This window comes from Nipponia nippon, unplaced genomic scaffold (genome assembly GCF_047370975.1).
Source record: "Nipponia nippon isolate SJK-2023a ecotype South Korea unplaced genomic scaffold, ASM4737097v1 scaffold_5, whole genome shotgun sequence".
In the NCBI taxonomy this organism is placed as follows: domain Eukaryota; kingdom Metazoa; phylum Chordata; class Aves; order Pelecaniformes; family Threskiornithidae; genus Nipponia; species Nipponia nippon.
In genome coordinates, this window is record NW_028262369.1 from 45,041,818 (window position 1) to 45,185,996 (window position 144,179).

The window sequence follows — 144,179 nt, forward strand, 5'->3', positions numbered from 1 at the left end:
TAATTTATTCAGGCCTTGTTAATACTTCAAAGCAATGATAATAATCTGGCGTATTTTATTTAGTTTTTTTCCTTTAGATTAAAAGTGAATCAAGATTAAATATTTATGAAACATAAATATCCTCATGTCCCTTCCATGTCCATGTCCTTCCTTTTTATTATATTTTCTTTTGGAGCTATTCCTCCCCTGTTATCTCTCTTGCTTTCTACTCTAGTTTGTGGGCTGATCATAATAGACATTTACAATACTCCATATTTCTTACTGTGGAATTCAGGCGCAGGTAGACCTACAGACCTTCTCTTAACATACAGCTATAACGTGCTGCTTTGCTATAGGAAGCAGAGCACTTTGAAGAGCAACTCTTCTTTGATGCATGTGGGTTAAGATCAAGTTGTAAAGAGCAGGACAGCTATAGTGATGTAGTACAAGATATAAACACCACAGTATTAATTAGAAAGGCCTGCCTCACTTTTCTATTATTCTGCACCAACACTCTTCTGCTTACACGAGTGGAAAGAAACCACTGTGAAACAGGAATCGAGCTGCGCGGATGACTGAAGCTCGGTGTCCCCCAGGGAGCAGTGCCTCATGAAATATTTTGTATGGGAACAGAAGTGCTGGATGTTTGAATGTGCCTTAGGAATACCCATAGGTGGCATGTGGCATGTGTGCATGTGTCTGTAGGCATGCCAGCAGCTACTGAATGGCTGTCAGCACTTTCTGTTGTACAAACAGTGACTTGTTTGGGGTCCTTCCCACAAACACACTTTATTCCCTCTGGTGCAGAGTCCCTGTTTTACTATGTAATTGCAGCTGACAGCCTGGATTGGTAGTATCCAGCAAACATTCAGCAGCATCAGTCACAGGGTGATTGACATGAATGCCGCACAGGGAGGCTCTTGCTCTGTGAAGGTTTTGGTTCGCAGCAGTATGCTAAACAATTGGTGTTACTGGAAGCGTCCTAACATCCTGCATCTCAAACGGAGAGTCATTTCCCCCTTTTACGGGGAATTTACCGATCCTGAAGCATAGGAAGAACAAGATGTGAGTGGACAAAATGGTGACGCCAACACTAGTTTTTTCTGCTGTTTGTTTCACCCTGTGTTTTATTAATAACTAATGTTAAAACCTGTAGTCCTTACCAAGGTAGGGCACCAGTGATCTCAGCAGGACACTACAGCTGAGCCACCATTAATCCAGACAGCATAAGGAGCCTGCATTCCACCAACATCTTGCTTTACCTTGCATCTGAATTATCAACTCGGGTGTGCACAGGACATACATAGCAGAAACTGCCATAAGCCTGATAGTTAATCTAGGACTTAAAGGAAATTACAGGGAATAGGAAATAAGGGTCAGGACCTTCTTGGGGCAATGGTGAAAACTCACCTAGTATTGCAAGTCCAAGCTCGCATGCCAGACTTCAAGACTGTCAATACATTGGAGAGGGTTTTGCTCTGCAGAGGAGCAAAAAGGGGTCTGGAAAGTATCTTTGCTGAAGGGAAGCTTTGTCTTGTCCCACTGATGTGTGCTGGACCAGACTATGTCTATCAAGTAGCTTCTAGTGTTGCTCCCTTCAGTTTAGGTCCACTGACATCAGGGTAGGCACGTCTGCGCTCCGTCTGAGGGTCAGGCCCTCTTCATTTAGCAAAGGTTTTTCATATTGTTGGCAAATTGCCCTTAGAAAATGAATCTTTTCTCTACAGGCTTACATGCAACTGAAATTGCTGGACTGGCATAGAAGTATTTGGGCTCATGCCAACATCACAGGGTTGTATAGCTCTAGGATCTGATGCTGCTAAAAATTTATCTGTAATTTTCTTGGCTTGCCATTAATTTAATCCTCTTTGTCTGCCATTCCAAATTCCAGACTGCAGCAGATGCACCAATATAGAATTTCCCTGGAAAACAACAGCAACTTCTGTGATATATCTAGACTATGGGCTTCAAATTAGGGGTTAATAAAAAGTGTTGTTCAGTATTCCAGGAAATCGTCAAGATCACTAAGTATTGTACTGACTTGACCTGTGTTACATTGAACTCACTCTTTCCATGTTTCCAATAAAAACAGACACCAGATTGTTCCCAAACCAGTGTCAAACTCAAGTTAAAAATAAATCCCCTCCTAATTTAAATGGTAGTGTATATACTAAATATATCACCCCAAAATATATCTGTCTAAGGAAAACTGTCTAAAATATATCAACCCTGAAATCTCCCTTGGGGCTTAGGCAAAATCATGGTTTTCAGTGATGATTCCTGAAAGTTAAAATAATCCTTCCTCACTTGTAAGCCACCTAATCCTATTTGTTTTACTCTGTTTTTGTTGCAACACTGAACCAGCTTTGTTTCATTCAAGCACGGGATTTGTAAATAACTAATTATAGCCCTGTTTTTTCCCCTTGAAGCATTACACCTCAGAGAACAGCCCCTTTTCAACTACCAGGCAGTTCAGGGGAGGCGGTGGACTTGGTCTCAAAACAGTAGGGTACTGCTGACAAGCTCTCTTGGACCACTTCACCTCCTGCTCTCGAAACAGCAATCAGATGAGCCAGAGGGCAACTTTAGGAAAATATTTTTCTCTAGTAGCAGTAACATCTGCCTCCTTGGCAGCCTCCGCTGGCAGTTGTGTTGGAAGCTGTGGGTTTGCCCCTGGCCCTGCCGCGTATTTACATTGCTGAGAGGTTATCCTGAGCACCGCTGGATCCTGTTACCTGATTTTCTTTTGTTCTGTCTTTTTCCCTCTCTGATGCATTGGCTGCTTAACTCTTTATGGGTAACATGTAAAGCGAAAATTAAGTGTGCCGTACGAGATGAAATGTATTAATTTGTAAGTCTTAACTGGTAAATTCCTTTTGGATTAGAGATTCAGCTTTTCTGATCTGTTTAGCTGTATTTATTTTGCTTCAGCCGAGGCAATTTCATCATCGCTGTCTGAGCTTTTGAAGGTGCCGCCCTCCACATCTGTGTCCTCTGCTCTACACCAAATTCTCTTTGGTGCTCATTTCTCCTTCGTTTTACTCTCTTCTTCTGAGTAACTGATTTTTGACCGGTGCTTCATTTCAGTGGAATGATGTTATTATAAAGACAATTATAAAGTAATCAGCACGGGCATATCAATATTTATTGAAATACTGAAAAAAAAAAATTCCATTGGCGATGAGAAACTCCTGGCAAGAACTGACATGACAATATGTATTTCACCGATACAGTAAGAGAACTTCAACTTCAACAAGTAACTCACTGCACATTCTAAGATTTCCATGGATTTAAATCCAAGGCAGCTGCAGAACATCTGTAATACAAATAGTCAGACTTTACAGATTGTCTGTTTACAAACACAGAACAACTATAATAAACCAGCCAAAGCCAAACCTTTTGAATTTTAGTCTGCTTTTACTAATATGTCCTGTAATCAATAAGGCAGTCAGAAGTAAATGTCAGGTTACAAAGTAGTTAACAATTAACATGAGGGGTTTTTTTTGGTGATTTCCCCGCCCCCTGTGTCCATCCCCCCCCCCCCCCCCCCCACGTACTTTGGGCAATCTGGTGGGATTCTCGGAACCACAGATGTGGGCAAATATATGTTAGTTTATCTGAAATGGCTTCCATGAAACTGTATGAAAAATTCTTCTTTTCTTCTATGACCTTATTTTAATTCTTTTGTCCTGTATATAGATAATGGTGCTGTGAACACAGTTAGCAATATTCTTTTAAGCTTTTTTCTTTAATATTCACTGAGATTCACTGTAGCATTTCAACAGGAAAAAAGAGAAAATAGAGAATGCAAACACTTGAAATATGCTTTGTTTTGCTTTTAGGAAGGAAGGATTGACCATGCTTATCTTGTACACGTGGGTATACGTATTTCACAGGCACCGTCAATTGCCACCCGCATCTTACTTTCTGTTAGTTTAGTTTGTTTGAGGGAGAACGCTATTATTTAAATAATGCTTGCATGTCTGCTGTGTGGATGACTAAGGGAGCTGTGCATGGTTTGCTTTTGGTCCGTATGACAGTATGTGTGTTCTGTGATATAAGACAGGCATGGAGGAGTTGCAGACACGAGGCTTTGCTGTGTTTGTACCCTATGCATGGACAGAATATTAGAGCTGATTAATACAGGCGATTAAAATAGTGCGCTTTGTACTAATGCAGATGCAATAACTGATGTCTTTGGTATACAATGTATGAATGGTTGGAAAAAAATAAGAGAAATGCACCTTTTCAAGTTCACATGAAACAGAAAAAGCTATAACTCACATAATTTACAATAGATTTAAATAAACTACATTTAGGATTATGAAGATTTACAGACACTTAATCAAGTGAATGATTTTAATTTGTAAAGACCCTTGTGTGTCCCTGAACTATGTTCCACTAACTTGAAGACATGCTACAGTAAACACATATATTTGGCTTCTTCATTCTGGCTATATCTTATATAACGATGAAACCAAAGAACAATAAATTAGCATCATAATTGTCTACAGTGGAAACTATCATATACAATATAAATAAACTATTCAAAAGCCAGCAATCTTCATGAAAAAAATTAAAGGATTAGGATTTTATACAGTTTCTACAAGTGATTGTGCAGCCGATAATCTCAAAAATTAAAGTCAAAATGAAATACCCCTACTGATTTTAGTGTCTCACGACATACAGTAATTAAGTACTGGTAAAATAATTACCAATTTAAAAGAAATAATAAGGAAATCACTGCTCTGCAATTTTATCACAGTTTTTTCCCCACAGGACCTAAAGAATGTAAACACTATGTTTTTGTTAATGTTAGAGATTAATACTTTATTTTGAATGTCTGTTGATCCACACCTGCACAGTTACCTTTAAGGATAACAAAATAAGGCAAGACTTATAACTGTGGCACTACATGTTAATACTGATATCTTCATTTGGACAGAGAGAATTGTTTGTTCTTCTCTAATATTTGTTCTGCAGCAGACTTTGGCCTACATAGACATAGCAGTATCACTCTTCTTTCTTTGCGTAAAAGATGTGTATTACCTAACTTTAAGAAGTTTCATTGGATATTGGATATTTGAGTTGAAATTTAATTTCTTAATTACTGGCAATTTTAAAGATCATTTCTTAATAAGCTCCATGGCATCATCAGGTCATACAATTCATTTGCCTATTCTTGCATCACTAAATGCCTTTTCTTAATTTTAGTTTTAGTTTTTTAACATCAGTATTTGATGTCCTAGAAAATATTTTGTGTGTGTGTCAAAAAGCTATCATTTGTGATGGCTAAAATAACTTCATTTCCTTTATTTGGAAATGGCCGTGAATATATAGCAGAGCCATATTTTAGCCACTGCACTAGTTAAGTATATAGTTGAATTGGCTAATTTTAGAATATTTATCTTAGCTGTTTAATAGCTATCCGATAACAGTAGTAGAAGAGGGATACTGCCTGATCGAACAACATGAACACGTGACAAAACAAACTTCAGAACATAGTAAGAATGCCAAGCTAACTGGATAACAGACTCTTTATATTAGTGATTTGCAGGCCTCAGAGACCGACAGTCAAAACCAGCCTCTTAGGATTTGGTGGCGATACTACATAGCACGTGGCCTGCGCCAGCTCTCTCTTACAGATTGTTGAATGGATGCCACGTCATTTATCGCAGAAGAAGTAAGTGTTGGGTCCTTGGACGGATGACAGAAGATGCTATAGATGCAGTTTTGCATCTATTATAACTGTTTTAGAAGTCCTGCTGTACAGCGAAGGAATTCAGTGCACTCAAATTCCCCACTATCTTAGCTCGATAATACGGATCAGTTTTTTTTCTCCTAAGTTTCTTCATATTGGCAATCAGCAGAGTTAAATATACAAGAATCATTCTGTCCTTTTGCATGTTGACATTGGTGATAGCATCCACTTGGTAAGTTCACTTCACTCCAGTATAAAGTCCTATATAGATTCCTTTGGGGATGTGTAGCATATGATTCACAGTTTGCAATACAAATACCCTGATACATCACTTATTTACTATTAGTATTTGATTATTATACCATTTTGCAAAGTCTTAAAACCACGTTTTAATTAGTGTTGCTTGGAGCAGTTCAGAATATATTTTTTTTTCCTTGAAAGCAGAAGCTCTAATGGGTATAATTTATGCTCTCTTTGCATGCAGCATTTCAATGAGAAGGTTATTACACGGCACATCCCCGTTCAGGTGTTTGTAGTAGAGGTATTCTTCGGCCTGCATACTGATGGCCCGGATTTCTGGTAGTCGCAGGAGAAGCTGCCCAAATTTGTCTGTTTGCTGTGGGTAATTACACATTGTGTAGTCCAGCAGAGCAGCATTCACTTGTTCCTGAACACCTTCCACAAGCTGGAAGTTCTCAAGATTTTTGACATCTGAATGATGATAAAAAAAAAAAAGTAACAACAATTCAGTTGCATTTTAATTCCTGTTTACGAAGGCAGTGTTTCACTAAATGGATGTATTTTTTTTTGCTCCTGACAAAAGCATACTTTACAAGCTGCTGAATATTCAGTGAACCCTTTTGCGAACTTTCCTGGGAAAATGATCACAAAAGAGCTTTAGCGGAGTGTCTTGTTGAAATTCTGCATATACCTCAAATCAATTAGACACCAATGGAGTCTGAGCAAGGTCAGCTCTTTTCATAGCTTACAAAAAGAAAGGTTGAGGATTCCTAAAGTAGAAGACCATAATATATTGCTAGCAAATGAGTCCCAAGAGGAAGCCCTATCTTTAACCTAGTATGTTACACAATTCATATAATTCTGTATTAATTTTTCTGACCCAAGGTGAAATCTGTGTCCAGGGTATGATGTAGTTAATTCTAATAAAAAGTGACAGGGTTCTTGTTTCTGTTTGACATTTTCTAAATGATTCTGAAAGCCTTTGACTTGTCTAGCCTATGTTAATGAACCATCTGGTACACTCCAGTGACTGCCAAAATAATCTTCCCTACTAGAAACTCTCTAAAATATATATTTCACTGACTAATGATCTTTATAAAATGAAATCATTGTCCTTTGGGTAGAATACCAGATAAGAATGGTGCCCTTTAACCTGAATATGGTTTCTGAAATCCAACACTGATTTTTTTTTTTTTTTTTTTTTTGATATTGTACAACAGGGGCATTTACATCAGTAAGGCAGGTACAGTTTGTTCACTCTGCCTCTGTTTGATTATCTGCTGTTCCTATACAGCAAGTTCAGGCCCTGGAAATGCTGGTCAGAGATAAATGCCAGTATATTAACTCCTCATTATTTGCTTCCCTGTGTAAAAATTATTCTGATGGCATTGTCTTTTGACATGTCTGGAGACAGAAGTTATTCTAAAGCTTGCAAATTAGAGTGCTCCTATAATGCAGAAAGAGTGAAGTGATCAAAGTGCTCTTGGTGGGAGAACTTGTTTTGGTTGATGTTTGATCATTTATACCATCAGTAGAGTACTGTAACACAGTTTCTTGCAATGCTAAACCACGGTGATACTGACCATAACTATGGTGCTAATTCACTTTGACTAAAGACAAATCTGCTCTTCTATGGATGTTCTTGGAACACAGGAGATGTGGAATTTGGCAGAATTTGGTTCATTGTAAATGCCAGCCTTTGATTGGAGGGGAAATGAGTGTTTTCCTTTGCAAAACAGGAACACACATTGGTCCCCCAATGCAACAGCAGCCTGGGAGGCTGTGTAAATTGGGTCTCACTGCACCTTTTCCTAGAAGTGCTTTACATAGAGCAAATATTGGTTCCTGCACGTAACGGTGTGCTGGAACACGAGGGAAATGGTTGGAGGAGGCAAACATTTTCTTCAGGACAAGGGGACAGGAAGGATGCCAAGGATCCCAATGGCAGCCCAGGGTAGCACGCACAGCCTCCAGGGCCTGAGTTACAGGCTTTGAGCAGGAGCCTCTCTGGAGCGTGCTGGCTGCCAGCTGCACTTCAGGTTCACTCTTGCATGAGCTGGGGCGAGTGTTTCCTGCTGTGATCATTGCTCCCTGCCTCTTTCCTGTCCCAGTTTCACTGTGGAAATGAAGCAAGTGGCTCCCGGATTTGTGCTGCTTGTTTGGGAACTGGGGACACAACCCCCGTCTGAATTTTGCTAGCTGGCTTAAGGAACTTGCTAGCAATACTGAAATTACGACAGCTGTCCAACAAGAATCGTCTGAACTTTGCATTATCCAAAGCGAGAACTGGAAACTTCAAAGCTGCTATGCCTGGTCCCTTAGCTATTCAAACTGATTTATCCAAAGTCTTTTTGCCAGTGTCTCTGGAGATCTTTGGATAATCATGTTTTCATCTATTACACTGGACATTTTCTCACACAAAATATAGCTGTTTATTATTTTACGTACCTACGTAAAACTCCCAAGGTATTTTGTAGCAAGTGTAACCTGGTTTAAAAATTGGATGTCCTAAGCATATTTTTATAAAGTTAAGAAAGGAACAGTGTCAACTATCACAATTATTTTAAACAGGTTGCTTTCAGATGCAAAATGCAATCATGAATGAATTGTTAGAACGTAAGAAATTCCCACAGAAAACAGGGACTGTGCTGGAGATTAAACTGTGTTAAACAGCAAGATAAAATATATGATTTCAGAATCAGTATTTCAAACTTTTTTCCCCTGTTAATAATAACTTTAAACATCGGGAAGTTTTAGAAACTGCTAGCTGATTCATCCCCCTTTAAATTCAAAGGGCATCTTTCTGTTGCTCTCTGTCTGTTTTGAATCATACTGTGAGATTAAATTGTGCTGACTTCTTAGAAAACCAGGTTCATTCCCATTTTTGCTCTCTGTCTAAATGCTATTGCATGGAATATATATTTATTTGCAACACCACAAAGTCAATTTTTACAAAGATCAAGCAGAAACAAAATCTGAGAAGTGCAAATTTTCTGTATTATCTTGCAAAAAGTGGTGAATTCAATGTATATTTTATAGAGATGCATTCTGTCTTCAGCTGTATTGATATCATACTCTAAGTCAAAAGGAGGCATAATATTTTATCTTTATTACCCCCATATACAGGATCGGTGTCTTCTGGCACCTGTACCTGTACCTGTGCGTTGTATAGGTGTTTCTATACATTCATCAGCTACGTGGCCTGGCTGAACTACATGGAAGTTGCAGAACTGCGGAGGAAGAAGGTCTGTGTTGGTTTTTTTTCTCGTCTCAGTGGACAGTTCTTTAAATACTCATATGTGGCAACATAAGCATTGAAGTCAGATGTAAAAACAAGTCCAATTAACACTAACAGTAAACAAAAAGTAGTTCTGGGGCTTCCAGCCTGAGGAAATACTTTCAATGTATTTCCTCTACACAAATTCTTTATGTTTGTTGTGAGGCTCAGTGCTTATAAACAAGATGTTATTAGCTAACCAGTGAAAATACGTAGAATTTTCCTGGCTGTTTCTGTACAGAATCATATACTCACAGTCCAAATGATTACAGTTTAGGACATCACTACACAGTTCATCCGTGTGTAGATCTCTCCAGGACTACAATCATAATAGTGGGGATGCAGAGGCAACCTGACAACCAGTTATGTATTTTGGAGTGAGTCTTCATGAAGTAACCACGATTTTTGGATATGACTTTTGGCAAGTGCTCTCATATCATGTATGCTAACAATAAATGTTGCACTAAAGCAAATGAGACATATTGGAGAGAGAGAGAGAGAGAGAGAAGTCGAAGGATATGTGCTGAGAACACCCTGTAAAGCTCCATTGTCGTGTCTCAAGCTCCCGTATGATATTTTCTATATTGTTAAAAAAGAGGTTTGACAAACACATAGTTGCAATATAAATTACGTAGTTATTTTTGAGAGAGAATCACAAACTCTAGCTCTGATAAAGATGAATAACAATAAAAGGAAAACGTGTGAATATTAAGTTATTTCCAGTAGCTCCAAGTTCTGCAGGTAGAACAAGAAATGCTATACAGTTTTCACTTCTGGTACTTAGTATTTAGCTGATAGTGATACAAATGTTATTAAATAATAACTTTGGTTTCTAAGTAGATGGTTTTCCTGTGCTTTGGGCTTGTTTTTCTTCTTGGTATTTATTATATAACTCTGGCTAAAGGTACGTGATTTAGTTTTCCAAGTATTTCCTTTTTGACAAAGATCCTTTGAATGCTAATGAGTTAACTTGGTGAAACATCAAGCAATTCTGGTGCAAGTCTGTCGAAGGCAGTGGTGTACAATGAGCATGAAATCTGCTACTGATGTGTACAGCACAACAGTCTTTTAGGTTTTCATATAATTCTTCGTTCCTGTCTGCTTTTTAGAATTGGAATGTCTCTTATCAATCTTTACATCGGTTAGTAACAATTTAAAGTACACGTTTAAGCTTAATGCACGAAATCATTTTCCGAAGTTTAGACGCTTGTAAATTAAATGAGTAGGAATAGATCCCCCCCTCCCACCCACACACCCTTTAAATCCTAGCAGCTAGAAAAAGTGTTTTGTGTTGCTACAGTAAGTATCAGTCTCTTATCTCTTCTACTTTATTCACTCAGGGACTAATTACCAACTTTTTACATGAAACAGCCTTACTGTGAGATCACAGTGGGGCGCACATCTTTTTCTATCCTTATTGGAAAGTAAACCCTTAGGTCTTCTGGAATATATTATATGTTTTACAAGAAATAGCAATTGCTTTTCTGTCAAACAAAGAATTTTTGTTCTCTATAGCTTACTTTTGACGATTAAGACAAAAACAGTATTATAGTGTGTCAGGATCTGCTCTGCAGTCACAGTAAAGATCTGCCAGTATTCCCAGAAATCCCCCCATTTTGATTATTTTCTACATCTGCTGTAAAGCTGTGCATTAAGCTGAAACTGTGTACAACATTCAGCCTGCGGAGAACACTTTTGCATTATTTTCCCCAAAAGTGGGTCTGGTCTTTAGAGGGGGAAAATATTTAGGTTTCAGAGAGATTTTCTCCCTCTCATATTCCGAACATGAAATACTGAAGATTTGGTGATCTACTAATCTGTAGAGAGCTTCCCTTGGTCTGGGAATTTTGAAAAGAAAAATGAAACAGAATGAGAGATTTAAATTTGAAAAATAGTAACTCTTTAGGAGCAGCGTAAATATTTCTGAAAGAAAGCTGCGTAAATTTTACTGCTCACATCTTTTATCAGGTACTCTTTCTACATGAAGTGACGAAGAGGTGCGTGCACACACAGCTGAGCTGCCTCTCTGCATTCTGCACCATTGCAAGGCCTGGTATTGCAAGGATGAAATAATGTTGTGTTTAGGCTTCTCCATGGGGAGAAATTTCTCACCTTCATAAGGCTGGAAACAGTCTTACAAATACTCCAAGCAACAGGACTCGATAGCAGCCCAGGGTTGAGCCTCCTCACCCTGAATGGGCTAATGAGCCCCATCATTTAAGGACTTTATTAAAACCCAACCAGTCCCAAAGCTTAGTAGCTCTTTGGAATGTCTGTTAAACGTGTAGGTAAAATATGACATCTTCCAAACTCTAGTGATGGCATTTTTGGCCAGGAAGGCCTTCAGGCTCATTCTCCAAGAGGTTTGTCTGTTCTTTCCAGCCAGACTGCATGGCCTACTGAGCAGCATTGCCTCCGCTTAGAAACACACTGTTTATCAGGGAAAGATACCTCTCAGCCCAAAGTCAGGGTTCCCATCAGGGGCTTTGGTGTGAGGTCAATTCCCGTTCAGGATTGAAAATGGAATATGTTAATTCTGATGAAGGCTTTTCTCCCAGAATAGTTCAAAGAAGGGGGACTACCCAGTATGGAGGTGGTGTAACCAAACCTTCCTCTATTTAAAGACAGCTTTTTTCTAGTTTCTTTGTCCACTTTCTGATAGCCTTGCAAGCCCTCTGGGTTACGGGACTTAAAACACAGGTAGATTTTGACATGTGATAAAAAATTTGTTGAGGGCAAGAGTAGTTGATAAAGTGCCAATCTCTGAAAATTACCCACAATTCTCCTTCATTGAAACTAATGGAAACAACAGTGGTTCCATATAGCACATCTGTCATGAAGGCAGATGTATGCCATTCTATAGCTAAGCCTTCTTGACAGACAAAATGCTATAAAGAAGGAAGATCTATGGTAAAGATAAGCTCCTTACTGCAAAATTCCCTTCAGTTTTATTACAGCAGGGTTATGCTGAATATTATTTAGTTAGAAGTCATGGGAAACAATTTTTGATAGACGTGTTTGTTAATCAGTGGTAAGGCGTTACATTTAGCACTTTCTAAACCTTGAAAAACCTTTACATTATAACAAAAGAAATCACTTTTATTTTCTTGACTCCCAAGTCCAAACTGAATGCTTAAAAATCTTTTCCTGCCTTTAGCAGGATTCTTTTTTGGCAGTGGTTAAGCTATCTGTAACAGTGCACCAATCAATCTCTGACTGTTTGTTAGGGTCATAAAGTAATTTTCATTTTCAGTTGAACATGACATCAGATAATGGGCACATTGTTTTGAACATCTTGATTAAATTCTTCTATAGCAATGTATTTCATTCACACCTAAGTACTGGGCAAAATGCTATATATTTTTAAAGAGAGAATAGGATGCTTGTGAGAGAACAAGCTGTAATTCTTAGTCTGAATCCTATTTCATCCCCTCAGTATTCAATCTTGATGGACCTTTGGTTAGTTTCAGAACAGCTCAGACTCAACTAAAACTTATTTTGGTGTAGTTTTATAGTGGTAGGCTTCTTTATAGTATTATTTAAAATACTGAAGCGTGTTTTTCTATTCCAAAAAGATTGTAAAATGACAGATTCTTACTGAGAATATAATCTCCTCATGTCTATTAAGAACCGTGCTTATTGACTTTTGCAAAGAATTTTATAATTGCTTTTGCTACTGTTAGCTCTGCAATGGAAAGGGAGATATGGGGAAGTAAGCTGGATTCCTCTCCTTGTGTAACTGTGAAATTATTTTACTAAATTTCAGTTGTTTCTTTTCTTGCAGTCCCAGTAAAAACAAAGGGCAAAGCCTAATTCGATCTCTTGAATCTTTGGTGTAATTACTGAGTCACCACTCAGGAAAATAAAACAGCTTGACTTTCAACAGCTCAGGCTGAGTTTACTGACTTAAATGTTAAAAAAACAAACAAAATCTCCACCCACTTCTCGTCCTGGCACCCCAGGAACCAACATCCTTATTACTTGCAAATGAGGCATATATGATATGGTAGTCATTGAAACACAATAAAACAAGATCCTGACAGGCCTCTTTGGAGGAAGAGCTGCTCACAAGTCCTGGCCCAAAGTCCACAGCCAGTTACACCCTTAAGTAAAGTCCAGTGTTTCTCACTGAGACTCATGTGGAAAAAGCGTGGCCAGGTACAGCCACACAGCCAGGGGTGTGGACAGCCAGTTGGGATAGCTGGTTGATGAAACTATGGCCCAGCCCAGAAGATGCCGGGACAGACCACAGGCACCAAGGCCCAGGCAGCGATTCCACTGCTGGCACTTCATCTTAGCCATCCCTAAACTCCAGTACCACCTTACTTGCTTTCACTTTCTAAAGCTTCCTCCATGCCTGGAGTTATGCCCCTGCTGATGTCCCAGATGCGCTCCTGCTTTGGGTGAGCAATGCAACGTGTTGCTTGTCTCTTCCTCATCTGGGACTGAGGGTAGCCATCTATTGCCTGAAGGCTTATTCTGTAGGTATTTTAATCCGTGCTTAGTGTTCACTGATAGGATTAGGTTCCACATAAGAGAGTAGCTGCTGCTTTCTTTGAAGACATGACAGAGGAACAGGAATTTGAACAGGACTTGCTCTGTTGTGTCTTCAAGGAAATTCCCCAAACAGCTGGAGTCTCCCACCATGCCAGTGGGTGGTCTTAGCTATTGCTAGCTGCAGGCTGTTCTCAGTGAAGGTGTGCTTCAGTCTGTGAGTTGAAGCTCTGCTGCTGCACTAAAAAAAATAACCCTAGGTGATTTAAGCCCAAATTTATAGCCTGCCCTTGTAGGCTGGTGGTGAGGGAACCTGCCCAGGCTTACGTGGGTTTCTGGTTCCTGCTTCCAGGTTTGTTTGTATATTTAACCTAATGACCACTTAAGGTAAACGACAGATCAGTCCTAGAAAAAATGTCTCAATCTAAGTCTCTCTTTTCCAGGAAAAAATTGTGTAACCACTATCCTGTGGAACCATGGTCATATTTGTATGCCGGCACATGTTGATAAACTGGGGCAAAAGTGGTTTAGCAAATGTCTCACAGGTAAGCTGAGAAAGAACTTGAGTCAAAACTCATTTTTTCCTAACTCCTCAACTAATCCCAGGTTCATATTATATGTCTGGGCTAGAAATGTTTGTCTTCCGAATATTGAGTTGGAATAAGCATAGGTAAGAAAACTAGTATGTTAATTATCACGCTATCAGCAGGCTTAAAAAAAAAAAAAAAAGCTTAAATGCAGACAAGTCTACAGCCATAGCACTAGTTTATATCACAGTTACCAGAGAAAAGTATCACGTTTGATATAAGGAGAAACTAGGCTTCTGGTAAGAGTTAAAAAAATAGAATAAATAATAAATTTATTGAACCAAATGGTTTTCCCAGTTAATTTCTGAAACATCATTTTAATCTTCAATAGCACATGAACAATACAGGGTTGCTGGTGTTTTAAGGGAACTGGCTGTCAATGTCTACAATTTGTAGGGTGTGAATAGTTTAAGATGTCATAAATATTTATGAAGTTCCTGGGAATGGTGATAGGGACATCATACAAAATCCTTGAAGTTATGAACTGAGGCAGAAAGGGTGTTATATGCAACTTGCAATAATAGACAGTATGGTATAATGTAGAGAGGAATAAGAAACTATTATTTAGCTGAGAAGAAGCTGAATGTTTAGAAAAAAAGGAATGAAAATTTTAGAAAGAGTTGCTCTGGTTTTGCTTAGACATTTGCAACTTTTCTGAATGATTGGATTTATTGCACTCCTGAGAAGCTTGCACATTATCTATACTTTCCCTTTCTGTCCCTCTCCTACTACTCAAGTACTGTTTAAAATGGGAATAATGGACCAGATATTAATCTCAGAGGTATTTCTACTTCCACCACTGGAACTACACCAAGGGGTGATATAGTCCTAAAAGAAGGAATATAAATATTTTCTGGAAAAATACCGAATATAAATTTCTACTGAGGTTAATACACAGAAGTGCAGCTGCCACTGAAACCCTTTTGAGTAGCAGGCTGTATCCTTTTATAAAGCCCATCTGTCTCTGCAGAGTATAAAAAATGCATGATCATAAAAAGCAGTACTCCTTAGGGGAAAAATCTCTCTGTACTAATCTTGTAGTCACTTTACAAAACAGTTTTTAATCCCAAATTTGCATTTGATTTTCAGTCAGGAACTTTTGTGGTTTTTGCAAAGTTTTCTTATTGCATTAGAATAAGATATGAGGTACAGTTTGTTCAGGTGGCAAGTCCAGACTATGAATAAACCAACGTTATCATATGAAAGAGAATTAAACAGGCAGATCCAAGTGGGGATATATTAAGCCAAATTTAAGCTCCAGTAGTTGAATTTAGCCTGTACTAGATGTCTGGTTTGCCTCAGGATATATTCAGCTTTCCAGCTAATCGACTGAGGAAAACTGCCTCAGGTATGATAAAATTTACAAGAGAGCTCAGTCGAATAGCTCTTGTTATAAATACTAGCTTAAAGGCATTCTTCTGGTCTTTGGGATCAGGACTGTATTTGCATTTAATTATTATATTTCAAACTTTTTTGAACTTGGTTAAAAATATTAGACCAGCCAGTTATATCATTATAGTGGTAAGGGTAGAACATCATACCATTTTTTATTACTTGGTGAATTTTGTTTGGCTTTATCCTTTTGTTTAGATCCAAAGTCCCACAGGAGCAAAAATTATTAAAATATATTCTCTTTAAAAGAAAGAAATATAGTTAAGCAAAGGCGTTTTAGTGATATGCTGATTTAAGAGGTACACTACTCTACTATGACTTTCTGTCAACGTAATTGACAAATAATTCAGAGTTTTAACTCTTTTGCACTATTTTGAGACAAAGCTCAGTGTGAGACAATCAACCAATCATCTTTCAGACATATTGATTTCAAACACCTATTTTTGCTCTTTTTTTGAGACTTTTAAAGACATGATTTTACTAATTTTATGTGCCAACATTTGCACTAACAGGTTTGGTTTTTTTTTTCACTGAACTAAGTTGCATTAGTGGAAGCTGATTCTAGTTTAGAAAGAACATGAAAAAGATCATCACCTCTGCCTGTGTAAGATATAGGAAGTGGAAATCACTGAAAGAACTATTTTCTTATATAATTGTGTTGAAATAATATAAAGCATTCATTTAATTGCTCAGTGCTGAAAGCACTACAGTAGAAACAAATATGCAATTCCTTTCAGCCAAACATTCGGATTTTACTATTATTATTTAGAAGAGCTAGACTATACTTTGGGCAGTTACAATTATTTACTACGCAAACGTAACTGCAGACAGCTCATGTGACCATTGGCAGTACATTGAAGCCCTTGTTTCTCAAATGCTGTTTCAATTCCCTATCAAATTAGCACTGACAAAAAATTTGCTGGCTTAGATTAAAAGCACCAATGAGTTTGGTCCAATCCTATATGTGCGTGTATCAGTCACTGGATCATTACCACACCTGACTGCAACAGCCCATGAATTTGCTTAAATGCAATGCACCGTGCGCTGGTGCTCCTCACTGAGTGACAGCAGAGCTGGTGGCCCTGAGACAGGGCTCCTGTCCTGTCCCCCCTGCCCCCCTGGCTGGCCCAGGCTGCCAGGCCTCCTGGTAGGTCATGGAAAAAAGAAACACTTTGTTCTCCTGTGCTCTCAGTCTTGCTTTTATGGACAGTAAACACAACTAAGGTAAGTAATTTTCTGCTGCAGTATTTCAAAGCATATTGGTTCTGACATTGCCTATTGATCTGAGTGGAAGTTGCAAATTTCATTTTTTGCTGTGACATATGTCTGTGCTTAGCTGTGGAAGTGGTTTGGCAAATGAGAGTGACAGAAGCTCAAATGAGGACATCTGCGACTGCACTGGCACTCTGCAAGTGTCAGTGCTGGCATGCAGGAACCACTGGAGGTGCACCCAGGTGTGTGTCAGCCTTTGGACTCTTTTCCCAAAGACTTTGATGTGTATACCACTGTTCTTCATCCTCATTGCTTACACTTTTAAACATACAAATATGAAAGCTAAAGAAAAGCCCACCTGAAAGTCCCTCTGGCAACATGGTTACTCATCAGTTAAATAGATAGGGTAGAGAAGTGTGGAATAGAGGAAATACTCTTACACCTTCATTTCAAATATGAGGCTCTTAGAGTTTTATGTCTCGGCTACCTCTGATTTCTTGACAAGAAGCTGTGATCAGAAAGGACTGGAGGCTCTCAGATAAGATAGTGCCTCAGCACATTTTTAACATTTCAGTTGCTCAGTAAGGAGCAGCAGATATAAGTCAGGTAAACTCCAGATTTGTGCTCACTGTTCAGCTCAGACTCGACTGTTTGGTCAGATGCGGATGAGATGTTTCCATAGACAACATAGTCATAGATTTAACACGAGGAGCATGAATTAAGGGGCTCTAGATCCCCATTATTCTCTGGCTGGAGCTGCCCCTAACGCGGTGCCAAAAACCTCATGTTCCCTGCACAAGGGCAAAGGTGCTTTTTGGTCCCCTGACGCCACATGCCAGATGAAGGAAGCAAGTGCACCTCTGGTGCTGCACAGTGTCTGCTGTGATGGTCTGCAGACAGGCTCGGGAACATGAGGGAGCTCAGCCTCCTGCAAACTGAGGTTTACATTTTTCCTGCCCTGGCCAAGCTCACCCCACCAGTGGCATACATGTCCTTATGGACCCGGTGATGGTCTGCCGAGTCCCTCAATTCTTTATTGAATTAGACTGTGGAATTTGCCTTTATTCCTTAGGATCTGGAAGGATTTGTAATGCTAGCTTCACCTCCTCCTAAATCAACACTCATTGGATTAAGGTTGGTTCTAGCTAGGTCTCACTGTATTCTTCAAAGCAGGGGTGTTTCCCCACCTGTAGGTACTTTTTTACAGACAGGACTGTAAATTGCCATTTGGAATGAAATTTCTGTTCTGTTCTTCATTTTATGGTAAAAGTTATATGAGTTAGTACTCTGAAAATTGTAAAAGCAATTTGGATTTCTTTAAAGGTTAATTTTCCTGAAAGTTATGTCCAGGCCAAGAAATAGTGCTTTCCTTTAACCTTGCAGCCAGAGCAGACAGTGGGATATGCATTTGGCAGGATACAATTCATGTAAGTACACATCTGCATCCTTGTGCTTTAGTCTCATGGAAATGCACAGGCTTTCAAATCTAAGGTGTTCAGCAACAAACAGTGCATTTATAAGCTGTAAATCACCATAGTCTCAAAATGCCAAAGTAACCACTGACTCCTGCAGCAGAATTGCCCCCCCGCCCTGCAGGAACTCCTACCCGATTGCTGGAGAAACAGCCTGAAATGCCAAATGCCCTGGACATGTTCAAGACAATACACTCATGCACTTACTGTTGTTCTTGCCAATATTTGTTTACATTTATTAATTGGAAGTTAATGTGTTCCTAGAGGCAAATAAATATGTTTAAACCAAAAATTATACCATTTTTTCCAACCTGTGTGTTGAAAAGCAACTCAGTGCTTTTCCTAGTGCACAGTCCTAGGAGCACTTTTGAGTCTGTGGTAACACTGTAGTACCTCTTTCACCTCTATAATATCTGTGTGTTTAACACAGATATTATTGGTATGTTCGCCTTAATCAAAGTCAGCTTACTTTGACTAGTAAGATATAGACCAATTCAACAAAGATTAACACAATTCTTACCACTTCCGTCTAACCAAACCTAACGAGCTTACAGTTAAGCACAGCCCAGCAATATTTTATTTATTTTGATATTAATTGCCTGTGTCAGCTTCAGGTTTAAAAAAAATACACAGATCCCAGCACAGAAAAGACAAATCAAGCCTGACACCTGGAAAAAAACTCACGTACTGAAAAAACTTGACAGAGAATCCAGTGGTGTCAAAAATCCTAGATATTTGATGTTTCAAATTCTGACATTCTTCATTTAGACCAAAATAACAGACGTTTATAGTGCACCTTACTGCTGGTGACTATTTAACAGCTAGGTGCTCTCACAGTATGGTACGCTTTAGGTGCACAGTAATGAAAGTTCGCTATTGATTTTTCTGTAGCTGCTTGTAACTATTATAGTTGATACATCAATAGAAAAGGAAAGCACAATGTTTCACAGGAGGCAGAAAATCAGAGAATACATGATGCTGTGACAGTAAATCATGGCATAATCTCAAGAATTGATAGATGGTTACTGCTAACTTGAAACCCATGGCTTTCTCTGAAAAGACTAGCCTATAATCGCCCAATATGTTCTAACAGACTGACTGCCCGTAATAGTGGTAAAGGACACAACACAATGTTTCATCTTCAAAATAATGGTTTCCACGAGCCAGGTTGTTTTGTTGTGATAGAATTCGTTTTGTGCGTTACTGCAAAAGGAGAGAGAGAGAGTGGTTTGAATGCCATTTAGACGAATACTTAAATGTTGTAGGAAAAAGACCTTTTTCTTTTCTTTTTTTTTTTTTCCAGAAAAGAGCACAGAAGGTTTTTGTTTAAAAAAAAACAGAGGAAGAGAAGTTGTCATTAATTTTTAACTTGCAAAAGTCTGCAGTTAGTTGAAAAGGAAACACAAAAGAGCTGATTATTCTAGAGATCAAAATATTGGAGCTGTTTTGTCAAGAAAGGCAAATGCAGAGAAAATACATTTACCATGGCTGTTTCCAGTTCCACGGCACCCTGAAAGGGACCCAAAGGCACGTAAGTAATTGAAAGTTCTTTTAAGTGCCTGCTTCTCTCTGCCGCATTTTTGAGGGACACAACGATCTCTGAATTTTACAGTATGCCTAGTGAATTTTTAGCAGGAATGTTCTTAATTGCTTTGGTCCCTCTTTACTCCCTGGCTTACCTCTGGTAGTTTTATCTATGGCTTTAATTAATTGTGAGGGTCTTTTTTCCCTGTCTCAAAACAGAAATGGAGGAAGAAATGCAGGTAAGAGTTGGCCAGCTGGAGCACAGTGTGCAGTCTAGATGACACCTCTCCCACAGTAACCTGTTAGCAATGGTCCTCTCTGAAAGAATATTTTCAGTGTTCAATGTTGTTTTCCAGCACTTCTTTAGGGGATGTGTGTCTGATACCTGTCCTTTTCAACCTTGCTGGTGACTCCATTCTTTAAAGCCAAATGTCTCCCATAAGAGATGGACAAGAGGAAAGGACTTTCTCAAGCTACCACCCATGCTGCCCGCCTCAGAATGGGCTTGCAGAACAGTCTGTATCATTTATTCTGCTTAGGCTATGGGTTTTCCCCTAGTGAAAGACTGGATAGCATTGTTTGTCTTGTCCTTAGCAGTTCACTGATCTCTATTACAATTTTTGGTGTTGGGAGAGAAGACAGATGCTGTTGTAGTGTCATCCCCCATTCTGATGTTGAAATCTTTCTCTTTCTTGAGATGAGACTCTTCTTTACATGGCAACCAGAGGTGTTGTGCAATATGTTTATAATACACATCAAACCCTCCCAGTACTGGAGATGATGTTAAATGTAGGATTTTCCTTATTAATCTTTCAATAATCTTATAAAGAAGAGCTCTTAAAATATCCTTAGGAGGATGGCCGTGTGCAGATTAAACTTTTGCAAGCCACGTGGACTGTTTTGGGGCTTACTCTTTCAGTTTGTCCCATGCTTGATGGCTCTACGCAGGACCAGAGCAATACAGGGAACCCCTGCTCTGAGAGGTTGATCCAATCTTGGTAGCAGCTTTGCTAGAGCCTAAGGAGTTGCAATTTTCACACCCCTCCCCTTTCCTGCCAGCAGAAGTCATCGGGACACACTCCAAGCCACGAGCTTGGGAAAGAGTGTTTCTGCACAGTCCCCTTCTGCCTCCCAATTCATGATCACAGCTGCGTTCAAGGCTGGGCCATAAAGTTTGTTTCTGAATTTTCCTTCATTGTTTCTTTCCTGTTTGCTTCTGTTTCCTCCCTCTCCACCTCTGGCTTGGCTTTGATCACAGTTCCATGGTTTCTCTTTCCTTCCTGGCCTTTTCCCCCTGTTTTCTTGACTCCTTTCCTATCTCAAGCTCCCCGATCTCTCTCTGTTCCTCTGATCCACATCACTGCTGTCCCTCGTTTTCATCAACTGCTCCTGGCTCCTGCTCTGCCCAGATATCCTCTTCTCTGCCACTCTTCTCCCAGCACTCTTGCAGATCTGTTCTTTCCCCCTGGCCTCCTGTTTAATTCTCCTGCTACTTCTTTTCATTGTTTCTTTACAGTATTTAACCTCTCTATTTTAACTCCCTCAGAAACAGCCATTGCTTTTGTTTCTCTTCCAGTGTCCAATCTTGCACAAGCAGCAAAGGGATAAGAGAAAGAGGGGAATTTGGCACAGTCTACAGTGCATCTCCAATAAATGGCCGACAGTCACCCCTATGTAAACTTTCAGGTAAGAGCCTCTGCAATGTGTTTTTAACTAGAAATCCATGAGGAGCAGTTTTTAGTCTATACATTCTGTTATAAAAAGTATTAAATAAGTTGTCTGTTACAACTGCAAAGTGAATTTAGCCATTATATTCCTTTAGCATGTTCCTCATTCAGTGAAGCATTTAAGCACATATTCAAATTAAAATATAGGGTGGTCTTACTGGCTTCAGGATTAAGGGTATTCATTCATTTATCTATACCTTAATATATAGCCACTTATTCCCATGTTATGCTGGGAAACTTGGCTAACAAAAGCAGCCGCTGATGTTAAACACTTCTGCCAATAGCAGCTAAAAAAATTCTATATAATCCCATACGTCCTCTGTTACATGTATAATACATTCAAACTTGCACCTTAAACATCTAAAATGTGTATTAAAAATGGGACACAAATTGTAAAAGTATTCCAAAAGTAGACACACATGTAAATGTGGGTTATATGCAGGTAATTTTTCCCCCTTACAGGAGCTGTTTAAAAGCCATACTTACTAGTATTCTATAAACATATTAGAGAGGGAAAAAGTGCAGAGCACACTGATTTGGTTATTCTGAAATCCCCACTGTCTCCACACAAAGGCAGCAGTACAGAATACAAATATTGCTTGATACCCATGTTTCTAATTACTTGTGAGATTTGTATCTAACAAATATATGACCTAATTTTCTCTCAAGCATCTAATCCTATTGTTATTTCAAAACCTCTAAAATATGCATTTTAGAAAAAAACAACGTGAAAAGAAAAAGTACTTGCTGAAGACGGTTAATCTTTTTTTCCATGGCTTGCAGCTGTCAGACAAGCAGACAACATAAACCAGTAATGATCAGATTGGATCAAATTCATGCCTCGAATAATGCCATTGTACTCAACAGTTACATGAGAGATGAATTTGCAACATTCATTGCATTTTATGAAATAAAATCAGGACAAATCAACAGTGATTATTAAATTTTCCCTATAATTTAGTGTAGTTTATTAAAAAAACTCAATCAGCCATGAAACAGAAGGCTATCTCTGGAATTCCTGCAAGAAGTTTATCATTCACGACTCCTTACACTCAGGGCTGAGATGAACGATTAAAAATTTATTTATTAAAAATACTGGTTTAATTCTTAACTATACCTTATAACTCCAGCATTTTTATTTTATTCCTTTTGTATTATGTGTTTTTTTCAGAAGAATAATTCATTGGACATTTCATTAAGATAGATACCTGTAAAATAGACACTGTCCTACTTTCTTTCATACTGCCTGCACGATGTGTGGAACCTGCATGGGAAGCCGGACTAAAACCTGTCAGCAAACGGTTGTTTCTCAAAGTTGTCACTCCATACATCATAATTTAGCATCTATAAGAAATTTAAGGACTGATTTTTAATTGTTTGGCTTTGCTATGGGTTTTGAAGATAAAGCCAAGGGAATAATATGCCTTTGCTTTTTTTTCTCTGTAAAGAAATCAGAAAAAACAGAGAAATAAAAGAACAGGGCAAAAGCAAATCCACTTTGTCCTGCATGTGCTAAAATGCTAAAATTCACTTCTAAAAATAGCCTCTCAAAAGATGAATTTTCAATTTTTTTGCAAAGTTTTAGATCCTTATATGAAAATACAGCAAGGAACTACTTTCATGTTGAGTAATTTATAAAGGAAAGGATAAAATTTTCTCAAAATCTATTCAAGATATTTTAAATAAGATTCCTTTTAACAATGGTCTTTGTTACGGTATCTGTAGATATTTCGAACAACATTGTTTCAATTTGGTTGTGCCTTACATAGTACCTTTAGTACTCTGGATTTGACCACTATTTAAAAAGATAGATAACTATTGTTTTCATTTACCAGATAGGGTAGTTGAGGTATCGTTTAAGAGACTTCAAAGCTCCATAGTCAATAATGGAGTCAGAAGCAGAATTAGAGACAAGGGTTGATTTCTCTGTTGGGCAATGCTGGCTCCATGAAAGCAGAACATCCCTCATGAGATGATTCTGAAATGAGGTTCTGCCCATATTCATTTGCTTTACTTTCCCAGAGGATTAAAGTAGAAAAGTGGAACAGCTCTTCTAGTGGCAGGGTGGAGTAGCCTGGCTGCTTTGCTTGAGACCCAGAGAAGAGTTAAATGCTCCAGGAGCAGACTGGCTATTTAACTGTTCTCCTGGCCCTCATCATCTCTAATAAGAGATTTATCCCTAGTTTCCAAGGCAAAGTGGGACATGCAGCAGTGACAGACTACATAAGATTGCTGACAACTGCTCACATTAGGAGTTATCAAATTTGAACTTGGCAAATGGATAAAAGTTTGTAAAAACTGTGAAATTAGAAGACTCATGACAAATTTAAACTTCTTGCCTATGAAATTTACTTTCACTGATTTGGGGACAAGAAAGGACCTGTATAATAATAATTGTTACCTCCTTCAGCCTCTGCTCAATGCAAGCCATAGATCTCCATCCAGCAGTTGGACAGCAAGCCTATAACTTTCGATTGAGCTGTATCATAATAATCTAGAGAAGCAGTCATTTTGATTTCAGATTTCAAGAAACAGAGCCTCCATTATACCCAGAGATGAAGTCTTCCAAAAGACAGTGATCTTCACCTTTAAATTTGTCTATTTCTAATATAATTAGTCCCAAACTAATATTACATACCTAATCCTGCAAATGTGTTCTCGTTGGCTTCCATGGGATGTGCACAGGAGCCACTGTTTACTAGATTAAACTTTTAACAAATACCATGTTGCCTCATCATATTACACGTCAGTTACCACAGCATTTCTTCCGTCGGCCTTGGCAAATGGTGCTGCCAAGGTACCCGTCTGAGCTCATTGCTTCCCTGTCTTTTTGCATCTTCCCTTTTCCTGCTACATCAGACATAAATTGTGTTCACTTTCAAGGTCTTGTAGCTGTTCCTTCCTTACCTGTCATCAGTCATTTAGTGTCACGAGGTCATCTCCTGCCTCTGACTTGCCCACAATGCCATCTCCATTTCCCACTCGCCACCTTTCCAGACCAAGTACTTTTCTGCTTTCTCCACTCTGGCTGTCATGCTTAATATGCCAGATCTCTTTATCCACCTTCTTCAGATTCCCTCTCAAAACTTTTTGCTGTGACATTTGAGACAAGCCTGGGATGTAGGTGTGCTGGAATTGTGCCTCTCATCCGTGCATTGTCTGCCAGTCAACACCTGTTCATCATCAGAGATGTAGATTGTATACTTTAAAGGAGCATTTTAAAATTTCACCTGCCATTAAGGATTCCTAATCATAAAATTAGGAAATGTTACTATTAATAAGTTTGTCACAGTGAAAGTATTGTCCTAGCTAGATGTCTCATTCTATGTTCTCTGGTTTCATTCCCAGCCTATCTGCAGATGAGACGTTAATCTCAAAAAGTCTATTTGAAATACTGTTAGTACAGCAAAAAATAATCAAGCATCAAAAGGGGCAAATATTTTGTCATAAATTAGTATGTGGAAAAAGGTACTTAAATAAATCTTGTTTTTATCTATTAGTCAGCTGTCAGCAAACAATAAATTACATTCAGTTCCTCCCTTGTTATAAATACACATTGATTAGTTTTAAACTCTGAACTTCAGAATGAGTTATATCTAGTCATTGCTAAACTGCTCTCTTCACTAAGAAAAAAAATCCCCAACACCTATTATACTGCATTTAATTAAGACAAGCATCAGCTTTATGTACCATTATTTGTTTCTGCCAGATCTCTATGGTATAAATATTGAGCAGTCACATCTCCTGAATACTAATCGATTCTTCCTGAATTCCAAATGATTACATAAAGTTTAGGAAATGTTTCTTTGCCAGTATTATCCTCCGATGCTTACTGTAGTTAGACATTAGGGTTGAGATATGAGCCTGAATTTGACAAGTATGCAGTAAGTATTTTTCTAAATTCAAATGTAATGTGGGGAAGCCTGAAAGCCCTGGCTGAATGCTAATCATACAGAAGCCCTCGACTGCTTGTTTACTGGTGTTTACCAGGTGCAACCTTACAAGGACACGGGTAACAGAATGGATGAATATAAGAAAACTTCCAATGGATTTAATAAAACCACCTCATAATAACAGCTCAGTTATAGATGTGTATTATAAATAACATATATATATAAAAAACAGGTGTAAAAGTAGTTGTATATTTATAAACTACCAAAAGTAAAAATGGCTAGAGTGACCATTTTGAAGATGACTGCGTTAAACCCTAAGTACTGTTTGTCACTGCAAGAAGTGAACACATTTGTGATGACAAGTCTGTCCCTGGATAAGTACTCCATTACCGGCTTGCATTGGCTTGCCAAGGAAGACTGTCATGCAATACTTTTCACTTCAAATTCACAGCACCATCTGAAGATCCTGGGGCTTGAAGGTGCTTTGTGAAGACAAAGTAGCGCTATCTATGAGCTTCTTGGTAGCCTGCCAAAGAACTACCAGGCCCATTTTACAGGAAGGAGAACAGAGTCCCTGAAAACTACAAATGGCTCACACCTACCCAATGAAAGCCATGAGACTGGCCATGCTGGCACTGTGGATCATCTAGGCCAATGTCCCATCTTTGACAGTGACCAGGAGCAGATGCCCTAGGGAACAGTGTAAGAAGAAAAAAAGCATGGAGTGATACCTCCCAGGAGCAGTTGCTCAGGTTCCAGCAGCTTGGAGGTTAGCAACAACCAGAAGTAGTGGTTTTTGTATTTCATAGCTTTCAATGGATTTTCCTTCCGTTAAGTTCTCTAGGTGACTTTGGTAACCACAAAAACTTTCAGCATCCTCTACATCTTGGAGCAAGAAGTGCCAGAGCTGGATAATATGATGGGTTCAAGAATGAGCTCTTGTGTTTTGAGCCAGTTACCTGCTAGTTTATTTAGTTTCTGATACTAAGATATCAGAATGATGGGAGGAAGAAGCTTTTTGGCTAATTCTTGTTCCTAATAAGTTCCCATGTTTAGTGGATTGTGCTTTGAAGAGCTAGTGCAGTCTTTTTAAACAGAGAGTGTAAAAGGCAGATCCATATTTGTTGAAAGTATAATGTCATTATTAGGAAGGCTGCAATAAAGATCTACATGCCAAAATTTGCTAGGTTATGCCTTTATGTCTGTATTACACATAGGTGTCTCCAATACTGCGTGCATTGGTTCTTGTGTAATTTTCTGGTCTTGTTTCGTGTTTTCCTTTTGGTCTGACAAAACCTCCTGCCTCACTAATTCTTTCATTTCATTCTCCTATTCTTTTTGTTTGTGTGCCCTTAAGCATCATGAATACTACCAAAATTTAATCAATATTCCTTGTTATATTACTTTTATGTGATGCTTATATACTTATTTTCCTATCTGCATACATGATACCCCAAAATAAAACCCTCAGCAAAAACTGTGAAGTGAAAATATGTACAGCCTCATGTTTCATCCTGGTTTGCTGCTGCATTTTTTCTTTTCTTTTCTGTATATTTAGATTGCAAGCTCACTGAGGCACAATTCTGGCTAGCCTGTAAATATGATAGACCAATGATGTTACATAAAGTATATTAAAAAATGTAATAGCTAATTTAATTTTTTTTTTTTTTCAGCTCCAGAGTGTTTCATAACTGCATTGATGTGAGTTACTGAAATCAGGTGAAATGGAGCACAGGCAGGCTTTGTGCTGCTGCTCCTTGGGTGCATGTTTGCAGGAAACTCCTTCTAGTCCTGTGAGTGGTGAGGGTAGAGTCTGCCTCAAAAATGCTTCATGTCAGCCTGTTTCATCTGCAATGAAGACCTTAATAGGCAGATTTCTTTTCCAAAAGTGCAAATGGTGGAGCCCAGTACCTCCAATACCTCCTCCCATCTCAGCTCTGACATGTTAGGGAGACTAAAAGCAAGGAAAGATTAATTTGCTAATATTCCCCTTATTCAACAGAAACGGGAATGGAGCGTTGCAGATCTGGATGGATTTCTGCTGAACCCTTAAGTGAGGCTGTGGTTTGTTTGAAAACTGAGTTGGGTTTTTTTTTTTGTCTTTTTTGTTTAAGCAAGAGCCCATTGTTTGCCATCCACAGAGATTAAATGTTTACTATTTCTATAGGACCCTCTTGTCTCATGTTAAGTGAGATGTGAGATCAATAGTGGCTCTGCAATTATTTGTCCATTGATAAAGCCTTCATTTCTTAAATGAAGTACATTTATCTGTGTCCTGACAATGATAAGGGAGCAGTACCAGTCAGCTGCTGCCTAGTCTAGCATTTAGCTCTACAGGCAGACGAGTGCCTGGACATGGGTCAAATGATGTCTAACTTTCTTCCTATTGGCATTTCACTTTACAAACTGCTCTGATGGGAGGTTTGACAAATCATCCTTGCTGAGTTCAGATAATAAAAACTAGCAGGACAAATGGGAAGTTTTGGTAAAGAGAAAACAATGGCTGATTTCAGGTTAAGTGAATAGTCTGTAAAGCTACCGGATGGTAAAATGAAGAGATCTGTTGTGTCAGAAGATGATGGAAAGTATCCCATGTAAGGCACTCATTTGGGTCTTCAAACATCATTTAAATTTAGTCATTTAGCAAATTTAATTTCTTAAAAATTGATCTGAACTTTATTCTGTGATAGGAAGCAACTCAATGAAACAGTGAGACAAATTTTGGCTCCAGTAAAAACAGTGCAAAATTCTCTTTGGCTTTTGTGAGGCCAAAATTTCACCCCAGTGGAACATGCCAATCTATTTCAGCCCCAGCATTAGAGCATTGAACAGAACATGTGAGGTGGTGTCGTTTGGTTTGTTTTTTTTTTTTTAATAAATTTCTAATTCTGATTTATGACAAAGAAAGGAGTTTCCAAACTAATGTCAAATTTGGTAATGAAAATTCAAAGAGGCTGATAAACTGACACATTTGCTTTTTCTATCTGTAGTGTGTCTTTATTCAAACCAGCAATTATTAAAAACAAAGAAACCATTTGTATTTATTTTTAGGCCTACTTTTTGATAAAGTGTGCTGTGGGCTATACTGGTTATGTGCTATAGACAAATTAGGTGTATTATTACTCTGGGATTAGAGTAAAGAAATTGCCTTATCCTCAATTTGGCTAACTTTGGGAAAGCCAGATATGTTTATTCTCATTTAGTGGTAAATTTGATAAACAGTTATACAACTATGTGATCAGCATCTTTCCATGTTTTGGAGATGAGTTTCATAAAGATAAAACCTGCAGGAGGAGTGTTAAAAGTAGGTTTAACACTCAGGTCTGTCAAAGATTTCTTTCTTCTTTCCTTGTTTTGCAACATGTACCTGGTCACTAACTTTCCATCAACTTGTGATTACAATTGCTGAATTGTTATGGCTCTGTCTTGGTTCTTTTAGCTTGAAAGAAACCTGTCAAATGCAACTAAGTAGTCAAGAAACTCCAGGTTTGCATATCTCTTGAGTTACTGATTTTTTAACTACATATTTTCAGACTGTGGAAAAAAAATTGGCTGAAAAACCTGAGTTAAATTGTGGTTTGGTATGTTGATTACCTTCGCTCCCTTAGTTAGAACTAAGGAGAGAATACCTCTATATGTGAAAACACAGGAATGATACCCCCACAAAGCAGGCATGTTTTGGGGTTTGCAAATATGATGTAAACCTCAGTGAAAGAAAGGTTGGTAAGGATAATTGCTGTCAGAACTGGTGTCCTGATTTACTTCAAAGCAAGCTAATAGCTCAAGATAATTGAAATGGAGATTGATAACAGAAATTGCTATTTCTAGGCCACCTAAACAGAAGACTTCTTTCAAATAAATCATGCTGGTAGATGGATTGCTCTTTTGCAATAAAATGCTTTGGCTTCAGAAGTCCAGTTCGTCTTCAAATAAAACATTCAGTCAGCATCTAATGTATCATTTGCAGCAAAGACACATGTTGGTACAGGATTCAGACATGTCCATCAGAGATTAAGTAGGGGAAGAAGTGACTAGAAGATGGCTTAGCAGTTATACCAGACTACACAACCAAAACTGTGAATGGCAATTTTGATCACAAGACCTGTTTCTATTTGCTTTACTGTGATCATAGTTGTCAATCAGACTGGTTGATTTGTGGAATGCTGTTCTGGTGTGCACTGAGAGAGGAAAGTAACATACATTTTTGTGTATTGAGGAGGTACGCAGCGAGGGAATTGCCACAGAGGACTGACTCACACAAAGATTGTGATTCTTTAAGGGAACCCTGATGGACTACTGTGGTAGATCATGTAAGTGGATCAATGTGGTGGAATTTAAATTTAGTCCAAACTTCCTATGTCTTGACAGAGTAATTGACTGACCACTGACAGTGCAGTGAGGCTGTGAAGGAAGGGGTCTCTGCTGGTGCTTTAATGTCCTTATGAGTCAAGGCTCTTGTTAATCTAAAATATAGCTGAGTCCAAACCATGCACAAGATGGTAATCTTCAGTGTTATCGTGATGATTATGCTGGTTGTAAGAACTGATTTGTTCTCTGACTTTTTAACTTGTGGGAACACAAGGGCTGAAGGACTGATTCAGCTGAACTGGCTGTCTGCTGAGAACAATAGTCCAGGTGTGATGGACTTGCTCCTCTCCAGAGACTGGCAGTGACTGGACTGAACGATGGCATGAGGAACCACTGAGGGTAGACAGACAGACAGACAATCACTGAAGTAGGAAGATACATGGACAGGAAAGGAGACTTTTATGTACAGAGAGGTAAGAACTACCCAGCTGTAAAGACACTTGCTTTTTATAACTGGTAGAAGGAATTTAAAAGTTACCTAACTCTACATGTGTTAATACTATATAGACCTAAACTAAAGAGATGTCACACTTAAGAAACTAGTTACCAAACTATTCTGGCTTATTGAATAATTGCTGCGTCAACTTTATCATTATGTACTTGGCAATGTTGGTCAGATGGGCACAGACAGACTAGATGGCCCACTGGAGAAAGGAGCTGAGCTCCTTTGCCTGGGTGTATCACTCACTGGAGTGGGTATGTGCAGTATGACTGTAGGAACAGTTGTGCACTGCTAGCCAGAAAGGCTACAATAAATATGTATCTGTCTAAACTTCAACAGCATCTTCTTTAATGCTACCATCAATCAAAAGCATTTTCCTGTATAAACCCTTTGGAACCTTTGATGAGTAGATAATGAACAATTACCTCTCTCATTTAAAATCTAGCAAGCAAAACTGATGTGATTTAATTGTGTTTTGAAAAATTATTGTAAATGCTTTGGGTTTTGAAAGCTATTTTACTGTTAGTTTACTAAGATAATAACTTCTGAAATGTTAGGAAAAAAGGCAGAGACAAAGTTCCCTGAAGGAGATTGCCATCTTGTGAAGAGACAGACAATACAGTACAGCCATGAATAACAAACAGCTTTACAAGGCAGCCTCATATCTCTATGGTTATAAAAACCAAACAGCTTCTTCTCAAGAAATTAATTCTGTGGATTATTGACTTCGTGTTGCCTTTGAGAGGCTTTGTATTAGACATTTATTTTTCAACCAAGCAGTATACTAAAGAACAATAGCATAAGGTTTTATTGGCTTCGTGAACACTGTGGTGTGAACATCCTTAGAAATGTAAAAAGTCTAGTACGTCTTGAAGTGCTTTTTATTCCATTAAACATTACAGGACCAGATTTTCAACAAGAGCCAGCTGAGGTTCTTGAAATATTTTTTTGATTAAGTGATATATTTTTGGCATTAAGACCAGTTTTCTGTTGAGATGCCTAAGAAATGTAGATATGTGTTAAATGCACCTAGATACTTAGGTACAATAATTGCTCCCAGTTATTTATGTAGAATTTGATGCTTAGCTAGTTTTGAGAACCCTGCTGAATGCCTACCACTGTTGTTAGGCACTTCAATGTCTTCAAAAACCTGACTCACTTTTAGCATGTGAGGCATCTTATTAACTTCATCCAGACGATTCATTCATACTTTTGGGTGCAAACTTAAGTACCTAGCTGGAAAGGGTATCTGTGTTTTCATTTCAGTTTTGTCATCATTCTCATTAAGTATTTGCTTCAGTCCTGTGAGTCAAGTGGTAACATCTTTACCTTTTGTAGAATAACATGTAGCTTTGACTATTAGCAAATGGAATTACACAGTATGCTAAATAATGAACTAATCGGTTTCAAAGGTATTGAACCTTTCTTAGATACATCACTTTTATATGCAAATAATGTGACTACAAGGCTCCTATTAGGAGTAGAATTAGCTTTTTTTATAGTAGCATAAATAAGAGAAAAACTGGACAAGCTGGCTCAGTACAAGCTTGCAAGGTATTCCTGCTCAACTGCTTCAGAAGCTGAACATACCACCTGGCAGAATTAGAAGAGCTGAAGTTGTAAGAATGATTCCTAAATCAATGCAAAGTACTAGAAGAGCCAATGAAAGTGATCAAACAAAAAGGCCACCTAAATGTGAGAACTTTCCAAATGCACTTCATTTATTCAGCTAATTTAAAATATCACTGAACTGAGATGGGTTCTCTAAATATTTTACCAGAGGAAAGCTACAGGCTCTTTAGATGTTTCTGTGCCACTGTCTAATGACTGAAAAACCTACTTATTAGGAATTAGGAAATCTGAATTCTTGTTATTCATCAGGCTAATTAATAAAACATGACTTCTGCAATAGATGGCTTGCTTTTCCTTCTGTGAATCTAAGATGTGGAAAGCAACGAAGACCTGAATACAAAATGTTAATAGTTACCAGGGAAATCCATCATCTCTTCCTAGGATTCAGAATGTACAAACTTCATAACAGTCAATTATGTTAGCATCATTCTAATTTTTAAAATAATTCTTATTTTTTTCTACATGTTCTGTGTCCTATACTTCTAAAGTTTTGATCTTTTATACACCCTGTATTTAAAGGGAGATTAATCTAAAATTTTCCAAAGCAGATTCAAATTCTATAAACACCACCTGGAGGGACATTTAAGACAGTAACTGACGCTTTACAGTGTAACCATAACTGTTCCATTTAGTCTAATTGCAATTGTATTATAATAATTTATTTGTAGAATTTTAATCCTCTACAGAAGATTTTTTTTTTTTAACTGAAAATTAAAGAAAAACATTACTAAATGTCACCACTGCTGATATTTCTTTCAGTGTTGTGCTTGGCTCAACTGTTCACTCTCTTTGTAGACAAAATACCTTTTGAGTAAAACAGGAGTTTTGGCTATGGAGGTATGGCTGGATCTGACCTTATTTATGTTTTTAAGTCTCTCGTTTCAACTGTCTGCCAATAAATAAAAATTCACTTGGCCAGAGTTTATTTAGACCAGCTTTATTAAGTCAACAAAGTGCAAACCTGAAAAATCTGTTCCTATGAAGTCAATAGGAATCCATCTCCCTAAGCCTTTTTTTATTCCTGGCATCGGTGATTTTTCTTGACTGATTTATTGGAGGGCACTGGTTTAACTAATTTGTCTTGCATAGGTATCTTTCCCATTTTATGTCCTCTCCACTAGTACAAAACAATCTTCCCTTTAAAGGTTATTTCCGAGCCAGATCTGTCATAAAGCTATTATCATTAATTTGCACTTTAAGAGTTCCTTTCACTTTTTAAAAACTATGAGATACATTCCTGATTTATGGGTTATGATGTGACAGCCATCATATGCAAAGAAGATTGTTTATACTTACCGCAGATGCCTTTGAAAAAGAGGGATGTTTCAACCATATCCCCACTCCATCTGCTTTACATAACTATATTCAATATCATAGAAAAACATGGCAAACTGTATTTTCCACTGTTCCCTAGAATTTGTAATAGAATTTTGTCCTTGTTCTGGAATATTCAAAAATCGCGTATAGAAATACAGAAAGCTTGTAATTCCAGAAGTTTTAGGAGTAATTTCCACAGAAACCCACTTTTAGTCCTTATACATAATTTTGCTGCAAGTGATAATTAAAAAATAATCCTTGGATTACTGTGAACTTCATTAAATATATTTTGAAATTGTGTTTTTCAAGAAAGAATTAAGAAAATAAAAATATTTTCAATGTTTTTAGAAAAAAAATAACAACACTGTTAAGTAAGGTATGAAGAGTAGAGTGTACCTACCTAAACTAAACAGCACCAGGAATTTGAGACATACAAATTCTCGCAGATCAAACTGCAGGGAACGAAGCTTTGCTACTAGTTCTTGTGCATGGCTCATAAGATTGTTGAGGGTGGCTCCAGCTTGGGATGCTATTACGGAATAATCCACCTGCAAAAGAGAATTGTATTTCTGTCTGGTTTTCATGCCCGCAGAACCGCTTTAGAACGTTTCAAGCAGTCACATACAACTGGAATACTCCTGGATAAAAGAATCACTCTCAATTTAATGATGTTATCAAGTCAAGATGATTTTATATACAAACCTATTTTAGCAAAACGGTATATATTGAAAACATTATTAAACCATAAATCTTAATGGTATGTCACATCAGTGTGAATGCTGGTTTGTCTGTATTAGCCTTTTTTAGAAGCTTTATATATGACAACTGCTTATGACACTGGTAGCTGTGCCCCATATCAGTTTGTTTTATTCACTTGGTGTCTCTTGTTCTCCTTGGAATTGTATGATCCTATGAAGAAAGACTGATGAAGTGAGCTTTGCGCCTACGCTGCGTGTATTAATCCAGAGGGACATAATGGTATTCATGGGAAACAGTCCAGTGTCCATAACTTGGCCAGAAACATCTATTCAAGCCCAGAAATGTCGGTGTATTCCCACAGGAAACAGAGGTATTGTGTGGGTGGTTTCTGTTCTCCTTAGTTACACAAAATCCTGGTATTTGTTGGAGTGGGTTCCAACAGACTTGTTCTGGCGAGTCCTCCCCTGCTAGCGAAGGAGGAGCAGGCAGGTGCATGACACAGGCCAGCTGCACTTGCATTGTCCTGAGCAGCAACCGCAGGGCACAAAATTACTTTCTCTGGGGCATAGAAAAAAGCAGGACTGCTCTGGGGGTCTGCTGCCCTTGTGATTCCCATTTGTTCTCAGGGGAGGCTGGCCTGTCTATGAGCTTTCCTAAGTGACACTTGTGTATAGAGATCCAACAGAAAGCTGGCATTAACACACCATATCAAAAAAGATAATATTCATAAGCAAAGTACACTTAAGGCCTGTCATAGCTGACACACCCCTGGGCAATCCTTGAATCTTGGGCAACCTCCCACTGCTTGCATGCTGAAACTTTTCTGGCTAATGCCAGTCCCATTAAGGGGGTGTTTCCATGCAGATGGCCCTACCAGCCCCTGCCACTCTGAAGATGTGCACGCTCTGCCATGGGATGGTGACCAGTGGAGAAGTGCTTGGGTACCGCAGCCTACGGGAATGCCGTGACATGAAGGTGAAGCGCAGGGGCTGGGGCTGGTGTGAGCTGGCTCTGAGACGGGACTGGCGGCTGTGAAACCGGGCAGCTCCAGCACACTGACAACGGCATGGAGCAGGGTGCAGCTGATGTATCAGGGACTGGGGTGATCTGAGCAACGGCTTCAGCTGAAATGCTTTCAGCTCAGCCCTGTTTTCATCAAAGTGTGTTACGTATCCCCTACAAGTGCCACTGTCCCATGAAAACGGCCAGGTGTGTTGCTTGCTCCTGTGTTGAACTGCTCCTGACCAACTGGCTGAGATCTAAATGGGTTATTGACACATTTTAAAAAATTCTTTTCTTGCCTGGCTGCTCTAATATTAAAAACACCTTTCTCTTTTAGGAGCCTCCATAACAACAGCGAAATTACTAACCATACTTCATGTAAGCACACATAAGTGAAGTCTGGCTCTAAACTAAGACCGACCACAATGGTAAGTGCCCACTTTGGGCTAATGATGTGTTTAAAGGTATCGGTGCTCTAATCGCATTTTTAAGGTCTCCCATAATGAAGTAGTTAATAAAGAACAGACAGGTATCATCAGAGGAAACAGACCAATGCTACAAAATTTTGTTTTTCCAGGCACTGATTGCTTAAAATCTGTTTTTTTAATAATTGTTAAGGGACATGTATTTTGAAATATGTTTTTTTGATTTTAAAACTATTGGATTGATTTTGCTCAAGTATAAACAGCAGTAAAGCAAGAAAAAAACTGAAAGACTTTAAACCTGACAAAATTTCAGCCAGGAAAAATAGGTAGATGATTGAAAGGAACTAAAAATGACTTCTCCTAGTGATGACCTTAATATAATCAATAGGTTACCGACTTCTGATAAGACATTTTATTTATATGTACTCTTAGTGCTCCCAAGACATTGACTGAAGGCAACTGTACAAGAAAAATGAAGTTACACTTTTTGTATGGATGTTAAGAATAACACTGCTCCAACTCCGTAAAGCATTTAAAGTTGTGCTTGTATTTCAATGATGTCAATGGATTATGCTTAAGTATCCTGTGAGGTAGGTTTTATTGCTCTTTTTTACATCTGGGAAAACTGAAGTAGTGACATTAAATCGCTTACTCAGGGCCTAAGAAATCTGTGACAAAATTAGGATCTATTCTTTGGAAATCCCAGCCAAACCATCTTTCATAAACTAGTTTTTAGTTCATCTGTTATTTCTCTCTCTCTCTCCACATATACATATTTCTTTATATATAAGTATATATACTTATATAAATAATAATAAGAAAAAAGCAACATACCTCAAACACTTTTTACTCAAAGAGGAGTTTAATATAGTGACATGATTCAACTCCTTCACATTGAGAAACTGGTCACATATAAATATCAACTTTCACAACTTAATTTCCCTTTTGTAATTGTCAAGGGGGAAAAAAGCTCAAAATCCCTTACTGAGGTTCCAGTTTGTGGGGGAAATATGCTATTCGCTTCATAATAAGAAGTTAAGATGTCTGGATGTCAAGAATATCAGTGGCCTTAGCGCAGCGATTATGCCATAATGGAAAAACCCAGTAGATGCCTGGATCTCCCACCATCCCTCTACTGGAGAGCTCTCAGGCAAGCTGCTACTCTTTCAGGTGCATTTAATATTTGCAGCACCAGCAAATTTGTCTGGGAGGCAAGTCCTCATCTGCCACTCACCAAGAGCAGGCTGTATTAAATTTTTATATTTATTGACATTTCATTACCATAATTGACTGCAGTTGGTTCTCTAGTAGAAGGCACAGAGCTGCCTCCTAAGCAGGAGAATTGGTCCCCTGAGTAGGATTTGCAATTAAAAACAACGCAGAATGGATTTTTTTTTTTATTGTGTAAATATGATGAGTTGAATTTTCAGCTTTAACTAGAGAATACTGGGTGTGCAGAAGGCTTTTTTCAAAAGTGAGCAAAATTATGAGTCAGTGGAAAGACGACCCCCAAAGGTGTCAATCAGTTTATACAAAATCAACTGTGCATGAAAAAGCCTCCGTTAATGTCTATTCTGAAAAAGTGGTCACATTAAAGAGTATGCTGTCCTGCTTGCTTGGTCCTGAATGCAGAAATTGATACTAAAAGGTGTATTAATTCTTTTACCTTCCAATTCATGATTAAAAATGCTTTTAAAAGACAAAGATTAGAACAGCCTGGACCTTGAGCAAAATGCGTAATTGCATAAGGAAGTCTTACTATTTACTTTATATTGTACCATTGATTTAATTTGGTAAAATTAAGTCCACAACTGAAATAAACTATTCTTGCTTCCCAATTAATAGTATTACGTTTCACAGTTGATTTTGATGTTGAAGGTGGTATGTTGACTGGCATTTTCGAAAACAGAAGCTTTGGTGAAGCTTCCACATTACCTAACTCGGAAGTAAAATGCTGGGCGTGAAGTTATGCCCGCACAGACAAATGGAGGTGTGAATTCCTCATGTACTGGTACACAGTGCTATCTTGCATGATGACTGTAGTAATGATAGAGGCTTAATTGAGTTAGCTTGGTACCAAAGCAATGCAGACAGAACAGCACTGAATAATTTACGCTGCTGCCTGAAAGGGAGAAATATCAAGTTTCTTCAGGTAAATCTGGCACATCTTGTGGATATCTTCTGATCATGAGTACTGGGCAGAAAAGGTGGGACCTTTTGGCTTGGTTTGGAGAGGAAGGATTTGCTTAGTGCTTAACCTAGGAGGGAACTTCCAGCTGGGAATCCCAAGTAGAAAAATGTGCACAAGTCCCTTGGACAGGCAGCATTCGTGTCGTACCTCTCTCCTCAGCATTTCTCAAGGCTACCTCTTATAGTTACCACCTAGTTTGCTGCTGGCCTTCCCTGCTCCCTGCATTGCAGCGGTAAGGGCTGGGCGGATGAGGCTGCAGGCTCTGCGAGAGGGCAAGGCGGTACATAGGCACTAGCAGCAAAGCAAAAGAAATAAAAAAGCTGATAGTATTGGTAAAAGGGTCATAACTTAAATGGGACTGCAGAAAGACGGGGAAATACTGCGTGTTTTTTCTAAATCCTTTTCTTGATACTGTTGAGAGTGACTTAAAAGTCCAAGTCCCTTTAATGTCAGTGAAAGCAAGTTAGGCCAGTGCTGAATGTTTATGAAAATTCTACTTTAATACAATATATCATAGTAAAGTACTTGGAGTTCAGCAGCATTTAGATATTCAGCTATCAAATAATTTCTCAACTGATAAACAGAGAGGTAAGAGAGATGGAAGTGACTAATTCTGCAGGTTTTTTCTCACATGAAGGTCTCGTTTAACACAGTGAGATATTGTTCGAGGCAGAACAAAAGACAAACCTTTTTTACAACATGAAACTGTACCCTGGCTAAATAAATGCTGAGACTGAAGGCCAGAAATGCAGGGAGCACTTGTACTTTTTTGTTTTGCAAATGATTTATCATACTAATGAATGATTCTTGAAGCCAAATCCCTGGTTTCACTGAGCTCAGATGGAAACTTTCTGGTGGAGTCAGGTGGTGGCCTCTGGTATCGACTCCTCTATGCCCACAAAACGGAGCCTAACATTTAGTGGTGGAATCAGGTTCCTTCCTTCTTCTAAAATTAAATTGTGTTTGATTTGTAGGATATGACAGTGGGGTCATATGGTGTGTGGAAATGCTGTGTGGAACTGTACCATCCATTTTCAATGCTTCAGCAAGCTTGCAACAGTCTCCAGAATATAGGATTAGAGTGATTTTACTCGTTGATGGCTGTTACCAGGTACCGACTATCACTGAATGACATTCCTTTCAGCCAGAACGGGAATTGTGCAAGTAAGGAATAAAGCCTGTGCCGTGGCTGTATACAGTACCCGTGTAATGAACAAATGTTCTAGCAGACTAAGGTAGTTCAAGTTAGTGAAAGATTAATTTCATACTTAATTTAAGAAATTAGATCACTGTGTGTTTAGGGCACAACAACAAAGGAGGCAGTGGGTGTCTAGGTGCAGCAAAGGGACCGTCCCGCTCCTCCTGCTCTGCTCTATGCAACCCTGGCCAGCACAGCTGGCCGCTGCTGATGGGAGGCTGCTCCCCCACCGCTCCCTCCTTGGTTACAAACTGCACTGAAAGCCTGGGGAGTGGCCTGCAGTGGTCTGCCCTGGGTTTTGAAGTTCTGACCCTGCTGAGAGCCTGTGAGTTGGCTCTAGTGTATGGCTATGTGGGTGGATGAGCCTTTCTCCCAGAAGGATGCATTCCGCACAGTATACAGCAAGCAAGTTAATTTACTATCACAACCATAATTACTCTTCCACTGTTTCCTTAAATATATATTTCAGTGGCAACTATGGTGGTTATTAGACTCATTTTGAGTGTTTCATATAATTAATACTTTCATTAAAAATGTTTAAAGCAGTATTTGTGTTACCTTTCTAATAAACATGGAAAAACACTTTGAAGAGGCATCTATGTACAAAAATTGAGGAGGACTCAGCATGGACAAAACCAGCAGATATTCTTATATCAGGTTTGGATATATTAATTAAAATTGTGATGACTTATACAGCGTAAGATGCTTGTCATTTTAACATGATACACAATAATAGAAGATAATGAATTAAGTTGCCAGTGGACCTTTCCCCTAGGATGATGTTATTGTGCTTGCTAATTAGCTGTAATATGCAAATAGTAACACTCCAAAGTACTGCATTTACTTTGTCTAACTTAGTTTCAGAAAAACTAGTACATCAAGACTGGAAAAATTCTGTGCCCTGTAGTTGATCATATATAAATTCATTTATAGGAGATATATTTATGTTATAAAACACATAATAATAAAAGTATTGTTAAGTTTCATGCAGATAGCTATTTTAGTCAATACCATTAAGTTTTCCGCTCTAGTAATGGTGACTATTGGGTTCTTCAAATTCTTAGTATGAAGATGTTAATGTAATGTGCAGAACATAGCTAACCTAGAGTACAATAGAATCCATTCCTTTACCAAAGTGTTGCAATGCAATTTGTGTTTTTTATTTAGACATGAGATTATACGGAATCACTACTGAGTTTGAATATCCATAAGCTTCACCGGAAGACAGACCATGACTGGAAAGTTTTTGTGAGTGTTTAAGTAACATCACAAGGACTGTGCTAACTCAGACTCTTTCTTCAGGAGTTTTTAACCATGTAAGTTCATTTCCCCTTATTACCCTCTTATCTTACACAAATTTCTACTCTACTATTTTAAATCTTTTCCCATCAATGGGAGACTGGATGTGCTCACGTTGAATCCCATCAGTATCACTACTCCAATAGGTGGTTGAGACAGACTGATGTGGTGCTTTCTTCTTTGAGCTGGGTCTCTGAACAAGTTGTGTCTCATGTTGGGCAAGCTTAAAATCAAGTATGGGACTTTACACGAATTTATATGGAGAAATTAGTTCACTAGGATGGAGGACTAGCAGCCTTGAAGAAATGCTGCCAGACTCCAGGCAAATAGCTTTTGTTCTCTTTATGGGAGCAATGTGTACAGAATACAAAAGAAATGTGTTTCCTATGAACACAACAGAGTTAGCACGTGGGAAATGGAACAGTTCTGGCATGCAAGGATTCATATTTGGTGCCCTCTCCATGACTTTTTACTGGAACTGGAATTTTAGACTTAAAATGATAGTGCTACGATGGTTTCATGGCAACATAGCAAAGCAAATGTAACTTGGGATCAGTTTGTTCACAGGTGTGTCCATAGCTACTTGGAAGGCTCAAAATATTTAATGAATATTTGGACAAACCTGAATTGGGCACTTCATGATTATAACTGAATTTTGATGTGTTTTACCTAGTTTAACTGAGAACTTCTAGTTCAGCACCAAAAAGCAGCTAGCATAATATCTTCATAAGGTGTGAGGCACTTTTAACAACTAGCACAACCTTGTTTTCTTTTCCTTTAGGCAGAAACCACTGGAGTGAGGAACTGTGCAAGCCTGCATACAAGAGAACAAATACTACACTGAGCAGGAAAGTAATGATTGCTTGACCTCATTTGTATCCACCTTGAGTCAAATCCTGTTTGTTTGCCTACATAAGGACTTCTAGATTTGGCCCCCAAATGCCAATACCTCTTTGCTGCCAGCTACAACTATGAAACCTCACTGACTGCAATCACAAATCTAATGGAAAGAAAAATACATATATAAAACATAAAAATGACTGATTTCCAGGAACCTAAGAAATAATAGCTTTCCATTAGATCTCCATTAGCTTTCTATACCTATGACTAGCATATGTATTTTTAGTCATTTCTTAGGATGAACAAAAAAGCCTGTTTCCTTGTCTACTTTTTTGCCAGCTCCTTTCTCTTGTCCTTCGGAGACACTCCTTCCTCGTAACACTCTTGTAACTTTTTGTACAACAGTGGTACTTCTGCAAGGGTGATCTTTCTTTGTGATACAGTCATCTGTAGCCCACAGTTTGAAAGTTCAGCTGCCTCTTGAGAACATTTTCAGTGGCAAGGTGATCTTTCCCTGAACTTGCAAGTCTGTTCCCTAGGCAGATTCTCCAAAGGCCTCAGCAAATACAGCTACATTAGGATAGTGGAAGCCTTCTTTGCAAGTGGGTAGGTCTAGCAGAGATTATATTGCCACAGAAAATTCCCCAGGCCACACATCACTGCCTGTTTCAATAAGGTACAGCTGAAACATCTACAAAGTATCACATCTAGGGAGAGGTTCAAGCCACAAAATTCAGATCTAAATTGAAGTTAAATTTTGACTTGTTTCAAAACACAACACTGTCAAGATCTTGGTTACCTCTCATGCTCTTCTCTGGTGCTATGCTTTAGAATGCAAATCCAGGTGGAAAGATATATTTGTGTGATGACTTTAACTACATCAGTAGTTTCAAGAATCTCAAAAAAATCTGAGATTTAGGCATGTTTTTGAATGGCCTTTTTAATCTGAAAGGTTTTGACTGAACTCAGCAGAGAGAAGATCTGGCAACAATGAGTAGAGTGTAGGTATGAACAAATTGAGCAACTTGTGTCTGGGCAGCTGAGGCTACAATTCACGTGTTGTGTGTTGACTGCTGCATGAAAATGCATGAACAATGATACTCTGTGCAGAGCTTTAGTATCTACCCTGTGTGTGCTGGATCTTGGAAGCTGGCAGTGTACTGCTGGTGTAGAAGATACAAAAGGAAAGTGCTCAAGTTGGAGGAATTAAAGTTCTATAATTAGAAATGGTCTCTTAAAATTACACGCCACACAGCAAGCCTACGAAACTTGGCGTGTGGAGAGCGTGTTGTCAATGATTTACAATTAACCACCACATTGCAAATCACTCCTTAGCTGTTTTCTATTATGAAATTTGGAGGATTGTAAAATGCATTTGTGCTTCTTTATTTCCTTTTGAAATGGTAATTGCTACTGCTGAGGGCAGTACTTAGTGCAGAAAATGAAGTGTGCAGCATAGGGAGGAACTTGTTTCCGAGGAACTGCTGAGGAATTGTAATGATCTGAAAAAAGTGCTTTCTTGAAACACATACACACAAAAGAGCTTCATTTATGAAACTCCAACCAAATAAATAACGAAATAAAATAAAACACAGTCTCCTTTTGTGCAAAGGCCAATGCTTACTATTCTATTGCTGACTGCACTTTTTCCCCCTCAAAGTGGGAACAGTGGATTTGACACCAGGTAAAACTCATAAGCCAATGGCTTGAGGGAAATGCAGATGTATGGAAATGTGATAGGAATGCCCTAAGGTAATGGGTTTTGAGCCAATGCGTTTGAAAATTATCAAGTGTGCTTCTAACTACTAGCCCATTTTAGATAGCTAGTATAGAACTGACAGTAGTATGGCCCTGGGGAGCTGGATGAAGTTTGACTTTTGTGTCTGAGGAACAGAGGCTGTGCAGCTTAAGTGGAGAAAGCAGGTATGTTTTAATTAAGTGGTGATAAATTCCCCCCTTACAGCTTCCCCCTTGATTGTAATTGTAAAAAGGACTGTGTTTATGAGTAGCTTTTATGGAGGGATATATTAAGGAAAGCAAGGAGTGAGGCTTCTGAGGTCTTAAATTTGCTAACTTGCGACAATAATCATGATCCCTCAGGTAATAAAGTAGGCTACCTAGATCAGGTCCTCAGTTTAAAGTTAATATCTTTGAAAGCCAGATGATTGACTGTAATTTTGCTCATAGTGCTTTGCTGGTAGCAGTAAATAAAAACATCTACAGCACTTTTCATCAGAAGTGTCAGAGTGCTTTCCACACCTTAATCAATTTTTATGAGATGGTGGCATGGTTATTTCCCTTTCTCTACTGGAGGAACTGAAAGGATCAGGGCAGCAACCAGAAAGTATGCAGCATTTAGTGCAACAGCAAAGACTCATAATGCCCGAGTCTAGAAGAGTTATTTTACCGTTAATACAGAGGAGACAGACACAGTCATAATTCTCCTTTCATAAATACATTTGAACTGGCGTTGTGTCTTAGAACGACAACAGATTGAGCTGATGCTGCCAAGATGGTCCATCTTGACACTTGGGAAAGGAGGCAGTTCTATTGGATCAGCTTGGCTAAACAAGCAACTCCAAACTGAGCTACAATGCAAAAAGGCGGTATACAGCAGCTGAAGCCAGGAATGGCTCAGAACCAGTAATTTAGAAGCACTGTCCAGGCATGTAGGGATGATGTTAAAAAAGCCAATGTTTAGCTAGAGTTCAAACTTGCAAGAGATGTCAAATTGCTAGTTAGGGGATGAACAAGGAAAATGTGGGACTGCTGCAGGATTCAGCTGATTTAGTGGCAGCAGACACAGACCAGGCTGAGGTACTCAGTGCTGCCTTTGCCTCAGTCTTCACTGACAAGGTCTCCCAGTCTCTGTGCTTTGCAGCAGGGTTCATGGAGGAGGAGACTGACCAGCATCACGTATAAGTTGAACAAACAGAGATTTAGACCTGAACTAAGGAAAAACTTTCTCCCCATGAAGATGGTCAGGCAGTGGCGCTGGCTGTGCAGGGAGGTTGTGCAGTTTCCATGCTTGAGGATTTTCAAAGCCCAACTGGACAAAGCCCTGAGAAACCTGGTTTGAGCAGGGGGTTGGACTAGCGACTCCTTAAAATCCCTTCCACCCTGCATTATTCTGTGATTTTAAGATCTGTGGCTCTGGCAATTCTAGATATTTTGAACCTTCTGCTTAGCTCACCCAGCTTTGTCCATCTAAATAAAAGAGGTTCTTCAATGAATGATTTTTGCCCATGAAAATCATTTAAATAGATGATGTTTTAAAGGAAATGATTTTGAATGACAAATTGCATACAACTTGTGTACTGGCGTAGTAGTGGCATTTCTGCAATACCTCAGCTACCAGTGGTCTTTTTGTGAGCATGCGTGCCACGCACAGCCCAGTGAGAGCAGGCGCAGTCCATGCAGCTGTGCCTGCTCCTGTAAGCGATCTGGCTTTTAATCTAGGATAACAGTGACCAGAGCTGAATGAAATCAGAACAACACAGTGGCATTACGTGTAGATTTCAGACTCTTTTCAGTTTCCAAAACATCAGCCAGAGACTGCATATTTACTTCAAGTCTGGTGTCTCCCTATTTCTCAAGGAGAATCTGTGGTGCATACATGGGAGTATGTTCTCCAGCTGTTAGCAAGTGTGAAATGGAAGGAGTCCATCCATAAGGAAAGGGACTGACTGTAGTGATTTTGTTTGGTGTCCTCGTAATATGGTTCCTTGCTCTCCAAGCAGCCCAAGTTCAAAGAGGAATGTACAGAAGATGAAAGGAGACTGGAGGTGCTTGCACCAACTTCAAAATGACAAACTTTGGCATAGGAAAGAGAAATTGGGTTGAAAGGAGGATGTATTTCACAAGCCTGGATGCAATCAGTCTAATTTAGCCAGGTTTTAATTTAGTTGGAGACTATAATTCTGCCTGGAAATATGTAGCTTCCAAAACCAGCTGATGATTTGCAAGCAGTACCTTTAATAAGCATCCTGCTACCTGTTGTCCAACAGTGATGAAATGCTCTGCTTTGCCTTGAGATCATATACAGCTGGGTTTTTTTTGTAAGAGAAGATAAAAGTGGCTAATGAGGTAAGAATTATTACTGTGGAAAAAATGGGGACAATGCCTAGAATTTAAGGGTATTTAGAGGTCTCTAATGATCTCAGTGGGACTTAGGCACTCAGTACCTTTAAAAACTAGCTAATCACATAACAAATGAGACACTAATTTAACAGTTCTTTCAGGAACAGAAAACTGTCAATATACTTATGGTTTTATAAACAAAGGAATAAGTAGTATACCCTGTGTCGTAAATAAAATGATTGCTGGTACGATCGTCCATGTTTTGCAGATGATGAAATGGAAAGGGGATCAGTCATTTTCTCAATAGTACCAATATAAATCAAGAGTAATGAAACTAATTTTTGCTCATATAATTAGGGAGTACAACTTTATCTCAGATAGGTTAGTGACTTTCCACAAAGGTGCAGGAGTCAGTTCCATGGCTAGAATTTGAATTTGCCCACTTCTTTTCCTGGACAAGTTGATAATTTCTCCCTTCTACTGTACACCTTTTAATCATAAATGCAAACAGTTATTTCTCCTTCTGATTCTTATAAACACTTGTTCTTAGTGTTAAGAAATGGCTACAGTTTTAAAATTATAACTAAAGCTGTAAGCAGATACCACAACATGTAGACACAAATGATGTATTTTAGAAAAAGGAGCTCTTTCCCATGTGTGTATAAATTGAGGCAGTTCAGTTTGCAGCCACTTAAATACCAATGGGCCATCGCTTGTTTTCACTTTGAATCAGGAACATAATGTACAAGCACACTTTGCTTCTCTTTGATACTGTGATTTTTTTTTTCTGTTAAAACCAGAATAAGAATCTTAGGAATAAGGCTCTTATTTTACTGTCAAGTTCTTTGTGCTTTGGAAACTATGAGGAAGACCAAATTTTTATTTCCTTTGGGTTTTCTGACAGTTTTCCTAAAATTTGCCACATTATTGCTCTTGCATTTTGGGAGATCTATGCATCTGACACCTGAAGAAAATTAACCCTTGGAAAGCTGTGCAGAAACTGCAACGTGCATACCCTGAGACAGCTCCTGAGACATTAGCTGCATTTATAGCCTATGGAATGAATAATTTTCCTGGGATTAGATGTCTCAGCTCCCCAGTTTCTCACACATGTGCATATTTCTCTAAAAGCAAGACATTTCTGAGGTAATAGCTGCAGGTTCTCTAGGTTTCTGACCCATCTAGTGATTCTTTTGAGTAAACCACAATTCTGAAGGGAAAATAAACTATAATTGCTTAGACCTAAAGCATCAGGTTTGGGAGTTTTGTTGTTGTTGCTGTCAGAAACCATTTTATCCCCAAGGAAATACAGCTTCTCTAGAAACACTTCTCATCCGCTATTTTTCAATCACTGAAGTATACAAGTATATTTGAAAAGCAAAGTGCTTATGATTATATCTGCTTTTATAAGTTTAACTGTAATCAGCAGACTAGGAACAGAGTGCACAAGTCATTTTATCTGCATTATTTGTGGAGAATCTCTGAGAATACAGGAGTGCTTCTGACCTAGTTAAACTCCTGCTATTTTGAAAATGATTATTAAAAAGCCGTCAATACTTCTCTGAACCCACATACTTACTTGTTGCCCGGTAACCAGAAGGATGGAGCCTTCTTTCCCGTGTACCACTTGCCGGTAAATGTGATCTAGAATTAAGAGTTCACTCCAGCAGTTCTGAAGCAACTTCATTTGGTCATCAACCTGTAAGGCAAACACAAACGTTGGTGGCATCACTCTTACATCACACTACGGAGTCAGTCCTTCTTCAAGCATCTGGTTAACATCATGAGAACAGAAATACTATCAAAAATTATTCATCCACAAAATTGCTATTCTCAGCTGAATAAATAGGGCAGTGCTGAAACCCTTATCTGTAAAATGTATAGAATGTTTACTACTGCTTTCATTCTAGGAAAGCAGAACTACGGCACTGTTACGCAAAGTAATAACAATAGTGTATTTATGAAATGCTCATGGAAATGGGATATTATTTTTACCCAAAACAAGAATAGCAGAACTAATGCTAATGTGAACTTTCCTATAGTTCCCATCCTTGAACCTCAGCTTCTAGAAATAGTAAGGGATCTGCAGATTCAAGAGCGTTATTGCTGCAATGAGCCCGAGTCAGAGATAGGTCCCTTACAAAGGAAAAAGTGAAGAGTGAGGTAAACGCTCCCTCTAAGAATGGTTGTGATACTATTAAAAAAGAAGAAAACTTCTTCATAAACAGAAGCTGAGCAGCTTCAGGTGTCACCGGTAGGGCAAGAAAGGGCTGTGCACAAGGCAGTAGGGAGCAGCGAGACATATCACTGACTGCATTTGGTAATAGAAGGAACATATTGACACTCAGCACAAGCAACATACATGAAGTTTTTGTGCAATGTTATTTGGGATGTACATATTATAGGACAACAAAGTATATCACTAAACTGGCTCCTCTTGCAATTGGATTGAATTCAGTTTTATTGACTTTAAAGACTGAAAAATAATTAAGATTTCAATGGAAATGGGAGAAAAAAATTCACAAATTAGTGGAATGCAGACTATTAATTTAAGTCATGGTAAGCACCAATATCCTCTGGACCTGTTCTTATGGAACTCACTGATTTTTTCCTAAAATCAAACAACTTCTTTGACTTCAGATATGTGTCCTGAAAGAGCTGTTAAGAGATGCTTACCTTGCTACAATTACGTGTCTGGTGTGGATGTGGTAATAGCATGTATATAGTTAAAAGGACTCTAAGAACCTGCATAGATAGCAATTGCTGAACAGATTAAAAATGCTATAAATTACGAGAACTAAAAAGGAAATTAGCAAAGAGAATATTTAAGGTGGAGAAATGCCTAGAATTTCTGATACATGCAACTATTAAAATTGTTCTTCAATTTCAATCACTTTAGAACTAGACTTGATAGTGCACAGGAAACCACTTTATAAGGAGAAATCTTGCCTGAGCTGAATTAGATAATGCAACAGATGTTTTCAAATTTTATCAGCTATGACCTAATGAATTTTTGAACTTTATTCTTTCAAGCTTGTTTTCTGGTTGTGTGATAGAGAAGGAAGTAATGTTTGTTACTAACAGATTTTTGTAGTGTCACCTGTGAAAGTTACCTAGTATTGTCTCCCTCTTTCCTGTCACTTGCCATACTTTAACAACTTAAACATCAAAGTCTCTGTTTGCCTCCTTCATTCATCTTGGCTTCCCTTCTCCCCACCCATAGTCTTCTCCCAACTGTTCTTGTCCCCAGTTTCTCCCCCTTAGGTATCTGTCTCAGATTATTCCCTCCTGCTGGACTGTGCAAGCAAACGAAATCAGGAGAGAAAGGGAGCAGATTAGCAGAAAGCCAGTGAGGAGAAAAGGGCAGAAGAACCCATGTGCAACAGATCACGTTCTCCCACACAGCCTGCACTAGGACCCTTGGTTCTTGCTTTTACCTGCTCCATGCCTGCAGCAGGTGTCTGTGCTGGAAAACTGCACAACTCATTCCCTCTGCTATGGCTTTACCTAGAGGATGAAATAATTTTCATGGGGTTTTGTTTTGGTTTTTCTTTTTTTAATTTTACTTTTATCCCTCCCTCTGGTCTTTAAAAAAAAAAATAAGGAAAATGATATCCAAATATCTATGCCAAAATAATAGCTTAAGGTTGCAAAACTGCAAAACTAGATAATGCTTGTATTAAGATTGTCTATCCTATTCTTATTTTATCTTCAATCTGCATTTGTGTTATAATAGATTTTAATGCATAGACACAAAAGGGCTGAATTACTATTGTGCAAACACTCTCAGTTTCAATATTTCAAATGTTTTGCATGCTTTGGCTTTCCAGTATTAAGAATAATCTTTTATCACTGTTGCTGTTCTGCCTACAGTCACAGTTAATACATGTATGCTCAGGTAACTCCTATAAGCTACATATCCATTGGCAACAGAGATGGAGGAAAGAAAGAGGTGTGGACTCTGTAGATGGATATATTACTAAGTCAAAGTAAAGCTAGTGCTATCACAAACTCAGCCTTGCTCTGTCCCTATGCTGTCTGTGCCCATGATAATTCATTTCTGTTCAGATCACAGAGCAAGGTAGATTCTGTATTAAAGAGCTCTTCTTCTGCCCACAACATGTATTTGACTACAAAACCATTTCAACCAAGTGACTTGTTAGCTCAAGAGAGGACAATAAATTACCACATTGATACACTCCCTACCAAAACACAGGCCAGGTTTGAAATAAGGCATTATTTGAGGAAAATGTTTGAAATTTACAGATTCTAGTACTCTTGGTTGTTATGTGAAACTGTTTTGTGATCATTTTCTCCTCTGTACAACAAAGTGTTACAAAAATCAAATGCATCATGCTAACACGATAATTTAATCCAAAAGTAGCATTTCACACACAGCTATCACAGCTTACATCTGAATGAAACACACTGTGAGACAGTTTAAACATTCAGCATCCATGTCATAACAACTAATACCTGAATAAGAGGTCAAGCATTTGAATATATTATAAATGACATATTTCCAGCTAACCCATCTGTCTCAGCCACAGGCTTTTGAAAACAAACTGCACTTTACAGGTCTGGCTTTCCGAAGGCCCCAACAGCAGCTAGTCTGCAATCAAAGCTTACCTCCCAAGCTTTATCATATCATTACCGAGCCAGTGCTGTGAGAACAGTATGAGATGGCAAAATCACAAAAAAAATGTTTTGCACATAGTCTGTTCCTGCTGTTCTACAAGACTCATAAAACTAGCAACAGCGAACATCTGCTAGTGGTTCACAAAACCTGCTCCTCTGTATTCACTGATATTTAACCAGTGAAAGCCTATAAAATGGATAGCATAAAAAGCACAATACACATCTGAAACACAGTATTGCCTTCAGAAGACTATTAGATCCAGCTGCTTTTGCCATTTTAAGAAAGCTGGCAGGGCAACAGAATGCTTCCCAGTTTGCACTAGGAAGAAACAGAGATGACTTTAAGGAGGGTCACGGATTACTAAAATGTAGGGCAAGTGACCAATTCCAGCATGTAGATGAGAAAAAACACGTACTTTATCTCTGCTAATGCATACGAAATGAAAAATAGGAAACAACATAGACCACATTGAACAAAAACGGTAACACATCACTTCTTATGTTAGAATGAGCTGGTAAACTTTATGACGTGTGTAACTTCAGCCAGAACACAAACACCTTTGTGTTTCCATGGCATGTCAATAAATGAGTTGCAGAAGCGTATTATCTGGCAAAATGAAAAAATCAGCCTTTCACCAAAACAAGTACGTGCCTTAAACTGATCCTGAAGGCAAAGAGGCTTAAGTTTTGGTGGCCAAAGTGGAGAGTGAGTTCTGAAGAGGAAGGCCCTCTGCAGAAAAAGCACCTTGTGAACTTCAGTCTTCTGACTCCAAAGCATGCGAGTCCACCATTAACAGGGTAAGCAGGAGAAAAGATAAGATTCTGTCACCAAGATAACTTAGCTCCCGACTGGGACTTCTGTATAATCAGCATCGTTTTCAATCATGGTATACATTCAATTAGAAACAAGCTCATAAACTGGTACTACTAGCTAAACTTCGAGTTTTTTCAGTTTGTGGAGATCTTCAAGAGTATTATCAATGTTTTAACAACAACAAGAAAAAAGTGCCCTTTGTCCCAACTGCTGTGAATGCTTATAAATAAAAATTGAACATCATAGGGCCAACAACCGGCTGCTGCAAGAACACTCCCAAAATTTGCAGCTGCTCCATCCCATAACAGAACATTGACACAAGGATAATGTAACCCATGTTTTACCTAAGCAAGTTGTCAAATGAGATACCCATTTGACAGCTATCTAGCCTCGAGCAAGAGCGTGAGTAAATACTGTGCCCAGATGGTTAAATTTAGGTCCTCTCTGGCTAGTGGCATTCAGATGAAGACACACCAGTGAGGACAGCATAACTGGTAGTTGTTGCTGAAGAAATGGCTTTTAAAGAAAGATGTGGAGGAAGCTAAGGGAGAGTGTGTGACTCAAAAGAAATAGGAGATCATTTCCAGCATGCAGTGTGGCATGGAAGAGTAATAATGTTACGAGTATGAAAGGAGTAAAACATCACACTTGTAAAACTGCTGCTAAGTAACAAGGAAAGCAAAGAGAGTGCTTAGGAGGACAGCTTTAAAGGAGGGGAATGGGGAGGCAGTGTGGTGAGAGAAGACATAAAGGAAGCTGGATGTCATGTAAAACCTTGAAAGTGAGGATGATGAGATTGGATGAGATGCAGACTTAAAGGGTTTGTGTGACAGTAAGTGATGCTGCTGGGGCAGAGGAGGAGCAAGTACTCTGTGTTAGAGAAGCAGAGGATGGTGGTTGTTGCCAGCACAGGCAGAAGTCCCAGATGTGACAGTGGGCATGTGTATTGTCTGTTCTCTCAAACAGTAGGGGTACAAAGGTGGAGCAAGGGATAGCTTTCTGATAGCATTAATACACAGCAATAGGTAAATCCTGTTTCCTATACCAAAATCCTATTTACCTACGTTTACAGTGAGGACAAGGAAGCATGTCAGAACTTGGAGTCGTCCATAACCTTGTATCTCATGGTGTTCAGACTACTTGTAGCATATTCCCCAAGTCATAAGCTGGAAGACAAATGGTCATTGCCACAACCACCCAGTGCCATCCCACTGTGCTGCCTATGAATTACCAAGCTAGCCAGAATAAACTAATGTAAGAGCATAACTCATTATGCAAAAACGGTCTCCCAGCATCTGAAATGCTGATAGGTAAACAGTTAGCCATGGTGAATGAGACACTGCGCAGTCAGTTTGCCCGTGCAGTATCCACTGACAGGAGTTTTGTGTACAGACAGATGGAAGGATGCAACGCACTATATTCTGATAAGGTTTTAAGATTTTGTCCTCCCTGTGTTAGCCTGGAAACATATCTTCAGTGACCTAATGGTAGAAATGTATCAGTATTAATTGACAATATTTCAGTATTGTGCCCTCTGTGAAAGAAACCTTTGGCGCGCTCTCTTTCTCTTTTTCTTCCCCGCCCCAGGAGGGAATCGCTACTTGCACAACCTATTTGCTGCAGCACTCAGGAAGGACTGGCTGCAGCCTGCATGTTCCCCTTCTTGTTCCAGCCATTGGCCATCCCAGCTCTTCTCAGTAAAGCACCAGAGCAGAATTGATGTATGGCTGGATCAGGAGGAGTTCATGTGTCTTGGGACAGGAATGGGTGAAGGTGGGTCACAGTGCAGTAGGAGAGTCTATACCCCAAGCATGGGAGGGTTGCTGTGCTCCTTACATTATCTTACTCTTCAATTTCACTACAAAATAGTGTTCCCCATTTAAAACTTTAAAAAAATCAGATTTGTGAAAAGAGAGACACAAAGAGATGTGCCCCCCTCCATCAAGTCCATTGAACTTTTTTGCTGGGGGTTTAATAGAAGCATGGAGCCTGGTGGAACTGTGGCACTTCTTTGTGTCCACTGTGAAAGATTCATGTGGTATTGCTCATCTGCACAGTGAACTTCATACTGTTAAATATCTGCATACAGGTTTGAACACAGAATTCCCTGATGGCGTGCCTGAGCTCCTCCACTGCAAGCTGGAATTATAAGGCAATTTATATCACTTTTCTGAGTTCTCTGCTAACAAGGATTGGAAAACAGGCATGCACGAGAGTACATTTAGACACAACTATTAGTTTGCATAATTTATCTTACCAATATAATACAAACCACATAGGATATTTCCAGGAGTGGAGGAAATAATAGACTCTCAAATTGAAGTGTAAAGATCTAATCCTGAGCACTGTGGTGACACAGTATCTCTTGGTGGAACAAAAAGATGGTCTGGGGTTGGTGATGGGAGTGTCACATTTGTCTGCTAAACCGCAGACTCCCACTCAGCTGGGCCCTGAGCTTTTGGTACGGGACTCAGTGGAAGTTTGTCAGGCTCATTGAGGCCTCTGTTGACACTGCAATACACAATCACGCATTATCAATTGTAGTTAAAGGAGGGACTTATCTCAGAAATGCTGGTTACTCATCTGAAAAACTATTTGTGCTGATGTTATAGATGAGGAAGGCTAGCGCGGCACAAGAGTAGTATTGTTGTAGAGCGTATGCTTCCCACAGCACAGAACGTTAATCATTATAAACTTTTGTTTTCTCTGAAGAAGAACATTGAAATTGCCAAACAGTAAAATGAAGAATAATGTGCATGCTTTGCTGAAATGGACCTTAATCTTATCAAAACCACACAGTGTCTTTCTTTTAGGAAAGTGTTTCACAATATTTAGCATACTGTAACCAACAATGGCAGATTTATTACAATTTTTCTTCTAAAGAGGTATTTTCAGCCTGACAGTTGATGAATTATCTGTTAAAAGTTTCGGGGTCATGTTTTTTTTGTGTTGCTCTAAGTTAAATATTTTCCTTATAATTATTGCTGCAGATTCAGTTAAACAATGCACTCACCTTTTACCCAGTCTACACCTCCCTTTCTGAGAAGCTGGAGAATCCTTTTTCATCTCTTCTCATTTGCATCAACTTGCACTATAGCTTTGGGCTTTTCTGCTACTAAAAATTTAAAAGGGTATCTAATGATTAAAAAAAAAATACAATGATTGAAATTTATGTGATAAAACCGTGTTGGATTCAGCTGAATTGTTTTTACTTATGCTTCTAAAAGGGAACGCCAATACAGAAATAACATGAAGCATTCATCTCATAGTGCCACTTTCAAATTCCACGGCCATTGAATAGCCATTTCCTAGTGAATATGAAGTGATTAAACATCTGTCTGAATTGTTCAGCCTGAAGCATACAGGTTCAAGGGATGGTTGAACTTTCTTTCCAATGTGGTTAGGAGATCACTCACAAGTCATTGCAGACATATAGCTCGAGTTGTTACTCCATTTTCTTATGCTATAGTGAAGCAAATCGCCCCAAATCAAAGTTTTATAAGACAAGTGCACTCCAGAGGCTAATTTTTACTCCTGAATGCATGCATGGTTTCCAAATCGTTACATAGGTAGAGAAGGATTTGGACCCTCCAGATGGGTTGCTGCTAACAGTGGGAAGCCTCCTGTGCAAGGCTGCTGTCAAAAAGCAGCACGTAACAGCCAATGTGGTTTTAAAAGTAAATGCACATAACTTTCAGAATCAGTGAATGCCCTAATAAAATGTGATTACTACCTATAACCTCAGTAATAAAATGCTACAAAGTTCAAGAAAAAATGATTTAATATTAACTACGATTGTTCCAGCTCTTTACTAGAAACCTGTGTGTTATATAAAATTTCTAGGTAAAGGCAGGGAATGATCTTTACAAGCCCATGCTGGGTTAGACGACTGTCCTGTTGCTGTCTAGCTCTAGTGTGAAGTGAGTATAAAATCTGTCCAAGTTTGGTAGCATTTTACATTTTTTCGTGATTTAAAAATGAAAGGAAATACAGAAATACTTCGGTGTGTGCCTTTTCCTGCTCCTTTACAGCATGTAAAGAGGCTCTTATAAAGGTGCAATGATACTTGGGGGGGTGGTGTGTGTGTGTGTGTACCTCTTCCTTCAATATCTTCTGAATCCATCAGTCAGCATCAGCTTATTTCAACAGGGAGTTAATCTATGCAAGATATTAAGTTCCTATATGCCTTGTGTTAATCAGTATCCAGACAGAGGAAAGTAACTGCTGGGTACCGTGCTGAAAGAAAAGCTAATATGCTCACCCTTTATTCAACAGCAGAGAACCGAGAGAGAGGAATACAGAAGGACTAAAATGCTTCATTAACTCCCTGCTTACGGAACCATTAGTATTTGAAATATCAAGCCACTTTTCATTTTTTTAAAGGACATATACATAGATAAGGAATTTATAGCACAAAGCAACATTATACCTTTGAAAATCCCCACACTTTTACCCTTCCAAAATGTGAAGCGATGAATATGTGGTGGCCATGCTCTGAATGGTGTGTGGTGTTTCCTGCTTAGCAAATGCACACAGGGAGAGCAATGGTTTTGCAACAGCTTGTCCCCTCTCATGCCCCTGGACAGCTATGTGTAAGATCACTGTGAAAGAGGGGATCAAAGCAGCAGTGACCAGGCATTTCCCTGTTTCAGTGCTAATCTTCCATTGAGTCAAAATACTTTAATAAAAAGCAGCCTTGAGCATTAGTTCACACTCATCCCGTTTTCTAGCAGAAATATAATATAAGGTGCCTGAGTCTAGTGGCCTCGGATTGCTGAAGGGACAGATGGTGATCCTACTAAAGAATAAGACCTCTCTTCTTTTATGGATTTTTGGACTCCATTTAGAGAGTAGTCCCCTCTACTAGAGAGAAGGTAAATGACAAATCTCAGTTCTTCAAACATCAGATGAAAGGGCTGTTATAATAAACTTTGTGTGTGTGTATATATATATATATATTATATAGTGCGTCAAATGTAACATATTACACTCCTATTTTTTTCTCCTTTTCCTCACATTTATCTCTGTGCAAACTGCATGAAAACGACTTAGTGTTTTGCAGTCAGCGTTATTTCTGATGAATTATAAATGTGTTTTTCTTAGGTTCTTTTTTGGGTGGTTTTTTTTTTAACTGAAAATAAAAAAAGGATTTCTTTTTAGTCCCAACTGAAAATTTTGCTTACAGTGCAGTGTTTCTTCCCTGTCAAAGTGAATGCAAAGATAAAGAAAAAGGAAAATTAATTCTTCTTCTCAGCATCTGTTTCACGGGGTGAAGAAGGAGGTGCCTTCTTCAGGACTGGACCCATAGAACTGACCTTCAAAATCCTACTCCTGTGAGTATCTCTACTGATGTTAGTACAGCATAAATTTATGCATAGTTGGGTCTAGAATTTCTAAAAAATCAGATAATGCTGTGTAGTTTCTGTAGCAATTTTGGTACTAAAGCTGTTTTGTTCCCTTGAATTACTCTGGAAATACAACTGGTTTTTTTGATGTCAACGAACTAACTGCAAAAATGTGCTGGGCCATATTCTTAACTCTTAACTTGCATGAACATAAGTCCTTTGACTGCCACATAAACAAAATCAGAATTAGGCCCACTTGATTCATCGTTAGCCTTGCTGGTCTGATCTGCTTTTTAGGATGCACAATGGTGTCCTCCAGGGAATCAGAAGACAAGACTGAGTCTAGTAAATTTTATGGTACTGCTGGTGAATTTATTCTCAATATATTGAATCAGCAGTTTCACTCTATTGTATAGCAGCCTTCGATTAAAGTCTCTGTGGTCTTCTCCAAGTCACACATATTTTAGTATTACCTGAAAGGATTTCTAATATGTAATGTTCCTTTCCTGTTTGGTGATTTATTGGATAAATTATGATTTCATTTTTCTTACAGCTACCCCATTTTTCCAGCTGACACTTATTCTAAGAGTCTATAGGTAAACTTTACCTCCTACCTTAGCTCTCATTTGTAAAATTTCTTAGAAAACAGCAACATCAAATTTAGACAGAGATCAATACAACGTACAGGGGTGGATTGTTAGTATTAAAGACAAAGTCCTAGTAAGAACTAAATTTATTTTCCACAAAATAAATATTCTATTAAAACTCAATCAACTACGCATAATACGGAAAATATTTTTAACTTGTGACACAAGAGACATGCTAATTTCAGAAATGCTCTTTAATATGGTAACAGGCAAGCAGAGTAATCTCTCAACACACTTTGGGTCCTGTTCTTTCAAGTGCTGCATGCCCCAGAACACTGGTTTTTACATGCATTAACACAAAAGTTACTTAAATTGGCTCTTGTTTAAGTTACACTATATGTGATTACTCTTCTGTTTAATAGGGCTTGTGTTTATTTCCAGTACAGCTATTCAAGGGGGTGTGGAGTATGGGAAAAGGGCAAGCCACAAGAGAAGTATAACCTTACTCTTTCAACAGGTGACACCTACAAAGGTTGGTTTGTGTACACAGTGTGGGACTGTATTCACAGTTATACCAATGGGAATATGCAAATAATCTTCTAATGTCATGAATAAAAAGGAGCTATTTAACATTACAGCAGTGTAAATGAGAGAAGAATAATTTTCCAGGTATGTATTAGTGATACCCAGGGTTGGACACTGACAAACCACATGAAGAATCTAATACATTGGATGTTCCATATCATTTCTAGTTATCAAATCAGCAGGTTTGTATTTTAAATGTTCTTTATCTTTTGATTGCACAGCGCTGCAAATTTTTTCAGGAATTCAGATCTGTTGTTTTATATTTTACTTTTCATAGTCCTCTTAATACTTTTGACAAACATCCAACCATGTAAGGGCAGATATTTCCTTCTATCCATCCTTGAATCACTGAAACATATGGATCTGAAGTCTCAAGACTGGGAGCTATAGTGTGCCAAACAGGACAGAAAGTCACCTGTAATACACCTTTGGCAATAGAGGCTGGTGTTATCATAAAAAACTGCACTCGCCATACAAATGTATTCCACTGTGATTTCCTCTGTTTTGTAATAGAACAGCCAAAAAAAGCCACAGTAAAAGCAGTAAGAAATCATGAGAAACAGTATCTTCAGTCAAGATGTGAAAGGAGATGGTATACTGGTGAAGAAAAAACACAGAAAGCTTGTCTTACATCCCAAGGGTTGCAGCAATAACAGTAAGTCACGGGGGCAAAGATTAAATGAGAAAGAAGACCCAATGATAAGGGAGAAAGTGAAAGAACATTCAGCATTATCAATGGGGGTTGTCATGTATTAAACCAGTACACATCTGACTTGATAGAAAAAGTTGCCTAAAAACACCACCAAAGGAAGCTGAAGTCACACAAGAAGGCTGTGGAGAAGTAGTGAGAACCAGTGATGCATGATCCAAGGAGCTACTGTACATGGGAAGACTCCAAAAGAGTTAGAAGTTCTCTTTACATCTTAAAAGTATTGCAGGAGATTCTCGGCATGCAGCTACTACAATCTAGTTAATTCGTTTCAACTATGAACATCACCTTCAAAAAATTAGCTCCTTTCCTGACAAAGTCAAGTGTAAAAGAGCAGACAGAGCCATGCTATTAAAAATCACAGGAAGTGTTGATTGAATGAATGTTTAAGGAATAGGCAAGTGTGTCTTAAAATGTTTTTTCCATTTATCCTTTCATTTGGCTTTGTTTCATTTATTCCTGCTTCCTGTTTCCTGTATTCTAATTTGGAAATCTCTGAAGTATCATTAAAATAAGGTCATCACAGCTCTGCCCAGGTCCCAAACAGACATTAGCACTGCAGTTAGGATTAATATTAATGTTTAAAAATATCCTTGAAGGAACTGTTTTTATTTGGGCTGCTTGTTATGTTGATGAGAGGAACTTTTGCAGTACAAAACACAGAATGAGCAGGAACCTTACAGGTAAAAATGACTGTGGACTGTGACACAGCTCAGCCAGCCTCTGACTTTCTCTGCTGTCACAGTTGGACACAGGTATCAAAATTTTGAGTCTCTAAATTGGGTTCCTACATGTCTGTGTGCAATAGAAGATTAGGTGTGAGTTTAGGAAAAAGGGAGACAGTCTGTACATCTAATGTATTAGTTTTTTCTTAGCTCATTTCTGAATGACAGCAGGGACAGTGAACAACAAAATCAGGTTGCTCTGATGACTTCCCGCTCACGTACAAGTGCACCATACATCACAACTGTGGGAGCTAAGTTTTAATCAGACTGGCAGAAACTCAGTCAATGGGCAAGAGCTTCTAATAAAATGGCAACATTTTCTTCAAAAAATCATTTTTTGCATAGCTTGTGTTCAAGTGTCTGGCAATCTACTACTAATCTATGCCTGAGTACCAGTTACTTTGGTTTGTAATTAAGTTTAATATGAGTTTTATTTTTGAGGATTTACCGTGACTAAAATACTACTTTGATACCCAAATGTAAGAAGATTTATTGATTAATCCCAGATTTATCCCAGACTTATCAAAGGAAAGTGCATCGCGACTCTGCCTCTAATAAGTTTTTCTGAGGTGTGTTAGAACTTTTTTTACTATGGCTACATAAGTCTATACCAGGGCAATTTTCCTGGTACATAAAATAGCCTGAATGGTTTAGAAGTATAAATGAATGCAAGATTATACAAATATTCAGCATCATTTAACTGACAGGTAATGGATTGAATTCTCTCTTTGACTTTCTTCTTTTTTTTTTTAACTAATCTGCCTGAGGGTCTGTTTCTTTTAGAATATAAGGTCTTTAGGGAAGGGGCTGCCTATTACTATGTTTTTTTATGCAGTACCTGTTTATGTTACCGTAAATCTCATAGTAGAAAAGCGTTGCCTGACTGCATGGAGCATATGGGGAGATATAAGTAAATAAAATTATCTATCTTTCAATTTAAACTGCCAGCCCCCAAAATAAACCCAAAATGTCCAGTTAAACAATACAACAAGATATTATTAGTGACGCACACTCTCTCCTTACATAAATATAAGCATCAGCTTAGCAACACCATGAGAATATTTTTTTATACCATGGCATAACCGTATAACCTGACATCATATGTAACACCATTCTAGGTATGGCATTATACAGTATCCTGAGCTTGGATGGTATGTAAGAAATTATTTCATTATAATGTCTTTGAGGCTGATTCTACAATTCATATGTAGACAGAAATACAAAAATGCCTGGGCTTTAACAGAAGACTTCAAGGAGCCGGTCCTTAGTTTTATTGCTTTATATCTGTGAAGGCTCTGATAATGCGCACATTTTTTAAGCACAACCTAACATAAGCCAACTTCTAAATTCAGCTTCTGGCGACAGCTCCTTTTATATTTCCTCTTGCATGAGCACACACAGCACCAAAATCCAATCTACTGTGTCAAATATATGCATTTTGCAAATATATGACTATTTGATAAATGGAGTTGAATCTGGGTTTTTTAGGTTACTTTTAACAACTGAGAAATGTGCATAGTTTATTTTTTAGCTCACATGTTGCATGCAAATTGCCTCTTTCTACAGTGCTATGTGCTTATGAAGTTCCCTGAGATGTCTGAACTAGATTCACTGTGAGTACTTATCCAGAATATGCAATTAAAATGTAATTCATTTCCAGATATCATCAATATTCTGTCATTGCATAAGGGGAATGGACTAGATGACCCATGAAGCCTATTCTTACCCTCGTATCTATTATGATTACCTTATATTAGTAAAATTGCTTTTTAAGGTCACTTATGTGTGGTGGTTCCCTTTACGCAAATATTTGGTACATTTGGCCATGCACATGTATTTCTTCATGCTCTGTTTAGAACGGATTCAGTACAGGTAGAGCATCAAATGAAGCAAAAAAACTAATATTTTGTTGTAAATAATTCATAAAACAATGTTATGACCTTTATTCCCCATGAGGCATCCACATAATGAGCCACCCAAATGAAGCAGCGAAAACATCCACTTCCCCTGCCATGGGTGTGCCCCTGACAGACTCCTCAGGGTCAGAAACCCATCAATCTCTTTTCACACATGAGCTAATCAATTCAAAGAGGGAAGTGCCAATGAGCTATTAGATCAATATGGTGAAGTATGGAGATTGATCTTATCCCAGAGTGACTACATTAACGGACTCGTCAGTGTGACCTCTGCCCTGCGGTGCACATTATACAGGATTGCAAGTCTGATATCTGAATGAAGACCTCAGGTCATTGCTTTTAATAATCTGCTTTGCTGAAAGAATTAAAAGTAAATCTGCAAAGGGATGACTAATGAAAATATGAAGTGCTTTCTTCTCCTCTAGTCTTGGAACGCTTGCAGAAATCACGCCAGCTTTTCACAGCAACCAGCAACATCGACTGTCTCGCACAGAAACCTGCTCAGCCGTGCCTGGCTATCGGCATTTGAGATAACAGGTATAATACAAGCAAGGATATTTTGCTCTCCTGCCACAAAAATTAATAAAAGAAACCAAATACAAAACGATAAAAAGTACTAGCTGTGTCAAAATCAATTAAAGTCTTAGGTGAATTACTCCAATTGGTTTATGTGAACCGCCAGATCGAGAGCTATACTGGAGTCCTGGCAGTCTGAATTACTTAGCTGGTGTAAGTGGGATCGCAGTAGCTGCCACTGCTGCGAAAGTTGCTCACAATGCTGCCATGCGCTGAGCATACCGCCCGCCAAGCAAAATGTTCCCAATACTTGCATCAACTCAAGGGCCAGCTCTGGGAGTCTTCATGTAGGCCAAAGGCCAGTGACTTCGGGGGGAATTGTTCTGATCAGAGGAGCCTGGCTTCACAATATTTAGGAGCAATACGTGCATACATCCTATAACGCCTTCCTGTCCCTTAATCAACCTGTGCTGGGAAGTGTCACCAACTTTACAGGAAGTCTGTACATGAAGTGACCGCAAGTAATACTATAAGCAACCATTTCAGGCCTCTCGTTTTAAAGACTAATCTTTTTGATACATAGTTTCAGAGATGCTGAAAAAACGTACACTTTGTTGTCTCAGAGCATGATATTCATATTGTTAATATTTTTAAAACCCTGAATAATCTCATTGCAATGAAATATTTATGTACATAACACATTTTAATACTGTATTTTTATTATACCAAACATTTTTATTGTTCATTGTATAATTGAATCAATGAATTAGAAGAAGGCTGCTAAAAAAGGATTAATGCATTTTTAATGAAACTGAATGATATAACTTCTGTTAGTCACTAAGAATAATGGAGATCTATCAGGTTTATACAGATAAGAGCTTTGTGAGTTTATTCAAAAGCCCACATAATGTCTCTCATTTAGCTGTAACCTAGAAAAACAGACGTAGCAATCCTATTCAGGGTTTTAATTCATTGGTTATGTATATGATTTCTCTTCCGCCTTGTGATCAGATCACCTGTCTAATCATGAAAATATGAATCTGTTTAGCAGATACATCTATTTCCAGTTGTAAAACACTTTTTGAAAACAATGCGCTTTCAAAGTCTAAATGGAAGAACCGAGCTAGCCATACAGTACCACTGGGAAACGTTTCTGAACTCTTAGGTTAATAGGCAGGGGAACTGGTGAGAACTTTGTATGTTAACGGTGAGAATGTGGACGTTTCAATGCTCGCACAGCTCGAATCCTTCATTAGCCCACCAGCCTAAATAAATACTTTCCAGGTAGAAATTGCTATGCTTAAAAATATCCCAGTAGAAAATCCTTATATTAGTATAACACTGATTGAAATTTTAACACTGCATAAAATGTTATACAGAAAATTAAAACAGCAGTTACAAACTTGGCTCTGAATCCTATATAGATATCGTGTTCTTTGCAATGTAGCATTTAATTTTCTATTATTTTGCAATGGATATAAAAATAGATAATGAAATTTTATTTTAGTACAAGATATATGTACTGTGGAGGAGAGATTTTATAATGACACTCTTAAAAATGCATTTGCATTTTTCAATGGGAGGTATGTTATCAAACTTCTTTTAAAGAGAAGGATTCTAATATTTCTTCTATCTTCAGGTAGAAACTGAGAGAGAGTATATGCATAACACATACATGTGTATGGTACGCAAGATGCTGTACTATTGCTCAAGGACTTGTGTGAATTTTGTGAGACCACATAATTCATAGTGGTGAACCACAATTAAATAAATCACACCACCAAAATGGGCATACATTTTTTTTCTACCACCATGATGTGGTTTTTACATCATGTTCTTTCCAAACAAACTAAAAAGCTATTCTATAATACAAGTGTTTTAGATTTAAAAGGGTTTTAGAATTCTGATATTATATTTGTATCTTTCCACTTATAAAGCAAGGAACTTAATACACAGCCAATAGTACAGGCCTCAGAAGGACTTTGATTCAGGAAAGCACTTTACACGTTTATTGAAGCATTTGTTCTGATCTCACCGATGGGAAGCAGATATATTTTCACTAAAATAAAGGTGATTCTTCTGACCAGGGGCAAGGGAAAATAAACGTACAGCATATGCAAAACTAAAATACCTTTTCCATAAATAACAATAATATCTTTTTTAAATTCAGTGTCTCACACTCAACAAGTGCTAGAAGTAAATGCTGCCTCCCAATGGAAATGTGAAGTTTGTTTCCCAATAAAATAAACCACACAAATTCTAGTCCCTTTGTTTTATCAGATGTTTGGTCTTTAACTTACTTCTAGTAAGAACTGAACAATATTCATTCTGGATTTCACAATCAAATGTTTTGTTTTACAAACTTCATACCATGGGCTCAAAATGCACAGTTTCTGGAGTAAGGAGGATGGTTTTTTCCCTTTAACAACAACTAATTGAAAACTGATCAGGAATATGAGGAAGCAAAAATGGATTAGTGGTAGAGTTCAAATGAGGTCACGAAGTTCATGATAAATACAATTTATCTTAAAATTCTGCAATTTACCACATAGCTCCACAACTCATAACTGCAATATCACTGTCACACATGTGCTATCAACAGATGCATCTGTCTGGTCACAGAATCTATGGCTGCATTAGGGATATCTGCTAGTGGCATCTATTTAGATGGTTGTTAGGTATCTGAGTACAAATAAGTGATACACATTATTTTATAATCAATGAAACCTGTCACTAGCTTCTGTGTAACAGGAATGGCTGAATGGATTTTTTTTAAAACACCCTCTTTCCAATTTCCACTGCAAGCAAGCGCTTACAGGCAGAGAACGTTCATGAAAACTTTCAGAACAAAAAGATAATCTTCTGGGAAAGTTACATTAGATTGAAAATACACGTCTAGAATCGAAATGTTTCCTCGGCCTCGACAGAATAAATAATAAATGCTTTCTAGGTAACTACTGCAGATCTTTTGATAACATATATATTAATAAATTAAAAATGTCTGTAGATTGACAAGTGTTTTGTGGGCTTATACTGGAAAGCCAACAGCTAATTATGAAAGCCTGACTTGACTAATCAATTATTCAGATGAACATTAGGTGCCTATTATATGCGTAAACATGGGAATTATATTTCCCCTAAGTAACTTTCTAAAATAACAAACCCAAAACATGCACATTTGAAATAGAAAGGAATGGCACTATTATGCCCTTATTGCACATGCAAAACTCCCACTGAATTATTCAGGGAACACTGAATCAGGAGCCTCGGTCTTCTGACTCTGAGCAACACAGCAATAGCAGCACATGCCATGTTGTATTTGTTATGCATGTAATATTGATTTAGCTCATTCTGGCTGGTCATGTTTCAAATTCATTTCATGTTTAGGAGGCAGGGGAAAGGAGAAGTATCCCTGGACTGATATTTGCAATATATTTTTACGCCTGTTGAACACAAGATTATCCGATAAATTAATAAGACCATGGCTTTTGAGTGCAGGAAGAATAAGGCTTTGAAAAGGAGCACAACTGAGGTAACGAACTGTGTTTTGAAAAGGTTTATATTTGCTTCATTCCCCACCTCTTGTATGTAAAGATTGGGAGAGCGCTAGTATTACAGAACAGATTTGCTGGTGTTTCATTTAATTTGCAAGGCACAAAACACAGTAAGGCAATGCATAATCATCCTTTGCATTTAGAAAAGACCATGCTCTTAAACGGAATACAGCAACAGAGAAACCAGAAATAGATGTGACCAGACACCTGCTGACAAACAGTGACAAATCCCACTGACACTGCAGTGACCCCCAGTTAGTCAAGATTTAATTAAGGGGTATAATTAAGTCAGTGGAACAGAACACTAATGAGTGGTGTTTTTTTATATGGGTAATTACACATAAGAATACAAAGTAAGCTAGCCCTCTAAATATATCATTAAAATGAACAGTATAGAATGACAGTCAGGGCTTTAAATACTTTTTCTTTTCTTTCTCTGTGATAATGCAGGTTGAAACAACACAGCTCATCAAGCATCTGTACACTGCTAACAAATGCTATTGGCCCAATCCTGCCTGTGGCTAAGCATGTTGGTGCCATGACCTTGGTGGCGCAATGCACACCAGTAAGGCCAGGCGTGCGTGGGTTTGCTGGGCTCTGTCTGTCATTGTGTTTGCACATGTTTGTACCATGCAGGGGTCACTTGGGCTCACTTTCTAACAAATGACATTCTGTTGCTCTTCTCTTACAAGTAACACATCCTCTAGATTTCATTTATCAAGTGTGTTGATTACAAGGAAGACATACATTACAAATTGTTCCTATGATTATCTGCACGTTGGGCACAATATACCTTTACAATCAAACAACAGAGATTTCTTATGGTAGTGGTATTTTATGCCTGATCCAGTTCTCTGGAACTTATTTTGGGACTCTTTAGGCAGTTGAATGAAATAGCTGAAATATCTTTGTCTATGTGATATTTGTTTATATTTTAAACAGAAAAGTATTGTAAAGTAGATTTACTTGACCGACATGTTAAACTGGGGTGGAAAACATCATAATGAATAATGATGACGATGGTAGGGGAAAAACAACTTTCCTACCGTCTCGAAGATTTGAAAGAATGCCTGTGTAGTTTGGGGCCAGCCCTCTGCTGGGATTACTCTATCTGGTCCCAGCTGGTAGCCTGCAGTTCATGACAGCCTTTTATCCGTTATCAAAGCAACAAGTGGAAAAGCAGATCCTCCTGCCTGCTAACACTCTGTTCAATTCTCTCTGTAGAATTTCTGCTTCTAAATCTTTTCTTTTAACAAGTCCTCAGATTTCCTTCCTACTGCTGCAGGAGACACTAAATATGTCTCTCAAGACTTTAGCTCACTTGTCTAACTTAAACTCTGCAGGACACTAAAGGAAGAGAGAATAATTACATTACAACAGGACATTTTCTACAGGAACTGACTGAAATGCAGAATGAGCCTGGTTCTGCTCACACTAGAGCGGTGAGAGTTTAGCAACTGTGTTCAGTGACAGCAATACCAGATCCTAATTACTCAAAAAACACAGTACTGATATAACACTTCAATCACAATTTCAGACTGAGACATGAGTTGTTAGGCTTAAATTTAATCTACTAACCTACTAATCTACTTATTTATACAAGTACAAATTTTACTGTAACAAAAGCAAAGCAAACAAACTACATTGAACCTTATGACAGATATACTATGCTTACTTTGCTTTTTTAGTAGTATAGGAAAAATAAAAAAGGTAGAACTGGGAGATATTTAAGTATAATTAATGTGAATTCTTTTGAGCAAAATCTATCCACTGAAACTGAACAGTTATTTGTTATTAAAACAAATCTAAATTACTTTATATAGTAAAAATATACATCCCACTTTCCTTAAATCATGCTGTCATAGAGTAATGGGTCTTAGAAATGCAATCCTATAATAGTTACTACAAGTATATTTTTAAAATCAAGAGAGCAACTTAACAAGCTGTTACGTAGGCTACGTTAAACCATAATACGTTAAGGGGTTTTAATTCTTTTTTAAACTCTTCGGTTTTTAAACAGATTTTCCCATGACTGACAACAGTGATGCAATGACAGAAGATGCTGTGGGAATGCCAGTGTGGCAGCGAATCCAGGACTTGCTCCCTCTCTAAACTGAGGCCTTTGCCACCAGGCTCCTCCGTGCATGCCTAGGTGCCTCCTCGAGCCGGGCACAACAGATGGAGCAGGGGCCAGATCCTGCCAACGCTCCGCCCTGCCTGCAGTACACTCCTATCACACGTAGGAGAATTAGACCTCTGTATCTAACCCTACTCATTTAAGCCCATTAGAGATTTTTAATGCATGCGAAAGCATGATTTGGCTCTGGGTCCTCTGGCGCTTTGCTAAGATGTGGGCAGTAGCGTCTCATTTTTACGAGGTGCCTGAGTTAACTGTTCTGGAGAGGGCCCCAATAAATGTAATCTTAAGATACAGAGTCACTATTTTTGGTTTTTCCCACGAGCTGGAGCACATGTGAAAACCCTAACAAAGCCAAAATACAATAATAGAAGAGGGGTCATAAAAATTATGTAAATGACTTCCCCGTTTTTGTCTTTCTGCAGGCACGTAAAAAATACGGGATTAGCTGAAGCGACTTCTGCCGGGGCTGCAGACACACGTATGCATAAGGGATCCCTGACATCTTCTTCTCCCCCATTTTCATCCCCGCGAGGCCACCCCTGCCCAGCCGCGTATGAATGAACAGAAGCGCCTTTCATCCCCCACTTGCCTGGCGCTTCAAAAGGAACTACGAAAATAGCAGCAACAAAAATCCAGCCGCCTGCCAAAAGGCCCGCACACGTCCCATTCTCACAGGCATGCGAAAGGTTGGAGAGCTCAGCAAAATTTTTATGTACGGGAGCAGGCCCAAGGAAAACTCACACGCCATAACCAATTGTGGACAGAGGATCATCTATCAGCAGACAAATGCAGGAACTCCAGAATGTCTCTCCTCAAATGAAATAATATATCTTTGAAAGCCAATGCCCGTTTTAGGCCTGAGGCCCATATATCAAGCCTGAGAGGCTTGTGGATACGCTCCAGGGCCATTAACCTTCCACCTGTTTCCCCTTGTCCTTCAGGATGAGACCCTGCCCTTGATTTTACTCCCTTCCCCTGTTCATCTTCCGACAGAGTGTAAATGTAAAGCAGAGGGCCTGCGAAATAATTCAAAGGCAATGGACCAGGGACATGGTTACAAATCTCTGCCACTGGCACTGTGACTTATGCAGGCAGTTTGTCACACATGAGCCAGGTGACCTCTGTGACATAACAGAGAAAAATATCGCCCGAGATCAAAAGATGAGATTCAGGGCACTCTAACTAACTCTGGTGTACACAGCCGCGCTACGCGGTGGCCGAGGGTTTCCTCTCTTCCGAATACTGCTCTCTCCACTTGCTAGCGGTCAGGCCGCGCTCCTGCTAATTTCAGTAATCAATTTTTCTCTCATCACTTTGGAAATCTTTCCTGTAACCGGAATGTCAAAATTTGCCTCCTCCTGAAGCCTCTCTTTTTCAAAAAAGATAATTAAATTGACAAGGACAGCAAAATGTCATTCAGCAGATTAAAAATTAACACATGAAAATCAGTATCATTGAAAATGGTAGAATAGTCGCTTTTGCAAACAGGTCTGGTTTAACCCAGTAATACTTGAAACACTAAGTAATACTAAAAATTTGTATGAGCACGTACTGTTTCTGGTATTGCAATGAGAAGTCTTCAAAGTCTAAAACGTTTACTGGGATTCAACTGTCATGACGGTTAAAATGAGAGTAGAGTTAGTATTGAAAATGATGTAATGCACCCAGATAACATGCATCAGTACTGATTCATACTTTACAGACATATACTACAGAACCAAAATAACAGTAATTTGAAATAAAGCCTAATCAGATTGATTTTTTTTTTTAAAATCTTGAGTTCATTTTTCAAGCTGTGTGCTACATAGGAAGTTTCCCAGCTGTTTTGTACATTCAGGACTTCTCTGCTGGGTGCAGACAAAAGAATAAGGCCTAATGCAGTGTTTCTCTTTCATTCCCTGTAACCTAACGGTATGTCTGGTATGAACATTTAATTTTGTCTATTTCATAAATTATAAAAAAAAAAATCCCACAACTGTCACAGTATCCCTGGCATGATGATGAGATGAGAAATACAACTGTAGCTAGATCAGCCTAAATCCCATTCTAATCCTAAATCACTTTGGCACTTGCCAACACCTAGTTGATGAAAAACTCAGTTTAACCCATGAATGTATATAAAAATACACATATGCAGACACACACACTGCTTACAAGTGTGCTAAACATTATCTCATCAGCTAATTTCATTCTGTCTTATCACATGCTGACTTTGAAAATTTTGCACAGAGTTCAAGCTCTTACCCAAAATCATCTGAAGTTGTAGTGTTTCGCTATGGAAATATATCTAAATTCACTAAATCTAAAAGCATAAAAAAGTTGAACTATGGATAGGACTTGAGGCTAAATCATGCAGTAGTTATAAAGAAATGCACAGCTGAAAATCATTTCATATTTTCCATTGATTAAAGCCTGACATAGAGCATTAAATGATTCTGTTGCAGAACACTGAAATGGTAAACACAGTAAATGCAAAATTAATATTACAAAAAGATTACTGTGAAGTGTTACCACATGCATTTGTAAAAATAAGACGGTTGTTTGATTTTAGAGTGCTAAAATCTTTTGCTCTTGTTCGGGCCCTGTGATTACACACACCTTCTCCTCTTTTTGATATCTCTAAATAAAGCCTGCCAGAGCTACAACAGTCAGCAGCTACATGCGAGTTTTGTCACTGGTTTCAGTGAACTCCAATTCAGATCCCAGATGTCTTCATTTTTGAAAATACGTAGACTGTTACCTTTTCATGTAAAACATAGGTGATATATCCAAGAGTTCTGGCAGTCAGATCTTTAGCTCTCTTTGACACTCCTACTGAATATATGAATTCGTATTTAGGCCTGATTTCACTTAGGCTTTCTGCATCCTTTTTTTTTTTTTTAATATATTTGATGTATCCCTGAAAAAAATAAATATTTAATTTAAAAAGCACCTAGCCCAATCCATTTCCCTTTACAGTAAGTATGATCTAGTGCATCAGCTTTTTTAATATTAATGAAATTTGGAAATCAAGGCTAGGCATCATATACTACTCTAACAGAGGATTTTGCTCATTTAAGTGTTTGATCAGTTTTGAATGCCCAAATGACCTATTAGAATTTCCAAGACATAAATAAACTACTTAAAAATGTTATTATATGTATAAAAATACTATTATATGAATATAATAAATCATAATATTTATAAATACACACTCAGATACATATGAAATGATTTGTCCCATTTACCTCCCACCCTGTGCTTTTTGTGTAAATAGCTACTGAACATCATATATTTTATAAGATTAAAGATTACTGCACCCTGATTCTAAAGAAGAGAATTTAACTCTTGGTTTCAATATAACATAATGTCTTGTCTTGAGGACAAAGCCTTAAATTAATTGGTTGACATACTACACAGGCGCTACGAGTCCAGTTAATTGTATTTTTGAGTGCTTATGCCTCTCTGATTCAGTCATTTAAAACAAAAGACAACAAAGAATATTTAACATTTAAAAATAATAATAATTTGGGGCATGAATCATTCCTTAAATTCTTTTACAGCTACAGACAATTTCTGTTGGGAAAAGTGCCATATAGTATCGACAGTGACAACAAATTGTATTGTCCGGTGAACATCTGTTTCCGACTCCCACACTGATATTGCAGGTTGGGTACTTCTGAGTTAGTCTTCACAGGCTGCCCGACCACAGAGGAACTGGAAATTACTGGTACATTCAACTTTTATTATTGGAACACAGGAAAACTTTATCATCATGCTGGGAAGTTCTGTGTCTTTTGAAATATTGGAAAGAGGGTTATGTTAGCACAGAAAGCCATATGCGATAGTCCTTATGAAGAAGGAGAAAAGCAACTCCTGTTTATTGTGTCTGTCAGTACATGCAGGTATGCAAGTCTGAGATTAAAATCTCAAAATAGAACAGTATTTCTGTTTTCAAGATGCAAGGTTTGATGGCAAGAGTTTGGGGGGGGGGGGGCGGTGTTTGTTTTTAATAAAACCAGTGGCACTGCAAAAAAGGATCAGATTCTCACGGTCTTGCTCAATATGTAGTATTGTGTCCCTACACAAAATATCTCCGAAATCCAAAGCAGTTTCTATAGGGAAGAGCAGGCTGAGGTTTAGTATGTGTTGCAGGATCTAGCCCTATAGAATGTCAGTCTTGAAGACAGAACTGATCTTTTCTAACTCATATTTAAAGCACCAAGTTACTATGATAGCAACTTATAGAGAAAGGCTGTGTTAACTAGCTAAAATTATTACTGGTAAAAAATGCAAAGACAATAGTAAGAAATCTTTTCAAAATTGAGGGGAGTTTGTTAGAATTATCAATGTCATTTTTCTCATAGTTATGCCACCATTTGTTATTCAGCCTGGAGAAAAAGGTAAAGTTCCGCTTTGGCAGGGACAGAGAAGAAATGAAGATACATTCTTGATAGGCACCATGTGCCAGTTTGATAAAGCTCCAACTCCTGATCTGTACATACACCAGCCCGTGCTGGGATAAACTACTGAAAACTATCCTCTTTTACAGAGAAAGAGGGAGAAACTCCACTGAAACTCCTATTAATGCTAATTAGTGTTGTCAGCATGCAGGGGAATCAAAGGCAAAACATGTGGAGCTCCCACTGAAGTCAGGAGGAGAAGGCTATGCCTTAAAGGAGAGGCATGCAAATTAAAAATAAATGCTGTTCAGCGTTACCAAATGAGCTAGTCATGTAAACACTGACTTTGAGGTCTAACTCTTTCTACTGGGAACACTTCCCCTGAAAGTTCATTCCTAGTCAGGAGAGAGCATTGTCCTTGACCACACTTGCAGAATAAGAACCTATCTTGTGAATGACAGGTCCAAAACAAAGTAAAGTAATTGCCATGTGTTTATTTCTACTTAAAGTTGTTATTATTGTTGCTGTTGTTAATATTTTTGTTGCTTATTCACTGTATTATAAACAAGGACAATTGTTTTCCAAGTCCTGCATTAGAAAGATGTTTTTTTGATGCTACTCCTTATAGCGATTTTAGATTTCTCAAAGACTAGAAAGTCTGGGTAGGCTCTTAGCAATATGGCCAATATTCAAAATGCTGTTAGGAGATTATAGGTCTCAGCCTCAAATGCAGAAAATTGGCTGATCTTGCTTATTATGAGTGTAATATGTACCAACCCAAACAATATTCCTATAGTACTTGTTTGTGAGTAGCTTGCTTTCTATCTCCCTCTCTTCTCTCCATATGTAGATAGATGGAACATCAGTGATTGTGGAGTGGTTACAAAAGAAGCTGAAACTGTTTTATACCATAGCGACCTGGGTATGAGCTACACGTTAGTCTTGGCTTCCACTTGCACACTAGACAATGTGCACCACCACCTAATTTAGTCTTGTGCCTCCCAGCAGCCTGTCTACTACATCCTTACTATCTCCCACAATTCTTTCTAACATCAGGGTTGTTATGCCCTAAAACTACTGCACAGACAAATGGAAGTAGAACCAGAGACTTTGGGCAATTGTTGCCTGTTATTCTCCCTACACGTTTTTGCTGTTACCTGAAGGAAAGTTAATAGTTTGGATTAACTATCTTTCTGGTTTTATTGTGATTTTTACTGAGTTCCAGGAGTAGCAAGATGGAAAGGAGACTGCTGGCCTGTCTGACCCACCCTCTCTGAACCTTCTTCTCAAAGATTTCCACCTTTTCCCAAAAGGGTGCACAAGGACTTTAAGGGGTTGGGACTGAAACACACTGACTGTTGTTGAAGATCTCTGTGGGATAGGTCAGTGGAGCCCAGAGCCACAAATAACTGTAGTTACTGCCTCCTATGTAGTGGCTGTGGTACTAATACTATTGCCAAGAAAGAGAGAGGAAAGGAAAAGAAAAGGAAATAAATAACAAAAGGACATTTAGAAAGAACACGTAGCAAATGAAATGTAAAAACTTGACACAGGCAGCTTTACAGAAGAAAACAGGAAACTGGCAGATGCTGTGGGTGAAACTGGAAATACAGTATTCAAGATCTTAACTTGCACTTCTTATTTGGACAAAATTCTCATTGGCTTCAGTAAAGTTTTCTTCTGATAAGGAACACAAGACTGGGCCCATAAGCACAACCTGACTTACACTGAAAATTACTATATGCAAGACTGACTTGTTCAGCTCTCTATTTAGGAGACTAAGCAGTTGTAGGTACACATTTATTTCCTTGTACAGGGAATTCTGGCCATAGTATGGAGATGAGCATGGTTCCCAGCACCCTGTTACTCTTTTCTCCCCATACCTTGAAGAGGGATGAAGTAGATTAGGGGATGACTAGATAGTCTTGTCTCTACCTCCCCTGAAGTGCTGGATTAGCCCTCAGACTAAATAAGCAGCTGGTGCACGAGGGCTACAGCAAGCTGCTTCTCGAGTGGTGAGGGATTATGACTCAGCACCACCAGTCACCGTGTTTGCTCATTACTCAGGACAAATTGCGAGACTGCAGTAAGTATTCCCCAATAAATACCAAAAGGTATCCAGATGAAACAAAGAGACGGTGCTGACTGGAACACCAGAATAAAGATACAATTCTTCGTCACATCCAGTGTCACTTAGTCAGGGCGATGTTTCCTGTATTCAGCAAACATGCCAGTAAAAGAATTTCCTTGGCATACAGACAACGTGGAAATGTCGTTTTAAAAAATCAGTTAATACCAACAGAACTCATGAGCTAGCTGGAACCATTTCCTATGCTATGGAAAGAACACTTGAATAAGGTTAACCAAGACATTTCACCCTCCTAACCTCCCCCCTCCCCATCTATTTCTGGATGTCTTCTTTTGTTCACCCTTTGCTAATTATAGTGGCCTTGCTTAGGTGATATTTATAGTCTTAAAAGAGTTGCCTGACTTTTAGAACACTTTATTCATGTATATTTCCTGTGTTTATTGTTGCCTTAACTAATTTTTTAAATTAAATTTACTTGATCCAAGATTTTATTTAGCAACAAATATCAAAGTAACTTTTCTTTCAACAAATGCAAGAGCTGTATTTAGATGTAAAAAGCATTTTTCTAATTCTGAATTTCTGAAAACAGATTTTAGTTTGTTTCCCTCTCCAACTGATGGGTATGACAGATGATTCCAGAATTAGACAAAATGAAATTTCTTTTTTTCACCACAATATGATTATTTGGTATCTTATTTTACTAATTTATCATACCTTTTTTTGTCTGTAACGGTTGCTTTAATGACTGGGGTGTTTCCAAGACACGGTGTTAAATATTTGTTTGCTCAGACTTCCCCGATGTTTACCTAACCACCTATAACTGAACTTCTACCAGTTACAGAAGTGGAAAAAAGACATTGAGGATGTCCACCTAAAATTATAGCTTCACTTTCCCACCAGCAGTGTACTTTATCTCTTTCTTAGTTTTCATTAATTCCTTCTTAAATCTGCCCTTTTATTTCTTCTCTGGTTGCTCTAGAAACGTGCCTGTAGTGATGCCAATAGCAACAACTTTCAGTCCCTGTTTCAAAACAGCAAGTAAAGAACATTTTAGGTAAAACTCTGATGCATGTCTTTCAAGTCCACTGAAAGCAGTTGAATTTGGGAAAATCTTAAAGCAAAGCATGAGACTAACTGGCGGTTCGCCTTTCAGCAGAGACCATTTCTCCTTCCCTGGTAGCTACCATCCACTCAGGCACGCACAGGCAGAAGTAAGGGCACTGCACCTCTGCGGAGGACAAACCCAAGCAGCTATGGCCCGTTCAGTGCGCTGGTGTCTTGATGCCTGCGTACGTATCTCTGTTTTACACCCAAGCAGTGCTGCCAAGTGGGACCAGTGAAGGGCAGAGCAGCCCGTTGCAGCCCACTCCTAATGGCGACACGGGGAAGGGGGTGGCCCCTTCCCAGGTGGGCTGCTAGAGCCCCTCAGCCCTGCTCCCGCGCAGGTCGTACATGTCTGGAGCCCAGGGTTGGGCGCCGACCCCGATGCACACCTCGCCCTGCTCTGCAGCGAGGTTTGAGCGCCATGCAGGTGCAGAAAGGTGGGCAGCAGACTGGCTGCCCAGGGGACAGTGTCCAGCCTCGTGCGGCACCTCAGGCTGCCCGCCTGTACCGCTTTTACACAGCAAAGAGTCAGTACTCAGGTCAGGGAGAAGGAATGTGTGAGAGAGACAGAGCCATGGCCCTTGAGTTAGCTGCTTTTTTAGGGTTTGCTCCCAGAGTTATTTGCTGATGTCCTGTGCAGGGCACAGCTCCTCTTCCTGATGGGCACCTGAGGGCACCTGCAGGGCCTAACGGCCCCACCTGGCCCCCACCCACAGCACCATTTAAGCTTCAGCCAAGGTTTTGGCCCTTCTTAGGCTGCCTCACAAGTAAGGCTCCCTCACTGCCTCGTCCCTTCAAATCATACCTTGTCCCTGGGGCTCGTGAGGGTGGTGGGGTGGGCCAGTCCTGCTGGCACTCCTGAGGCCTGCCCTGGTTTGGGCATGGGGGCAGCAGGCCCGTGCCCCTCAGTCAGGCTGAGGTGGTGGGGGCTGCGGCACGTGGCGAGCAAAGGTTTCAAATCAATTTTATCATGTGGCAAGACAGTGTGTTGTGATTTAGTCAGCATTAACTCTGAATAAAACTGTGCTTTTTATTCAGAGTTGAAATGGAACTTGATAATTAAAAGATTTCTTGTTAGAAAAAAAGAAAATCAGAAAACAGTTAAAGGCTGTCCTAAAGATAGTGATGTTACATTTCAGTTTGTTTTTAACTGCTCTTTCCAGCCAGGTGTGGGAAAAGTGGGAGGGATTAAATACTACTTTATATATTACTTTACTAAAAGATCTGTGCTGCACTCTTTAGTAGAGTACCAGATTTTGGACGTTGCCACTGTCTTCACATTGGCTGTAATGGAGTTCAAACCAGATGTTTGTCATTCATTTGGATATTTCTTGAATTGCACTCAGGTTTAAACTAATTTTTGAATTATTATTTCCTCTTGTAGTAAAACTTGCCCTTTCTTGAGGTTGCTATTTTTGCATTTTGGCTTGTGGGGGGAATAAGCAACTGGATTTTATTTCCAGCACATGAAATTTTTCTTTGCTTCCTTTTGTAAGTATTCTTGTAACTTGAGGCTATGAAATAGAGCAAACCATGATAGTTTCAATGCATGATGAAAAAAAAAAATAAATCTATGGCTAAGTTTTTGGCTAGCATAAAATGACATGCTTCCCTGACAATAGATGAGTTGTTCTGTTTTAGAAGTCTGAAAATCTACTTGTTAATGCATACTGGCCAAAGTTTGGAAGTAGAGAGATACCAGACAGATGTTTAAGTGCAGTACATCTCTTGATTTTACTCCCTATATTTGAAACTTCACTGTATAATAATTTTAAAACTGGAAATGGAAAAGACTTAAGTCCTCTAGTACGTGTCTGTGCCTATATAGCTGTATAGTGCATCCAACCTGTTCTGAGTGATCTTACAATTTACAGCACGATTTGAAAGCTCTCAGCTTTAGGCCTTCTCTCCAATAATGAGTCTGATGACTGAATGTTGGAAAAAGCATCTTATTGGTGCTACTACAGGTAGAACACAGTTCCTCGCTCTCCAAGGTCTCTGTTTTGTTCAGTTGTTGTGCTTCCATGTGGCTGTATTCGTTGCTTCGTCAAGCTATGAATATTAGGGTCTCTCAGTCTTTTTTCATAAATCACGCTGTCCTCTGCTTTTCTTGTCATTTGTCAGCATTTTTCAGCCCTAGAGCTGAGGGGATTATGTGAGCTATTGACTCCACAGTGCTGTACATACAAAGATGATCATCCCTTCCCATCTGGAGCAGCTTACCTCTACATATGAAAGTATAGAATAACATCCATTTATATTATAGAGCTTCAGCAGGGCTGATAAGAACCCTGTAAGTGACTTCAGTATTGCTAGGATTTCATCCTTACTGTGATTTCATCCTTACTGTAGGTGATCCTAAAGGCTACAGGTTAACAGAAGAACATCCTTAAATTTGAACAGCCTTGATAGATTTATAGAGGCAAACTTTCACTGTAACTGGGAACCATCCTATCCAACAGAAATATCATACAGGTATTGTACACAAGTGGTGGATCTGAATGATACAGGTATCATACAAAAACTCTGGATCTGAATGAAACAAGTTCTCTTCCTGTAGTAAGATTTACTGCCTGGTTGTAAGAAATATCATAATTTGCAAGGGGAAAAATGGCTTTTTTGTAGAAGAAACTTGCAAAAAATGGAGTTCTTTGCAAGTGAAGATCTATCATTCTACCAATAAAACTGTGACTTTCTTAAGCAAAACCAGGAAACATAGCTATGATTTTCCAAGAGATTGGAATTGTTTAATTTTTAATGTGCAAAGCGCTCTTCATCATTTGGTAAAAAGAGCAAATCCTCACAGCAGAAAATAACAGTTAAAATAGTAGTCTGGAAATAGAGTAGATTATGTTAACATGGCTGAGCGTTCACTGTTCAGTTTCTTAGCCAGTGCAGCGGTCATTATTAGAATTCAGTTTAATATCACTTTGGACTAGCCACAGCATGCAAGATCTAAAGAGCACTATTTTTTGTCATCTTGCCCTACAGCAATGTGATATACGTTTGGTAATGCACCCAAGTAATCTTTCTACTGTCACCGCTGACAATTGTCAAACTTAATTTGGAAACTTACACTTTGAAGGAAAAAATTAAACTGTAATGTTAAACTTCTGTTTTGTGTAGCAAATGCCGCCAACTCACAGGTGAACACACAAGTGTGGTTCTTCCCTCCCATCAAGGCTGCAGTGTCTGCTTCAGGCTGTGTGGCGGGAGTGGCTGTAGATGTATAATTCCCCATGTCCATACTACAGCCTATTATATCTCTGCTTGTCACTAGCATTAGGATGGACTGAAGAGCTTTTGGAATTGTTACTTGCTCAGATTTTCTCTAATAATAAGTAACAAAACATTGTTTCATTGCATCATGGCTATTCATGGGAACCTGAGTAAGTTTGCTACAGTGAATGGGTGACTGCAGATCCACTCAAGTGTAGAAGTGTCAGTCTTTCAAAAAAACACCTACATGGAGCATGGTTCTTAGTCTCAGCATGGTGCTGAACATCGGGTAGTAGATGGAAAAATGGCTAAATCTAGAGTGACCGAACTCAGTCTCCTGCTATCAGAGGTGATAACATCATATGGCACAGTGAAACTAAAGTATACAGCTCCGACATGAATGGGCATAGGAGAATGTCATTTTTCTTCTTACCCCTAGGAAAAGTGCCAGAGGCTTAGCACTGAACAAACTGTTTAGAAAGGCTGCAAAATGACATGCCCACATGCTGAAATACAGCATCTAGTCAGAGGAGAGCCAGAAGAAGATCCTGAAGTTAACTTCTAACAGAGTGTTCCCCTACCAGGTTCAGCTAGGTGGCAGGTATAATGCCATACTTCATTAAGCCCTGGTTTCCCTGCTAAGGCTTCTTTCTGTAGCAATGATTTTACTGTTTGTGAAATTAAATTAATGATTCTAAAACAAAGAATTATTTGGCTGTGTAAGAGAAATACTTTTCCCTTTCCCTGACATTTTTAAAATATTTGAGAAATATTTTTTCAGATCCAGATACGCTAAGGCCTGACTAAAAATAAACAGCTACACATGACAACATATTAACTAATCTGATTACTGATATTAAGGGAAGTCCTGGACCTCAGTTTCTGGCAGCTCTCCTGAGTGAAAGAACACTGCAGAAGTTTTATTTCATCAGCTATGTTAGTTACATTTCCTGTCCTGATAAACGCATACTACAAAGTCCAAAAGCACTTTAAGTTATCAAATTGCCTTTGATTACTTAAGTCTAAATAATATATCAACCTTTCATCAGCCTGAAGAAAAACTTTTAAGGTATTCCACTGCTGATATTTTTATCAAAAAAAAAAAAAAAAAGGCCAAAACTTTCTTCCTATTCTGTGTTAATTGAGTTTAATAATTGGATTTCTATACTGTAATTCCTTATTTTCTATGCATTTCTTGACACTTAATTACATAGAGACTGAAATTTGAAATTAAAGCTAATGTATTATTATATTACTGTATCTATCTAAATAAATTTTACAGAAAAAAATAAGAGACTCCAGGAGTTCTGTTAATCCTGTTCACACTAAGTTTGCACTGCTTTAAGAAATAATTTGAAAATCTGCTAATATAGTTGTGCTTATGGGGAATATGTAATACAAAACTAAGCCTCTGTTCACTTATTAGCTGCCAAAAAAAAATTCTGCATTACCAGGTACAGTAGAAGTTCTATAGATAGGGTCCTTTTGAGATACGTGCTTAAACCATTGTTTCTTTCAAGGTCACATTGGCAGCTAGTGTAAGCATGGACAAACTTATAGCAAGAAATCTGTCCCAGAACTGATACAGTCTGACATCAATGAATGGTCTAAATTTGCAAACTCAGTGAATAGTTCTAGGATGAGCTTCTTTAACATGAAGTACAACGGCTCTTCCTGCAATCATTCACTAAATGGGTTTGTGCTCACATAGTACTTTGACCTATGACATCCTCACTAAAATAGCCAAATAATTACCAGTCAAGGTAATATTTTTTGTGAGTCACAAGTCCTTTAGTGCCTTTTTTGTAACTACCAACATTTAGTTAATTTTCTGATCGTCAGCCAGGAGAAAGTATCTTGAAGACTGTTCTACAGTGCAGGTCCTGTTTTCTTCCTGCTCCAAGTAGAGACTACTTTGTTTTATGGGTTCAGGAGTACTTAGCTTTGGAAGCAGTTGTTGAATTTTCCCTGATGTGGGTTGATGAGGAAAGACCAGTCCAGTGGAACTGTCTGCATCCTTTCTTGGGGCCAGGTAACCTTTGGACTCTAGAAACTCTTGCAATATTTTCTTTTTAGCTTTGTACAAAGACCTTTCACCTGGCTAAGACAGCTGGCTACAAATCTAGCATCCCCAGGGCATTCCTGAGTTTTCTTAGCTGAGGATAAGATGGATATATCTTGCTTCTATATTTACTGAGCTTTCAACAACTCCAGAATAGCAAACAAAGGCCTTCTTTACTATTACTATTAGTATCGTCATGAGTCGTCTCGGAGGTTACCTCTGTATTCTTATTTCGTCTGTGTATAAAAAACTATACAGAAACATTTCTCACTACGACTACGCAAGTAATATGTGATATCAAACCCCAGAATTTATTATGTAATTGCTAATTAAGAACTATTCTGACTTCACAAGACAGATAGGTATGTTTGAGATTTTAGCAGGTGTTAAATTCAAAGTTACTGGGTTGCCACTGGCTGCTTTGGATCGTACTCTAACATTATTACTATTCCTGGCTAGTTTGCTTCATTAATATTTCCATTAATTTCTGATATCCAGCATGAAGATGGGAGGATCTGCTTCTTAGCAAGTATGAGCATTAGCCTTAAATTACGTACTTAAATTCATACACAGGTCAAATTCTGTCAAATGTGGTGCGTGCTGTAGGTAGTTCCACCCAGTCAATATCTTTACCTTTTATATGCTTACGTGTATAACACATTCCAAAAGAGGTGTTGACAATTTGTGAGCAACAAGTGAGAAGATTGTGATAAGCATAAGCTGATAAATGCTTCATGAAATAAAGTTTTAAAACTTTTGTTATCACTTCAGATCTCTAAAAAAAAAGAAAAACCAACTGATTTTCAGCCTAATGGAAAGAAACAGAGAAAACTTAGAAACTGTAGTTCACTGGTGTTTTTTTGTTATTATCTCTAGGGTAAATGTGGCTTAAACCACTGATGGACTGGGACAGCATTTCTTCTATCATGTCCTCCTCCTTTTCAGTCCCTCCTGAACTCTGCTAGCTACAAATCTCTAGGTGTAGCAGAGAAGAAAACGTTTTCCCTTTTATATGAATTGAAGAGACAAATGAGTAAGACTAAATTTAGAATTAAGGATACAGTAAAGAATTGCAAACATGCTGTTTAGTAACTCACAGCCAGTTGTGCAAGGCATCACTTATCATGACAAAATCGTGATGAATTTCATACAAACCACATTTGTACTTTTTTACGACTGTTTGAGTAATTTAAAATTTTAGTCCCAGAGATCTGCTAATGCATCTGTCTTATCTGAAAGACATCTCAAAATTCAGTTGCTAAGTTTAGACAAGTAGGAATAATAGGAAAACATATTCTCAAGCAAATAGATACATCTCAGCCGTGTATAGTTAGGGAACAAATTCAGCTGTTCTGAAAATCTAGTTGCATCTTTATTACAATTGCCTTTTCCCTTCCTTCTGTATTTAAAATCTCTCTGCCATATCCTTAGGTGTTTTTTTTTTTTCCCACCCCCACAGGTATTCTTGTTGCGTGGAGCAACCTGAAATAGCTGCTTTTGCTACCTTGATCAGAAGGAACTGAAACCATGGATGGATAGGAGAGAGCTGTGTTCAGGAAAGGTTTGAAAACCCTTTGTTTAATTCTGATGCTCTCCTCTCAGCTGCAAAGAGAGATGGTGTTACCTGGTGCTGTTAACAAAGTAGAGTCTGACCTAAACATGTTTTGAGCAGCTCACTTTTATGAAGTTGAGAAACTTGAAGTTCTTAGCATTATATGTAATCTGGTGCCTAAATATTGGATGTGGGTGGATATCCAAGTGTGGTGTTATTGTTCTGGAATGCTGTGCAGTTTAGTTGATCTTGTCCAATTAAAAAAAAAAAAATCTGGATATGCCAGAAGGTATGAAACTATCTGAACTCTAAGTTTCTAAGATGTAAAGGGTACAAATACTAAGATGAAACCAATGCCTTCTAAAAATGTGTGAAAGTCAGTTAAAATGTGTGAAAGTCAGTTCACTAGCCAAAGGCTATATGTAGTGAATTTCTGGAATATATGTATTTCCAGATGTCTGTATGTACATGGTAGCATACGTATACGTCCAGAGCCAGAAGAAGTTGGTCAGCATTTTCATGAAACAAATTTCTGCATCTTTTGTGTCCATACTAGTAAATATATGTTGATTGAAGAATATCACCCAGGCTGAGGTTGGAGGTGAAGACCATCTCTAAAACAATTCACAGTATACCATGTTGAATGCTTATAAATTCTGCCTATAGATTAAGCCATGGAACCATAAAAAGTAAATGTTGCTTGAATATCTTTCCATATTCTCATTTCAATCATAACTGGAATTTTAAGGCAGAACATAACTTAAAAATTCTTACACTGAAGAGTATCTTGTTCCGCAAGTCTCAGTGATTTTTAACATGACTACTCCAGACTAAACTACTCCCCCGTGTGTGGGTAGAAAGATCTGGTCCCTGATATTTAGGACATAGATTATTGGAAAAGTTTATTTGACATTTTAATTTTTAAATTATTTAAAACGGGTAGCATGGCGTATAGCTTACAATAATGTTGTGAACAACTTAGCAAACAAAGATGTGACAGTCTTTTCCTCTCTTTAATCCATTTTCTTTTTCCCCTCTGAGTAAACTTGCTCCCTTCTTTCTCTTTATATAGACTGAGTTTTTAATGGTTCCTGCAACCATCCTCTTGAAAAACTGGAGAGAAGCTGGAGTTGTGTATGCAACATATACAGCTTGCTTTTCTTGCAATCGGGCTTTATTTCATGTGTCTGCATCATGATGGTTATGACAGACATACTGTTGTGGCAAGGATCCTGACTGCAGCTTTTTAATGGGATCTCCCTTCTCTGCTCTTGATTCATGTAGATTCAATTCTCAGTGAACTTCTACAGTAATTGTTGTATTTGGATATTGTATTATTTTCCCTTAGCTTGACAGCAGTCAGCAAGAAATTATGGACGGTCGCAAAACTTTACAGATTTCAGCAGCAAATGGTTGTGGCAAAAACATCTCTGTGTAGCAGACAGAGATTCAGTAACTAGCAATATAATAGGGAAATTCAGATGTGATTTGAGTTCATCATCTTGAGGATTTTCTGAGACAGAAGGTCTTTTATTCATACCAGAGCTAATTTCTGTATCAAGAGAGTGGTTAAAAACTGTAGTTTATCTCTATTGTCTGATCCCAAATTTCTGGCTTAAAATGTCAGAGCTGACCACAACAGACCACAAAATTACATTAACAAAAAGTCCAAGAAATGTAAATGGGGGAATTTCTGGCCACCAGAGAGCTGTGCATGAGGATTTATTGGGTGATCCAACAAAATTAAGAGCCTAAAGGTCATTGTAGGCAGCCTAGATTAAAGGAATCCCCCATGTATCAGTGGTGATGAGAACCAGAAGGAGTCCTTAAGGACTACTTCTTCCTCCTTGCTTTCTGTTCTGTGTATACCCTGCTTAGGATTCAGCCTTCATGTGTTAACTACATACATGAGAATGCACAAAATAATATCCCAGTGAGAAAGTGAATATTCCAAATGTGGACTTATACAAAGAGTGTAAGGAGATGGAGAGAAATGGCATTCCCCCATATGTTAAACGAGGTAATAAAATAATTACATAAATGAATGTAGAATGGTGTAACAGGCGTGCATACAACTGCATAACTCTGCATACAAGCCAGACAGTGAGCAATACTGACGGGGAAGGAGTAAAATTTATGCGAGGCTCTATGGAGGTTAATAACAGTTGTGATAAATAGTAAATTACAGAAGAGCTGGACTGAAACTTGAATCTCTTTGCTACAGCTAATTACAGGCTCAGGTGGAAGACAGCTACAAGTTGCTCCTCATAATAGTCTGCCTACTTCAAGCCAAATAAATTAAGAATGGGATGCTTGGGGGAAAAAAAAAAAAAAAAAAGAAAAGATAAACCATACTTTCTTGCTTGAAGTACAACATTGTAACAATTTTTTTTCCTTGATTGAATGATAATATAATGTAAGATTGTTACCTACCTTAAGTTCTCTAAAAAAGATGCTACTCCTAGCCCACTCAACGATGGAGAAGAGGGTTTGGTCAGCCATTTTACACATAAGCCCAAATGTGTTGAGCTTCTCGTGTTTGCTTCTGTTGGCTTGCTCTTGTTGCAGATATGCCATGATCTTAGCTTGGACTTGTGGCTCATCTGGCTCACATTTCAGGAGTTCCAATATGAGATGTGGAATACTTGCTGGTGAGCTTGTTTGATAACTATCCATGTATGAGTAGCCCATTATTGACTCTGGTGAACTAGTGTAAGGGTCAGGGTACTCGGACTTGATAGCACGGCTTGGAAAATGGCCATAGGTTTGGTAACCTTGCAAGCTGCCATGGGGCGGCATTGTCATACTAATTGGAGAGGTTACAAAGGGACTTCTGTCATAGTCTGTAGGAGGCAAGGCAGTATGGTTCAGAGGTAGGCCTTTGGAGGCAGAGTGGATGTTCTGGATTGCAGAGGATATTGTCAGGTCAGTCGGCATTGCTTGGATCACCTGAGTCATGGCTTCCAGTTTAAGTCCATTTGCTCGGATAAGAGCTTTCTTCTGCTGCTTCAATGCCCTGTCTCTCTTGTACATTGGTCCAAACTTGTTTCGACCGCCACGCATTCGGTCAGCTCGCACAGCTGTCAGGGGAGACGGCAAAGTAAATAGTAATTAAAGCTTGGAATCAACATTCTTTAATGAAACATACATTAGGACAGAGCAGATATGTAAAAATGTAACTTTTTTTTTTTTCCAAATTCAAAGTAGCACTTTTGTTCCTAAAGAAAAAGATTTATTTTGACTTAACAAATGTCACTTTTTTTCTGGTCATTTAAACATCACATGCATCTATTACTAACATAGAAGGACTTCTCTTTACATTGATTAGGACACAGGGACAAACACAATGGTTGGCTACAGGAATTTCACACCTGCTATGGGATCATGTGGAGATCTCAATGTATATTTGGTTTTATGTCAAGCTACTATGTCATTAAGAAACAAGGGCTGATGTCCAGAATTTGTCTGAGACGTATCCAGTGGACCACATTGTCTCATTATAATCATTCCATTACTGCCTTCCACCGCAGCAAAACATCTGAAACGTAAATTGCGAAATGTTCAGTAGTCACAAAGGGGCATACGTTTTTCTTGGCAAAAAGGAAATATTTCCTTTTGATGATTCTGTTCAGGTTTGTGTAAAACTTTGAGATTGCTAGTTAGCTGAACAGCTCTACAGAAATGTTTAGCTGCAGTTGGAATGTGCAGAGAAAAAGCTGTCAGCTTGCTGCCTTCCACACAGAAGGTGGAAGTGAAACAGAAACTATTGACACTGTTCTGGCTTGTAGTATCTCTGGAATTAGAAATAATTAAAACAAATCCACCTCAACAGCTGCCTTGGGAGTCATACTGGTGGTCTCTGTCACAGCAGTGTCTATCACCATGGTATATATGTAATGGACTAGTGAGGAGCTCTCACCAAGCCCACCTTGCCCAACGGCAATTAGATTGAAAGAGGAACCTTTGACAGCCTGGTGACATGTTGAGACTGCTGAGATTGCTGGAGGTTAAGTTCTTGAGCTTTTTATCTTAGGGATTAGTAGAACATTAAAAATTTATTATGAATGCTAGATACGCATAATACTGTACATTATCATAAGGACTTTAACGTTTAATGATTATTTTTGGTCCATGTTAATTCATGAACTAGACTTTAAGGCTATATATCTCGCTATCAGGGAAATACATATATAAATGTCACAACTATTTACAATTATGGAAGCACGTGTTCTTCCAATTTTCTAAGCAAAGGAAAATAAGTTGTAGGAATGTGTGGATAAGGAAGCTAAAGTACATTTTCTAGAGTATCTTTAAAACTACAGGCTTAAATTTGTAGTAAATTTGTAGTAAAAATGCTGCTGCTAATATTGCTGTTGAATGTTGATTTTGAGCAAAATGCAGGAAATTAAAATAATTAAATCACCATGCTGGTAAGTGTAATTAACTTTAAATCTGTATGCATAGTACCCTCCCAGGTATTTTACAATTAAAAACTGTGAGCCAAATTGGGTCAGCAAATGCTTTTGTATAACTCCTATAGAAATTAAGGTGAACTGCATGTAACCACAGAAGACAAAATTTGGTCTTGTATCATTGTCAACAATTGAGAGGAGTTAAAAGTAGGAGTAGATAAATATATTTTATCCTTATTCTTAATGTCAACAATGAGAAAAGGATTCCAAATGCCCTGTTATTGTACTATTTGAATTTGGAAGAACACGCAGTGATTCAGGACGTTTAGTGCAGTGTGTCAGTGCTAGCTCAGTCTTGTGGGCAAACAGAATAACATCGAATCCATCAAACTGCAGGAGGCTGATTTTTCTGTTTATCTTCAGTTATATCAACAGCTTTCCTTCGCCAGACTCAGGTGATTGGGTCTTATCCTTTATGGTTCCCTTAATGGTTTATGGTTTCCCTCCTTGGCCTGATTTTTCCTGGTTAAGCATCTAGGGTGAATGCCATTTCAGTACAATTGTAAGAATAAGGAATTTAGGAGCTTGTCCTTGGTCAAGCAGAAATGTCATTTTCTGTGAAATCTGAACTTTAATATTTTATATATCAAAGTTAGAGTGAACTGTGTATGATTCTCAAATTCGAGTCGATCATAATTTTGCATTTGGTTATCTCAAAGGGTATTGTACACTTTTCATTTTTCTCCATACATGAGAAAGTGAAATGAAGTCAAAAACTATACTTCAAAATGCCTTATTCTCTTTCATTCATAATAGTATCTCAGATATAGCATCACAAAAATATAGCACACAACTTTAGAGATTATTTTGGTTCCTTAATGTCAAAGGCAAGTCGGTGTGAGAAAAACCCTTACTTTATCTGTTTCTCTGTTTTCTGCCTTATTGTCAGAAGAATATATATAAAAAAACCCAGCCCTAGGTAAAATATAAATAAAATCAGATCACTCTCCATAGCAATGATTTTTTTTCTAATCTGGACACACTTCTTACATATTTTATGGTTAATCTAAATTAAGTCTTTTTAAAGAGCTGCAAAACTATTCTATCTTGATCCATTCATTCACAAACTCTAAAATACTGAAACATCAAATTACATACATATATGAAAAAATGGATTATGGTTTTGGCTAGTTGTTAGTGATTTACCATTTACTCATTAGATTTTTTTTTAAGGCAACAATTTAATTGAGCATACAAAGTCACCTTTTACGATAATTTCAAAACTACAATAAATAGGTAGCTTTTTTTTTTTTAAAAAAATAGCATGCAATAACATATCTAATCCTATTATTTTCAAAATTAATCTATGGTATAGTTGACAATATCAGCAATACTATAGCTCTTACCTTCCAATTTCATTCCAACACTTAGACATTTTTGAAATCGACAGTAAGGGCATCGCTTTCTCTGTGTTTTGTCAATCTGGCAATTCTGATTTTCTATACATGTGTACCTTTTGTTATTCTGGACTGTTCGCTTAAAGAATCCCTGTATGATAGATACAAAAGTTAGCCCGTTTTGCTTGAACAGCGTGTTTCAGCATTTTATTTTATGGAAATCATTCTAACATGTTTTTCAGACACCACTCAAGCACTTATGAAGTTACATAATTTATTTTAAATTACAGTGAGATGTACCCAGGAGAAAACCACCAGACTCCAGAGTAGTTTTCTTGTGTTAGTGCTATGTTTTATGTACTTACGTCAAAGCTTGGTAAGACTGGCTATAGTCTCCTGTGCCCCTAACAAGTGGTAGCAGAAATAGTGAGGCTGACCAGTTCCCTTTGTATTCTTTAATCATTGCAAAATTATTAAAGTCCTCCTTTTAAGTAGTTTTACATGAAATAAGTAGGGACACTGTTGCAAAGATAACAGAAATACAGAGTACCTCTGGCTACTCTACATCCCAGTGGTGCATGCTAGAGGCATAATAAGTGCTTGTCGTTCATTTCTCATTGATTATTTTTTAATGAAAACATAATGTGCTAAGTTAATTTTTCCATGCAACTAAATATTTTAAATTGCATTGTTCTGGCAAAGGAGTTTCCTTTACAGTGCATTACTTAAATAACCGTAAAGAACTTTAAAAAAATTTTACATGACAAATTTGACGTCATAAATTCATCAGAGTTTAAACCCTTTAGGATAGGGTTTAAGTAGAAGCATGCAGATACATTTATCTTCCAATATGATAAGTTGCATTTACAAATATTTTATTCTCAAAATTAATGAATGATCTAAACCAAATCATACATTAGTTACTTGACTTTGTGTGTCAAGTGAGCTCTGACAGTTATAGTTTGTATGAAAAAAGTGCATGGTCATTATAGTCATGGAAATTTACATCATAATATTGAAGGATGAAAAAATCTTAAGAAAGCTGCATTAGATTTTGCAAAGCTGATCTGTATCGAGGATACTTTTCCTACTTTATCCTCCAGGAACAGAAATACTCTGAATGTATATAAATCAACTAAAATCAATATTTAGGACAGTTAGGAATAAAAGTCGTTCTAGAACTACATCGCTTCACAACTGCAAAATACTTAAAAGCAACGATAAAACTGCAATGCAAAACAGTCTAAGTTGTTTCCATTTGTGCAGATGAGATGTCTCCAAGAGACTTCTAAATCCTAAAGCTTTTTGGGGGTTAATTTTTTCACATGAATGTAACAAGAAATATATCAGAAATATACCACAGTATTACACATCTGTTTTCCTTAATTATCATTTTTTCTGCTTATATTTGAAACTTTTTTTTGCTGTACTTGTGTTTGTATGAAGTAATTAGTACAGAACCTTGCAGCTTTCACAGGTGAGAAGTCCATAATGGTACCCAGACACTTTATCTCCACAGACTGGACACAGTTCCTCAAGGTCTTCATCGTAAGAGTAATTCACCATTTTAAACTGAGACACTGGGGAAAGGAGAAATAGCATATTCAATTAGAATTTACATTAATAACTCAAATTTTCTGCAACTGTTCTCATCCAGAGAAAAAGCTCACAACACTGCAAATTTGGGGGGGGGGGGGGGGGGAGGTTTTATTTTTAAAAATAGAGCTTGCAGTGAGACATGCAACTTTTCATCAACAGCAAATCTGCATGATACTTAGCAAGTGGAACAAAGCCCATCAGCTCCTCGGTTTCATGTTCTAAATATTTATATTTACAGAGTGCCCTTAACCTAGTCCTTAGTTTATGAAATCACAAACTAAATTAATTCATTTAAAACTGAAAACGAGCAGGGGCAAGCTTTAAAAAAGCAGAATGAAAAGATTAAGTGTCACTTGTGTATTTAAAGTAACTCGGTTCGTTTCCTTTAAAGTTTTCTTTCAACATCAGCCTGCAAATATTTACTTAGCCTCAACTTGTGTCTTACAGACCCAGCACTTTTGCGCCGCGTTAAATGCAAGTTACTTACTTGCAAAATCAGCTTACAACGACGTCCTCCGCGCCCCCCGCGCTGGCTGTCTGGGGGTGACGGCCGCCCCTCCGCCCCGCTCCCTCTCCCCGCCCGCCCCGGCCGAAGGGCTGAGCGCTGGACGCCCGCAGCCCCCGGGTTTCGCAGCCCGCGGCCGCGGGGGAGACGCTTTTAGCCCCCGTCGGCGCGGCTCCCCGCGGGTCGGCGGAGGGACAGCGGTGCGGGACCGCCGTCCCCGGGGGGTGAGGTCGGGGTCTGCCCAGCCGGCGCCCCCCGGTACCGGGGGGCTGGCGGGAAACCTGCGGGGCCGCCTGAAGTTTCTGGCGCTCGGGGAAAAGGCGGGGAGGAGCCGGCCGTCAGGAGGGGGGCGAGGGGGGTAAAACACGCCGAAGGAAGGCACAGAGCGCGGTCACTCGAGCCGGGCTCCCCCCACAAAGAGCCCCGTCAGCCGCACTGGTTATTGCCAAAAAGAAACCTCGTCGCTCACCGCGGGGCCGGTTTCCTTCCCCTTCCCTGCTGCTAAACCTCCGATCTGCTCGGCAAGCACAGCGGCAGCGGAGGGCTCCTGAGCAAGGCGAGAGGCGCCGGGCATCGCAGCGGCACCGCTTAGGATGTCGCCTCTTTGCCGGTAACCCCGTGGCCGCCGCAGTTCGGGGGCACCGGGGCGGTCAGAGCCCGCCCGAAGCCGCCGGCCCGGGCGCCCGGCTGGGAGCGCGGGAGCTGCGCGCCCCTCCGCCGGGGCAAGGGAGCTGCCGGGGAGCGCGGGGGGCATTAACCCGCCGGCACAAAGCCGGGAAAACCTTTCCAGAGCAACCTCGGCGCGGCCGGGGATCGCCGCCTGCCAGCGGCGTGGGGCGGACAGGGGGCGGCCGCAGGCGGAGGAGGAGGAGGGCCCGGCCCTCCCCTCTGCGGCCGCGGCTCCCGGGCCCGGCGCCGGGACGAAGTTCCCTCCTCGCAGGAAAAACCAAGTGGGAAAGCAGGGGTTTTCCGAGCGCCGTGCCCTGGCACGGAGCCTCCTCCGCGGGCGAGGAAAGGGGCGGGCGGGCCGCCCCCAGCACCTCCGAGGCCCCTGGCCCATCCCGCCCCTACTTCCCAACAGGCTCCCGGGAGGAGAGGGGATAATGTCGAAAGAGCGATCGGGACGGCAGTTTCTGCCCCGGGAGGGGCGCGCGGGGCGGGGCGGGGCGGGCAGCGCCCGCGTACCGGGCTGCCGGCTCCGAGGCAGGGAGCCGAACCCCCCGCGGCGGCCCTCGGACGGGATCTCCGCCGCCTCCCTCCGCGCAGCGCTCCGGCCCCGAGCGGGGCACCGGGAACGGCCCCGTCCCGCCCCACAGAGGCATTTCCAGCGCCATCCCAGCTCGGGCATCCCGCTGCCTTCGCGGGTCCCCCGCAAGGGCGCAAATCCGCCGCGGCGTCGGGGCTCTCTGCTGCGGAGTTTCGCAGCGCCGCCGCTGCCACCTGCGCGCTGCCTGCGGGCGCCGCACCCGCGGGGCAGAGCCCTCGGGGTCCCGTTTCGGGACGGCGTGTGGCACACGGGGTGCTCGGCAGGACTTCCCCGCGTAACTTCCCCTGCCATAAACTTCGAGTCAGTTTTGCGCGGACCGGGGACGAGACCGAAATCCCCCGGATCTGCAGCGGGGCTGGTGTCCCCGGACAGTGACCGACGGGGCGTCTGCACCCCGGGGCAGGCTCCCGCCCGCCAGATGCTTGACGGTTCCCCGGCCGCGTTTGCACCTCCAGGCCGGGGCCTTGGCGGTCGCCTCGGCACTGGTGCCCCGGCCCCCGGTGCCCGCCCGAGCCACGCTGGAAGTTGGCCTGCGAAGGCAGGGGCTCGGCGGGGCGCGGAGCGGGCGGCGGCGGGGGAGCTCGCAGGCAGTAGCCGTAAACTTTTTTGGCAGGACGAAGGGGCGGTTTGCCGAGGGGGGCCCGAGCGTGCGCGGAGGGGAGCGCCGTGCCTTTCCCCCCTTACCTTGCATGTTTTCCGGCATCTGCCCCTGTTCCCCATTCGACCGGGCGAGTCCCAGGGCCTCCGTCTCCACTTTGGGCAGCATGACAAGGCGGCTGCGGGCCGGGCAGGGGGCTCCGTGTCCGTCCGCGACACCAGCACCTGGACACGGCAGCACAGATTTAGCTGGAGCAAGGGGCGCTCGGCGGCCGCTGCCTCTTCCTCCTCCTCCTCCTCTTCCCTCCCTCTGCTCCACGCCAGCCCTTGCCCTGCCGCAGCAGGAGCACGGAGCGGCCCCGGCCGCCGGGAAGCGCCGCCGGGTGCCCGCGGCTGGGGGAGCCGCGGAGCGGTAGTCGGGCTGCAGGCGGCGGGGGCGGAGAGGAGAGGAGGAGGAGGAAGACCGGGGGGTGCCGGGGAGGAAGGAGGAACCCCGGGAGCCCGCAGCAGCTCCGCCCGGGGCTCAGCGCGGCGGCAGCGCGGCGCCCCGATCCATGCGGAGCGACACAGTGCACAGGAGCGCTCTGCCGCCGTTGGTGCTGCTGGACAGGGTTCCCACCCCCGTCCCCCTCCTCCCTTCCTCCCTCCTCCTCCTCCCCCTCTTCCCCCCGCCACAAGTGCGGAGGTGCCGAGTCGGGACCTCTAGCCCGGGGCCCGCGGGGAGGCGCTCCGGGAGCCCGGGGGCTGCAGGGCGCGGGGGCTCCGGCGAAGGGGGGCCCCGACACCGCCCTTGCAGCCAATAAGGCAGAGGCGGGGTGAGCAACACCCCCCGCGCACACACACGCACCGCACACACGCACAGGAGCGCACACGCTTGCCCGGCGCGCTCACCCCCTGCCCGCTTGTTAAAACGGGCTGCGGGGTGGGGGCCGGGGCTGCAGCCACCCCACCCCGCCCCGGCGGAGCCCGACGGGCCCCCAGCCCCGCCGAGCCTGCCCTCCCTCCCGCGCTGTGCCTCCTCGCCGGCGGGAGCCCCTCTCCAGCTCCCCTGGGGCCGGCTGGGCAGTCCCCCCGCCCGGACAGCTGCGGCTGCGGGACCCCCGGCCCTCGCCTTCCCTCCGGGCGGGCGAGGGTAAGCAGTGGTAACCCCTGCGCTTGGAGAACCTTGCGGCCACGTTGCCGCCGCGAAGCCCCGGAGCCTGAGAAAAGCGGGCGGGAGCCGCGCTTGAGCTCGCCGTACCTATTTTGGCTTTTTGGGTCTCCCTCCCCTAACCTTCTTGCGAAATCTGTCCGTGCCAGTTGCATCGTTTGCACAAAAGCCAATGCCCTGGCAGAGCCATCGCTTGAGCAAGAGCCTTCCCTTCCCCGGCTCTCGGTGCAGCAAGCGCCACTCGTTTCCAAGTTGTCCCGAAGAACTCGTTTCTCGCAAGCGGGTGCCCCAGCGGCGAGAGCCGGGCGGCCCGGGGGCGGCGGGGTGCCGAGCCGCCAGCCGGGCCGGGCCGGGCCGGGCCGGGGGTCTGCCCACCCCCGCTGCCCTTCCCGCCCCTTCCAGGCTGGGAGCGTCCGAGGGGCTCCGTGCCGCTCCCACCGCGGCGCGTAGGTTTGGCGGTGTGGGATGAGCGATATTTGCACCTCTGAAAGCATCCGAGCCCCCCGCCCGAGCGCTCGGCTGCCCGTACTCCTCTGACACTTTAATCTCCGTTGTGTATATTAAGAGCTGAAAATATTTGGCGGTGAAAATTGCTTCCGATTGCAAGCGAGGCGCGGAACTGTCTCCAGCGCAGGGTATAGCTTTTCCCATCGGTTGAGACAGAGTTTGTGAAACTGACCCTTGTTGTGACTTATAAATACTCGTGATGATCGCAAGGTGACCAGAGGTGGGACAAGCCCTGCCGGTGCACAGAGCGGACTCGGCTATGCTCTTTCCTAGACAGTTTAAACTTCTCGCATCCAGTAAGTGGAAGAAGAGACCTTTGCTTAGTTCAGCGCAGATCCCGAGCCAACCCAACACCAGCACCACTGGAGTAGAAAATGTCTCTTTCTTTCCCTCTCTGTGCAGGGTTTGATATTTCGGGGATGGACCCAAGGCGCAGAGAGGCTCAGACCTTTTGGGCTCCTTCCATTCTCACCTTTTCGCCATTCCCCTTCGGGCGGGAGGGCGAGCAGGAGAACTCTTGATCTATATCAACACGTTATTTCTCAAGTTATAATTTCACAGTTTAGCAGCTCGCCTGCGAATAAGTTTTGGCACAGCAACATGGCGAGCTGCGGGAGCGGCCAGCTCGATGGCGAAGGCGGGGTGGCTGAAAACCATCCCGAGGGAATGCCCTGGTCTGTAGGCAGAAGTAGCTCGGGCTGAGGCCCCGTCTCGCCCCCGGGAAATCGTTCCCAGGTACATGAATTACAAACAACCCCTCTCGCAGGCGTCGCCGTGTAGCATCGCCCCGCGCTGAGCCCGGCCGCCTCAGCACTGGCGGCGGCCGCAACGCAGCGGCGGCTCCGCTCCGCTCCCCTGGGGGACCGCCGGGAGGGGGTCGGGGCTGCGGCCCGGGGGTCCCCGCGGTTCGGCGGGTCCGCGGCTCTCCGGCCTTGCGAGCCTGCGGTCGAGCCGCTTCAGCCTGCTGCTGGCCCGACGGGCGGCCGGAGGACCCCGGGGGCGGCTCGCAGAGGAGCTTCGCCTCCTCGCAGCCCTCCCCCGCAGGAGAAGCGGTGTCAGAGCACCGCTCTGGCTGCATTTACAGCAGACCGTGGGAAGTTTAGTGCACATCGGCAGGGCACCGTCGGACCTGGGTCCTGCAGCCCGCTGGGCTCCGTCGGGGAAAGAGCCGGTCTCCTCCCTCCCGCTCGCGGCCGGGTGGGTCACGCCGCTTGGCGACACCCCGCCGGGGCGCTCCGTGCCGCCGCTCTCGTTATTGCTGCTCCGGGAAAGGCTCCCGCGTTTTAGGGGAAAGCTGGGGAAGGAAACCCCGCGTCCGGACAGGGCAGGCGGAACCAGCCGCAGCGCAGCCGGGGCCAGGCGCGGGCAGCCCGGGCCGGGATGGCCGCCTGTCCCCGCCGGCGGCTGGCCAGGGCCGGGCCGGCTCTCCCCGGCCAGCGCTCCCCCTCGGGCACGGCCCTAGCACCAGCCCCCGGCCGCTTCGCCCCTACTCATGGGCTCAATGTCATTCCGCCGGGGAAGGGTTTGGAGAGAGTTCAAACTGCACTTCGCAAAGCCACTCCGCGAGCTACCGCTATGGATGAAAATACTTTGGAGTGGTTATTACACATCCACATTTCTCCGAAGTAACAGTTTAGGGCATTACATATTATAAATGATACCTGGTCCCTTGTGGCTACATTTAATTTAACATGGAGTTCTAGCTCTCACGATTGCCTTGAGCAACCTTAATTACCCTTTCTTCTAATCTCTTCTCCATTCCTTACTAAGTTCTCCAAAGTTTTTTTTTTTTTTTTTTAATGTGATTTCTCTCCTGAGTTTGCCTGCCTTGTTCTGACTTTGCCTGAAGGTCTTGATTGACGCGTGTAATTATAATTATAAAAGATGATGGCTCGGGGAGCCTCCAGCAGCCTTGATTAGTACAAGGAGCAAGACCTGGAATATTTTATACTTCCCTATTTAAATGTATGTATCTACACATTAAAAAAACACTGTCTAATTTTAAATAATCTGAAGCTTCTTCCACCTCTTTGTTTTCAAGGTAGAGGGTTCTGTGTGATGATATTTCAAGGCAAACTCCAATTTCTTACAGCTCCAAAGAGGCCACAGAACCTGGGCAAATTTCAAAGCCTTTTTCCCTAAGCAGAGACATTTCCGACTTGGAGGGTCTGCTCGATGAGCAACAAATAGCACGCTCCCTTCTAGCTTTGTGTCTGGAAGTGTCCCGAAGAAGGTTTGATTTATCTTCCCAGCAAGCAAACTCTAGCAAAAGAGAACTTTTGGGGGGGATGTTAAAGACAAACTTCACAGAAGCAATTGAAAGAAATAAATAAATGGAGGACTGAAACTTTTCTGCCGGGAAGTCTAAACCCAAAGCCGATCAAACAGACTTAGAGGGAAGTATTTAAGAAGGAGAGAAATCCGCATCCTGCCCCCCTTCCTCTCCCGCTGAGCGTTCCCCTGTGCCGCCAGCCCGCGGCCGCTCTCAGCAGCCACTCACTGAAACCGGTGGCTTCAGCCAGGCGCGGGGCGAGAGCGACGCGGTGGCACGGCCCCGGGCACGGAGCGGGGCGGCCCCGGGGAAGGCAGCGTGTGACAGCGCGGCGGGCACGGGACCCCCTGCCCCGGGGAAAGTCTGTAACGCGAGTTTGCTGCTTCACCTCACGCACCGCTCACGCCCAACTTTACGAGACTGTTTACACCAGGAAAATCCCATGCAGGCTCTGCTCTACCCTTTTTTACCCTTTCCTTTTCTTTGTTTTCTTTTCCTTTTTCCTCTTTTCCGCTTCTTCCTTCTCTTCTCTTCTCTTCTCTTCTCTTCTCTTCTCTTCTCTTCTCTTCTCTTCTCTTCTCTTCTCTTCTCTTCTCTTCTCTTCTCTTCTCTTCTCTTCTCTTCTCTTCTCTTCTCTTCTCTTCTCTTCTTTCTTCTCTTCTTTCTTCTCTTCTTTCTTCTCTTCTCTTCTCTTCTCTTCTCTTCTCTTCTCTTCTCTTCTCTTCTCTTCTCTTCTCTTCTCTTCTCTTCTCTTCTCTTCTCTTCTCTTCTCTTCTCTTCTCTTCTCTTCTCTTCTCTTCTCTTCTCTTCTCTTTTCTGTCTCTCTTTTCCCTTTCACCCCATGTCTTCCCCCCTCCGCTCCTTGTCACAAACAGATCACCCCTACAGTATGAAGGGGAGAGTACCTCGAAACCTTCAAAATCCCATAGCCAGCGGGCTCCTCTCATCACTTTGCCGAGGAGGTACTGCTGTTTAATTCCTAGGGATTCATTTGAGCGGAGGCTGTTAGTGCCTCCAACTCAGGATTTAGAAAGTAAACTGTCCCCTCTAGAGAACTAAAAAAAAAACCCACAAAAATATACTTTTTCTTTTCTTTTTTTTTTTTTTTTGATCCACTGTCAGCGAAACAGAGTGGGTGCTTTAGGCTGAAATGTTTTCTGTATAAAACGCACACCACAGAGGATCGCTTTCCAAAGCCTATTGCCTTATTTCTGCTGCGAATCATTCACTGTTGCCTTACGGAGATGTCGGTCCTCTCCGGTCCGAAATAGAGAACCATTTCCAAAAAGTCAATTATTGACCGAGAAGCTATTTTTAAAGCCCGGCCAAGCTTTCTGCTGCACGCCGGAATGCACGGCTGCCTTACAAACACCTGGCAGCGGCGTGATGCAAAACTACGGGAGGCTCCGGAGTGAGGAGCGAGCCGGGCCAAGTGGGTGGCAAAGCATCGCTGCGGTTGCCTTTCTTTTATTGCTCAGTGAGTCATCGGCCAGGTGTCGTAACACTTCACCTCGTCCTGCCGCCGTCTGCTCCGGCCCGCCCGGGTCGGGGCGCCGGGCGCCGCCGGGCCCCCCTGCGCCCCGCCGGCCGCGGGGCGCGCTCCCTCCCGCGGGGGGCAGGGGCCGTGCGCCCTCCCCTGCGGCGAGGCGGCTGCCCGGCGGAGATTTCGCGGAACGAACGGGAAGGCGTGGGAGGGCTGCGGCCCCGGGGGGGTGTGCGAAAGCTAAGGCACCCGCGGGCGCCCTTCGGCAGGCGGCGAGCCCTCCCCAGAGCTGGCGGGAGGCGTTCCCTGGATCAATAGCATCGGCAGCGAACCGCAGCCCTTTTCACACGGCAGCCTTTACCCATTAGGACACCTAAAGACCCAGTTTTGCAAGCAGGAACTCTGCATCCCCCCCCGATAAATCACACGGCTTCCGTCGGGACAGCGCGTTCTCGCCCCGCGCTGCGCGGACCTGTTGCCGCTCACGGGGCGGCTCTGCTCGCTCCCGCCTGCCGCAGCGCCGGCGCCGTCCCCTCCCCGACGGGAGGCGAGGAGGGGAATCTGCGAGCAGCGGCCCCTCTCCGCTGCCCGGCGCCGTGCCCCCGGTGCGGGAGCCGCCGCGGGGCCAGGCCGAAGGGACGCCGCGGGCGGCCCCGGCGCTCCCCCCCTCCGCCGCGGACCCGCCGCCCCTTTCCAACACCGATAATTATTTACTTTTTCTGATGAGGCTCTTTTGTTTCTGCCTGTGCTGCCCTTTCGGAGCCGAGTGTGGAACAGCTAGTTAAAAAAGCTCGAGCTCGGTCTGGAAATATAACTCCAAATATATTTGTATATAAAGCAAGGCTCCTGTCAGGGCTGAGCGCCCGTCTCTGTATCATAAGAGATAATTGATTTCTATCCTGCACAGACAGGCTTAAAAATGAAATTTCTTTTGCTGAGGCAACTGACCTTGATCTGTTGGTGGAAAAAAAAAGATGGTTTAGGTCTGCTTCCCCCCTCCCCCCCCAATTATGTTTTGAAGCTTGGAAAACTTTATTTTAAAAATAATGTAATAGCTGATCTTTATAATGAAAAAAGTGTAAGCTCATATTTATATGTATCTGTCTCATATAAGAGTTCTCTGCACATAAGCATAGAATCGTAAAACAAACCACAAGAAGATAAACTAGGCATAGTTTATACTGAGAAATCTTGACAAGGATTGTGTACATATGCTTGTCTGTTCATTGTGTGTAAGAATGTATTAATATATATTAATATGTAAGGTTGCATATCTATGTAGTGTATATATAATCTACGCATGTAATATGTGAGTAAACTCTAGACATTTTAATAATAACCTGACATAAGAAATTGTAACTGTCTTCCCCACGCTGCAGCCAAACACAACTCCTCCTGCAGATAATTCTTCCCTTTCACCCTATATAAAGACAAGTTTGAGAGTTGACCTTTAAATTACCCATACGGACGAGTGGCTGGAGGCGTTTTGTCAGCACTGGAGGTTTCCCTCTGGAGACCACAGGCATCATCATTGTTACTTTGCCTCGTGTATTTGGGTATTTAAAATCAGACTAACTGGAAAAAATCGGGTGTAAATGTATATACTGCGCCTTTTGTAGATAGCTCATTTGCAGTATAACGACAGGAAAAGTATGTAATGGGAAGAAAATTGATAAGAGTAAAGAACAACAGCAAAAGTTCACTGTTACAAAAAAATCACCTACAGCTCATGTCTTGCAGTCCTCACACAGCCCAAACTGTTCACTCCTCTGGAAGCTTTGCCAGCATCATTGCTGGCCAAAATACTAATCCAAACTTCTAAAGTTATTTGCCGTCTTTGTTAATAAAATGAAATGTCATTATATAATAATAATAATAATAATAATAATAATAATAATAATAATAATAATAATAATAATAATAATATGCAGAAAAACAAACCTTGCCAAACTCAAGAGCACTACCTATAATACCGTAAACTGCCTGAGGACATACATTAAAATTAAGATGTCAGTAACTATTATACAAGCTGAAAAATTTCACGGTAAGAAACTACAAGTATTTTTCCTCTTAACCATTTTTTCAAGCTAATGAAACAGTTATTTCTGTTAAATAATCATAGCTAATGCTTATAAAAATTGCATAATGTCCCTGAGGACACTAAGACAAGAGACTGATTAAAGGAAAAATAAAACTAGTCAAGTAGCTTTATATTGCCCTGGAATCTGGTAGGAAAAAAAAAATCATGGCACTTCCATAAAAATTTCCATAAGTCCATACGATGTTCTTCATCTGGAAGATAGGATGTACTATAAAGATTTTGTGAATTCCAGCTGCCTCTTTGACTATATGACTGTAAACCTAAAAGCAGGTGTGAACAAAGGCTAGTGCCTACTCATACTCCAGTTCCAGGCTGGCTGTGGTTGCTCTCTAAGGGACAGGTCCACTGCCATTTAAATCAGTGGATTTGCATTCATGGGAGCTGGATGAGGCCCTCCTTGCTGGGAGAAAGCTAGGTCATTCTTGCTGTGGCACATCACTGATTTACACCAAAAACTAACTCATCACCAGATGGGGGAATGCACAGGGCGCGTGTCCGCAAAGCAGGTGCTCCCTGACTAGGGCACCTCTCAGCCGCTGTGGTGGGGAGCAAGCGAGTGCCCCTGGCCTGAGGGGCTGGCGGGGTGGGGGGCTGCGGAGGCGGTGGTGGGCCCTCACAAGCCCACCTGCTCTGCCTCCAGTTAGAGAGGAAAATGCAAAGGAAGCACTGGGAGGGACTGGACAAAAGTGAAAGGCCAGGGTTGGGATTTACTCTTAAGAGCATTTGGCCCTGCTACTGATTGTACTTATACCCTGGGAGGACAGCTTTTTCTTCCCAAGAATCAGTCTCCAAGTGCAAATAAGAACAGAATCCAGCTCCTTCCTATTTCGTTCCCCCACCTCTGAGCAGAGGCCCGCAGGGCGGTGCCGGTTACATTTAACCCTTGCAGGTACATGGTGATCAGTTTACAATGCTGAGTTAGATGCGCTTTTCAGGGATGCCACCATGGGCTCTGACTGCGCAGTGTCACACGAGGGCAGAATCTTTGTCCTAATCCAGAGCACACAGGATTTCAGAGAGTTTCACAGGATTTAGACCTGCTTTTTCTGGGCCATGCTTTGTGAATCTGTCTTGGTCTGTCTGTGATACAACACAAGTATGAGTGCATTTTGGAGGTATGGTGACAACAGCGCTCTGCTGACTTCTGTCTCCCACCAACCTGTTTCTCGCACCCACATGATTTAGGGAACCCAGACCTGGCAATCTTTTGGAAGCCTTGAAAATGGCACTTGGGGTAAATATGACGGATAGGAGTGTCTTGTTTTCCATTCTCCTTGAGTTGTATCCTTTCACCCTGAGAAACCTTATCTGAGTGACCACTCTTCAGATACATGAGATGTATTATTATTTTACTATCCCACGAGGAAGGCTGAAGGGGGAGGACCAGAGGCCCCTCCAGCACCTTTTCCTCCCTGGCAGCCAAAAAGAGCAGAAGTCAGAGCAAGACCCAAGACAGTGAGGCCCAGCTGGAAGGCTGGACTCCCCCCCCTTTTCCATGTATTTCTGGGGGCAGAGCTTTGTGAAGGAGCACCCCGCACCTGTAGAGAAGCACCAGAGGGTCTCTGGATTTGCCTTTTCTGTGGCTTTTCTGGGATGAGCCCTCCTGGCCAGGTATGGCCTGACCCTGGCCAAAGCCGTGTCCAACAGCCTGGGACCACCCTGTGCGAGGCCTCGGGCTGTTGCGGATGGGATACCCTGATGGCACTGCTGGAGGGTCCACATGCCTCCCTGCAAAGAGAGGCATCAGGAGCCCACCCTGCAGTGGGGCTGGCACCAGGCATAGCCAGCAGGGCAGTTGCAGGCAGTTGCAGGCCTGGTGGTGTGATCCATGGGGCATTACTCCTCCAGCCATCCATTTGCAGCCCAGGAAACCTTGCTGTGGTGTTGGGCACAGTTCTTGCATGGGAGGTGTAGGGCAGGTGAAGAGGGTGAGAAGGGAGCCCCTGGGGGCCAGCTGCCTGGGACACAGCCAGGTCCAAGGTAGGAGCCCTTCCGGTGGGCACTGTTCTCTTCCCCGGGGAGAAGAAGCAGCTCCACCCAGGAGATCAAGATCAGGTTTCAGCTATGTTTGAGGCTGTTTCCTGCAGCTGTTGCTGCACCCTCCATCCCCACGGCCCCAGAGCCTCCCTTGATGGCAAGGTGCCCATATCACACCCAGCATCAGGGCAAGTGCCTCCCCTGCCATATGATCATGCCCTTTGGGGGCAAAGGAGGAGGGTGAGCCCTGGTTCCCCCACGCGGGCCAAAGCTCCCTTCTTTCATCCTTGCCATAAATTGCTGTGCTGTGGCACAGCCTTGCAAAACCCTGGGCTGTGGAACCTGCAGCGCTGCTGGGCCAGCCTGTGAGGAGCTTTCTGCTCTGTGAAGGAGAAGTTTCCTTGGTAAGCCTTCTCCAGCCCCTCTTGGCCCTGGCACAGGCTGACGGGGCAGGGGATGCTATTGCCCTGCCAAGGGAAGGGCACCTTGCTCCTGGTGTCTGGTGAGAGGCAGAACGACCCGAGATAGGAAGTGCGAGGAGAAAGGCAGGGAGGTGGTGGGAAGAGGCACCTGCTGGGGCTCTGCCACAGCCACCGCAGCCCTGGCACCCCGGGGCAGCTGGGCATGCAACGCCCCTCGTGCCTGCAAGCCAGAGCAGTCCACGCCTGCTGTTTCCATATGCTACTGTAAGTATTCACTTCATTGCTGCTCTGAAGTCCTAACCGACTTTTGTTATCCAGCCCACCCCCACTGAATGACGATATATCTGCATTTTTAGCTATAAAAAAGAATCTGCATTTGACACGTGTATTACAGAAAAGACCTGAAAACATTCCTGAGATTTTCTTCAACAAGAATAGTCAGGCCAGGAGCAATTTAAATCTAATTTTTGCAAATGTTTATACACGCACACACACACAATTTCACAGTTACTAGCAATTGTAATAGATAAAGATACCATTAATTATCCGATTATATATTTGATAATCACATTATCTCTGGAGAAAAGTGTTATTCACTGATTCATCAGCTGTCTTCTTACACTTTTATGTTGTATCATAAAGTTCTTTTTTGCCTAAATACGCATGCAAATTAATCAGTTTTGTTGGCTTGCTCAGTTGTAACAATTTTTTCAGTTTAGACAGCCCCAAGTCCATTTATGCAGAGTCTTCAAAACAGTTAGAAAACTGTTACTTACCAACTGATGTAAGTCCATGTTTTATAGATTCCTGTATGATGGCTGTGTGGGAACCAGAAGACATTATTAGGTGTAAATATACAGTACCCTTGGGTGCAAGGTGTACAGCATTGAGTACAGAAGAGGTGCAGCCTGTAAACTTTTCTGGCCTTGAGACCCAGGCTATAATAACCTTCAGTGAAAGTCGGCGTGATGAACAACAACAAAAAAAATTATCCAAGAATTCAGAAAGTAACAAGCATGTCTTTGAGTGGACTCTGTACTTTTTCCAGCATTAGTGACCTGCTGTAAACCATGTATCCCATTTCATGATAGTCTCTAATCAGAAGAATTGGAACTTGTGATAGGTTTGGCACCGTCACGTGATTTTGTACAGCTTGATAAGAGGACCCTGTTATAAAGTGACAGCAAAAGAGATAAGAACTCTTGGCAGATAATGGCAGAGAAATGATTAACCTAGAGTGGAGAGGTGCTATGAAGCCCAGAGAGTGGGAGGTTGTAAAGTTGTGGGGTCATAAGATCATACTGAGTGGATGAAAAGCCATACCAACGTAAGTGTAATGACTATAAACTCAGACTTGTGACCTGTCTTCTTGATGTCATCATCTCTTTGCACAGTGGACAGCAAGCATGGTTGTTTTGGCTTCTGTAAACACTCTCTGGATGGCAAAACAAGCAAGCATTAATTCCTTAATGGAGGCTTCTGAATGCGCTTGGGATTCTACACTCTGACTAACAGCACCACCAAATCTCCGGTGGTGGTTTGTCAGACAAAACCATTTTATTGCCCCAGTCCTCAAGCTGGAGACTAGCTCCAGGTTGTAGCCGTTTAGTTGAAAGCGTACACTATTTTCTCAGTAAAGAGCTTTACAGCATGGTTAAACATTGATATCCCAGGATTATGATACATAGACAGTATTGTGCTCACCTCTAAGGCTGCGAGGTACGATACCTATTCACAGCATGTCAAATGGCTGTCAAGTGTTTTGTTGTAAATAATCATTATAAAGGTGGGCAGCTGGGTAGATGACTGGGTGATTTTTCATCTCAGCCGTGAATGGGTCAGGTTCTGCTTTCACACCCGCCGGAGGAAAGGCAGGGGCACGCCGGCGCCCTGGGCGACACCGTGCTGCATTTACAGCAGCCTGAGTGCAGCCTGGCTTCTCCTCGCACTCCAGTGCCACCGGCAGCCTTTGCAGCTGTAGCCCAATAGATTAAGTCTGCATACACTTTGTGAGATCAGACTCAAGCCTGAATAATCAGATGATATTCGATATTTCAAGTCTCTTGAAAAATAGAGAGAAGTTATTCCACTGTGGGCTAGATCTGAAGCCTCTTGAAGTCAGCGGGAGTTTTTTCTCCTGAAATTTGCAGAAGGCTGTAAAGCAGCATATGCTCTTTTATATACTTTGTCATGATAGTTGGACTTTGATGATAAAGTGGCAGACAGGTTAGTTCGTGCTCAAACTGAACTGCTTTCAGGCTTCTCCCAGCCAGGATGAGAGCTAGAGAGCAGGTCTGAAAATGGGGTTGATGTGGCAAGCTGCAGTGACTCGGGCCTTACAGCCAGGAACCCTGAATTGTCACTTGGTCTGTGCAGTACTGCCCTCCTCTAGAGCCCTTTGTAGCAAGGATGGCCGGCTGCAGAGGGAAGGCCTGATTTTCCATATTCTTATTAAACAACTGCATGTGCATTTTGTATGCTTTATTTACCATGCTGGAGTGTATAAATCAGCCATTTGTTCACCCAATTCATAAGTCACAATCATAAATACACATTTTGGCTATGGTACATGCAGTAAGTAAAATCATATAGATTTGTGCACCAAAAACTTCCAGAGATCAGGTTTCTCTTCCTCTTTTTTACAGTCGTAATTATACTTTTAAAGTGAGCAATCTGTACCAAGCTACCTCACAGCAATGCTATGAATATTATTGGCTTGCAATGTGTATGGAATGTTTTAAAAGCAAAACATGCTATGTGAGGGTATCTTCCTATTTATTACAGGAAAAAAGTTAATTTACAAGTCTGGTTAGATAGATACTATGGGTGTTTTTTCAGGGTCACTGATATTTTTTATCTGTTTAGACTGAATGAAAGCTGGAAACCAGCTTTTACAACAGATTTCATACAAACCTAAAGAATTTGATTCTCTGTCTATTCTAATTTCTGTGATCATCAAATAGATTTTCAATTCTATTCATAAAAAATGAAAATAATAATTTATTCCATTAGAAAAAGCATGTCTTTGGGGACTGGGGATACAATAAATGAGAAATGCTGCAAATGATACTGTGGTTAGAAACTTTCCACTGTGTCATCAGAGGCATTGCTGGAGCACTGTTGGCCCATATACAAGAGTCTCTATAAAGGAATCTGCCGTATGTGGGAGAGAGAGATATTAAATCATAGGAAATATAAAGAAACTTCATGCTTTTGGCTTCAAACGCTGTCATTCCTTTCCTTTTTTTGCATTGGTATCAAATGTCAGGGTCACTGAAAAATGTTCTTTTTTCCTTTCTGATACTTTGTCTCCATGGATAAAGGAATGTATGCCAGGTGCATAAGCAGACAGACTTTCTTTGCCTTTCTTTATACCTAGTCCGGTGGGGGAAAACAAACTCATAGGAAAACTCCAGGACAATCTATATCAGCCTGTGATCCAGCAGCTTTATATGTTTAGCAGTAATATGTTTGGGCCCCAGCTGAAAAAAGTACATAAGGGTGTGCGTAATGAGGCATACGCTTTCTACCACTGAAGCTGAGTACCTGAGTTTATGGCTGAATACTTTGCTTGATCAGGAATTTTGAACTGTAGCTTTTCACATTGAGGTCCCCAGTAAAGCAGCCACTGACCTTACTGGGAGCAGCTGTTCCTAACCACGGCTGAAGCATCATAAACTCATTTTGTATCTTGGTGTTTTTCAGCCCCCCCCCCCTTTTTTTTTTCCTCTTTTCATCCTGAGAGGGTGAGACAAAGCTTTTGAAAGGTAATTTTATTATTTCACACATGCTTTTCTGTCTCAGGTCTTTCAGGAGGATAATTAATTGAAAAACCTTTAGTGTCTTTTTTTTTTGCCAGTTCTTGTATGATGAAATTGTCCCTTGTTTGTCCCTCAGACAAATGTCCCTCAAAGAAAGTGGACCTGATTTCAAAAGCTTGGCAACAATCCCCCCTTTGACTCTTGCACATCAAATCATTTTGCAACCGTTTACCACAAAAACGGAGTCAGGAGGAGTGTCTCCTCTCGTGGGCATTTTCACAAGTGACATTTAATTTGGGCACATGAGGATGTTAAGAAACAAACTCTGGAAATGGACTGATGAATGAACAGTGACCTTTTTAAAGAGTTTTAATCCCTGACTTGTATATGTTAGTGTAAATTTAGTGACGTTAGTCAGGATTCTGTAATTTTCTTGGAACATTTTAGATGTTGCTCTTCTGAATCCAGTATGTTCCTAGTTGTCTTTCTATGCCACCTCAAGGTATTGTCACCTTTATTATCAATATATCTCAGAAAAGGTAAATGTTCAGCACAGCACACATCACATGAGGGACGCGATCCTCGTGCTACTGAAAGTCCAGGGCAAACGTGGCATTGACCCTGGCATGGCACCTACCAGGCATGAGCTGTCTGCTCCTGAGAGTAGTCCAGTTGGTTTCAGCTGGAGGTTTGCTTAGGTGGAAAGAGATTTACAAACTCTGTTCTTTGATCTGGAAATCACTCTTTTAAAACTTTTCTTCATTTCAGTCATTCCAATATTCCTCCTGATCTATCATAGACATTTAAAATTCTTTTGGATGCTTCAGTGTATTTTCTCCACCTTCATGAATTTTATATTATTTTACATGTGCAAAACCAAGGCATTAAAAATACAGTTTTATGCCTTTTCCGCAGTAGTTCTGTAAAAGAAATTAAGAGAATCTGATATATCTGGTGATTTTCACCTTTTGGGTTTTTCAGTGAAGTAATTACAGTACTGAAATGTAAAGTTCTAATTTATTAAGTTATTTCCATCTGTTGATTCTCAGTTCCTGTTCGGTCTTACAGTATGACTGCACTATTAAATGTCTTGTTAGTTTTGTTTTCTTACATATATATATTTTGCATGTTATGTTTATCACCTCAGTAATAGAATGGAATGGCATTAGAATGCATTTCCGCATATGCTACTCCTTACTCGTGATTTTCAGCATATTCAAATGCAACTCTGGTGAGCAGAACCATGGTAAGTTCTTTGTGGGTGTTCAAAATGCGAACTGTTTTCCCTGATTACATTAATCAGAATATTTTAGTCTCTCATATGGTTCTGTTCTCTGTTTGGATGACCACAATTTAATAGAAACCATACTTGGAGATGAATAATGCATTGTGGGAATCATAAAATTTCTTCCTGTGACTTTTCCCTAATAATTACTTACAAAAACTTATTTCAGTGAATGTTTCTGCTAATAAATTAATATCCAGAAGAGCAGGTAAATGCAGACATTTGTAAGTGCTTTCTTAGGTTAAATGAGCAATCAGGAAACCTTCAGGACTGCTTAGGAGGAAAACTCAGTTCTGTGCAGAAGGAAGCATACAGTTGTGGATCACGAAGTGCTCTTTTGGCCTTAACTGAAGGAGCAGCAGGAGCTTCGGTGGGACACAGATTTAGTGCTTGCTCTCTGCACTGAAGAAATAAAACTTTTTCTTGGTGTGAGAAGAGCTATCTAGGCAAGTTTTATCTGCCTGTCTGTCTATCTATGTAAGCAGCTTAAATTTTAATTTCTTGCACACCTCCTTTTCTTCAATAATCTAACTTACTGGCGTACAAAGAGAAATGATATTAATTAGTTACTCACGGAACCTTTTCAAAGCTTATCTAGGAGATATTCACTAGAAATAGGAGCAGAGTGTTTGACTTTGTGAGAAAAGAACAGATTTCTCTGAAACAGGCAGGGGGAAATTATTTCCATGTATGTAGCAGTAACAGGTGTTGTGAACTCATCCATCATCTCACATAGCACTCAGGAGCAGAAAACAGTTTCTTCTTAGGGCACTATTAATAAAATATCAGGAATATATTCCTTTGGAAGGAGGAGAGGAGAAACAGTCTTAAAATGGATCTTAAGTGGAACTTAAAACCTTTTGAATTTGGTAGCTAGATTCTCTGTTTTTTCAAGATACGTACATACGTGCAGGGATGACACCGTTACCATCGCTGTCCTCCCAGCCCAAAAAAATCTCAACACTTTAGCTTTAGGCAGGATAGAAATACCAAGTCTTACCTCAGGAAACTAAATCCTGAAAGACCCTGAGTGTTCTGATGAGTTTCTGACTAATTTCTACCCCTGAAGGAAGCTGCATGTGTGCCACGCCACAGACTGACCAGCTTTGCTTGAAACCATGGAGTAAGTGTGAGCTGAATGCTAATGGAAGGTGAAAGACTGGCAAAAGAAAGCAGTTCAGAGTGGCATTTCATGTCTAAGCAGACGGGGTTTCCTTACTGAAACTCTTTTATTGAACCAGGAATAGAAGGATGTCTGGAGGCTGATGAACAGAAGAACAGCATGTAACGCAGGCTCGATAGGCCACTTTCCAGCTGGAGGGAGGAGGAATCAAGACTTAGTGCCCAAGCGATGGGTCAGATCTGGTGCAGAGGAGTTCTTCCACTTCCTTCTGTCTTCCCAATGAGCAAGTGCAGAATTTGTTCCAATTTCAAAGCTGACTTTCCTTTGCGAAGGACACTGGACAGGAGAGAAAAGTAGGGTAAAGGCCATTCAGAAATAAGGATTTCTGATGTTTTTATTAATAACTGTGAGAAATGTAGCACCTGGCAGGAGAGATAAGTGGATTTTCCTAAGCTCTGTTATAGGCAGGTAAATATTGCTCTGTTTTATGGCACTAATAATTAAACAAAACACTAGTCTTTCTCTTGGCAATTTAAAATTTAAGGTGGTTGTTTTCTGGAGGCATATGCTGAAATCTGAACAACAGTAACTACTTTAGATGTAAGCTTCATAATAAAAACACCTATATAGTTTGTCCAATGGATATATTTCATAAGCATATACAGCACTGAAAAAACATAATTTTTTCATTGTCTTCCAAGTCATCTAGGCACTACTCTTGGTAAATATTGCAGTTCTTAAAAAACAGAACAAGTAGGCTTAAGATCTGAAAAATACTTCATTCCTTCAAGAACATAGTCTCTCTAGTGCAGTTACATGAATAATAGATTAGGATAACATATTAATTAATATTTTTATATCTTTTTATACAATGTGTTCACAGTTTGTTAGTATACTTATTTTATTTTACATGCTTAGACCACAGTAAAAAACGTAGATGACCCTGGAATTAGGGTGCCGATATTTCTGGGGAGAGCTGTAGCACCTGGGATTTCTGAGGAGCCCTGATTTTCAGGGAGCAGCTTTAAATCAGACTATTAATGCATCTCCAGTGGCATGCAAATCTTTAGCTCCTGTTCAGCCATTCTGTTTGTACAGTGCCTAGACCAAGTTCTTTGTGTCAGACTAGGGCTTCTGGATACTTGTACCACACCAGGAAATATGAACAGACATTCAGGAACCCTTGTTAACTGTAAACTCACATTATTCCCATCCCAAAACTGTTACTCGTGCTTTCCTCTGGTCACCACTGCCTACCCGCCCATTAGACTGAAATGCTTTTCAGTGGTCCAGGCAACAGTGTGTACAATTAAGATGGAGACCTTATCATGACCTCTGGAAAATACTGTATTACAAACATATACATATATATACACAGCAAGAGATATTTAATAGAGCAATAGTAGAAGGATGATAAAAAAAAAGAAGTTTTTGTCAGGGCCCTGAGGTCACTAATAGGCCTTGATGGCCCTGATCAGCTTCACCTGGGCCCCCACTCACAGGCTCCCCGCCCAGGGGGCCAAGGGCTCATTTAAGCTCCAGCTGGAGACTCAGCCCCCTTCTCTGAGCTGTGCTGGATGGGGATCTCTCACTAAATTATTCTTTGGATTCCCTGGCTTGACCTCAGACCTGGCTGATTTTATTGCTTTTACCCAGTGACCACTGGAACATTGATAGGTCTTGCCACTATGCTACTTGGCTAGCTCCTGTGCTGTGGGATTGCGCTCTGTCGGTGAGTTCCCTACCCGGACTATGTTGTTGCTGCCCTTAGCTCCCAGTTTGCCTTCTCTTGGGCCCTTGCTGTTCCCTGACAGCTTTTGTAGGTGCTCTCCTCATCCCTTCCTAAGAATGGGCAATAACTACTCCTACAATGAAGCACAGGGACTTGCTGGGGACATGTGTTTGCTTTTCAGTTAGAATGTGGAGGCTTTTCAAATAGCAGGCTTTTCAAGTAGCAATCTGATCATCTTGGGATTCTCACTATAGGTATATAGTTTTGGATTATTTTCTTTTTATAAAGGGGGAAGCAATTTTGCTCATATGCTTCACAATGAAGGGCAGCTAAGAAGAACATGCTCTTTCCCTTTGGTGGTGTCTGGACAGGGCACCACTGACTTTCACAGGATCTTGCTTGTGAAAAGCTTCCACCAGCTCCTAACCAGGTGGTTGCTGTGTGGGCACACAGCCCTTTTTGGCTGCTCACTAGTGCCTCGAGAGGGGATGGAGCACTTGTCCAGGTGAGAAGTTAGGGCCAGGACATGTGTAATGTGCAACTCAAGCCTGTTTCTGAAAAATAACCCCTGTGTCTTGTGTTACCATTAACTCACTGCCATGTTTGACACTCGTGCATCAGTTGATGGGAGGTAATGACTGAACAATAACTATTGATTTTTCATTTCATATTAACGGCATGGCAAGTTCTGAATCTGATAGTGAGGGTAGGATAGCAGTATAGACATTCCTATTTGGCTGTAAAAGAAGTGTCGTCTTGTCTTTCCTGGATCCTTACCTTGTATCTCAAGAAGCTGTGTAGAATTCCCTTATTAAGGCATCAAAGTTTCACAAACTATAAAATATACACAATTTTGTGATGATTTTCAGCCTTGGAGCAAACATCCATTAAGCGTTAAAATAAATAAATATACTGGATCAATTATTTACCCAAAGCACACTGAGACAAATGACAAACACTGAATGACAGAAGAGGGATGGAAGTTCTTTCTGTCTCAAGATCAGTGTTCAGGCAAATGTAGAGAGACACGGACTTCAGTTGGTGGAGATTCCAACCAGCTCTATCATTTTCTTTGTAAAAAGAAATAATGAACTAAAATCCTTTCCTAACTTATCCTGGTGAGAGCTGCTTTAGTAAAGTCACTGACACTGTAGTTGTATAAAATGTTAGGAAGGGACAAGAGCCGAGACTTTATTGTTTTGAAGTTTGGAAAATGTTCTGTAATTTTGCAACGACTCCAGGGTTTTGGCAAGAAGTCAAGCATTTCTGTATCATTTCTCCTATAGTATCAGCGGACTTAAGAAACTAGCAGAATTCAAGTGAAATTGTTATAGCTTAAAATGTTTCCACAACACGAATAGAAGCACATCTTGTTACTTCAAACACAAACGTTTTTATCTCTTGCTTCTTCATTCTGTTACTGTCTGATCTTATTCCCCCTCCCTTTTGACTTTAGATCTCATTGTTCTCTCTTCGCCTGGTCCTACACTGTCTTCTGTTGTGGACAGCTTTCCTCTGGCTGCTGCTTCCCATACATGTCTGAAATCTTATCTTGGCACCTGCACTGAGAACCTTTTGAAATGCAGATCTTGAGGATGTTCCCAAGTTAGGCTTTTGTGCTGATTGCAGTAATAGCACTGGTGCTGTTACTAGAAATTATTCCTTTATATAAAAAAGGTACAGTAAATATTCTATATATACAACACTAAAAGAGCAGACAACAGTAATAGCCTACGGCTGTGCTCTTGCACTGTTGTCTTTGGAAGAATAAGGATTGCTTTTAAGCTTTGAGCTTGTACTATATTTCTTCACCTCCTTTGATAGCGTTGGCCTCAATTGCAGCATGGCATTTGGATCCCCATGGCTTTGTTCTGCTGGAAAGTTGCAATCCACAATGTTGTTTCAGTTCTCAGGTTCCTCTGACTACACTGGATGCTGGGGGCTGTTGGGACCCCATTCCTGATCTGGTCTATGCTGAGTGCAGCTGCACAGGGAAAACCTGTCTTGCAGGGAGCTTTCTGTGAGCAGAACAGTTCGTGAAGCTACAGCCTCAGTAGTTCTGCCAAATAAAAGGCCCTGTTCTGTTTAAAAACAAAACAAAAAAACCCCAACACCACAGCAAATGCTAAAAAGCTTTAGCTCTGAGGCTTTATAATAGATTCTTATGGGATTTGAAGCTAATCCTGATCCTATTGCAAAATGTTGTTTGTTGAGAAAGGCTTCAGCTCAGACAGCCATGTCAATATGTCTAACTACTTCATCAAAACTAACATCAAAAGTGAACACACATTTATCATATCTTGAAGGGGTCTGTTGGGCTGAGTTCTATACAATCTTTATGAGAAGGTATCATATCTTACCTGTGAAGCATATTCTGTGCCTTGATTGCTATAAAAACAAGTATGATCCCACTTCAGTATATTACAATTTGACCAAACTGCCCAAAATCTAAGCATCCCAGAATTTCTACAGCTATGTTTTTGATTCTGCCAAACCATCTTTGAGATGACCTGACTAGAAAATACAAGTTAAACATGTTAAAACGCAGCCTCCAAGAAACCTGAGCCTTCCACACAAGACCTCTGCGTACACAGGGGAAGCCTGAGACCTGGAAGAGTTTCACAGGTTGGATCTCTAAGCCTGCAGCTTTCTGCTTATGGAAGATAAAAAGAATATCTTTAAAGCAGACCGAAGTGGATGGATAGTGAATGAGGTGATCCACACTTTATCTTATTTGATTTCATTACCCACAATGTTGAAAGCTGTCTGCAATATATGGTACTTTGTACTTCTTAAGCCTCAACTGCTTTTATACCATTGTTCTGAGAAGCAATTTAGAGAATTTTGAATCACTGTGATGATACGATTCAGTCCTAGAGTCACTCCAAAGCACAAAGGCCTTATTGCCTTACCAGGTTACTGAAGCGTTGTAAAGGAGAGTTTGCTACTAGTGCATTTTCGGAACAGTTTATCACGTTTCAAGCATGCCACACAAGAGGAGAATCGTTAGTAAAGTATGTAACTCACAGATGAAGCCTAGTTGGTACCCTTCCCACACAGTGTGAACATGCCTTTAGATAAGGCACCACTGGTACAGTTTACATTTCTTCACAGCAAGTGTCATATTTCCAGGACCATCCACCTGCTTCACAAGAGGGTACACAGATTCACTAGTAAGGAACTAGGTTTCATTAGATACATTAATGGTTTTATTATGGCCTAATGATTTTCACATAAATTTGCACCAGTTTTACAAAGGTGTGATGTTAAATTAGGGTTGCATTATTGGTAGATGCGTTTCTACTGACGTTTTAGCAGAAACCAAGTGAATTGTTGTCATCCTGGCTAACCCAATGGAAGTACATCTGAATGCTGAATTGTACCGGTTTATCAATGTTTACCAAGTGCTTTAGCAACACCAACAGCTTTAGCTGTATCCATCCTAAAACTGTGTTTGAACAGAACAGTCATAATAAAAGGGGAAAGTCACTGAAATATAATGCACATCTTTGGAATCGGAACAACATTTTAGAGAGGCTAATAGAACTGGTTTGGCTGACTTAGTTTCTGCTGGATCTATAAGTGTCTTGTTATTTCCCCATTTTAAATGGGGTGAAGTGTTATTAGCTGAAATTCAGCAGATATCTTCTTAGGGTGAAACGGTGGTGGTGGGTGGGAGAAGACAAAGCTCTTTCCTTCTCCCCTTAGAAATCTGAACATCAGCAGAGCACAACTCTGCCCCGTGCTTCCTGGATGACTGGGCAGAGAGATGCCTTGAATACCTAAGGAAGCAGCCTTACTCCTAACATGTCACATGTGTTTTTACAGGCAATTACATCATGTTCTATGGACTCTTATATTTCTTATTCATAATTTTCTGTGGACTGTTTTTTTGACTTTGTGTTACTTTTTCTCCTTCTTTGTAGTTATCAAATGAATTAAACCAAATCTTTATTGACGTTCAGGAAAAACAATAGTGTGAGGCAATGCTGTTTTCATTAATATAAGCAGTTTCTGTGCAAAAAGGATTCAGCTCTGTTATTAGGGAGGAACTATTCTGTAGCGGGGTTTCCTGTACATCTGTGCTAAAGTGGAGCACATCTCATCCTAGTGAGGGAAGTGCAACATATGAAGCTATTAGATATGACCTATAATATGGAGTAGAAAAAATGTCCAGATGAATGCATAAAAATCCCTTTATCATGCTGGTATTTGTATTGAAGCAAACTATTTTTATAATGCAAGCTGTCATGAGGATGAGTACAAAGAGAAGGCAGAGTAGTCTGTTGATCTGTCTTTATTATGTAGTGTGTATATAACATGCACTAGAGTTAATTTGAAAAGTGTCAAAAGTGCATTTTTAATTGTGTGACATGATTCGTTTTACTGGAAAACACCCTAGATGAGACATGCATAACAGTGTATAACATGCACAAGGTGGATAGAATGCTTTTGGTGAGCTTTAAGCAGTGTTTAAAATCACAATTCCACAGGATGTTTTTATCTTGTAAAATATTAGTAGCATTACAGCTGAGATTTACTGTGTTTTAATGTCGTATTGTCACACATTCCTTCTCTGTCTACAGGACTGTGCAACATCAGTTAATCACTCTTCAGGTAGTGTGATTCAAGTGAGTTTTGTTAAAGTCCGTATTTGGCTATGCTGATTCGCACTTGCTGAAGATCTAGTCCAAGGTTCATAAAGCACACTGAAATAAGAGATAACAGGTACCACAGAAATGCAAAATATTATATCAGTGAGATAAATGGAAGAAAACTGTCTTCAATTTTTACCAGTGAAAAAACACAAAAGTCTGAAAGAAAGTCTTAGGCACATTATAACTTTAATCTGCAATAACTTCTGTTTTTCTGGTATTGGTTCTGTATTTTGTTGTACAGAGTAAAATATCCTGCTTAATTCAACTTCACCCCTCCATCCCAGATTAACAATAGTCAAACTGGTTGTCTGGAATTACAGTTGCCAGATCTTGGGCATAAATAGAGTTTTCTAATGAATAGACTGAGGCAAAAGGATTTTAGAAGTATTTCAGTTTAAAAGGGAGAAACTGTTTGAAATGCTATTCCTACTTTCAAAATGCTTGGTCAGAAAAGCCATCTTTATTGTGTTTGGTTTTGCCGGGGGAGGGGGAGGGCAGTGGGGAGGTGGGGGATGCACTTCACATTGCAAACTTGATTGATGCTTTTACATGCTATCATGATACAAATAATTGCGAAGAGGACACACGTGTCTTGGTGACACACGTGATAGGCTCTGTCAGTCTTGAGGCCTGGCTATTTCTGTTTTCGCTCCAGCAGAGTATCTGGGAATTTAGTTTGGGAACCTTGGCCAGGGAGCCTGGGAGCCAAATCAGGAATGATGTCTATTTGAACTGGCAGACAGTGAACGACTGGTGCTGAGCATAAGTAATCCATGTTGTGAAGCTTTAAGGTGCCATTAGTTTTGAAAAAATACTTACTGTCAGTATTCCTGAAATACTAACTTTTTGAGGCATAGAGGTCTGTCCTTTTGAATATTCTTGAACAAAGCACAAGGTAATCCCTCTTGTAGGCATTATGCATGTGCATCCCACGGTGAAAAATGTGTGTCCTTGGGCCTGGTGGGACAAATTCTTCCCTTGGTTACATCCCTTGGTTGGCAGAGTAAAGTCATAGCTGTTTCTGATTTCTTCAGTGTTCAGTGATGCAAATGAGAGCTGAATTCATCCCACTGCCTATATCTGGTATTTTGCATAGAAATGCTCGCTGTGCTGAAACATACATTTGCAAGAATGTGTCTGTGTAGTTTACATTTCCAATTTTAATTTTTGAGCCATGCGTAAGAGACTCCAGGGAACAGTGTGTACTGTCAGCAAAAGTTATCTTTTTGATGAATCAGGCACATTGTTTGTACCCCTGCATTTGATAGACGTGTTGTAATAAGGTCCTGAACTGCTTACTGTGTCTTTATGTACCTTCCCTCTCAGCAGTTGTAACTATTGTGCTGCTTGACCTATATTAATGGTACTACAAACAACAAGTTTAACCATTAACTTGTGAGCCCTGTTTAAACGGATTTTGCCAAGAGATGAGAACTGATGATTTAAGGAGGTAAAAATTAAAAAGAGGGCTACCTAATGTGAAGTTTTTCAGTACTTACTGATCTGATGTGGAGGGTGGGAAGGAGTTCAAAGACCCAAGAGAAAAACCTAACATCACATTTTTATGGTCTGAGCAACTAGTGCCTTTCAAAGTATGGAAAAGCGTGCTCTCAGATGTTTTGTTCATCAAATGACTTCTGCATTTTATCTGTTTGGTTATTCCAGTGAGGCTGGCTTGCTTTATTATCTATATCCACACATACTCTGTAGCAAGAACAGGCTGAGAGGGTTACACTGAAGGGGGGTAAATGTTGCTTTCTACTGCTGCCTAGGAAAAGAGGCTGGTTTTCAGTAACTTGTGAGGAGATAGTGAAAGCTAGAAAGAGTCCAAGTGAAAAGAGCCAGTGTCAGACTAGTGCTAGCAGTCTGATTTAGCTTTAGTTGGGCTGCACCTCAGGAACTTAAGCTCTGCACACAAACTTGAATTTTAGACCATAATAAAAGCCAAAACTCTAATTTCTGATATATATGACGACTACACCTCAAGAATAAGCAACTGTGACTGATCCATGGTAACTGCCCTATGTGTGCACAAAGCCAATAGCAAATGTGTGGTGGTTCAATACCTGGTGTGATTTGATCCTTCATGGAAAAGAGATTGTGTCTTTAAGTTTATTGAAATCAGTGATTTCTGACTGAGGCCCTTAAAGAGTGGGCATGCAAATGTTAAATAGTGTGTGGGGGGGGAAATGGTATGCTCTGGGATGTCCTGCCAAAACCTCTGCCTTCCCTGATAAAGCTGCCTCATCTTATGCATGTAGGCATTTAAATCTGCTACTGTGTTCATTTGGTGGTTCTCTCTCTGCTGGGATTTCACCATTCTGGCCCCACAAGGTGTATGTTGGTGTCTTGTGCAATTGAATAGTGCATGTCCTGCTGGGTCCTGGTGATGGACAGTGCCAGAAATGTGCGCTTTAGCTAAAAGTAGCAGCTGATATTCATAGGTGTAAATGTCTGTGATTCATTCTCTGCAGCTGAGCTGTTCTCAGGCATTGTTACAGCTGTGAATTAAGCATTAGGTAGCCCTGTGCACATAATCAAAACTGAGAATCTGAGTGAAAATCCCTCACATTTGTTTGAGAGTCTGTTGCAAGGGCTGTTGCAGAAACACAGAATTTTACTATTTTAGTTTAAGTGCAGCAAAACATGCAGTTAGAAAACTTATTTTAGAAATGTGTGGTATTTGTGTGTTTGTCCTTATTTCGATGTAGTTAAACCAAGGTGAGTAGAACTTTATCTGTCTTGTCACTAATATAGATTTTTGGTTGAAACAGGTAAACTGAGACAAATCCTTGTCATCCCTGATCTCAAGAGTTGTTAACTGACTAATACTTTTTGAGCCTTGATTTGAAGATTGCAAACAGCTTGGTAAACATTTAATGAAACCACAAAAAGCTTTCTAATAGGAAGGGAAGCAGTGAGCAAGGCTATCAACAATTTAGTGATGTGTAAGTCAAGACAGGGAGGGAAGCCCATGATTTTGGCTTCCAGACTTCTCTAACCAGTGACTTCCTTGTCTGTCTTGTATTCCTAAAGAAAAAGAGGCACAAAGTCACCCTTATGAGGAAGTGATCTCAATTAGAGTCAACAGGAAAAAAACAGAAACATTGGGGAAGGCTTATTGGGAGCAAACAAAAATGCAGCTGTGCCAACAGAATTTTTCTTGCCTCTAGGTTTCTGTAGTTGCACTTTTATCTCTTCTGATGCCAGTAATTCCCAAGGTTTCCATTTAAGCAAGTTAATCTGGTAAAAGCCTGTGCATAGGTGATTCCTAAGGGTTATTTCTGCTTACATTAGTTTGTTATTCCTGAAATTCTACAGAAGCAAGTTTAGCTGAGGGAAATCTGTTTTAAAGTTTGTCCATACATGTAGTGGCATTAATGTCTTTAATCTGTATTAGCAGGCACAGTTTTGCTTCACCCAGAGCAAAGGTGGGAGCCAGGCAGGCTTCCATGGCTACTCTTCTCTTTTCCTGTCTGTCTATCCCTTCAACTCAGAAACAGCTATGTTCAGAATGAGGTCACAGCATGGTGATTTTGTTCTGAACATTAACTTTTGTTCTAGCAGCTGTGCTGGCTGGCACCCATGCAAGGAAATTTAGCATTTCCCACTGTATTGGTACAACAGTATAATTTTTATTTTGCTCTGAGCCTAATGGGCACGTTCCGGCTTGTAATCATGAGAGGGACTGGCAGATGAGCTTTTGAGATGCTTGTTGACAACTCTGGTGAGCAGCTCCTTACAGTTTTGTGTGTTCAAACTAGCTTGCAAGTCATTAGATTTTTCTCCTTCTGATGACTCTGGGTGGGAAGGCTTGTTTACTTACTAGTTTAAAGCACCTTGTTTAGGTGTTCACATGTTAGCCTGATGGGAAGGAAAGGAAAAATTTGAAGTTTATTAAACTGACCCTTTTTTGCCAGTTTTCAGGTATGTGAGAAATGAAGAAATTCAGTCACAGAATGTGACCTGTACAAATATGGGCAAAACAGCTTAAATTAAAGCAGCAGATTCAACTTCATGTCTTGTTATAGCGTGCAAAACAGTTGTCTGCCAAGAGAAGTATTCTGTGACCCAGTGACAGTAAACTGACATAACAGAGCACAATTCAGTTACTTTTTGCTCATTTAGTCAGTCTCTATCCTGCATTCAGTCAGTCTCTATCTTGCAGCAGCTGTCATGATAGGACAGCATCTTTTAGTATCTTGATACTTTCTGTGCTAAAAGGTTAGTGTGAGCTGTCTTGAGAGAATTTTGTCTCATATCAGAGCTATAAACCTTATCTCAGTAAATAGAATAAAGCTGGCTAATGATCACCAACTTTATGTTCTTTTTCTTTCGGGGGATAGGTTTGAAAAGGTAGTAATTTCTTTCAACAATACAAAAAGTGTCTTAGAGAAAATAGTCTTCATTACATATCAGTAAAGATAAGTACCCTTTTTTTAGGCTACTTATCACCTGTATTCTCATGTAAAGAGTGTAAGTATGGTGTGTGTAGCTAGCTTGGTGGATAGATCTGTTTCTGAGCATTTGTATCTCAAGCCCATACTCTTAAGTAGAAGTCCTGTGGAAGTTAATGGAAGTCTTGCATGCAGGATTATGTGATTTTATTTTTTTTATTGAAGATGTCTTAGAGAAGACAAACTCGTTAGAACCATTGGGGAGAAATGGAAACAGCTTGTGTTCATTATGTGGCTCTTCTGCAATGGAGGGTTGCCAGCTGGAGGCAGCCATATGTATGTACAAGATGGCACCTGGGAGGGCAATATAAATTCCTTAAAAGCAACTAGATGGTGCTTGTATTTATTGCAAACTATGTGCAAGGTAAAGCTCAGGAGCAGGGAAATTTGTGAAATGGCAAGAAAAGGATCATGTTTGCGAACAACTACATTTTAAATAAGAATTAGGACAAAGTGAGCATTATATCCAGATCTTGTGAGATACCTTGGGATCCCCACGTGCACATCGAGCACAGACAGATAGAAAAAACTGTACAGGACCAGAGTGTCTCTATTTGTACCCCAAAGACCGAGGCATAATGTCAATTATTCACTGAAAATCAGCGCTTTCTCTGGCTTGGTATATTTGGACTTCTAATGGCATTCAAATTGACACACAGAAGCAGGTCTTTTACCCCAAGAAGCTTTATTTCTCAGCCTCACTTAATTGCTTTATCTCTGGACTTCTCAACGCTTACTTCCCCCTCTTATCACTTGCTCATGCAGAGTCTCTTTTTACATAAGTTTCACCTATGCTATTCATTCCAGTGGTCTTATTTGGCAGCTATTCCAAAGGATGCACTAGTTTCTAAATGAAATAGTTTGCTTCATTTGTTTCCTTGTGCTTGTATCTTCTACCTTATGAACTTCACAGTGCTATACACAGCTTATCAAAAGCTCTATTAAATTATGCATTAACCAGCAGTATACGTTTACAGCGTGTGTTTAATAGCATAATATTACAAACATTGCATAGTATAAGGACAATAGCTCAGTAAAAAGTGTATTGTTATGAGCTAAAAAAACCCGAACTAATCAGGATTTGGAACTCTGTGTAAAATGAGAAGTTTGAATAGACCAGCCTTGGAAGTTTACAGACTATAAGATGTACCCTGTGCAGACTGTCTTACCCTGTCTTTATGTGGGGAAACACCTTGGACTCAGTGGGAGTTTTGTCTGCGTGAGGGTTATAGGGCTGGAGTTCAGTTGCAGCACTATAGAAATTCAGCTGTGCCAAATTATGTATTTTGCAATAATTTGAACATTTTTATAACTGTTGATATTTGAAGAATGTTTTAGTGCTTTTCTTCACAAAGCAATCACATTTATCAGCATCACATTAAAGGGGTCCTGAAAGCAGATGATGAATCTTATATGACCAAATGTTGCAAACATCTGAGAAATATAATTAAGCTGTTCTTGGTAGCAGATTAATGAAGAGGTTCATGAAAGAAGAACCCATTTATTTGCAAGCTGCATCAGGAAACAGAGGTGTGCCTGCCTCTATAGTCCTATCGGTTGGTTTTGGTTGTATAGAACTAGCATCCAGGCATCCAAACAAATCTGTGTCCCTGTTCTGCTAGCTGTTAGTATGTACAGTGAATATTAGTATTTGCTCAGAGGTTTTTATGATCTGAGGACATGAAGGTAACAGCAAGTGTTATATTGCTTTAGTTTTCAGGTGGGGCTAGGTAAGAAGTGTTTAAGTACTTTACTAAGCCTAAATGAGATGGGAAGCTGACTTAGTTCTTTTGATTATGGTCTGATGTCTTCATCTGGAAGACCATTACAGATGTGAGGCTCCAAGAGAACTTTTTCTTCAGAAAATGACTATTTTCATAACAAATGGCACACTGCTTTTTAGCTGTGTTGTTTCTTTGCCTTTTAAATAAGATTCTCACAAGACGGCATAATTTTTCTCACAAGTGTTATTTTTGTCAGAGCTGGTCTACTTGGTATATTTGGTCCAAAAATCCTGGTCTTGGCCATCCACTGGCTTGCTTTCTGGCCATTCCTGTATTCCTATGAAATACACACCTCCCTCCCTGTGTGCCCCCCCCCCCCCCCAGTTAACATTGCAAGACTTAATATTTTGAAGGTGAAGATAAGAAATTACATGTCGTTAGTGTGGTGGATACATAGTGGACACTGAGGACACTGGTTGATTCTGCACTAGATTAGTGCAGATCCTGAATGTCTCTATCTTGTATGTTGGCAGATTATGTTGGCAAGCTCTGATCAGGCTTCCCTGGTCTAGGGCTACTCATGACTTTGTTCCCTGAGTTGCCAGCTCTGGTACCTGTCTTCCAGCCATGCTCATGGATGGTCAGTGCAGTGTCCCTTAGTGTGTAATGTGGGAAGCAGGCACTGAGCCTCATGTAGTTCTTCTGCTTGAGTACTCCTCTCCTGCCCTATTCTAGTCATAATCAGTTTCCCATTTGGGGAACGCCAGCTGGACCAAGGTTTTGAGGACTGAAGATTTGGGTTTTACTCAAATCCAAAAGAGGTCTTAGTTTCTGTGACGTTGCATGGGACCAGCATCCTGAGATCATTGTGTTATCCAGAGCCATCAGAAAAAAGTCTTCCTGGAGATGTGTGAGGAAACTAAAAATACAGCTTTTACTGGAGAATAATCCTGAGTTTCCCCAGTGGTCCAGATATTGTGGATATGCTAGAAGCGCCCATAAAGCTCACTTGTTTTCTGGCAAACATTATTTTTACTACTTCCACCCAAAAATCTCCTCTTCATGACCACAGTCAAGCCAGTCTGAAGCTACTCTTTCATGACCTGCACTTAAAAAAATTGACATCTCTTATTATGAAAGACTTAATGGTGCTTTTAATAATGTTTTAAATATTTTATTCTTTGGGGAGTAGCCTGGACATGTGTATAATGAAATGAGCCAAATGGCTCTTCACAACAGCTGTGGTAAATGTACAAGTGATTTTTCTGCTTTGAAAACAGGAAAAAAACCCTCTTGTGTTGCATCATTCTGGCTGGGAAGTGCTCAAAGTTATTGTGACAGGACTGTATTTTGAGCAATTGTTGGTGATTTGTTTTTTAGCACACAAAGAAAGTAATAAATCTGTCACCCTGAAAAATCAGGTTGTGACCTAAAGGAAGGAGCAAATTGTGGCTTTAGGTAAAAAAGAGTGACCTGTCTATGAGGGTCATTTATCATTATAACAAAATTGCTGGTGCTCTCCTAGCTGACCAGGAAGAAAGGCTGTGGTAAGCAGAATCGAGGGATGCAAGCATCCGAATATTTTTAAGTGATCAATATTTTCAGGATTTACAAGCAGCCAAAAACCTGTCAACATGCAGAGTAAGTGCACTGTGCATCTGTTCTAAGAAAGAAAACAAGGCAAAATGGGTTTAATTTGGCAATTAAAAATGAAATACATTTTAGATTTGGCATAAATAGTTTAATTCAAAACTGTATCTTTGTACAGATGCCTTTAGCAGCCTGCATCCCTTGTACAGTGGTATAGGAAATGGGTATCAAACCAAACTCCCAAGAAGGCTGGAAAAAATAAATAAACAACAACATAAATCTCTTCAAGGTGGCATTAGCATTACTTTCTAGTACTGCATGTGGCACATGCAGAGTGCCTCAGAACTCACTTGGGATACATGGTTTCATTGTTAGACAGTAACGGTCCCAAACTGCTTTTGATTAAGAAAGAAGGAAACCCCCAAACTTTCTTTCTTACCTCACTATCATTTATTCTACATTATCCTATATGTAAATAGTTTTATATGTATCTTATACAAAAAGGAATAGCAGAACAAGTTCAGTGCCACAACTGACGCTGGTAGAGATTGCATCCATTGCAAAGCATATGTTTAATGAGTTCAGGTCTGACTTGCATGGAATATCAGCTGAACATCTTTTGAAATAAAAGATTGAAAAGATGAGTTCTTTTTATGTCATTATTCTTAAGTATCAAATCTCTCTCAGAATTAAAAATACTTCTGGTTAATTCTGGAAAATATTTTCCTGCTGTTCAATCTCTCCTAGTTGTGAATTTTCACTTTAATCTGTTTTTATAGTTTGCAAAGGCATAATGAAAGAAGAGTGTGTGTGTGTGGGGAAACAACACAATTTCTTGTACAGTAATTTTCATGCCAATTGCTAATTTCTGCTGATTGCCTTAGTGCAGGAGTGTCTTATCAGACCAGAACATCCGATGCTAAAAACCGATTCTAACGTGTTTAGAAAAGCATTTATGATTCAGGCTATCGACTATTGTTAGGCATTACCAGTATTATACTATATTAGGAATGTTTAACAAAGCTATTTTAATACAATTTATAAGGGCATTTTAATATATCAAGGCTGGTAAAGTACTGTACACTTTCAGTGCATCATAAAGACTAAGATAAAAATTGTATAGAAGGTAAAATAATAATTTATGAGCTGGCTTTTTAATGCACATTGATAATACTCTGTTCATTGTGGCTTGATTAAGGAAATTACTTTAGCATAATTTTAAGCATAAATATAAATTCCATTGATTTATTCAGGCTTGACTACATGGCAGTGCCAAAATCTGGTATAATTCTGTACCAAAGTGCCCTGTCAGATGTTACCACTGCGGAGGATCAGACTGGACTGAAAGCACTTAACTGAAGTTTCATGACTCATGCCTAAAAAGGTTAGGCTTTTTTCAGCAATTCATCCAATTTGAGGAGTCAACAAAGTTACCGTGGGAAAAAGTATCCTAAACTTGTCATTAGATAGCAACATTTTCATTTCACTCCTTCCTGAGAATGTTGAAAGTGATCTTTATCCTGATAATATGATCTTTTTTCTATTTCTAATTAAAAAGGAAATGAAAAGGTTCTGTCACTAATGTCTCAAACATATTTTATTCAATTTTGACTTTAAGATTTAGTATCAAATTTTGCAAGTTTGTGCTTTTGCCCTTGTGCTCAAGAAGGTTTTTTTATTATTGATACATACCCATAAAATAAACTAGATTACTCTCCCTGTCAGATTTGCATTCAGTGAAAAACTGAATTAACTCTTTTCCGTCTAAGACTCAGCCCCAGAAAAAAAGAATACGCCTAGTAATAAGTTAACTGAGGTCAGATTTCCAGAAAAGCTTTCATCTATTCTTTTCAATTACTATATATTGTATTCTGGTTTTTTTTTGCTTTCATTAAAACCATTATCAAAGATAATTTTCTAAAGGTGTCTTCCAATGATTTTGTTGCAAGTTCTAGATTTTGAATATAGAAAAACTTGTCCAAATAAATTATGGAAAATCCTGGCTGAAATTTAATATGCAGAAGATACGTGAAAACCCTTTTCTAAAACGGGTCTTTCCATTTGTATCTGATTCAGCATGTGGCTACGGATCAGTAAAGAGGTAAATGTGTAGGTTAAATTTCTTGTGTAAAGGTAAGAGCTTAAAAATGTGGACTTATTCTGCTGTCTCTTTTTGGTATCTTCAGGCTTAATATCACCCTAAAAAGTGTGAGTATAGCTATTGCATGTGTTTGAAGTAGGTTGTTATGTGTTCCTTTGAGGTTTGGGACTAGGCTACCAGGAGTGAAGGGTCTGGTCCACCACTCAGCAAAATCCAGGGGAAGCTCTCCTCACCCCTCACAGCTTACACTTCATTCTAACCAAAAAGAAACCATGTGACAACAGTAACTTAGACTGCAATGAAAATTGCTACTTGTGAAACTATGGAAGCAAGAAGCCAAAAGTAAAAAATTTTGCTCTAGAACAAAGATCAAGCTGTTTTGTGAAAGAACTGAAGCGTGGAGCCATGTAAAAGCGTTGCTTTTGTTGTTTTACTCCCCTTGCCGGCAATAATTTGACTCTTTTTTCTTACCCCTCCGCATGCCTAATAGTGCCTGTTTTCTTCCTTCGATATGAACTTCATTATCTTTCAGATTTTCATCACTCTCTCAAATTTGATTGAAACTAGCTTGTATTTAAAAATAAATTTATCATAGGAAGACCAACAGAAAGACAGAAAAAACCCCAAGGAAACAGATCTATTCTGTTCATATGGCTATTCCTGTGCTGAAACGATGGTTTCTCTTCCTAATACCTTAATATTTCATTTTTAATCACTTAATAAAAAACTGTATGTGGCAAAATTCCAAATTACAACAGTGAAGTAATGCACAAGTAGAAAAGAAACCTGTGAAAAAGGCTCTGTGTTTGTAAGGTATTTCACCATAAATACAGCTGTTTTCTGTAATTTTTGGAATGGATTTGAGGAAGGTTTGTCTGGAAATGTCACATGAGACCCTCTAAGCAATACTAATATTGTTCTGTCCATGAGGTGCAGTTTGTATTCATTTCAGTAAAGATCTATTGTAGTTCTGTCTGCTTCAAGTATTCCCTTAAGAATGAAGTTTACATTTTAGAAAGTGGCAAGATATTGAATTTGCCAGGAGGTTATAGCAAGTTGTAGGCAGCAACTGAAGGAGATATATCTTTACATGCTGAAACTTAGAACATTTCTAATTTTTATAAGAGTATAAAACTTGATGCTGAAGCCTCTTTTCAGTTAACAGAGTATAATGCATATTTTGGCTTGCTCATCCCTGAGAATTGTAGCTGAGATTGAGGAGGTATAAAATACAGGATTTATGAAAGGAGAGAGAATGTACAACTTTTGTGTAATCCAGGGTCAAAACTATTTGGACCTTTAGTTACTATCAAATGTGTGGATAATCCTTCCTTCCTAATATATATGTAGTTTTATAGATATTTAATAGTATTAACTTACCAGTCAGACATTTTTTTACTTATCTAGATAAAACGTCAAGAGTTCTGATTTCTCAATGTCCCGTTAGTACAGAAACCACTTAACGATGTCTGCATCAACACCATTGTTGTTTTGCTCACACTTGTTTATTAAATTCTAAATTACAATGCATTTTCCTTGCATCTTTTTTGTGCCCGGTAGGAGCCATAGATGTTACTAACCAGTTGCTTTTTACCATATTATTTTTTAAGAACTTCCTGATTCAGATGTGAAGTATTATTAGGACAAAGGTGGCAGGTTTTGTCTGGCCAACTTATTTTCTTGCTATTTTTAGAAACAAACGTGCTTGTATTGTGCACCATAGATTGGCACTTAGATGAGGTTGGGGTAAGCAGCTAATCAATCATATCTGGATAATAGACATCAGTGATATTGCTTTGCGAGGTTTACTCTTTGATTTATACTAGGGGATTGTTTTTTTATGGGACTTTTAGAATATTTGTCACTTAATAATGTTTTTATGACCAAACCACAAACATAAACCGTTACTTCTTTTAAAGCTGTTGATCAACAGTTTGATTAAATTTGTACATATTTTGAGAGCATTCAGACTGGATGCCATCAAGTGCAATGAACAGAGATGCTTCTGAAACAATAGTGGTACGGGGCCTGAATTGCTATTGACCATCACCTTGTAGAGTAATTTACAACAGGGGGATATAAAAACACAACCAAGTCAAAATGCCAGCATTTAACAGGCAGACTGTACTCCCTTTATGCTGATCTAAAAGTCTGCATAAACTTCAGCACAATGGAGACTTGAGCCATTGTCCGTTAAGCATCGAGAAATATTCAGCTAAGACACTTCAATTAATTTTTAGCCTGCTTCATTGGTTCTGAAGTGTTTAAAATCTTTACTGTAACTCAGTTGCAATGAAATTAAAACGTTTAAAAACGGTTGTGAAAATGAAATTAAAAAAATGCACACCTGCAGCTGGTATATTGATATATGGCTATCTCTGTACAGTGATATTCTTGCTTGTAAGCAATTACAATGTGTACTATGTTCGAGTATAATAGCAGATATTACAATATTGATGAACAACTGGTTACTTCATCTAGTTTTGAGTCCCCCAGTATAGGAAAGAATGGATTAAACTGGAGTGAGTCAGCAGAGGCCATCAAGCTCCTTGGGCGCTGGAGCAGAGGCCTGTGAAGAGAGGCTGAGAGTCCAGGGCTTACTCAGCCCGGAGGGAAGGGAGGATGGTGGGGAGACCTAACAGCAGAAGATGGAGCCAGGCTCTCACTGAGGTGCAGAGCAGGAAAACAAAAGACTGATCGTAAATTGAATTAGAAGGTTTGGTGTGGATAAAAAGAAAAAAGTCACTATGAGCATAATGAAGCAATGGAACAGGTTTTTGGAGAAAGCTGTGCAATCAGTCTTGGAGGTTTTCTGGAACTGGAAAAGCCCTAAGAAACCTGGTTTGGATTCAGTACTGAAGCTGCTTTAAGTGGGAGGCTAAGCAGAGATGCTCTGAGATCCCTTCCAGCTGGAATGATTCTGTGACTTTATTTTTTGCTGTCAGGATTAGGTGTTGAGATTTTTGGAACTGTCCAGGGGATCTGGATTCTCCAGAGGACTTTTCAGATGCATGCAAAAGGGTTTGGAGCCTAACTGGGCTGTCTTTCAGAGGCAAAGGGGTACCAAGGGCTATGCCCTTGGGAATTTGTTCTTGCCTCTAGTCTCATTTATCTGAAGGGCATTAGTGATTCTAGTAAACTCATTAAAATATACCCAAAGCAGGTACTCTGCCATTTGATGGCAGTGTAGAACATAGTGACCAGTGAGGCAATTGCAGGGAAAGCTGTCAAAATCTGTAGAAAAATTACACTTTTGGGTAAGTGATCAGGACAAAATGCATGTAGGCATGAGGAAGATGTGATCAAGTTCCCTTTAACTACAGTTTGGACTGGTGAGACTTAACACTGATAAGATAAAACCAAGACATTACAACTGAAGCAGTGGAGGCTTCTTAGCCTGTAGCTTACAGTCAAAATTAAATGCCATTTTAACTCTATCCTTGAGCAAAACTACAATGTAAAGTGAAGAGAACTACATGTTCCTCAATGCTATGCAGAGGAGGCATTGCAATGAAAATTCTTATCTAACTGTTTGTAAACTAGTGTTTTGTCTTGAATCTACCAGTGGACAAACTGTTCTGATGCCCTTCTATTGTTTGCTTTGGTCTCTCTGGTCCTCATGTACTAGTGCTTGATTCGGCTCCAAAGCATCCTTCCTAACCAAGACATTTTTAATAACAGCCAACATCATTCTGATATCTTGTTAAGAAAGACTGATAACGTTCAATGAAATAGATTGCAGCCTTACAGTGCCTGGTTTTACACGGGTCTGATTACAAAACATTTGCAGCAGTGTATGGCCGGTCAGGGTAGTGGAGAGGAACAGCATCCTGATTCACCAAAGAAAGGTCTATCAGTAATGCTGCATGCTTCCTTTTCAAAACCTTTCCCTTTTAAGACATGAATTAGTATTTCCTCCTGCTGTCTCAGACTGCATATCCCTGTGCTTAGGACTCTGAAGTCCAGGAGCCATATTGGGATAGAGCTTTCTAAATAAGGTTGTCTTCTGTTGTAAAAATGCTTGTTCTAATTTTCTGTTTTCCCCTCACTTACTTTGTTATGCTGCTTGGAAGGGAGGTTATACAGAAAGTAACTAGAGGAGTCTTGTTTTGGGGCTATGGAAATAAATGCAATAATTACTCTGAAATAAAGGACTGCAAAGAAACAATATTACAATATAGCAAAGAACAATGCTGACAGTCCTACCTCTATTAGCTGGATCTCAGCAGCTCTGCACTTAGATGTGACGCAGATATAACAATCATCAGAAGGGTGGGGAGAGATTTCCTCTATGGGTTGTCTGTATGATGAGATGTACCTATTCAGGATGGCAGCAAAATTTTAACCAGAATAGTATGAGGAACTGGAAAGGAAATCTAATAACTAGAACTATTACAGTTTAACTTCCCCCAAACACCTCAAACAAGGCAGCCTGTAAGGAGGACCACCCTCCCACCCCCTGCCCAAAAAACCCCAAACCCAGATATGAAGACTATTAAAAAAAATGCAAGTACTAGAATACCAGCCTGTATTAATGTGGTACATGTCACTACAGAGGGCACATTGTAAGTGAAATAAAATGCACAAAAGGGCATAGATCCATCTCTAATCTGTTGCCTCATGGGAATGATTAGTAATTGATGCCTTGTCATGCATCTTGGACCCCTAAATGGGATCTGATTTTCAGTGGAGCAGCATATGGTGATCACAGATGCCCAGTATTTTTTGATGGATAGAGCTCAGCAATACCTAAAATTTTACCAAAGACAACACACTTCAATATTTAATATCCTGGAACACTTTTTATCTCAGTAGAACCCCTGTCCTGCCTGTCTTCCTGTGCTTTTCCCTCAGATTTTGAGCACTTATTCCAGAATAAGTATATCCATGTGAAGTTATATCCCAGAACAACTATTTTAGTGCATTTTCAAGAGGCAAACCTCAGGTGTCTAGCTTGGGGATTAGTTCTTCAAGAAGAGGCATGTTTCCAGCCTTCCTTCCTAGCACATGGTATTCTTGCTGAAGGCTCAGCTTTCGTTATTCAAATCACCTGCTTCTCTCTAGCTGTGAATGCTGCTAATTCATGGGTTTTAGTTTTCTTCAGTTTATGGATTATTTTGGCTGTCACACATCATAGCATCTCTGGTTTGAGAGGACACAAGCAGAAGTGTCTTGGTGATCATCTAGTGTTTTCCAGCTTCACATTAATTTTGGACCATGTTGCAGAGCATATACAGATGACTGTGATGGACTGGGGCAAACCAAATGAACAGCAAATGTGTCTCAACACATAAGCACCCACTGAGCTCAAGCAGGGCTCACCACTTTCAAAAATAATATCAATAAGAATTTCTTGTCATCCTAAAATATACTCTTTACCTAGTTATTACTGTGAACCCTTTGAGTCATGTACTTTTTTGTCAGCCTGCCTTTATGGGTGGGTTAGTACAATAGCAAGCCATATAATGTCAAAGGACTTGGCAAATTGTTAGTTAAATACTCTGTACTTGGTATACTATAAAGTGTGGGTTTTTTGTGTTTAATCACCTTCTCTATTGATGTGCGTGTGCAAATAGCATCGCTATAACATTTTTTACATTTTTGTTTCAACAGAAAGGTTTATGAGCAGTCAGGTAAGGTGCCAACTTACATAGTAGCAGCTATTTTTCAGAAGTTGTTGTTTGACAGAGGTGCAAGATAATGTATGTCTGAACACAGCAATGGATGCTGTGATTGTGGTCTTAAGCCATCCTAGAACCTTATGAACAAAAAAAAGACAAGTTTCCATAGCAATTAGTTTGCTGTACTGCTCTTCTACTTTGCCGAAAACACTTTTCAGTAGATCAAACCCAACGTTTTCATGGCTAACTCATCCTAATGAACTATTAACTAAGTTACCTACTTAGAATAACTTAGCTTGCCACCAGTACACATACCTAAGGAGCAAGTATTCCTCAGGGGAAAGGACACTAAACCTGACCACTACAAAACTTCCAATGCCATTGTTGCTGGTGGAATGACACTGGCATCAATGTAATGATATTATCTTTGGGTTTATCTCTTATATCCTCAAAGAAGTGAAGTGGGGTACAACTGCTGCCAAATGTTCTGTTACCCCTTTTCATGGTCCTGTAGGTGCCAAGTGTCTCATTACTGGAGTGACAAGGAGTTAAGCATCTTTAGGTGCCATGGTTTGTTGCACGAAAGACTCGATTCATAGGACTATTTACTGGGCTTTGATATGAGCTGTAGAGTTACAACCAAAATAAATGCACAAAACAAATGCAAAACCCTGGGTTTGTACCAATAAAAAATGAAGAATGAAATCTAAACAGGCATGTAAAAGTGATCTAGACATTGTTTCTTTAGCCAGGAAGCCATCTCTTTCCAACTACTGTAGAGAAAAGTGATGATATGGACAATATATTAATCACAGACAGTAATAAGCTGTAATGTGAAAAGGGGGATTAATTTAAAGCATTTGCTATATTATTTTTAAAAGGAAATATATGCAACTCTTCCAGTGCCTGTGAAGACCACATTGCTCTTGAATGCTTGCTTACTACTTTGGGTGTAGCTATAATAGGTAAAATGGACTTTATTAAAAACAAACAAACAAAAAACCAAAACCAACAAACCATTTTCAACCTTAAGACATTTAAATTCTCATGTCAAATCATGTAAATATACCAGTTAAGCTTTAAGGTAGACTCAAGACTCATTAATGAATAGCTGAAGATTTTGCCTCTAAACCTACACTTTTAGGAATTACCATTTATTCCAAATGAGGAGAAAATATTTTTTATGCCTGAATTAAGTTAGAAAAATAACTTTGCTTGATTGATGTTTATTCTCAGCCAAGTATAATAGGAACAGTTATCAGACTGAGTCCCTAAGTTACTGTGGTTTCGAGGTCATGTCACTTACTGGTGTAATAGGGTGTGAAGTGTTTCAATGACTTGCCTAAGATAGTACAGTGACCCTATGGCAGAACCAAAAATAAAACTCAAGTACTGGTTCCTGATCCAGTGACCTATTCCTGGAAACACTGCTGCTGTAGTCTCAATAAGCAACCGTAAAGCCTTTATGAAACATGGAAGATATACAGTCTTTTGACAGCATATTTAAAGATTTAAAAAGTGGCATTGCCTGGCAGTGTGTCTCCTATTTCCCTTTTTAGCTCCAGCTCCAAGTCCATTTTGGCACAAGTCTGTTTTTGTGACTGGTACCAGTTAGCTCACTTTGGATACTTGTGGAAGAATTTTTCAGGCAGGGACACTCTTCTGTACCCAGAGCAATTTACTGCAGAGAGGGAATGCTGACTGAGATGAAAGTCATGTAATCCCCCAGCAGGCAGTCTTTTGGTGATGCATACTTTTGGACCAAAATGAATATAATAGTACTGAATTGACTAACCCTGGTGTGGGATCTCTGAGCTTTGTCATAGACCTGGAGAGCTTCTCTAGCCTTTAAGATAACAGATCATGTTAGAGGCAATGAAGCCTATAGTTATACTGTTGAGTAACAAAGATAACTGTGGGTAACAAACTACGTAATGAGAGGAAAAGCGTGAAATTAAATTCTTCTGTGTAAATATATTTTTATACACGTGCATGTGTATCAATGCACAGGATACTTGAAACAGCTTTTTTTAGCAATATGAGGATCTACATTAGAGGACTTTGAGAAGGGAGAGAAAAGACTCTATAGTGCTACTGCTAGGAAAAAGAATAACTCTCAGAGCATCCTAGATGCTCTGCTGGTCATGGAGCAGTGTCCCATTTGGCTCTTTCATGCATACTATGTCCATGTCAAATATCAGCTTGAAGACAGATCTGAGAGTACACATATGTATGAGGTTAGATGCCAGTTGCATACTAGACACTTAAGACAAAAAAGAAAACTCCTGACTCGGACAATGCTTTTAAAGCTACTGAGATAACAAACTGAATTTCTTAAAATGCAGGATGTCCTGCAGCAGGAGGGGCCATTAGGGAGGAGGTGGAAGGAAGCTGGACAATCCTAAAGAGAACCATTCACACAAACTTATTTCCAAGACCAAATCCTAAAACCAAACATGCAAGTAAACTTTTACAAGAGAAATTATTGCAGCTAATGAACTCTATGCCACCTGTTATTTAAAGGGGATATGGCCAGTGTTGGCAGTTATAATAAAGGAGCCGAACTTGTTCTTAGACATTTGATAAGTTTTCATAACATGAAGGTATGTGATTTATCTCCCCAAGCTAATAGAAAAAACAGTAGTTCTCATCCTGATACCTTGATAAGGCTTAATACACTTGATAAATATGCAATAACTTTAGCTATACAAAACTGTCTCTGAAGAAGTTTAGGGCCTGCTCCTACTCCCTTTTTAACTCACTCAGCAAATCTTTGAAATAAGATTTAGGTAAAATTTTAATTTTGAGGAATTTGGTTTTGCTTCTTTATTAAGCTGTTTATTTAATTGTTTCATTTTCCTAATCTTCTTATAGCCATGGAAATTCGTAAAGGGAATTTTATTAAAAATTTTGTGCTAAATACAAACACTAAATCAGAATGCCTAACAGTATTTGCTCTGTGTGTGTGTAATAATGATTAAATGCATTTAATTATATATAAAGTTCAGTATTGATGTGTGCAAACACGTGTGTGTATATATATATAAGCATATGTATATTTTTATATACTTACATACGTATGTAAAGCATACAGACAATATAGCCACTTATTCTTCTTAGTGATCTTTTGGGAGAAAACAGGTTTTCATCTGTCCAATAAAACTGAATTGCTTCATTTAGTTGGGTGGAGATTTTTGCAAGAAATAGCACAGGAGAACACATATACTTGACAACAGAAAACAATGTCAGAAAACTGCAGTTTGATGTGGAACACAGAGAACCAATTTGTCTTAATGAATTAAGATGCATAGAAAAACATGACAGAATATTTATCTGCGTTTTTTGCATTCTAATTAATATTCATACATTTGAAGTGTTCTCCCCCATTATGTTTCTAATTACGTTGGAGAAATGTACCATGTAGGTTTTTCCTGTCAGATGAAGTGTAATACTATGGAAAAATATTAAGCTAAAGAAAAAAAAAATCCTGGAACATTCTCACTGGCACCCATGCAATGCAGTTCTCAAATATCAAATGGATGTACATGACAATTAGCTCAGGCTTTGCCTTAGAGAAGCACAGAACAGGATGCCGAAGTTCCTATCCTGTGATGCAATAAATTCTATTTTATTAGCAGAGCTTCACTTTTCAGTTAAAACCAACCAGAACCTGCACTATGTACTTCATTCTATTTGTGACGTGACTCAATGCTCCTTCATGAAGCAACTGATGCAACTCTTCACAGACATTCCTTACAAGAGAACAGTTAGCAAAAAACCAACTGGAAATTCAAATACTTTGAGTGTAGTTAAGATTGATTTATAGTAGCAAGAAAATATTTCAAACTATCCTATTGCTGGTTACGTTTTTTCCTATTTATTCTACACACAAGGAAAAGTAATATAATCTGTGGAACATCAATCATCCAATAGGCCCCGTTTCTTCTGCAAATACTACTTTTCTTTTTAGATTTTCCATGCAACTGCACTTTGAGCAGATAATAGTGTTTAATGCATTTGCTCATTAAGCCAAATGTAGGAATAATTTTGCAGTCGTATTCTCTCAACATATGGAATATGCTACCATATTTTGAAAAATGTAATGGGCATCTGTGACAGAGAGGTATATTCTTTCAGTGATAAATGTTTCAGAAGATTAGGAGACTTGCTTTAATCAGGTTAAACGTCAAATCATTGCCTGTTAAGGGCAAAATGAAGCATGGACACTCTTAAACTGAAATATGCAGAATGATACAAGAGAGACCAGAGTTGATGGAATAACTTAGGTTCTGCTAAGATTCTGTTTTGCTGGTATTGTAAAAGGATTTGCTAATGATCACAAAATTTCCAAGTGATTCTCATTTCAGCAACATGCAAAGTTAGTATGTTTATACTACAAAAGCAATTATACATGCTTGTTTCCCTGATTTGCTTTAAGATCATTGGAGATGAGAATTCAACCTTATTTAAACTCTTCAAAATACCTTTACATACTGTCTACACAGGCATGCTATGTCTGTCATTTTAATGTAGTCTTTTCACAACAGATAAGACTTCACATCTATTCAGGTGGAAATTTTTTTCTCTTCAACTTCACTAAAAACCATGGCTTTTTTTTTTTAAGCACTTCCTCTTCTATTTAGAAATGTGTTCTACTTGGACTGTCCTGGCACCAGTCTGGGGTAATACCTACCTAACAAGGAATTCTAGCTTTAGCGCATCCTTTTTCCTGTGGCTACTTTAGTCATGTTGTGATATGGTTTCTAATAAGAAAGGTTACCTTTATCAACTTCTTTTTAATGACAGATAGAGCAAAATACCGAAGTTAGTGCTGCACCTTAAAAGTCACAAGATGTCCTAAGTACAAGGAGCCTACACTTTAAATTCAAAATGATTAAAACCAATCAAAGCATCATGCTATGTTAATGGCCTGGCACTATTGTTTTGGCATGACTTCAGTTTCAGTAAGTGTTTTGCTTTTGCATCATGGTCTTTATTCAGGTAAAAGATTCATTCTGTCCGACACCTCATACAGCAGGGATTTTCACGGTCCTCCATGGAAGAGCTCAATGCCTCCACTGATGAGCAACAATACAGCCATAGTATACTCTGTAGAGTGTATATATACACTATACTCTCTAGTGTATACATACTATAGTATATGTAGTATATGCGCATATATATACATACTGGTAGTATATATATATGTATAGTATATGTCCTGTATTTTTCAAATGCTAGACAGACTAGCATGCTTTTCTTCACTGTTGCTGTTTTTTTTGAGAATGAGTAGCTGATACAGGAACTGTTGGCCTTCGCTGAACCAGTCTTCAGACTGGACCAATACCTCTCTCGGGCCTTGGCCAACACCTACTACTCCCAAAAGGAGTGCAGGAAACTCTACCCTGGCCAGTTATGGGTTTCTGCTCCTTAAGGTAAAGGTTTTTCCTGAGGGCCATTAGGGATTTGCATATGCTGCTGGCCAAGAGGGTGACTCCTACCATCTCTCATGCTAGAATAATCTGCAGTCTGATGGTGTGCTAGAGAAGAAAAATATATACTGGTATTACGTAATTAGCATATGGCAGGAGACGTTACTTAAGAAGTATTTTACTGCCCAAGAACAGCTGAGCATTACAAAGAGTCATTACTGAGCTCTACCAAAGATTTTTCTCAATTGAATATGAACCCTGGGAGCATCATCAGGATTATAATGATTTCCTCTAGTCCTGCAATGCTTTCTTTTTTTTGGGGGGGGTGGCAGGGGTAGAAGAGGGAGGAAAGCACATGGTAAAACAGTACTTAAGCTTGCTGAGTGTAGGTTTTTCATGCTTGTAGCCCTGCCAACTGGTTTCTGTGAGTGCTCTCATGTAACACTGCCTGACAAAAACACTTGTAGGTGGACAAGTCCCAGATATTTTAAACATTGAACTATTGCCAGCTATTTTCTACATTTCTTTGGACAAGTTAATAAATCTATTACTTTTGTTGTTTCAGTGCAAGAGTTTTGGTATAACTTTCCTCTTCTCTAGCTCAGCTTCACATCTGGGTGGCTGTATTCAGCAGCCTAGTTGTGCAGCATGCAGGCAGGACAAAGGCATTTTATAAATTGACTAACAATGCAAAAGCAATAATGAAAATGAGTGAAAGAATGAGCTCAGGGGAGAGATTTTCATGGGAATGGGAGCTCAAATGTGATAATTGTATAGAAACATGTCACAGCTTTTCTACCTTTCTCTGTTGGAAGCTAGATGTTGGGATCAGCTTGCACACAACTGGGCTGTACCTCTGCAGGGAGCCTTGCTGCAGGTTTGGTTTGGCTTACTTGGGAGGCACATGGCATTTCAGAGTATGGTAGGAGATGCAAAGTCCTCCTGCCTCTGCAAGCATCAGATTTCTGCTGTTTTATCTGCATTGGAGAAACCCTTTGTGAAGTAAAGTAATTCAAGTTACAAGTTTGAGGGGAATCTAATCGTCTAATGAGAGCTTGTATGTCCTTCCTGGCAAGCAGCTCTGGGATGCTTTCAGGATTTTCTTTCCTGAAATAAACCAATATATCCATTTTACAACACTTTGTGTTTTCTGATGCGTAGGCAATGGAGATAGAATTTTTAAAGTGAAAACGGTGTGAGTTTTGGTGCTAAGTTTAATGAGTACTTGTTTTCATTCCAACTTCTCATAATTCCTGTTACTTTAGCATTTTGTTCTATAATTTTTATATGTGCTGATGTGTGTGTTCAACAGTAGATGCTTATGCTGCCACCTGCATACAATAATCAGCTTGTGTAACCTCAGGGATGAACTCTGCTGGTGGCATGAGCAGCAGTATTTAAACCAGGACATATGCTGAAGCATAATCTCATATGCCTTGGTATAAGTAGATCTGACACATAGGTATTAAGGAATATATAAAGCATGGGCTGCTAGACCAAACCTTAGTGGGAAATCATCCCTGCTTGGGAGAGCTCATGGGTTAGAAAGTCAGGCCAAGGCTGAGTTGGGAAATGGAGGCAGTGCTCCCAATTTGTAATGCAGCAGAAGAGCACCACAGGCTTCCTGACACCAATCTAGTGTCACTTAGCATCCTCTGCCTCCTTCTTGCTGCTGGCCTAGACCTCTTGTGCTTTACAGTCACCTGGCAGCAAGAAGGGGATGTTTTCCTTTAGGACAGAGAAATCTGCCTCAGTTGGAGAACAAGAAGTCTCCAGCAGGTCAGGGAGCATATTAAAGCTTCAGGGTGGTGTGTGTGAGAAGCAGAAGAGAGCCCATGTTTTGTGAAAGACCACTGTCCTGTATGAATGATCACTAGATAAGGAAAACCCAATCCAAGGAAAATCATAATGTTACTAGAAGTTATTCAGAGCAGTACAGTACTTGGCCATAAATTTCATATGATGGTTATAAGTTTTCTCCTCAACAATTACACACTGATGACTCTGAAAATGACAGTGACCTCATCTGATATGTCTTTATAATAAAATAGTAGAAAGAGAAATGAAAATTGGAATGAGAAAACCAAGGAGAACTATTTGTATTTTGCCGTCTCCTGGAGTATTAGGGAACCATATATGAGGGTGTACTATGAACTCATATGGGGGACAATGATGGGGAGAAGTGACAGTTGTATTCCCCATGGCCACAGCCACACACACAAAGGCAGAGACCGGCACTTCTTCCTGTGGTCTGTGCCAAGAGGAGCAGAATACAGCAGCAAAGTCTGGAGACTGAGGTGTTCCAGACTACTCAGGTACATGCAGACTCTTCCTTCCTAAACTGTGTGTGCAGAGGCATTTCAATACCTGGCATGCTTCTGCAATGGAGCCCTCACTTTTCTGTCCTGCTCCCTGTCCCCTTTCCTTCAGGTCTCCTCTGGTGTTCAACAGTTATGGGTACTAGGTGCTCTAGGACCAGAACTGTCTTTCTTAAGTAAAGCCAGCATCTGCAGTTCTTTCCTAACCTCACCTATTAATGGAGATCTCTTCAGAATGCATTTCTTTTGGTTTTTTTTTTTTCTTCCTTTTCTTAATAAATCCTTTGCTATAAAATTTTCATCAGTTCAATGCATCAGAGGAAATCCTGAATCAAATTTGACTCAGGAAGCTAGTGAAATCAGTCTAGAATTTTTTTATTTGAATATATAAATATTTTATTTATATATCACATTTACTCACATGAGCAAGGTGATATTTGTGGTGTGCCAAGAGTTGGAGTTGTTATACTGAGTAATATTCCTGTGCAAGCTTATGACTGGGTGTGGTGCTCTGAGGATAGGTAATATACTACAACGCTGTGGAAAATACTGACGTTAAAAGTTGATGCAGTTTTACTGTAAAGACTGTTGAGGAAATAAAAGAAGTTGCAATCTGCCTTTAGTGGAAATGAATTAACTGGCAGTATCTTCACTGGCAGTTTGCCTGTTTTATCTCAAAGCCTAATTTGGTTCCTTAAGAACTGACAACACAAAGATACTGTAGTAGGAAGCTGAACACAATGACTTCTGCTTAAGTTCTTCTATCCCTTAAACTTTTACCAGGGGTGACTTGGCCAGGACTCATATAGTGTAGTTAAACTTCCTTCTTCATATTGCACTTTTTTTTTCCTTTTCCCTTTTAAACATGTGGGTTTTTTTTCTTCTCCCTCTTGTACTAGCAGATGGTCTCCAGTTATATGCAGGAGCTTCTATTCCCTGGGTTGCTACGCAACAAGATGCATCCTATCTGCATCCTTTCTGCGCTGTATCTCGTTTCCGTTCAACAACTCAAAATAACCAGCTTAGTGCTTCAACATGCTGCTTCCTCTTTTCTGCAGAGTTGAATATCTATCAAGTATCTTCCTGGGCTTCCTATCTCTTCCTGTTACAGCCTTGAAAAAAATGTGTTTGCCCTGAATTGATTTTCCTCATCACTTCCTATTTACATCAGTCCACTTAGTGCTAAGGCAGGCAAAACATACATAAATGAGTCATGCAGCTGCTAGCCCATGAAAAAAAAAGTGTCAGCCAATTGTGTTATGTTTGAAAGCAAGATTCTTCATTGTTGTCAGGTGTGGGGTTCCTGTTTGTCCTTTTTATCGTGGCGTTGTTTCCCTACTGATACCAGAAAGTTGAAAACAAACTTTTTCTTTTTTTTTTTTTCTACTGGACTTATGAAAAGGAAAATATTAATCTCCAGCACAGAAAGGGACAAGAAGATGAGGTAGAAACAGTAGCATGAGTTACTCTGGCTGATGATGAGGCAAACTTTTTGGTGGGGTTCATTTTTTTTTTTATCTAGGTATTTGTCACTATGGTTGAAACTGCAAATGTTATGAGATACTTGTTAAGGTGTGTTCACTATGTTAATGCTTTAGTTTTGCATATTCTAACCTGTCTGTGCTACTAGTTAGTGCTTATCAGGCTAAGCACAATTATTTTGCACCCTTGTTAATTTTTTTTTTTTAGATTAGCTTAATTCCCATTTTGATCTTATGTTTGCTTCTCCTGTAGCAGGGAATGTCAGCTCTGGAGAACCTCATGTTGCTTACCTTACTGATAATTAGATAATTTAGTAGGTTAAAGGACACACAGAGATTTCTTTTGCTTAACTTGAGCAGTCTGAAGTTGGGCATGTGGTCTGTCCTTGGCAGCTACACACCCTCTCTAGTCAATGGAGAAAGAGAGGCACCTTCAGTAAATGAATTATAGTAATTCAGTCATTCACTAAGATAGGTGGGATGAATCACCAAGACTCAGGATTTCTGTCTGTCTAGTGGCTATCAAAAGAATTGGTCTGATAGAATCAGTCATTCCATCCAAACTTAGATTGCTGAAATGAATCTGGATGTTGGCAGTCTGTCTTCATATAATTCCAAAATATTTCTGCTTCTCCAAAACATTTTCCATTTGTTGGTATCCCATGCCACGATTTCCAGGTACAAATAATCCAATCAATGTTTTGGAGAGGAAATGAAAAATAACTAAAAACTACAAATACAAGAGATGACCATGCAGCCAGTTTGGCTTTACATAATTATTCTTCATGTATATAGAGATCATGTATATAACTAAGCATATATTTTCTTTTTGTAGCCTGAGTTCATCCTATGTAACGTAAAATTAAGTCTTACATTTCTGGAGCAGCAGTGCACCTAAAAAAATCTTTTTTTTCCCAATGGAAATGCCCATGTTCAGATAATGACTAGGTTAAGACTAGCTGAGTTTCAGTGACTGAGTCTTTCCAGCTTGCAGTTGAAATGAAGCTTTTGATGAGAGATAATTCAAGGCAGAGTTTGATGATGCTTATCCAGAGCACTGTTTTAAACTATGTAGGGCAATTTTCTACGTTGCCTGAAAGCAGATTTTTAATGACCATTACCTTTCTGAAAGGAATCCGACAAGTTTTTATTAGATATCATTAGTTTTCCACAGATTGGGTGGACTTTGGAAGTCTATGCTTCCTGCGTGGTTATTGCCTTTTTATTTTATTTATTTTTCCTACAGCCATCAGCCTTCTGGTTTTGGTTCACTGGCATGACTGTTGCAGCAGCACTGGAGCTGGGGCTGCAGGGCGCAGTCTGTGCTTACGGGGTTGCTGGGCTCTCTGTGGCTTGGCTCTTGTTGTCTTGCTGCGAGTGCCTCTCTCAGTCCGCTCCGAGGCCTCTGGCTGTGCTTCGTGGCTTTTACCTTCCTTCCTGTAGCCCAGGGCAGGCTTTGGCAGTGTCAGGCTGTTGCAGGAAAGCAGCTTTATGCAGCTCATGAGGGCTGGCTCTACACTGCCTTTCTCCTTTAGTGTGGCCACCTCCTTGGCTGGGACCAGGAGCATGAAGCAGAGCAACTGAATTAAATGCGTTTCAGCTGAAGAAACGCAGCAGGTTTCAGTATAGCATTTATGGGGCTGGAGTTCCTCTGCTGCTTCTCTCTTCCTCGCACTGCAGTCTGCAATAAAACCTGGGCACTGCCAGAGGGTGTCTTGGGGAGCAGCTTTGCCTCAGGAAGCTCAAACTACTGCTGCCGCTTTTCTCTGTGTAGTGGTAGCCCATGCATAGGCTTGGCTCCGTCAGAGCCCAGTCTCAGGGCTTCTCCTTTTCCTCCACCTCCCCAATGTGCTGTAGAGGTGAGGAGTCATGCATTTGCTGCTCCTGCCACTCTGCACCAAGGTCTCCATAGCAGAAACTCCCACCTTGCCCTCAGGAGCAATGCTTCAACTAATTCTGGGCACCAGGCTATAGTTCTGCTCGTTCTGAGAGAAATCTCCACAAGTTACTGAACTAAATTGTTTTCAGCTTGCTACAGAAAGAACAGTAAACAAAGTGCCACTTCCAAATTGACATTAATAATACAATAAAGTTAATGCACAGAGGAATTTTTTCCCCATTGGATCTTTAGAAAACCTTTATATTAACACAGAAAGAGAATAGTTGCTGTAGTTCAGCAAGGTGTGACAGTTGCTGGATGTTGTCTTAAGGGCTGTGTGTGTGGAAAAGCAGCCTTGCATGTTCATCATACTTTCCTCTGGCTTTAATGTCTTGGAAACTGTGCATTAAACATATAAGCGGCGAAGAAGAGGATGATTATAAAGAGGCTGGCAGGATCATCCTTTTAAGTAATGCAAATCATTTTCTAATATCATGAGAAAGGAAAGGAGTTAAATTCAGGAGGAGTGAGTGGGTTCTACCGAGTAGGAGCTCTCACAGCAAAGGGCAAGATTGTTTTTTTTCCTGAGAGATGATGGAAGGATCCCTCTAGACAGACGATGTTTCTTGACAAGATGGGATGCAAATTGGAAGTTGGATTATAGCCCATACAATTTAAGAAGAAATACAAAAAAAAGGCAGTGCTAAACTATACTTTATTCCTTCATTCCAATTAGTCATCCTCCCAGCCGAACACCTCCAATGTCCCAGGATCTGTGCACACAGGCCATTTGAAAGCTTAGGACCCACAGTCAATAGCTGTCAAACACGGAGCAGTGGCAGATGTGTTATGATTGGTATTGCTTATTTTATCAGTGTGCATTGTAATGTGTACCACTGTTTAAAGTCCAGATTAGGATTTCTGGACTTAAGGCGTACTTTTACTAACACAGAGTACGTGTAAATTGCAGCACAATTGATTCTTTTTGTAGATCTTGCTGTGTTGCTTGATGTATTTCCTTTTAATAAAGAAAATGTGTGTCACCATTACCACAGAATGATAGGAAATGCTAGTTGTGGCCAAGTTATTTCACAATAAAGTTTTTATGGTGGAAAAGATACTTCCTCTTAAATGAGCTCAATGCTTATTGCTTCCAAATATAGAAACAGTGTATTTAGAATAATGTATATGAAAAATATATTCTCAAGCCTTTATTGATAATTAGAAGGTACAGACAAAAAAAAATATATATTGGATTATGACTTGGTAAATTTATTTTAAAAAGGGAGCTCTGTGGTCTGTTGGTATCTATCTTAGAGATGTGCAACCTAGAAAGAGAGGGAAAAACCAACACAGACTAGCACACCTTGAGTTCTCCTAAAGAAATGGAAATCCAGGTTTCATGGAGTTAAAAAGTTTGTTTGCTATCTTCCCTAGAAACTTCCTAATGCAATTGGTTTCTATTTGAACTTTCAGAAATTAGCAAATAGTTTTCCTGAGTGATGGTGTGATTTTCTATTCTAATAAGAGATATTGATACTCTTTTGAAAAATAAATTCTGTCATTCATGGAATGGGTAGGGTCTTTTCTAGTTCTGCCTAATAGCAATATGGAATTTATAATTCATGAATTCTCGTAAGTTTTTTACAATTAATTTTAGAAATGTCACTAAGTTTATCAGAATAAATGTGAAGTGGACATTCGCAGGCAAAGGAACAGTTTTCTCTTGACATGTTTGGAGACTAGACAGTAGAAAACAGATCTTTTCTCTGATGAGGATCTGCAGGTCGGGTGTATGATGATGGAGTCAGAAGAACAGATGAATTTATATTTTGTATCACAAAAAGGTTAGGAAAAATCACCACTGGGACAAATCTTTGTACTGTCTTTGTTCCAACATCCAAGAACAAACAGGTACTCCTGGAAGAAATTCCCTTTACTATGTGTGTGTGTGTGGTCTTTTTTTTTGTTTGTTTGTTTGTTTTTTTTGTTTTTTTTGGGGGGGGGTGTTTGTTTTTGGTTGTTTTTTTAAGTCAACAGGAGTAATTTCTGGGAATTGGAGAGGCCAGTCAGTGGGAGGTCAGAGTGGAAAGCAGAAGTACAAAGCTGCAACTCACCTAACAAGAGATGAAATGATGTCCATGCATTGCTCTAATAAGCAATTTGCATTAATCACTTTCTGGTAGACTCACTAGTGTGTGTCCATGGAGAGATGTTCTTTCCCAAACATTGATTGCCATTGTACATATGAGTTACTTTCAAGATATTTTCTGATCATTTTCAGTACATATATAAAAGGTTTGCAAGAGAAATATTGTACAACCAGATTTTAATAAAACGTCAATTATATTGAAATGCTTCAGCACCAACTCTGTTATTGACACAGTAATAGAAAAGAGGCAAGCACAGTAATTAGCAAAGCAATCGATTCCAGTGTTATGCAGATCTTCCTCAAAGAAAAAGAAACTGTTCTGTTAACATTCCATGGATCAGTTGCTTGAGAAATAAGCTTTTTTTGTTTCCTTGTTTCTTTGTGTAGCCTAATCATTAGGACCCATTTAAGAAAGTCTGTCTGGGAATTCATGCTAACTTTACAATATGACTATATGAAAATCAATAATATATCAATGTGCAACACTTGTTATATGTAAGCAAGTTATGAACAATATTAATAGAGAAGGCCAAGTTCTAACTTGCTCTACTGGAATATGTATCTGAAATTAATGAGGAGAATGAGCCCCATTTTAAAAAAATAAAATAAAAAATTTGTGTTCTCATGCCTGCATATAGAGAGGGGAGCATTATGCTGCAGGTTTAGCACTTTCAGGTGCAAGCAATGTGTTATGGCAAGTGCCCTTATGGACTACAGCTCCTAACCCACTCCTGGCAGTAGTGGAGCTGTCTCCTTCATCCCATGCAGGTTACTTTCACTCCTTCAAGACTGGGAATTAAACTGGCAGTAGGATGTGGAGTTGCGCTAATCAGCGCAGGTCCAGGCAAGGCCACTGTGGCCTTCTGAAAGCTGTAGATCAGCTTCAAAATCTACAGGGATAATATGTACACAGTATCTCCTTTACTATGGTGTCTTTACAGCATCATGTATTTCCTTAAAGAAAATTGTTATGATATTCTATCATAATGGTTTGATTATCTTAAGTGACTTGTCCCATCGCTGGAGAATGGTGGGGTTTTTCTGTTTGTAAGGTTTTTTTTTAAGCGGATTCAGTAATTAAACTAAACAATTGCAGAAGCAGTTTAGTTATATAAGTATATTATCTCTGAGCCCAGAGTGGTCCTTCTCAGTATATGTTTAAAAATATTTCTAATCCAAACTCTGTAGAAGGTGCTCACAAGGGACAAATAACTTAATATTGACATAGCCTTAAATATATTGAAAAGACATACATCAGAATAATGAGATTCATAAATCTGTTAATATTAATGGGGAAACCTTTTGGGAAATGTAGTGTAAAATCAAAGAAAAAGATGAACTTGAGATGTAAGCAATGTTTCTAGTTAAATGAATAAAAAATTGGATATTTTGTTCCTTCTCAAGTCAAGAAGACAACATTACATCCTTTTGAAATTGTGCTTATGTCTTTAATACTGTCATAAAAAGAAAGAACACAAAAAAAAATTAGGGGGGAAAAAAAGAATCTAAAGGTATCTCTAAAAGCCTACTAATAAATTAAAACCATGGAACTATGTTTTTCGCATCATGGAATGAGGAAAGCACCGTGAAACCTTTCTTTCAAAAATTCTCTCTAGAATCGATAGACTAATTCTACACTGAATTTCAAGGCTATAAAACTTTATTAGCAAGAAGGATATGTATATTGTTATTCATTTGTTCACACTGCAATGGTTAAGGTTCTGTCAGCATTTCCGTTAAAACCCCCTATAATTTAACAGGAAATTCCAACATGCATAAAAATGCATTCAGGCTGCATTTGACGAAAAGGCTTCCTTAACTGTACTCTCAAAATTAATTGTTTAGATGTTTTATAGCTTGAAAAGAAGTGGACTGTCATGTTCTTAGAGGTGCATACCATCTCATACTCCAAAATATTACCAACGTTGGCAGCTGCAAAACTGCACTGCAGGTTCTGATTACTTCAAATAATGAAGACTTCTAGAGCAGCTGCGATGTCTATGTTGGATGAGGATCTAGTTCTGCCCCAGACCAGGGAGCTGAGGGTGATGCACAGATCCACTAAGCTTAAAGCCCAAAGGGGTGCTGGGCTGGCCCAGCCCGACCTCCCTGTTGTTCAGGCTCTGGGGCTGAACCCCATCTTAAACCCTACTCTAAACTCAGCAACTGCACTGATGTGGAGAGACATCAGTGTGTTTGCAGGTGCTTCACAGTCTCTTCCTCGAGTAGTTTACTCCCATGATTAACC

At 40.1% G+C, this 144,179-nt stretch overlaps 1 protein-coding gene across 2 annotated transcripts; it reads right to left on the reverse strand.

Moving 5' to 3' along the window:
* Positions 1-3,545: 3,545 nt before the first annotated feature.
* Positions 3,546-92,019, reverse strand: NR5A2 (nuclear receptor subfamily 5 group A member 2). Of its 2 annotated transcripts, XM_087731617.1 has the most exons (8): positions 91,946-92,019; positions 90,793-90,930; positions 88,199-88,317; positions 86,747-86,888; positions 83,362-84,008; positions 46,571-46,690; positions 33,658-33,805; positions 3,546-6,391 (listed from the first exon to the last, which is right to left on the reverse strand). In XM_087731617.1, the coding sequence occupies exons 2-8, from the start codon at positions 90,872-90,874 to the stop codon at positions 6,144-6,146; spliced, it is 1,506 nt and encodes a 501-aa protein (XP_087587743.1). In that variant the 5' UTR covers positions 90,875-90,930; positions 91,946-92,019; the 3' UTR covers positions 3,546-6,143. The 2 variants fall into 2 exon arrangements, with proteins under 2 accessions (XP_087587743.1, XP_087587744.1); XM_087731618.1 differs by lacking the exon at positions 91,946-92,019 and having other exon boundaries at positions 90,793-91,153.
* Positions 92,020-144,179: the final 52,160 nt, after the last annotated feature.

Excerpts from the sequence above, each read along its gene's own strand:
- NR5A2 (XM_087731617.1), bottom strand. The coding sequence starts at position 90,874 with ATGCTGCCCAAAGTGGAGACGGAGGCCCTGGGACTCGCCCGGTCGAAT. Across the intron at positions 86,889-88,198 it reads TCACCTGTGAAAGCTGCAAG|GGATTCTTTAAGCGAACAGT; the intron begins GTTCTGTACTAA and ends TCTATCATACAG. Across the intron at positions 84,009-86,746 it reads TGTTGGAATGAAATTGGAAG|CTGTGCGAGCTGACCGAATG; the intron begins GTAAGAGCTATA and ends CTCCCCTGACAG.